Source organism: Solanum stenotomum, chromosome 1, assembly GCF_019186545.1.
Source record: "Solanum stenotomum isolate F172 chromosome 1, ASM1918654v1, whole genome shotgun sequence".
Taxonomy (NCBI): Eukaryota; Viridiplantae; Streptophyta; class Magnoliopsida; order Solanales; family Solanaceae; genus Solanum; species Solanum stenotomum.
The window spans coordinates 97,240,765-97,348,037 of record NC_064282.1 but is presented as its reverse complement, the minus strand read 5'-3'; the positions used below and the strand labels follow the sequence as shown (position 1 = coordinate 97,348,037).

Genomic DNA, 107,273 nt, shown 5'->3' with positions numbered 1-107,273 from the left:
AAGGCTTTTGAGTTGGTGATTGCTAACTCGTGCTTTCCGAAGAAGGAGAACCACTTGGTTACCTTTCGTAGCACGGTAGCTAAGACTCAGATAGATTACTTACTCCTTAGGAAGGGGATAGAGGTCTCTTTAAGGACTGCAAGGTCATCCCAAGTGAAAACCTCACTACCCAACACAAGCTTTTGGTGATGGACCTGAAAATTAAGAGGGATAGGAGGAAGAAGATGGTACCTGATCGACCGAGGATTAAATGGGGAGGGTTGACCCCTGCCCTTTCGCGGGAGATGGGTGAGGAGTTGATGGGGATGGGGGCTTGGAGTGGTAACGGGGATGCGGACATCATGTGGAATAAAGCAGTCAGTTGCATTAGGGAAGTTGCTTCTAAGGTGTTAGGGGTGTCAAGGGGTAAATTTGGAGGCCATAAAGGAGACTGGTGGCGGAATGGGGAAGTCCAAGGCAAAGTGGAAGCGAAGAAGGCTGCACACACTAAATTGGTGGAATGTGTAGGCGAGGAAGAGAAGCGGACGCATAAGAAAGTCTATAAGACGACAAAGACAGAAGCTAAGTTAGCTGTTACGAAGGCGAAGACGGCAGCTTTCGAACGCTTGTATGTCGAGCTGGGGGACAAAGGCGGGGATAAGAAGTTGTATAGGCTCGCAAAAGCAAGAGAGAGGAAGGCGCGCGACTTGGACCAAGTGAAGTGTATCAAAGATGAGGAAGGCAAAATATTGGTGGAAGAGACCTCCATCAAGCAAAGATGGCGAAGCTACTTTCACAAACTTTTAATTGAAAAAGGGGAAGCAGACATTGTATTGGGTGATTTGGCGCACTCTGAAAGACTTCGGGTTTTTGGGTACTGTAGGTGCATTAGGACCGAGGAAGTTATACGGACTATTAGTAGGATGAGCAGGGGAAGAGCGACCGGACCCGATGAGATTCCGGTAGAATTGTGGAAGAGCATGGACAAGGCAGGCATAGAGTGGTTAACTGGGCTGTTTAATGTTATCTTTAAGACAGCAAAAATGCCTGATGAATGGAGGTGGAGTACAATGGTTCCGTTGTATAAAAACAAGGGTGATATCCAAAACTGTAACAACTACAGGGGTATCAAATTGTTGAGCCATACTATAAAGATTTGGGAGAGAGTGGTGGAGATGAGGGTGAGAAGAGGGGTGTCCATCTCGGAGAACCAGTTTGGATTCATGCCGGGACATTCGACTACCGAAGCCATACATCTTATGCGTAGACTGGTAGAAAAATATAGAGAAAGGAAGAGAGACCTACATATGGTGTTCATTTACCTTGAAAAGGCCTATGACAAAGTACCGAGGAATGTCCTCTGGAGGTGCTTGGAGTCTAAAGGAGTCCCAATGATTTATATTAGGGTGATAAAGGACATGTACGGTGGAGCCAAGACTCGGGTTAGAACAGTTGGAGGAGACTCAGAACATTTCCCAGTTAAGATGGGGCTGCACCAGGGATCAGTCTAAGCCCTTTCCTTTTTGCTTTGGTGATGGATGAGCTGACGCGGTCTATTCAGGAGAAGGTCCCATGGTGTATGTTATTTGCGGATGACATAGTACTGATTGATGAGACGCGGGATAGAGTTAATGCGCGGCTGGAGGTGTGGAGACAAACGCTGGAGTCCAAAGGTTTCAGGTTGAGTAGGACCAAAACAGAATATTTGGGGTGCAAATTCAGTGATGTGTTGGATGAGACAGATGTGGAAGTGAGACTTGACGCACAAATCATTCCTAAGAAGGAAAGTTTTAAGTATCTTGGGGCTGTAATCCAAGGGAGTGGTACATCGACGTTGATGTCACACATCGCATTGGGGTTGCTTGGATGAAATGGAGGCTCGCCTCTGGAGTATTGTGTGATAAGAAAATTCCACCAAAACTTAAAGGTAAGTTCTACAGAGTGATAGTTAGACCGGCCTTGTTGTATGGAGCGGAGTGTTGGCCAGTCAAGAACGCACATGTCCAAAAAATGCATGTTGCGGAGATGAGGATGTTGAGATGGATGTGTGGGCACACTAGGAGCGACAAGATTAGGAATGAGGTTATCCGGGAGAACGTGGGAGTGGCCTCTGTGGTGGACAAGTTGAGGGAAGCGAGACTGAGATGGTTTGGACATGTGAAGAGACGGAGCGCAGACGCCCCAATGAGGAGGTGCGAGGAAATGGTGGTAGAGGGTACGCGGAGGGGTAGAGGTAGGCCCAAGAAGTATTGGGAAGAGGTGATTAGACAAGACTTGGCTAGGCTTCACATTACCGAGGACATGACTCTAGATAGGAAGGAGTGGAGGTCGCGTATTAAGGTGGATGGTTAGTAGGGTTGGCGTGTTGCCGTCCCTCGCGAGGGTATGGGTTGTTAGCGTTTGGAGTAGCCCTAGCCGTTTTGCTGTTTACTACGTTTCACTCCTCACACTACTTTCTTGATGTTATTGTATCATTTGTTGATTATACACTATCTTTTGGATTGGTTGTTATGTTTTATTTATAGCTCTCCTATAACTTAGATTTGATGTTCTTGAGCTGAGGGTCTCCCGGAAACAGCCTCTCTACCTCCACGAGGTAGTGGTAAGGTCTGCGTACACTCTACCCTCCCCAGACCCCACCTAGTGGGATTTCACTGGGTATGTTGTTGTTTTTGTTGATAAACTAAGCAAATGACATTGGCTCCTGAGAATTTAGATTGTTGAAAAGTACTAGCAGAATACATTTAATGTTGAAAAGTCTAATAGAGGGATAGGAATAATTCTAGAAGTTGGTTAGTTAAATGCATTTTGAACAGAAATAAAATTGATAAGAGAAACATCGGCATTCATAAGTTCAATGAAATAAAACTGCATCTTACTTACTTGCGGAAGCTGGTTTCTCTGGAGTATCCCAATTTCGCCAACAGAGGATATGCAAATACACACTGGTTAGTTAATTGCACATCACACAGAAACAAGCACGTTTATTTCAACTATTCATAGAGCACTAAAAGCAAGTATGTGTCCTGCTTTATTGACAAGGTAAAAAACATTGAAACTTTTATAGAAAATAAACTTCTTCAAAAAGAATGTCTGGCCACTATCCATGCCCCATCCAACCTACTTAAGGTAGCTTATCCAAATATACAAGTACAAAAGAGAAGCGTTAAAAAAAATACACCATTTATCACAACTTTTTATGCAATTACCTTGAAGGACATGCTTTCCTGCCTTAAGCAACCTCAGTGACATATCCACCTGCATGAATTGATGCAAATATCAAATACAATTTTCTGAAATAACTGTATTTCATTGAGTGTAATGCTGATAGTGAAGACATTTGCCCTTCCATGTGATAGAAAATCTTCTTGTGATTTCGGGTCTTCTTTTAATAAATAGTACAGTCAGGACTTATTTGATAAAAATTTCCATATCCCAGATATTGCAACTCCTGACATCAATGATCTTTTAACTATGTCCTTGTTTGCTGTTTCTCTAAGGGATCGTTTGGTTGGGAATAAGTTATCATGGGATTAACTATCCCGGGATAAGTTATCCCACCATGTATATGGGATAACTTATCTCATCACTATGGTATAAATGGTGGGATAAGTAATCCCATGACTATCTAATACCTCCAACCAAACGCAGGATAAAATAATCCTACATTTTATCCTAGGATTATTATACGTTATACCTCACACCAAACGACTCCTAAGTTCTTCACAATTTACTGTGATTCCTATTGTAGCCAAAAAACAAAAAAAAAAAAAGAACTATGTTTGTTGATAGATAAGTGTTACAACTTTATAGAGGTCCTGACCCGAATAACAACTAAGTCAACAAAATATATCATGAAAGTCAAAATACGGAAGAAGAATTAAGTGAATTATTGAATGCAATTCATTGTCTTCTAGAAGCTCTTAATGAAAGCATGACACTTTGTTTCCTACTTCAAGCCTATGTTGCTCAGACTCTCCGAAAATGTTGCCACACCCGTTGATATTTTTGAAGAGTCCGAGCAACATAGCTTCAAGCAGATTGGGTTATCACTTTCAGGAGAAACTTTGAGAATTGGGTAATAGAGATTCAGCCAGCTATTACAGAGAAAAGTAAGCCTCTCAGAATACTCCAGATTCACTTAAATGGAAATCACGGTAGTTTCCTACCCTGTGATAACCGCCTTGCATGAAATAAAATAGAGGGGGTAATAAGATACAAGCGGCCAACATTAGTTACTTTGAGCATGCGGAACTTTGATGACATATAAAAGCATACAGACAAAACAGAGAGATGTACCATGGTTTGTCCAGCAAGAACCACAGCAACACCAGTAATGGAACTATCCTTAATGATCTCCTCGAGTCCAGCATCTCCCCACTTACATTCCACATTTGGGAAATGCTTCTGTGCTATTTCAACAGCACTTCTGGCAGATTCCTAACAAACATATACACATTCTCATGACTCTTTGAAAGTAAAGATGACGACAAATAATAATTTGATAGACAGAAAAAGGTACACAAAGAGATTCGGTAGATATTATCTAACTGAAACTTTTATGTTAAGAAAGCGCACCAACTAGAATACACAAAGTTTTCATTTTCAAATCCACAGCATACACCAGCGAATAAGTATTGTGCATTTCCCCAGCAACCCAATTTTCACTTTCAAGAACAATGCTACACTAGACTGCATAAAGTTTACATTTTCATCAAATAGGCAGGTAATCCACTAACAAATGCATGCAAATAGCAGAAGTTTTATAGTTTATAACTTGTAGTTTCCATACAATTCAATTCTTGCTGTCAAGGTCAATGCAACAATTACCATGGTGGGCCTGAGGAGAGGTAGATGTAGGCCAAAGTATTGGAGACAGATGTCTTGAGGTGATTAGGCAGGACATGGCACAACTTCAGCTTACTGAGGACATGACCTTGATAGGAAGGTGTGGAGGTCGAGAATTAGCGTAGAAGGTTACTAGGTAGGCAAGCTCATTTCTTTTCCATATCAGGAGTATTAGTGTTATTCTTGTATTTTTTCTTATTCTTAGATTTATTACTACTCGCTTCGATTATCATATTAACATATGCAGAAGATTCTCTTTCCACAAAAACCCAGTGCATAGCTTTGAACAATGATTCAAAAAAAATGGAAGAAAAAGAACAGCTAGACTACATAAAGATCCCATGTTATCAAACCCCGGAAACTAAAATGCCTAAACAAATGCATACAAATGCAGAAGCTCTGTTCTTTCCACAAAAAAAAATTAAAGAAACAGTTCTTAGCTCTGAACAACAACAACATATCGAGTATACTCCCACAAGTGGGGTCTGAGGAGGCTAGATGTACACAGACCTTACACCTACCTCATACAGATAAAGAGATTGTTTCCTATAGAAAAATTTCAAGAAAATGGAAGAAAGAGAACAATTCCACAGCTAGACTACATAAAGATCCCATTTTTATCAAACCCCAGAAACTAAAATCCCCAAACAAATGCAGAAGATCTTCTCTTTCCACCAAAAACCTAGTTCATAGCTTTGCACAATGAATCAGGAGCAACTCCACAGCTAAACTACATAAAGATCCAACTTTTATCAAACCCCACAAACTAAAATCCCCAAACAAATGCAGAAGAAACTTTCTTTCCAGCAAAAACTCAGTTCGTAGCTTTGAACAATGATTCAGGAACAATTCCACAGCTAAACTACATAAAGATCCAATTTTTATCAAACCCCACAAACTAAAATCCCCAAACAAATGCAGAAGAACTTCTCTTTCCACAAAAAACCCAATTCATAGCTTGGAACAATAATTTAAGAAAATGGAAAAAATATTAAAAGTGGAAGCAAAATCATTATTTACCTCAGTGCGACTCCAAATAGCTCTGAGAATAAAGAGATTAGAAATCTCAGCTAATCTTGGAATATACTGAGTTTTAACAAAAATGCCAGCTCCAAGAATGGCTATTTGAGGAGGCTGAGCCATTGCAGATCTTAAAACACTGATTGATCTGAACACCTTATTCTTCAATTTCACCACTGCTAATCCCCTGCTACTCCTTCTAATTTTTTTTCTTTATTTATTTTTTTTTAGTCAATTTTTAATAAAAAAGTATGATTTTTTGTTTTTATTATTTGAGTGTTATTCATGTCAAAATTGATATACATGCTAGAATCAAGATAATCCTCACAACAATCTGAATTAATTTTAGTAAGACTTTCTCGGTTTATATTTATTTTTAAAAAAGGAAAAATCACACCACACATCTAAGGGTTAATATTACAACTTTTAGATCTACTTTTTTTATATTACTACTTAAAACATTTTAATTACAAATATTAACAGATTAGTTTTAATTTATAAATTAATTAATTATATATTATTAACTAATATATTATATAATGTTATATAATTAATAGGTGAGAGAAATAATATTAATGAAAGAGAATCAAATTGTAATTATCTATTACACTTTTTAAGAGATTTTTTAACTTATCATATGTCAATCCACACCCCACCCTTAGGTTACTCTCAAAATATCTTTTCTATAAATATAGTAATTTATAATTGATAAGATAAATCTTTCTCTTGATATTCTCCTAATTAGTTGATTTTTATTTTGATTATTTTATTATTTCCAAGATAAATATTGATTACTATTAAAATACTTTTTATTTATTAATGACTATTGGGGCCTTTAATTTATTTTTTAAAAAAAAAAATTATCACCGTATATTGTAACGTGTAATTTTCTATCACTTTAATCTATCTTTTTTGCTTTTCTTGATTTTTTTTATTTTAAATTTTGATATTATTTTTTATTTTTTTTAATCTGATTTTTTTAGAATTAAGAATTATATATTTTGAAAAATTGATTTCGTTTTTTTATTTTAATTAATCTGAAATTGAATTTTTGAGAAAAAAATCGTTTTATTGAAATTTTAAACTCGTTTTGGTGTGTTTTTCTATATCTAAAATATTATTTTGTGGGTGAAATAAATGTATTTAATTCTGAAATTTGTTGATATATATAGATAATATGAGATCATAAAATCTTTAATAAGGAGTTCTTAAGTTTTAACCCAAATATGATTTTAAAAAAATCACACTTAAATATGAAATATAAATTAAAGAGAGAGAGAGAAAAAAAATAGAACTTGTATTAATTATTGTAGTTTAAACTTTAATTACATGTTTTGATTCTTGGGTGATGTATATTTCTTTTGCTACAATTTCTGACAACAATATATAATATGCATTGTTTTACAGTCAGATTTATTCTTCCCAGATTTATACCCGTTGAATACCAATTTCATGCATTTTAATTTTTTGTCTTTGTTCTAAAATTGCAAGTTAGATACCAAGTGTATATAAATTGGATACAACATTAACTTGTTTTAGATTGTCTAATTTGGTTGAAATATCAGTTACATTTTTGTTTTTTTCATTTTCCAGTGGGATATCTGTTGGATACCAAATTGATACCAATTGAATACAACATTAACTTGTTTTGGTTGTCTAATTTGGTTGAAATCTCAACTACATGTTGATTTTTCAATTTTTCAATGGAATATCAATTTGATACTAAACTTATACAAATTGGATACAATATTAACTAGTTTTACGTTGGCTATTTCAGTTGAAATCTCAATTATATGTTTTTTTTTTAATTTTACCACTGGAACGTCAGTTGGATACCAAATGTATACCAATTTCATACTAGACTTAATTTTTCCGGTCTATATCAATCGCATACCAACATTACCTATTTTTTTAGTATACATTTGAAAAACACTGAATACACAAATGATTAACTAGCACATATAATAAATATTTTGAAATTATAATTCATTAATTTAAAAAGACAAAATAAATCAAAACATGAGTTTGCCACAATAAAATAACCAAATAAAAATAAAAATAAATTTTGTCTTTTTTCAGAAGGGTAATTTGAACATGTCTTTCTGTTGTATTCCTCCCGATGACATGTACTGCACGTAATCTTAGACCTCTTGAATTTCACATCAACAAACCATTTTGAACCAAGCGACAATAATTTATGCTTCGACACTTTTTGAATTGCATATTTTCCTGTTTTATCATAAATTATCGTGTCAGTATAACATCATACAAAAGTACAAATAACTTTTATACATATGTTATATTAGTATACAAATTTCATAACATTTTTATGCATACAAAAGTAAAAATACATATGTTATTTTTAAACAATTTCATATGTTATTACAGAATACAAAAGTAAAAACACATATGTTATATCAATATACAAATTTCATACCATTCTTATTCACATATTTCTTACCTATTTCATCCCAAAAGTCATCAATTATTCATACCAGGACCATGCCACTAGATACCAAAATAATTCCAACTTAGAAATATTAATTGTCATTTTTTTAATAAACAGTATACCAAGTTCATTACATTATTATTCTCAAAATTCATTACAATATAATGCCAAAAAAAAAAAATTCAATCAAACCAAAAATCGTACCAAAAAACATTATCGATTCTCATACATTTCTGGTAGTATCAGTCGTATACAAATTTCAACGAAAAAATTATCTATTTTTTAAATCAGAAATATACCAAAATATAAAAAATGGGTCAGACAAATAATGAACAAATTCAATGTTCATACCAAAATATAACATTATACATTTAAAAAAATCGCCATAATTCAAATTATTATACACAACAAAAAATTTGAAATCAGTATTCAAATTTCATACAATTATTATGCACACTTTTCATACCTATTTCATGGCATAAGTCGTCACTTTTTCACAATAGAATCATGCCACTGTAATACCAAATTAATACCACTTCTAACTATTAATTGCCATTTATTAAAAAAATAGTATACGAAATTCATTCAAATATAATTCTAAAATCATACCAACATGGTATAATCAATATACCAAATTCAAATAAATTTTATGTAATTTTTTAACCAGAAACATACAAAAAAAAAAAGAATGTTCAAACCAAAATCTATACCAATTTCAAACAAATTTTATGTAATTTCAAAAGTGAATATTCATACCAAAAACGCCATAATTAAAACTATTATACACAAACAAAATCTGAATATTTTTTTTTCCAGAATCACTGTTCATAATTTTTTTTAACGTTTGGATTGTATTACAATACAAATAAAAAATCGCAAAGAACACTAACCTGAAGGATCCCATCTTCCACCATGCTTTATAAATACTAATAAGAGTCGTCCATTACAGGAAAATAAAAATTATTGAATAAAAACGAATATGAATTAGATGAGAGTGACAGTTTACAGAGAAAATATTGAGAAGAGAAAGAAACCTTCCAACAAAAGAAAAGAAATATGTTTGAACGAATTTAAACTGCTTTGAGCTAAACAAGGAAAACAAATATTCTTTTTTTTTAATTAATTTTAACTAATTGAGTAAAAAAAGGAAAACAAATATTTTGTTTTGAATCCCCTAAAGTTATGGCATTATTAATTATCCTTAATGTATTCAAATTAATGACATATCTTTTTTTTTTCTTTTTATGATTTTCAAAAAAACGTTTTTTACTATTATTTTAATTTATTTTTTTTTAATAAAATGTTACAACCTGAAATTTTTTATCGTTACAACTTGATAGTTTTATTATACTGTCATAACTTGAAAATATTAGTCTTATAGATGTCATTTATAAAATTCTCACTTTAAAAAAGTGAAATGTTAAACATATATTATAGGCATAATACATAAACATAACTCTTAGATGACATGAGTTTTTATTAACACGCATTAGTAGGAGCGTGAAAAACCGAACCCAAAAAAATGTTATTAGGTCATTGCTATTGTGTTATTGGGCTAACGGGTTTTTAATGATTTTATACAAGAAATTATTGGGTTATTGATTTTTAGTATTGGGCTATTGGGTAAACCGATAACCCATTAAAACGATAGTTACTACTATACCCTTCATAAATATTAATATTAATAATTTAACATAACTAGACACTATATCATTACTCTATACTACGGTCTACACACTTCACACGTCATAGTACTTCTACTTCACATCAAAAATTCCATATTATGTTTTGGTTGTAACATGTTATCGTAACCTTTGTACTACATCTACTCTTATTGATGTAATTTCTCAATATATTTCTTGTTTCACTATATCAAAGCATTTACAGTTGATTTGTTTGTCTCCGTTGTATGGTGTCAAATTGTTGGAGAAGTGAGAAATCATATTTTTATTTTATGAGCATTTTCTTATCGGATAAATCGGACCATTAATGACCAAAAACTGATAAACTGAAATCCGATAAAGATATCTTATTGATTTGTTATTGGTTTAGCGTATTTAAAAATTGAAAATCGATAAACCAAATTAATAATACATAAAATCGAACCGACCGATGCACTTAGATAAAAAGATCAAATCATTAACTCACAATTATTTAAACGATAAAAAGTGATGTCATTTGGAGGACAAGTTCAAAATCATCTTATGTTCTTTTAGATTTACTCACTCTGCAATCCAATTTTTTTTTTATAGGCCGTTTTGTTACAATACTTACAATCTAGGAACATTATCTCATCAAGATGAACTTGAGGTGACTAGCCTATAAAGTAATGTCATCGATTTTTCATAAAAGATTTATTTGTGTTATTCGTTAATAGCTTGGCTTATCTATGTCATTTTCGTTTGAGAAAAGGTTCATGCATGTCATTATTTGTTAATTGAAATGGCATATATGAGTTTTTTTTCTCAAAGTTCGATGGCATATTTAAACTTTTTCTCTTTAAAAAAAATGATTTAAGTAATGATGTGGTCGAATCATAATTGACCGCATGTAAAAACATATTTTGCAAAATGACAACTATTTTTAGTTAACAAATAAAGATATGGATGAATCTTTTCTCAAACAAAAATAGCATAAATAAGTTTTTTATCAATGTCCAGTATTTTTCCCTTTTTATTAATTAACTAGAGGTGAACTAACTTAGTTAAATAGTGTTTTATTGTCTCACAAGTCTTGGAAATTCAGGGGACAAAGATTATAATCATCTTGATCATACAGAAGACTAAATAGGGACATGTAGCCTAATTTTATTCGTCGATATGATATTTAATAAATATTGGATCGGTGAATAAGATTATGACACATGTATGTCCGTTAGTATAAAGGGTATATATGTTCTAATTTTGGACGATTTGGGCATCAATGTCCCAAAAGTATGACGGAGGTATTTACATATCATTTACGATAGTTTGGGAATATATTTATTTTTTTTCCCTTTAATGTTTTATCTGAGCAATACTTGTCTATTTTAAACATTTTCTTTCCTAGTTGGCTTTTACAAAACATACTTTTCTATTATTAAAATCAATATTAGAATTCTTTCTTCTTTTTTTTTTAAAAAAACTCCCTAACCCACAACCCCCTTGTAGATTTGCTTGCTTTAAAATATATTTATTGAAAGGAATAAAATCCAGGGGGGGAAAGGAATAAAGATTCTTGTTATTTTTGATTTTTGTTCTTGTTTTTGTATTTTAAGTTACTTCTACAAATGTTAGTTTTCATGTGTTGAAAATTTTGATGACAAACGCCGGCCTTTTTGTGACATAATTAAGTGTGCCTAATTATGTCATCTTCAATTTATTTATAATAATTGTTCCCCAATCATAAACCAAAACTTTGAACTTTAATAATAAAATATAAATTAGTTAAATTTAATAAGTATTAATAAAGATTGAGTTTATTAATTTTAGTTAAGTACTCCCTCCGTCTCATTTTATATGTCACCTTTTTACTTTGCATTTACATTAAGAAATGATGTAACTTTACCCTTCTACTCTTATTTAATTTTTTTGGAACTCAAGTTTTCAATCGATGAATATGAATTAATTTATTTTAATTAATTAATTTAACCAATGAACATGAATCATTTACTTTTCTAAGTTGGTCAAATGTATGTTTTCAATGCTAATAACTCACAAGGGTAAAAAAGGAACAATATGCTAATTTATGCATTGATTTTATGAAATGACAAGTTTTATGGACCAACTATTTATAGAAAGGAATAACATATAAAATGGGACGGAGCGAGTAATTTTTTTATTCTAATACAACCAACAAGAATATAATGTGGAATATCCATAAAATTTTAGTGATTCTAAGCCGAACTTATAAATACAAAAAAAAAATCAGATTGAAGGGATTCAAATTCACTGCTTCAAAATCTTCATTGATTCAATAATATAATTTTTGATTTCTTTTCCTTCGGACAATAATTTGACAATATTGTCATATAACTTTTTTAAAATATGAGATTTAAAATCTTAAATATAAAATATGTTATCTGCTATACTAAATAAAGATCACCGAAAGTGAAATAATAAAAAATTGAATTTATGATTTCTGAATTTGGTATTTCAACCAAAGTTAGGTTATTCCCTAGCTTTAACTTGCTCTTGAAAAAGGTGATTTGATAATGTTAAAAAATTATTTACACTAATGGTGTATGTTACTTCATCTGTCTCGAATTATTTATCGTGATTTCTAAAAATAATTATCTCAAATTATTTGTCATTTCAGAAGTTTATCAATAAGACAAAATTAATTATTTTCCCCGTTTTATCTTTAGTAGTGATTGTTTTAGATGACTGCAAACGTATCAATAGAATAAATATTTAATGAAGAGTGATTATATCTTAAGACATAAAATATAATGTATTCTTAAGAGATGTGTAAAAGAAAAACATGAAAAATAATTTGAGATCGAGGGAATATTTAGTTACTTTTAAACTCTAAAATTATACCTTTTTCACAATTTTTATAATTCAAACGGACTTCACAATGTTATGAGTGAGGCATAAGCCGGAATATCCCATAATAATATTCATAGTATAAAAATTAAAAAAATACAGTCAAAAAATTAATTATCGGAATTTACTAAGAAAAATTGATAACTATATATATACACTTTGTTTGTTACCATTGTGAAATTAAGAAAACATCTCTTTTGTGTTTCTAAAAATCCTATATACTCTCAAGTTGAATTAAAAGTTGTCAAAGGTTTGATTTTTTTTAATTATATATTTATTTATTTTTGCCATTTGTCATTTAAATGATCAATATGTGTATTTATTTAGTTATTATAGATGTTTCATGATTTGGTTTAATTTTTTGCTCACATCACCTCTCATTTTCAAGTTAGTTTGAAAAAAAAAACATTTTTTGTGGGTAAGTTGTAATTTTTTGGGATTTTTTAAATTAGTTCATTGTTTATGTTTCATGTATTAATCTTCATCACATGCATAATATAATAGGGTAGGTAACCTATTTTTCAAAAATATTTATCAGTAATTGAGTTAATGTCATTATATTCATTTGCTAAAGTCTTTACTGATATTTATATAAAATGCTGGTTATAAATATTCATATTTGTTCTTGTCGCTAAGTCTTTTATTTTTTATAGTGAAAGCATCACTTATTAGCAGGGTATGAGAAAGGGCGAGTCGCACCTTAAGTGGTGTGATATTGTAGACAACCTACCGTAATGCAATAACGTTAGTTGCATTGTTTCTTGTTTAGAGGATTATTATATCTATTACTAGCTAGAAGGGGTCGGGTCACAGTGATCAAGTCAGAGCGATTCATGTTTATCAATTAAAAATGAGTGAGGGGTCAAATATACACTTAAATATCTCCATTTTTTTTTTGAGTTTCATACGGGTATTTGAGTTTCTTATTTGAACTATCACCAATTATTTATCAAAACACATCTCAACTATCGATTGTTCCTTTTTCTTGCCTGTACGATGGTGATATTTCAGGTAGATAGGAAAATGGAACAATTGATAAATATTCGAGGTGTGTTTTGATGAATAGTTGGTGACAGTTCAAATTGAAAAACTCGCATATCTAATAATTTAGGCGTAAAACTCAAAAAATGCCAAATAACATACTTAACAAGTGACAAATAGAAGAATATTATGTTGATTCTATTTTTTGAACAATGTCTTGTTGAGAGCAGACTTTTCTCTTTGTTTGTTTCTTCTTTTATTTTGAGATTTATTCATATATTGGCTTTACATTGGCAAGGACATTCAGATAAAAAATGATTGACTATTGTTTTAATCAATTAAATATTTTTTTAATCAACAAATTCTGTTCTTTTCTTTTTGCCATATGTAGTTCTGATTATAGGAATATTCAGCATATTCTTTATACTTAAAAATAGTAACATCATCAAAATTCAAGATTACATCTTCTTGATTTTATTTTATTTTAGTTTTCATTTGAAACTTGAACTATAATGGAAGTTGAAGTTAGATGCTAGAATTCTTAATAAATGTAGAGTTTTATGATTTGTGTACTGGCAGTGTAAAGAGCTATATCCGGTTAAATTTGTCGTTTTAGTATGAAAATTCTTCAAAGATATTGTCTCATTTCGAATGGTTCAAGGGCAAACCTGACTTTTTCCCCTTGTTCTGGTGGGATACTTAACGGGAAGAGTATTTTTGAGCTATTTAACTTCTGGGAAGGCATTTTTGTTCCAAAAACGAAATGGATGGAAGAGTTGTTCTATTTCGAATAGTTCAGGGGTATTTTGGTCATTTTCCTTACATAAAGTAATAATAATGCAGGCTTGTATTATTTCTCACTTTGATCATCAAAATTCAATATTTGCATCTTCTTGAAGTTGAAGTTGGAGGGCTAGAATTCTTAGTATATGTAGAGTTTATGACTTGTGCACTGACAGTGTAATGAGCTATAGTCGGTTAAATTTGCCGTATTAGTATGAAAAATCTTCAAAGCTATTGTCTCATTTCAAATAGTTCAAGGGAAAAATTGTCCCTTCTTGAGCCATTTGGCTTGTGGGGGAGGCATTTTTGTGACAAAAACGAAACGAATGGGAGAGTTGTTCTATTCCGAATAGTTCAAGGGTATTTTGATCATTTTCCCTACTTAAAGTAATAATAATGCAGGCTTGTATTTTCTCTCACTTTGATCATCAAAATTCACGATTTACATCTTCTTGAATTCCCTTTGTTTTCATTAGACCATAATGGAAGTTGAAGTTATAGGCTAAAGTTTTTAGTATTTTGTATCAGCAGATGGCGAAAAGTGCAATTGATGCTCAAAAATCCATTGAAGATATATTTTCAAAGATACATCCATGTTTTCCAGTGAACACAAGAATAGCTATAGTAGGAGCAGGTCCAAGTGGAATATCAGCAGCTTATGCATTGTGTAATCTTGGCTACAACAATGTGACAGTAATCGAAAAACATCACTCAGTCGGTGGCATGTGTGAATCTGTTGATGTTGAAGGTACGCGAAAATGTCTTATATCGAGTTCATGTTATGTACACTGACAGCATAAACTTGCTATAGCCGGTTAAATTGCACTACTAGTGTATAAATTCTTTATACTGTCAATGTGATAGTGTGACAGCTCATCGAGAAACATCACTCGGTTGGTGGCATATGTGTATCTGTTGATGTTGAATGTATACACAAATGTCATATATAGAGTTTATGTTATGTGCACTGACAGCGTAATACAGAGTAGTAAACTTGCTATAGGCTGTTAAATTGCACTACTAGTGTATAAATTCTTTATACTGTCAATGTGATAGTGCGACAGCTCATCGAGAAACATCACTCGGTTGGTGGCATATGTGTATCTGTTGATGTTGAAGGTATACACAAATGTCATAAATACAGTTTATGTTCTGTGCATTGACAGTGTAAAATAGAGTTACAAATCGCTATAAACTCATATTATATGTAGGTTGTTTTAGTTTGAGGTTCTGTTATATGTAGAATAGTTTGTATGTTGCAGGAAAATGTTATGATCTTGAAGGTATGCACAAATGTTGTATATAGAGTTTATGTCCTGTGCACGCTGACAACGTAAAATAGAGTAGTAAACTGCTATAGCCGGTTAAGTTGCAGTACTGGTGTCAAAATTATTTATATGGTCAGAGTTAATAGTTTAAATGCGTTTTATATGTAGGTTGTTTTAGTTTGAGGTTCGAGTGGTGACACATCTTTTGTTTTTAACAGGAAGAATTTATGATCTCGGAGGTCAAGTTCTTGCAGCAAATAGTGCTCCAACAATTTTCCATTTGGCAAAGGAAACAGGAAGTGAGCTTGTAGAATTAGACTCACACAAACTTGGATTAATTGATAGCCAAACAGGGAATTATCAGGACAATAAAGTTGCAGATGATTATGTATCTGTTATATCACTGACATTAGAACTCCAGGTCAGTTCAGCTTGTTTAAACTACAGTCAAACCACCCTAAAACGTCGTTTGTCCGGATATTTTTTAGCTGCTGTAGCGAAATGTTGTTATAAAGAATACATAATAAACAACACTCAAACTTGGCTGCAGCTAGCAAGGAAGCATTTCAACTTCTAGTGTGCACGTCTAGACACCTCAACTTGATCTCAACTGACAACTTAACACTCCAACTCATGTCTGGTGGACACCTGACACTGCTGATGTGGCACATAAATTTTGGAGGTGTCTAGATGGTCATTTTGTAAGTTGTAGTGTTCAACTAACACAATTGAGACGAGTTGGGGTGTCTAGATCACTAGATGTGCATGCTCAAAGTTAGAGAGTTTACTCGTTAAATGAGACTAAGTTTGAGTGTTTGTTTATGTATTATGCCTATAATATAGCATAACATGAACAATCAGTTCCTACAAGAATTTGGCCGTTATAGTGAAATGTTGTTATAGAGAGGATTGACTTGGTATTTTATTTTAACAGGACAAAGCAAAGGATTCAGGTAGAATTGGCATTCATGCTGTGAGTGATCTTGCTTCTGATATGACACCTGCATTTCTTGAAAGCCGCGGATTCAAGTCTGTTCCAAAATCTGTTGCATATGGCTACACTGCTTCTGGATATGGATTTGTTCAAGACATGCCATATGCATATATTCATGAGTTCACTCGAACATCTATGGCTGGGAAAATTCGACGTTTCAAAGATGGATACACTAGTCTGTGGAAGAAAGTCAGTGAATCTTTGCCAATAACAGTCATGTTGCAAACAGAAGTGATTTCAGTTAGACGCGACAGTACAGGCGTCGAAATTGATGTCAAAAACAGCAGTAGTGATTTAGAAAGTATGGAGTTTGATAAAGTGATATTATCCGGGGCATTTCCTTTTAGGAGTGGGAGGACTTATAGATCACCATCTTCAATTTCAACAGGTATGACAAGCTATGTTGCTCGGACTCTTCAAAAATGTCAGCAGTTACATGTCTGATCTTCCAAAAGTAGTGCATTTTTGGAGGATCCGATAAGGGTGCTGCAGCATTTTTAAAGAGTTCGAGCAGCATAGATGATAAACTATATATCAAGATTATGCAGCCTTGTTCGTGTTTGAGTTTCTGCTACCTTTGATGCTAATGTTAGTTTAATCCAACAGATCCTGAAAATGGAGTGCTGCAATTGAGTGAACTTGAAAAGGAGTTGTTCAGTCAAGTACAGACCATCGATTATTACACGACAGTTCTGAAGATTAAAGGACTAGAACACATACCAGTTGGATTTTATTACTTTGAGGAATTTATGGATGATCCTGCAACAATAGGAAATCCAGTTGCCATGCAGAGATTCTATTCCGATACGAACATCTTCTTGTTCTGGTCTTATGGAAACTCAGCCAACGTTGAGGGTTCAACAGTTTTACAGCTTGCGGTTGATGGTGTCAAAAGGATTGGGGGTGAAGTTGAAATGGTAGTCCTGCAACGACGATTCAAGTATTTTCCTCATGTAAATAGCCAAGGTATTTTAAGTTTTATGAGCAGTGTTGCTCGGACTCTCGCTACCACAGCCATGTACAATCCTTAAAAAATGCACTATTCTTGGAGGATCCAACATGCACCTGGTGAAATTTTTGAGGAGTCCGAGCAACATAGCTAAAAACACATCTTTCCTGTCGAAAATTAATGCTAGCAATTAGGTGTAACTTACTCTTTTTCTTGGAACTCGAACACAGATATGAAGGACGGTTTCTATGACAAGATAGAAAACCAGCTACAAGGTCAGAAAAACACTTATTATGTAGGTGGATTAATGGCATTTGAGCTTACTGAAAGAAATTCATCCTATTCCATTGCCTTAATTTCCAAGCACTTTGCAAAGACTGATCCACAACCGGGATTTCCTTACGTTAAGGTACTCGAAACAGAAAATGACTTAAATACTGCAGATTAAGTAGCATTTGAAGTGTGGCATGTGAAATAATTCAATTCAAAAATCATTGATTTTGCAGAGATTATTCCCCCTCTTATCTGATTGCTCGGATAAGAATCCGAAAGCTCTGAAAGAATCTCAGCAAGTGGAATTCCCGGAATTGTCTAGCCTTGATGGTTATTTGAAGTACTGGGCTAATCATAACATCACCTGCAAGAAGACATTGTACAAATGGATTAGTGAAGAAGGACAAGTAGTTAACGAGAGGACGTATGAAGAACTTAATGCTAATGCTTCTTGTATTGCTCAGCAACTGTTGTCTAGTCGAAAACCAGTAATGAAGCAAGGTGACAGAGTTCTCCTAGTTTATGTTCCGGGGCTTGACTTTATTGATGCCTTCTTTGGGTGCTTAAGATCTGGAGTATTGCCTGTCCCGGTACTTCCATCAGATCCAATGCAAAGAGGAGGACAAGCACTACTCAAGATTGAAAACATTGCTAAATCATGCAATGCAGTGGCCATTTTGTCGACTGCAGGTTATCATGCAGCTGTTCGAGCAGGCTCCGTGAAGAATCTGATATCACTTAACCGTAAAAATGGAACAAGCTCCGCTCGTTGGCCTAATCTTCCATGGATACACACAGACTCTTGGGTTAAGAATGCTAAAGAAATGCATTCAAATAGCAATGACAAGTTTGAGCCCCAACCGGACAATGTATGCTTTCTACAATTCACATCAGGGTCAACAGGAGATGCTAAAGGAGTTATGATAACTCATGGTGGCTTAATCCATAACGTGAAGTTAATGCGGAAAGTATACAAAAGCACATCAAACACAGTACTAATAAGCTGGCTTCCTCAGTACCATGATATGGGACTTATCGGTGGCCTTTTTACAGCTTTAGTAAGTGGAGGATCAGCAGTTTTGTTTTCTCCGATGACATTCATCAGGAACCCTCTCATGTGGCTCGAGACGATGAGCAAGTACAAAGCAACTCACAGTGCTGGACCAAACTTTGCGTTTGAGCTCGTTGTCCGGAGGTTGGAGGCTAACAAAGAGAAGCAATGGAAGTATGATCTTTCATCACTCAAATTTCTAATGGTTGCTGCTGAACCAGTAAGGCATAAAACTCTCAAGAATTTTGTTGAGCTCACGAGACCTTTTGGTCTTTCCCAAAGAGTGATGGCTCCTGGATATGGATTGGCAGAAAACTGTGTGTTTGTAAGCTGTGCTTATGGGGAAGGAAAACCAATCTTGGTGGATTGGCAAAGAAGAGTAGGTTGCGGCTACGCGAATCAAAATGAGGCGGATGTTGATATCAAAATAGTTGATCCGGAAAGTGGCAAGGAGCATGATGAATCCGGAAGGGAAGGAGAAATATGGATCAGCAGTCCTAGTGCAGGCATTGGATACTGGGGCAGGGAGGAACTGACTGAGAAAACTTTCAGAAACAAGCTCGGTTCGCATTCTGAAAAGGTATACACAAGAACTGGAGACCTTGGAAGGATAATTGATGGGAATTTGTTTATAACTGGAAGAATCAAGGACCTCATTATAGTTGCTGGAAGAAATATTTACCCGTCAGACATAGAAAAGACTGTCGAAAGCTCATCTGAAATCCTCCGCCCGGGTTGTTGTGCTGTTATTGGAGTTCCAGAAGAGACCTTATCCAGCAAAGGAGTGCCAGTACCTGATCACTCTGACCAGGTTGGCTTAGTTGTCATTGCAGAAGTAAGAGATGGTAAACCTGTTAGCAAAGACGTTGCCGAGGAAATTAAGGCAAGAGTTGCTGAAGAACATGGTGTTACTTTGGCTTCTGTTAAGCTGATCAAGCCAAAAACTATCAGCAAAACAACATCTGGAAAGATAAAGAGATTTGAGTGCTTGAAACAATTCATTGATGGAACACTGGATGTGGTTCCAGATCAAATCTCATCAAAGCGAAAGCTTCTTAGATCTTTTACCACAGGTTCTTGCAGGGAGGGAAATACACCAAGGCCACATTTGAATACAACATCCCTTTCACCAACTCCAAGACTGAATAAAAATGAAATTGTCGAGTTCCTGAAGGGACTCGTATCAGAGCAGACAGGAATCTCTATCAGCAAGATTACTACTACTGAAAGTTTAGTATCTTATGGTATTGATTCTATTGGTGTAGTCAGGGCAGCTCAAAAACTCTCAGATTTTCTTGGAGTGCAAGTTGGTGCAATCGATATCTTCACAGCAACTTGCATTGAGGACTTGGCAAGCTTCACAGAGGATTTGGTTATAAAATCTCGACCTCACGATGCCACAAATCCTTCTTATCTTCCAGACTACTCAGAGGATGATTCCTGTAATTTGGTGGCTGAAGAAGTTTCCCCATCCCATCGATTCGGTATCATTCTATTGCAACTTCTTGCTCTTGTCTATGCCATTTTCATGCTGGTCCTTCCTGCATACTCATCCATATCTGTCTTTAAGAACCTGATTTTGACAAATCCAACTCTAGTGACTTCATTTCCTTGGGCTGGTTATGCAATTTCCTTGGTGTTTGCACCATTTGCCTGGCTTCTATGCATATCTACCACCTGCATATGCATCGGTACTCTTGGAAATTTGGTCCTTCAACCAAATTATTCCCTGACCCCAGAGGCGTCCATCTGGTCATTAGATTTTGTTAAGTGGTGGGCTCTATATAAGGCACAAGAAATTTCATCTAAAGTTATGGCAGTGCATTTGAGAGGAACAGTATTTCTGAAATACTGGTTTCAAGTATTCGGAGCAAGGATAGGGTCATCGGTTGTACTGGATACCATCGATATCAGTGATCCAGCACTTGTTTTGATAGGAGATGGAGCTGTTATTGCAGAAGGAGCTTTAATTCAAGGCCATGAAGTGAAGAATGGAATCCTGAGTTTCCATCCAGTTAGAATTGGCAAAAACTGTTCAGTTGGTCCTTACGCTGTACTCCAGAAAGGAAGCATTTTGGCAGAAGGAACTGAGGTAGCATCATTACAGAAGACAGCATCATCAAAATCAAACAGTCGTAAGAAGGTGAGGACTTTGATCTCAAATGTTAAATTTATCTGATTGTTAAGCTTCTTATAACCTTAAATAATAGGCTGATGTATGTACACAAATGTCCCTTTTTAAGGCCCTCAATTAGACTTTTCCACTCTTTGAAAAGGTTGTGCAAATATAGCTCTTAGAATATTATCATTACGGACAACATTAGACTCAAGCTAATGTTTTCTTATATATTTCTCAACCTTACAAACAATACTAGACTGTCATCTAACATTTGCAATAACTTACAAGATTTTAGACTGTTTAGATCATGGCTGAAAAGGTCCATAAGTTGCAAGATAAATAAAAAGAGGGTCATTTACTAAACAATTGTGGCAAAGAGAACTGGTGAAAAATTCTCTAAATAGTATCACTATGTCCCTTTCTCTTTATCTACAACAACAGTTTTAATGTTTTATTACAACATCCTGTGAACTTTCTTTGAATAGAATGACATGCATTTCTATTGTATTTTCAGGTCACTGAACCGGCAAATGAAACAGAACATGGTCTCATTACAGCTACGTATCACTTGATGGGAATCTACATTGTCGGATTCATAAGCGCCCTCTCAGGAGCTATCCTTTATTTCTTGTACATACTGTTAGCTCAAAAATCTCCATCTCTTCATCACTTCTCCTTAATATGTCTCTCTGGAGCATTCCATTGGTTTCCGTTCACTATCATCGCTTACTTGGCCATTATTTCTAGTACCTCTTCAAGTCCAATAATCTTCGGTATCTCAGTTGCAACTGTCTACCTGGCTCATGGCTTGATTTTGAGCATCCTTACCATATTTGTAAACAATTTTCTCTTACAAAACACAGATGATTCACTGAGAATATGGTTGAAACATAGAATTAACATTGCCTGTCATCTCAGATTTGCTAAACTCCTTTCTGGAACTGAAGCTTTCTGCATGTACTTGAGACTCTTGGGTGCAAAAGTTGGAAACCATTGTTCTATCCGAGCCATCAACGCGGTTTCTGATCCGAAATTGATGTCACTAGGTGAAGGTGTCCATCTAGGTGACTTCAGCAGGATTATAACCGGCTTCTATTCCTCGAGTGGATACACGAGTGGAATAGTTGAGGTACAAGACAATTCAGTTGTTGGGAGCCAAAGTGTTGTCCTTCCAAGATCACTTATCCAAGAAAATGTTATTCTTGGTGCACTTTCAGTTGCTCCAATGAATTCTGTTCTTCAAAGTGGTGGCATTTACGTCGGATCTCAATCCCCGGTCATGATAAAGAGCACACGACATGCCATGGATGAAAGGATAGAAGAGATGGATCCAAAATACAAGAAGATAGTTGGCAATCTAGCTGCAAACCTGGCTGCAACTACTCTCAAGGTTAAAACAAGATACTTCCATAGAATTGGTGTTAGTGGAAAGGGAATGCTAAGAATGTATGACAACATCAAAGGATTTCCAGACCATAAAATCTTTGGATCTGGCAAACAATATCCTGTCATAGTCCGGCACAGCAACAGCTTAAGTGCCGATGATGATGCAAGGCTCGATGCTCGTGGTGCTGCATTGAGAATACTCTCTGATCATGCGAATTTTGATGATGAAAAACCACTTCTAGATTTGACATTGAAGACAGGGGAAGCATTCTATGCTCGGACTATCTCTGACTTCGCGACATGGCTTGTTTGTGGCTTAGCAGCAAGGGAGGAGCACGTGAAACGCGTTCCACATGTTTGCGATGCAGTATGGACATCACTACGTGATTCAAACTCATATACAGAGATGCATTATTACTCAAATATATGCAGGCTTTTCAGGTTCACAGATGAACAGGAAATGTATGTGAAGTTTAAGTTGAGGCCTTGTGATGAAAACATTGGAAAAGATTCTGGTAAAGTTGAGCCTATTGGAATACTTCCTCCAGAAACAGGTGCAATTCCTAGGAAAGATAACGACACACGCCCGTTACTTTTCCTTGTTGATGATTTCAAGAAAAGGGTAAGTTCACAAGGCGGCGTTCGCTACATTTTCCAACTACAATTCAGAACCGTGCCTAAGGATGAAGCAACACAAGACATTGCACTTGACTGCACTAGGCCATGGGATGAAGCTGAATTCCCATATGTGGATGTTGGAGAAATCTTCATTGATCAGAACCTCACCAAAGAACAATCAGAGCAGCTGGAATTCAACCCCTTTCTTCGATGCCACGAGATTGATGTTGTGAAGGCAACATCAGCCTCTCAAAGTGCATCCATCGATCACGGTCGTTCATTGATCTATGAAATTTGCCAACATCTGAGAAATGGTGAACCACTTCCAGAAGCCTGGAAGAACTTCATAGAACAATCAGATGTGAAAGTTGATCTCTCTGGTTGTCCAATTGCATCAGCAGCACTACAAGTGAAACAAGAAACTAGTCATCATCAGGAAGTAGCTCTATCAAGAACATGGTATCAAACTTCTTGGTCTACTTTTGCTCAGCCAATACTCCAAACATTCTTGCCATACTTTCTCTTGGCATATTCAATACATAGTCCTCTAACTTGGCTCATCTTTTCAACAACAAACCATCCACTATACTGGTTTTTCCCATTCTTTTGGATATCCTCAGGGCTACTAGCAGCATTGACTTGTGTGTTAGCAAAACTAGTTTTCACAACAAGAAAGAAAGATGGAGGAAAATCACTCATATGGAGCAAAGGACTACTAATGGAAACATTATGGCAAGCATTTAGGACACTTGTTAGTGACTATTTCATGGAAATGACAACAGGATCATTCTTGTTTGTCATTTGGATGAAACTTATGGGATCAGAAGTTGAATTAAGTCATCATCAAGGGGTTTATGTAGATAGCAATGGAGTTTTGTTGAATCCTGAAATGATAGAGATTGAAGGAGGTGGATGTATAGGCAAAGAAGCATTGTTATTTGGACATATATATGAAGGTGAAGGGGAAGTGAAATTTGGAAAAGTTAGAATAGGTGAAGGAAGTTTTGTGGGAAGTAGAGCTGTGGCAATGCCTGGTGTAGTAGTAGAAAGTGGTTGTTGTTTAAATGCTCTTTCACTTGCCATGAAAGAAGAAATTGTTAAGTCAAGATGAAATGTTTGTTGTTGTTGTTGGTTTTGTCATTGAATAAATTACCATCTCTTATAGTTTTTGTATGGTTTATGAAAGAAAAAAAGAGGAAGAAATGAAGGGAAAATTGTTATGTTTTCCCTTTTTGAAGTCTTTCTTTTCACATTGAGTTTTAGTATATGTGATATATACAATGTAACAATCGCGATTCAGTTCCAAACACGTTGGGATTGATTATGTGAATCTTCATTGTTCATATTGTTTTATTTAAATTTGTCTATATCCAATAGTATATATGGATCCAATGGCGGTGCAAGGGGTTGTCGAAAACTATATTGTATATATAAGGTCAAAATTTGTATATTTGTATATGTTAGATGTTGAATTCCTTTAGTTTTTCGGATGTTTACTTCTTTTTAAATCAAGCAACCTTGACAAGTATATCGTGTTCTGTTCATGGATTGTTTTTAGTGATCGTTGCACTCATATCACCTCTTACAAAGTTGGCTGATAGACAAGTCCCTACCTATTGCAACATTGTAGGGTGTCAGAGATTGTTACCTCTTGACCAACTCAAAGGGGTTGAAGTTCGAGGCAAAGTTTTTTGATCGTTAAGTTATAACAGTATTAAAGACTTTTACTATATAAATTTATTTTTTTAAAAAAAAAAATTGATTACATTTTCTTGGGAAAGATGGGATAAATTCCCTTGAGGAAAAAAAAAGGATAAGTGGTCAAATAAAATAATGACTTCAAATAAATCAATAAATAATTTTTTTTTAAAAAAGACAAATTCATTGAACCTGGATGCATTCATAAATTCATTGAATTTGGACATTTTCACATGTTTTCTAAGCTTTCCCCTTTTGTTCTATTCTGAGAATAAGACAAAAGACAAGATTGTCAAACTTGTCTCCTCCCTTGCCACATCATATTTTCTTGCTATTAGATCACGAGCTCAAGTCGTAAAATAAAAAATATAATTATAGTGCTAAAAGCGGGTAATTGCTTGTATCATATTTAGTAATTGAACTATGACATTTTGTTTTAAAACTTTTACGTAAACATGAAATATTCCATACATTTGAGCTATGCTTTCTATATATATTCATACTGTTTCATTGTATATGACATTATTTTTTACACTACTTAAAATTACAAGTTTCAAACATACAAATATTATAACACATTAAGATAAAGAACATAAAAAAAAAATTATTTTTTTAAACTATTTATTCAGTCAAACTATGTCATATAAGATACAATTAACAACAAAATCTACGTAAGCACTAATCATAATTATTTCTCATAGTTGACTAAAGTATTCAACATTATTTTCCTTCTTTGGTTAAAAGATTATATTGTGCAAAACAAATAAGGTATAAACATTATTTTTTTCTAATTTAGGAATATAAGTTATTGAATTTCTAAATGTAATGACTAAAAAAGATTTTTTTTTTATATATATAAAATTAAAAAAAAGGGGTAAGCGTTGATGATTTTCCTCCTCTTCTTTTTGTCCCTTTATTAGAAGAAATCTTTTTGTCTAAAAAAATTCTCCCATTTTCAATCTTTTTGGAGGATTTTCAGCCATTTTAAATCTTTACCTGTCTTTATCTGTGTCCCCTTTCTGTGTTTTGTTTTCCTCTGAAATTCTGAGTCTTCTCTGTCTCTGTTTTATGAAATTTTTCACAATTAAATATTCTTGATTTTAAACCCTTTTTTATTTTTTAAAATCTTTTGAGAGATAAAAGATATAAATCTGATATCCTTTTTAGGGTTGAAGCTATCTTGCTGCAATTTGTTGTATTAACATGGCTGTGATGGATGAGATTGGAATTGATGTCAGGTATATACCCTTTGAACTATTTGTGTTTTTTTTCTCTTTTTGGGGTTTTGTTGTGTTGTTGTTTCATCAAAATGCCTAAAGCTTTGATCTTTACAATCTTGAAGGGATTTATGAGTTGTGATCATTTGTGTATGTTGATTAGTTTTTTTTTTTTGTTAGTATTTGAGGATTTGGGTATGTGAGACAAGAGGGTTGTTCGGATGTTAAGCACCCTTTGCCTCGAACCCTAAGGTTGTGGGTTCAAGTCAACCAAGGGAGCAAAAGGGCGGGATTTCGTATAGAGAAGGGGGTTAAGAAAAGAAGAAAAAAAGTAACTTGAAGTGGAGATTTTGCTCAATTGTTGGGAATTGAGCAAGGTTCCTGTATTAGCAATCATAAAAATTGAATCTTGGTTTTGTTTTATTTGCCTCTCTGTCTCTCATTATTTGTGTTATAAATTTTTGGGTTGTGTTGTTTTTTGAGCTTTGTGTAAACCCAATGTGAAGTCGTTTTTTGTTGTTGATAATCGTGGTGTACGGGCTAGCTTGCGGGCACATTTGAGTCCTTGACTAATTCCCCCGGATACGTGCCCAATGTAAAATCTTGGATGGTTGTGACCAATTGTTTTCATCAATTTAACAAAAATGTGCTTTGGGTAAGCTGTAATTTTATCTATCTTTAAGGGTTTTATGAGTTTTGATCGTTTTGTGTATGTTAATTAATTCTTTTATAGTGTTTGAGAATTTGGGTATGTGAGAATTAACTTGGAGTTTTTGTTCAATTGCTGTAAATTGAGCAAGGTTCCTGCATTGGCAGCTTAAAAATTGAATCTTGGATTTGAAGGTAAGAGTCCTTTGTGTTTTCCAGTGTGAGTTTGTTTCTTTTTGTGGTTAGCTTGGTCGACAAAATTGGTCGAGGTGCATGCAAGCTAGCCCAGACACCATGGTTATAACAAAAAGTTTGTTGCTTTTTGTGGTCACTTTGAAATTGCTTTAGTCTTTGGTGTTTGCAAGTCTGAATTGTGTGTTCTTTGACATTGAAGTTTGCTGTTTTTACGAATAAAAAAAGATTTGGAGTTTGGATAATGTATCTCTGTTGGATAGATAGATATAGTTTTACACTTTTACTTGCATTTTGCTTTTGAATTGAGTGATATGATTAATGCTGATGTGTTTGGGAACAGCTCGGACATTGAAATTGATGACATAAAGTGCGACAACATAGCCGAAAAGGATGTCAGCGATGAAGAGATTGAGCCAGGCGAATTGGAGAGACGGATGTGGAAGGACCGTGTCAAGCTCAAGCGTCTCAAGGAAAAACAGAAGCTTGCAGCCCGGCTAGCTGCAGAGAAGCAGGACAATAAACAAGTTACTGATCAGGCTACGCGGAAAAAGATGTCAAGAGCTCAAGATGGGATTTTGAAGTACATGCTGAAGCTCATGGAGGTCTGCAATGCTCGAGGATTTGTTTATGGAATCATTCCTGATAAGGGTAAACCAGTGAGCGGTTCGTCAGATAACATAAGAGCTTGGTGGAAGGAGAAGGTGAAGTTTGATAAGAATGGTCTTGCTGCAATAGCCAAGTACGAAGCAGAATGTCTAGCAAGAGGAGACGGTGTAGGCAGCCCAAATGGGAACCCACAAAATGTCTTGGAAGACTTGCAAGATGCTACCTTGGGGTCCCTTTTGTCTTCTTTAATGCAACACTGTGATCCACCTCAACGGAAATACCCACTGGAGAAAGGTATCTCGCCACCGTGGTGGCCAACTGGGGATGAGGGATGGTGGGCTAAAATGGGACTACCTAAGGGTCAGAAACCGCCATACAGAAAGCCGCATGATTTGAAGAAGATGTGGAAAGTTGGTGTTCTAACTGCTGTCATAAAGCATATGTCACCTGATATTGCAAAGATCAGGAAATTAATCCGCAAATCGAAGAGTCTGCAGGACAAGATGACTGCTAAGGAGAGCTCAATTTGGCTGGCTGTTTTAAGCAGAGAGGAAGCAACCCTCCAACAAGCAGGCAGTGAGAATGGATCATCTAGCATAGAGGAACCAGCTGGAAGCCGTGGTGAAAAGAAGAAATCTTTAATTAGCAGTGACAGCGACTATGATGTTGATGGCACTGATGATGGTATTGGCTCTGTATCGTCTAGGAATGAGAGGAGAAATCATGTTCATCCTCTAAATGCCATTCGTCAATCTCACCAAAGTACGGAGAAAGGAGATGGACATCATCGAAGGAGAAAACGTGCTAGGTCAAACCTTACTGAGAAACAGATTCAACCATCTCTGCTACATGGTTACGAGCATAGTAACACATTACCTGATATAAACAGTTCAGAAATGCTATTGGCTGGACGTATAATGAGTGACAGCCTACAGGGAAATGACAAGAGCGAAGCAACAAAGCCTGTAGAGAACGACACAGAGAGTCAATCAGAGTTACAATTACAAGACTCGAACCTATCATTCGTTCCATCAGCTAATGTAGTCTCTACAGAGGATACATATATAGGTGCTGGGCCATCACTTTATCCGATGTCTCTAAATTCTGCAGGTGTCCCTTATGAATCAGAGATGCATCTTGAAAATCAAGGCTCTATAGTTCAGCATCAATTTCAAGACGCTCAGTTCCATGGTCTCCAGAAGATTTCTGGGATGAATGATGGACCACAAATTTCCCTATCGCATTATGGACCTCCAAACAATGGGTTGCAATATGGGCCTCACAGTTCCATTGTACACACTGAACTGCAAGTTTCTGAATTTGCTCATGGGTCTCAATTTTCTAACTTCAGTCAACCACCTGTATATCACTCTTACTCTTCAGCTGAATTTGGGTCGACACATGCGGAACCACAGTCCCACTTGGCATGCAATGAACTTCAGATTAGGCCAAGGGATTCTGGTGTTGGTCTGTCGCTTCACGGAAGTGGAAATTCTAAAGTCAATCACCATGATGGAAAAGACGTGTTTCGGAATAATCATGACAGACATATTGATATGCCTTTTGCATCTCCACTTACTATTGGCTCGTCATATGCTACACTCGGCAGCCCATTTGACTTGGGGATTGATGTCCAAAGTCATTTTGATAATTCTGATTATGATTTAGATTTTGACAAAGAACTGATGTCATTCTTTGCCTCATAGACAAGTATAAGTGGAAGGACAACATTTAGAATGTGAGTGTTACTGAACGGAATGACTTTTCACTCTTTCATTTGTTCAAACTGTAGTTTCATTCTTATTTTCTCATTACAAGAGCTTCTCTGCAGGAGAGTGACAAAGGTGGAACCCTTTCAAGGTGCAACAGATCTTTCTATCATAATATCAGTAGTTCGACTGTAAGTTATCAACTTACTTTTCTTTTCAAGAAGTCAAATGTAAATCCAGTGACAGCAAACACAATTTTTTACATGTTCAAGAAAAGTGCCTCATGTAAATGAGTTAGTTTCATGAGTAGTAAAGGCAGGAAACATAGAGTTCTTTTTATCTTCTTTAGAAGTTGTAACTTGCTCAAAATATTCTTGACTGTGCTGCACAAGCGATGTAAGTGAAGGATTTCATTGTTACAGTAGCATGATTCTTGGTTCTTTCTCCCTATAAAAAGTGAAGGCCTAACTGATGGCCCAATTTATGACATTTCAACAATTCTTGCCACCTACTAATATTGTTATTGTTCATTCGTTTATCATTTGATTTTCTTTTACCATAACACTTTGTAACATTACTTTGAGCTAACTTGTTCACATTTGTCTAAATGTAACCTCTACAATTTGTAGGGAACTGCCAGTTATGGTGTTTATATATTCACCTTCACTCTACGGTTTCATCAATGAACTATATATGATATTGGAATATGAGTTTTCTAAAAGATTCTTCTAGCATGCTAAAATAGATTAGTTTTTAAATTTTAAAATTGTAGTGGTAAGGTTAGCGTACACCCTACCCTACCCCGACCCCATTTGTGGGACTACACTGGGTATGTTGTTGTTGTTGTTGCTGCTGTTGCTGCTTCATTTAACATTAGTCGACATACGACAGAGGTTTACATATTGATTTAAACTGAAAATTTGAGATAGAAAAATGAGGTTTTCCCTAAAAAAATTAGTCTTAGAGCCCGTTTGGATTGGCCTAAAAAAAGTAACTTTTAAGTCAAAAATAAAAAGTCAAATGAAATGACTTTTAAGTCAAAAAATAAAAAGTAGGGGGAGACCTACTTTTGGTTTCTGACTTATTTTAAGTCATTTTTTACCTTGCCAAACACTTCATAATTTATTTTATGCCATTTTAGACTTATTTTAAGTTATTTTTTATATTTGCCAAACACTTTCAGAAGTCAAAAACTGACTTAAAAGTAGGTTTGACCGACTTTTAAGCCAATCCAAACGGGCTCTTAGTATTACTCTAGGCAGTAAAATGTAAGATCTACTTTTAGGTACTTTCTCAAAGCATATTTCTACTTTTAGGTACTTTCTCAAAGCATATTTTCTCCAGAAAATAATCAATTAACTTATGTGAAGAGGAACAGGAAGCTCCTTTTTCAGGCAGTGGCAGAAAAAAATTTCTCAATGCCTTTTATTATCAAATAAGTAAATATTATAAGCATTACCCTTCTCATAAAAAGATAAAAAGATATGATCAGCAAATATATTATGTGAATAGGACATCGACCAGAGAAATAAAGGTTGCAGAGAGATACTAATATGCACTAGTAAGTACTTCCTTTGTCCCAATTTATATTGCGGTGTTTGACTAGGTACGAAGTTGAAAAGAAAAAAAATGAAAACTCAAACCCTATGGCCTAAAACAAATCATAGAAATTTGTGTAGCTACAAGTCTTTAAGGATAAAATGAAAAATTATATGTTAAATTATTTCTGAATAAGAAAGTATAATATAATTTGTGTGACAGACTAAAAAAGAGTAGTACATGTGAAGATGACACAAAATATTTACTTTCTGCAACCTCTGCAATTTACAAACATTAAGAAGCAAGGTCAAAACAACTACATTTCGTCCAATCATCCTTCGTCAATTGCTTCATCTCTGGATTTTGATTGATAGAGCTTTAGTTTCAGAGTGACTTAAGATTTTGAGTTTGTGTTCTAGATTCTAAAACAAAATAGCTCGGTTCACGATAATTATTTATACATATTAAGTAATTTTTTTTTATAGAAATATAAGATTTATGCCAGATCTATTGGGTTCTGCTTAATCTGTAATCGGCATGCTAGCTCCGCTCCCGTTTCATTTAACGCACAACATGTGACTGTACTTTGAACAACTTCGCACTACTCATGTACATCTCATTTCTGTTCATTACATAATACTCCCTCCGTTTCAATTTGTTTATCTTAGTTGACTCACCACGAAGTTTAAGAAAATAATGAGAACTTTTGAATCTTGTGGTCTTAAACTAAAAATGTGTGTAATGTACCAAAATGTCCTTTGAATCTTGTGGTCTTAAATATGTCAAATTGGATGTTAGGGGTAAAGAATTACTAAAAATAGAAAGTGACATTCCTTTTTTTTTTTTATGACAAAATAAATATAAGTGACATTCCTTTTAAACAGGCTTAAAAGGAAACTAAGAACAAATTTAAATGGAGGGAGTATATGTTATGGTGTTTTTTGTGCTTTTGAGACTGAAAGAAATGTGAGGACCTAGTTGGAATCCAATAGCTGTACTGCTCTATGATTGTTTCACGCTATGGCAAATCCAAATTTTCGAGGTTACGAGTGTCACAATATTTCTAAACATAGATATTGCCAGTGACACCTCGAGAATGTTTACTAATCCGGGTGCCATCATTTAGTATATATGCAACTTTTTCCATATATACATAGAATATATGAATTCAGCCAGAGGTTTGTGAGTGCCGTGGCACCTCCTACTCCCTTGGTTGATCCGCCCCCGGCTGCACATGTTAGCTATATGTATCAAGAAAATAAAGACTTATAAAGCAAGAATATCATGAGAAAAATACAGTTTCTCTATTGAGAACTTTTTATTCAGGATTCATATGAGTGCATTGCTTACAGCCCTCTTTTTTAGACTGGTTAAGTAGCAGATTAATGAAAATATTACCAAAGGGAGGCAACAAATGGACTTCGAATGTTGTACTTACCATGTTATTGATCCAAAAAATTCTCTCTCTAGACATTGCTTTGAAAGTCATTTGATAGCTCAGTTTCTTCCTGTCACTTATAAATTTCAATTTCTTTGGACTCACTTCGACTCTCAACACATCTGGCGCTGTTATGATTGCTGTACATTCTGATTCTTCGTCACTAATTCTAGTTAGCGTTCTGGTAACTTCCTTGGTTTCTCTTACCTTGGACAGAGAAACAGCTATTGATGGGTAGTTCATATTAGACACTGAATCATCACTGGAGCCTGTGGGGCATGGAAAATCGTTTGGTAATGTCTTTGAGATGAGTTTTATTGTTGATGTGTTATAGCCTGTAGAGCAGAGGAATTGCAGGTAGTCTGTGATCTCGGTCTCGTAAACTAAACCTGGTTTTTGTGGTCCAGACATAGTTGCTACTCCTGCCCCAAAGGCATATGGCGTGGCAAGGGATTCTCCGTATACACTATTGACTATTGGACTCTTCAAATTGCTTTGCTGAAAAGCTATTATAAGAAACAAGTGGGGGTGGGGGGGAGGGGGGGATGAGACTTTTCGTAATGGCCATTAATTGGTGCTCTAATGTACTTAAACTATTATCAGGTTGCTACCTGTGGTCATTATAGCTGATCTGATTGCTGACAGACTCCATGTGGGATTTTGAGACTTCAGTATTGCAACAATTCCAGAAACATGAGCACAGGACATGGAAGTACGTGAATTGATGTTAAATAATGGTGGTTCTTGGCCAGACCGTGTCAATTTTGTGTTATTTGCGGGCCAAGCTGCAAGTACTGCAGTCCCTGGTGCTGCAATGTCCGGCTGTGAGCACATGTCAGAAACCATTTGGTATGTGATCTACTGATAATCTTGCATGAAACATATGTTCTGTTATATAACATAAGTATGTAAGTAATCACGAGCCCTTACTGCCCCTTTGGAGATGGATATCCAATAAAATTGGAAGTAGAAAGAAGTCTAGCATGGCATTACGCAAGGGGCACAGATCGAACAATGGTTCAAAATTTGAAAAAAGAAGTTTGAATAAGGAGTGCTTACTTTTAGGAGGCTTCAAGTGTTATAATTAAGGCCTCTTGATGAGAAGAAAGCCACAACAGGAGCCGGTTTGAAATTATCTACAGTAACAGTTGGTAAAATTGTTGCCACCGGGTTCCTTTAGAGAACAGGAAGGTGTCATTAGCAATTTGGTATGTGCTTATTGAGAAGTAAAGTGAGTACCTTGTTGAGTTGATGTAAGAGAGAATCTTTATGCCGTCTTCTTGAATGATTACTGCTCCCGGAAATGATCTTATTTTTGGTGCTGTTATGAGCTCATCATCAGGAAGAAGTAATATAAACCCGATGCCACCCTTTTTTCTTACTTCACCTAACCTATCATTGAGTGAATAGTCATCGTCGAGATGTTCACAAACAATAATTTTTCCCTTGACTTTGTGTTCGTCTAGTCTATCTGGTTCACAGTCTCTGAAACATTGCTCAAGTTAGTTGGAAGTATGTAAAAAATTTAATTCCTAGTGAAGCTTCAGAAATGGAAACTGGTACACTTATCAATTTCCAAGTACCTTGCGTCACCGTCATAAACAAATTCCCCGTGTAATTTGACAGATAGACTGTCCAACAACGGATAAACGGGAGATTTATTGAGATCGGAAAAGCTTAATACCTCCACCCTGAAAATCAACAAGGGTATTTGTTAGAGTCTCACATTGGTTGGGAAATAGACTGGTAGCCTGCTTTTATGGACTTGAACATTCCTTCCCTCCTTGAGCTAGCTTTTGAGGTTGAGTTAGGGTCAGGTGCCATGTCTTTACAGTATTAAAAGACGTTCTTGAAATAATAGATAGCTAGTGGCTATATCGAATAACTGTGTTCTTTTTCTTTTAAATACCTTAATTATCTTGTTCCCGCCTAAGAGAATATGTGTCTCAATGTTTCTGTCAATAGTTGTTGCAGCAACTGTGAAAATCCAAGGAGCAACATTGACCACAGTTTCTTCTAAAGGACGATCGTTTCCAGCAGAGGTGACAACAAAAATGCCCTTCTGTACAGCATGGAAGGCACCGATGGCGATAGGATATCTTGAGAACTCGTCCTCTGCTCCAGCTGGTTGACCAATTGATAAGTTGATGATATCGACCCTGTCTGCAATAGCATCATCAAAAGCTTTCATAATAGCCGATCCACTGCATCCAGTAGGATTGCATATACGGTACACTGCAATCCTGGACGCTGGAGACCCGCCCTGGGCAGTTCCTACTGCTAAGCCATACTAGGATGCACCTTCCACTGGACTCCCTGCTGCTGTGGCTACAACATGAGTACCATGCCCGTCGTGGTCCGTAGGTGTCCCCGTTATAGGTGATTCAAATGCGCCAGGATCGTCATAAAACCTTGCTCCAATCAGTTTCCTGATACAAGACCACTTACAAAAACTTCACATAGTCCATATTGGACACACTAAGACGGATCCAAGATTTAAAGTTTATGGGTTCCTACAGCAACCTCAAGCTACTGGTTCCGTGAACCCATAACTAACACACTGGACCCGCCACCATGGACACAAAAAAAGATTGTTACCTGTTGCAGTTGGAAGAATTAAAATCATAACCTCTGGTGCAAGTGCCTTTCCATCGCGATGGGACTGGACCGATACCTATGTCATTGAAACTCTCCGATTCAGGCCATATTCCTAAAACATAATCCAGGATGTTATTTGATTTACTATTGTTAGTAGTAAAGAATGAACAAAGTGCAATGAGATTTTTTGCAGTTTGGTTCCTAGTTACCGTAGTCCAAAAAGCCAATTATGGTGTCTGCTCCATTTGAGGTTGAATTCGAACGGGATCTGTAAGGGAAATCGTGGTCCAGATCGTATTGATCCCTAAGAAAATTCCATGATCGCGTCGTGTGTGGTTGAAAAACTGGATCGGGAAAAACAGAGAACTCCGGGTTGTTGAGCAATCGACTGAGCTTCGTCATCTGTTAAACGTGCTGCGAATCCTGAGAAACTTTTTGGGTAGCTGTGCACCACTGCTTTCTTTCTCCTAATGAAGTGTAAAATGTAAATTGTTCTTCAATTAGAGGAAGTGTAATAACAAGGTATGTTGCTTGGACTCCGGCTCGAGCATCCAATTACAGTTAGACTGCTCTATAACAATATTTCGCTATAGCAGCTAAACAATAACTGGACAAACGATGACATACCTTGTTGTGAGGGAACTCATAAGCTGAAGGTGATCATCAGATGAACTCTTGGAACCCATGTAAACAATGTAAACTCCATGGCCTTCTGCTTGAGAAGCTGCCTTGGATTTTCTTAGAACAGAAATTAGGAAGAGACAAAACCACAACACTAAAGAAGCCCTTTTCATGTTTGTGCCCAAAACTTGATGAAAGTTAGTGGTTTATATAAATGGGGGGAACAGCTTTATCTATTTTGCTATCTTCCTATATGTTTCCTAATCTTTAATTGTTTAAAAGTATTTTGAATTTGAATACACATTTGCATATTAAAATTTATATGTCTCAATCTGAATCAACCTAATACTATATCAATAAAATATTTTTAAAAAATTATATGACGGTTGGTGGTAATGATAGCTAGTTGGTGCTAGTACTTGTGGGTGCCAATCAGGTTGGTGTTAGCTAATGGTGGATGTTGTGGATAGTAGCTAGCTAGTGGTGATGGTGTGGCCGATAATTATGATGGAGGATAGTGATAACTGATAGCTAATGACGAAATGAATGATGAAGGTGGCTAATGGGGGTTATTGTCGATCACTAATGATTAGTGACTATTGCGGTAATGGTGATTTGTGGTGATGATTGTATGGTGGCTTGTTAAGTTGTCGGTTAACTATAGTGATTGACAATGACGGTGGTTAAAATTGAGGATAATGGAGTTGGGGGGGGGGGGGGGGGGGGGGGGGGGGGGGGGGTAGCAGTTAGCGGTGAAGTGGATTGAGTAGTGGTGAACTGTCATCTTTGTATAAATTCTTTGAGATTTGAATAATTAGGATCAAGACTTTCATTAAATGCAAACAAATGAGACTTAAATAATCTGAGTGATTAGAATTCAAACACACTAAATAACTAAAATTAAACCTTCATTAAATACAAATAACTGATGTGTGTCAACTAAGCTGTACAAATTCTAAATTTCTAATGTGGTGTGCTATTTTTAATGATCACGTGATTAGTTTTATTAATACTATAAGAATCATTATGAAAAGATAATTAAAAAAATTTGGAAGTGTTGTCTCTGTGTAATCCATTTGAGAAAAAAAAAACCTTTATCAATTGCGTGTGCTGCTTTTAAACTAGATATGATTGCCCACCGACTTGGGTTGTGGTGGAATGGTTAGGATCCCTCCACCCATAATCAAAGGTCTCGAGCTCAAAGCTACTGGAAATTGAAAAACTCGTGTTAAAAGCGTCACTCCCAGAAATAGACCCTACAATACATGAATCCAAATTTAATTGGACTGCAGAATCAGATTCTAGCTGAGAAATTAATAAAAAAAATGATTGCCTGTGCAATACCAAAAATGATTGTAAAGTCAGAATTCTAGTATGCTGTGTCCACATTCAGATTGCATATGCTTAAAATTAACCTAGTTATCATTGTAAATTGATTTGAGATTACTGTAGGAACTCATAGACTTCAAAATTCGTGTCTGTGCGTTTTCACTTGTGGCATTGCACAGGAGAACTAAGTCGTGGAGGCAATTCATCCTCCCGAAGTGGAGGCATAATTCGCATAGCACCCTTCCTAGAAGGTGGTTATGAGGTTAGCTGCTCTTTAGTTGTATTGGTTTTTGTTGTTAATGGTAATGTTTACATTTGTTACCGAAAAAACAACAACGAGAATATCATGAAATCTTTATTGAGAACCTTTCATTCAGGATTCATATGGTGATACAATGTTCATGGATGCATTGCATTGAATACACCCTTTTTCTTAGACTGGTAAAGTAGCAGATTGATGAAAATGTTACCAAAAGGAGGCGACAAATGGACTTCGAACCTTGTACTTACCATTAGTCCATGTAATTGATCCAAAAAATTCTCTCTCTAGACATTGCTTTGAAAGTCACTTGATAGCTCAGTTTCTTCCTGTCACTTGTAAATGTCAATTTCTTTGGACTCACTTCGACTCTCAACACATCTGGTGTTGTTATGGTTGCCGTATATTCTGATTCTTCATCACCAATTCTAGTTAGCGTTCTGGTAACTTTCTTGGTTTCTCTTTCCTTGGACAGAGAAACGGCTATTGATGGGTAGTTCATGTTAGACACCGACTCATCACTCAAGTTGGCAGGGCATGAAAAGTTGTTTGGAATTGTCTTTAAGACGAGTTTTATTGTTGATGTGTTATATCCTGCAGAACAGAGGAATTGCAGGTAGTCTGTGATCTCGGTCTCGTAAACCAAACCTGGTTTCAATGGTCCATTTATAGTTGCTACTCCTGCACCAAAGTCATATGGTGTGGCAAGGTATTGATCTTCGTATGCACTATTTTCTATCAGTGGACTCTTTGTATTGCTTTGCTGAAAAGCTACTAAAAGGAAACAAAAGGGATTGAAAAAATGAGACTTGTTTTCGTAAGATCCATAAATTGGAGGCACTGATATACTTAAACTATTATCAGGTTAGCACCTGTGGTCATTATAGCTGATCTGATTGCTGACGGACTCCAGGAGGGATTCTGAGACTTCAGTGTTGCAACAATTGCAGAAACATGAGCACAAGACAAGGAAGTACCTGAATCGATGTTAAATAGCGGTGGTTGTTGTCCAGACCGAGTTACTTCTGTGTCGTTTTCGATCCAAGCTGCAAGTATTGCAGTCCCTGGAGCTGCAATGTCCGGCTGCAAGTACATGTCAGAAACCATTTGGTATGTGATCTACTGGTAATATTGCATGAAAAAATGTTCTGTTTTATAACTTAAGTATGTAAGTAATCGCGAGTACTTACTGTCTCTTCGGAACAATACTATCATGGCACTGTGCAAAGGGCACAGATCGAGCAACAACAACAACAAACCCAGTGTAGTCCCACTAATGGGATTTGGGGAGGGTAGTACACAGACCTTACCCCTAAATTTGAAAGAAACAAAATTAGAATAAGGAATGCTTACTTTTAGGAGGTTTCGAGTGTTATAATTAGGGACTCTTGATGAGAAGAAAGCCACAACAGGAGCCGGTTTGAAATTATCTACACTAACAGTCGGTAGAATTGTTGCCACAGGGTTCCTTTAGAAAATACAAAGGTGCAATTAGCAATTTTCTGTGTTACCCAACAAGTGCTTATTTTGAAGTAAAGTGAGTCCCTTGTTGAGTTTATGTAAAGAACGAATCTTTATGCCGTCTGCTTGAGTAATTACTGCCCCAGGAAATGATCCTGTTTTGGGTGCCGTTATGAGCTGACCATCAGGAATACTTGGTATAAATCCGATGCCACCCTTTTTCTTCACTTCATTTAGCCTCACTTCTAGTGAAAAGTCATCGGTGAGATGGTCACAAACAATAATTTTTCCTTTGACTTTGCGTTCATCTAGTGTATCTGGTTCACAGTCACTTAAACATTGCTCAAGTTAGTTAAAAGTATGAAAAAATTTATTTCCTAGTGAAGCCCCAGAAATGGAAACTGATACATTTCAATTTCCAATTACCTTGCTGGACCATCAAAAACAATTTCCGAGTCTAATTTGACAGATAGACGGTCTACCAAAGGATAAACTGGCGACTTCTTGAGATCGGAAAAGCTAATACCTCCACCCTGAAAATTAAAAAGGGTATTAAAATATGTTCTTGAAAAGATAGATAGCTAGTGGATATATTGAATAACTATGGTTTTTTTCCTTAATTAGCATGTTTCCACCCAAGGGAATATGTGTCTCAATGTTTCTGTCAATAGTTGTTGCAGCAACTGTGAAAATCCAAGGAGCAACATTGACAACAGATTCCGGTGAAGGCCCATCGTTTCCACCAGAGGCAACAACGAAAATGCCCTTCTGTACAGCATGGAAGGCTCCGATGGCAATAGGATTTTTTGAGAACTCGAACTCTGTTCCAGCTGGTTGACCAAATGATAAGTTGATGATATCGACCCCGTCTGCAATAGCATCATCAAATGCTTTCATAATATCCAATCCCCTGCATCCAGAATAAGGCTTGCATGTACGGCACACTGCAATCCTGGACCCTGGAGACCCGCCCTTGGCTGTTCCTCCTGCTATGCCGTAATAGGATGCACCTGCCACTGGAGTCCCTGCTGCTATGGCTGCAACGTGAGTACCATGCCCATCGTGATCCCTAGGTGTGCCCGTAAAAGGTGTTTTAAATTTGCCAGGTTCATCATAAAACCTTGCTCCGATCAGTTTCCTGATGCAAGTCATTTCTATCATTAACTTATTTTTCCAAGACCACGACACACTGAGACGGGTGATTTACAAGAGTGACCTTGGAGGTGGATGGTCCTGAACTTTGCCCCATAGGAAAAACTTCAAGTTTTGATTTTTGACCTTGAAGATTTGTTCATGGGGCAAACGTAGGTCGAAAGTTCAAGATCATTATGTGTGATTTCCCACACAAACACAGATCCAAGGTTCAAATATTTATAGGTTCCTACAACAACCTCAAGCAAAAGCTACTAAGTTCCCGTGGACTCAGGGCTAACACACTGGATCGGTTACTCAAGACGTTTAACAAGACACAACCTATTACAACTGGATGATTTGAAATCATAAGGGAAATTGTGTACAATATTGTATTGATCCCTCAGAAATCCCATGATCGCGTCGTGTGTAGTTGAAATACTGGATCTGGAAAAACAGATACAACTCCGGGATGTTGAGCAATCGACTGAGCTTCATCGTCTGATAAACGTGCTGCGAATCCTGAGAAACTGTTTTTGTAGCTGTGTACCACTGCATTCTTTCTCCTGATGAAATATATACAATGTCTCAGAAAAGAAGCTCTTCTTTGTCCAATACAAAAGAAAGATGTAATAACAAGCTATGTTGTTCAAAACTCAGGTGCGGATATCCTCATATAGGTATGGATTTAGAGGTCGGAATCTTCATCATATCGTGTACTTGGCACGCACTACTACAAAATCATTATTTTCTCACTGAAAAATGTTTAGTCCCACACCCACATCGTGTTGACACTTGCTACGAAAAATTATTACTTCTCCAATGAAAAATGTTCAGCAGCCATTCCCACAGATATTTTGATTGAATCAGTGAGAAAAGAAAACGTGGTAATGTTTCCATATGGAAAAAATTAGGAAGTTTCCCACTATTTCAGTGATAATTTATTTTCCACCGTACATTTTTACAGTAAGCTGGTTCGGTGGGAATTTAGTGAGAAAATTATGTTTTATGGCACAAATTTTCCAATAATTCGCGAGGAAAAAAACCTTTGTTTCTAGTAGTGATGGGTGCGACAGGGATTTGGAAGAGTCTGAGCTACTTAGATAACAAGTGAACAACATGAAGTTTTAGCAGTACCAGTGATGGAGCCAACATTTTTATTTAAGTTGTTTAAAATATTACAACATGTGTCATCATTTCAATATATAACAATCAATCAAGTTTTCTTTGAAATCGATTTTCATGTTATGTTATATGTTATTCATAACAATATTTCGCTCAAAAATATCTGGACAAACGATGTCATACCTTGTTGTCAAGGAGCTCATAAGGTGAATGTGATCATCAGATGAACCCTTGGCACCCATGTAAACAATGTAAACTCCATTGCCTTCTGCTTTGGATTCTCTTAGAAAAGAAGATATTGAGAATAGACAAAACCACAAAACTAAAGAAACCTTTTTCATATTTGTGCCAAAATTTTTATCAAAGTGTGGTTTATATAAATGTGGGTGGGGGACTTGTTTTGTATTGCTATCTTCCTATCTCTTTCCCATTCATCATTGATGGGATTTTTTTTTATTTTATTAAAATCCAAATGTTTGATTTGAATGTACGTCTGAATAACAAGGTTGTATTAAGTTTAGTGTTTGGATGTCTGAAGTTGAATATTAAGTTATTGTATTAATATTTGAATACTAAAACTGAGACTTTGTTATTAGTTTAATACTATAGCAATAAAATATTTTTAAAAAAATATGTCAATTGGTGATGATGATGACTATTAGTGATGATTGTGGGCAATAGATAGTGACTAGTGGTCAATGATAGTAATTGATATGGTGGTGACTGATAATTGTCATGGATGACGGTAATGTCTAATGGAATGATAAATGATGAAATTAAAGTAAGGCAATATACAATGATGATTGATTGTCGTGATTGTTGGTTATTGATATGGTACATTGTGCTTAATGATGATGATTGCAAATGATGATTAAAGATGCTGACGGTTGATTATATTAATTATGGATTATGATAGTTACGTTGATAATGATGGATGGAAATAGTGCTCGTTCATATTTTTAAAAAAATACGTGTAATAATTAAAATTGAAACTAGAAAAATAAATTCAATCAGATGCATAATTCTAAAATTCTAATCTGGTGTGCTATTTTTAATGATCACGTGGATCATGAAAATAGAATATTAATAAATAAAGTGGCAGAGAATTTCTTTCTTTCTTTTTATATATATAAAAAAAGAAGGTATATCTTGAAATGAGAGTATTACAAATATAAAAATAAAAAATCAGTGTGGCAGATCTTGAGAAAATTCTCTTATTATATAAGAGGGAGTTTATGATGGGACATTGTAATGTCCAATCATAAACTCCCTATATAATATATAATATAATAAATCATTTTTTCTATTATATAATATATATTTATTTTTCTACTATAAGNTCCAAATTTTATTTGTGTGACATAAATTGAGACAACAAAAATAACATATATTGGGTCCATTTTAATTTATTTGTCTTATTTTTTTTTGGGTTTTTTATATTTAAAAAATGCGTAAAAATATTATAAATCATGATAATTGACAACATAAAATATGTTTTGAAAAAAAATACAAAAAATTCCACTCATTCTTTAAGTGAATCTAAAAATACTATAAATCATGATAATTGACAACATGAAATATTTCAAAAATGTTGTATGTGGATAGTCTTATTGTGCCTTGAATAGCGTCAAATAAAGTACAAGTTTGTGATAAAAAAACTTATTCCTTTATCCACGCAAACAATCGCTTCAAAATCTCCATTATTAGCCCCAAAACATACCATTTATATTATTGGGCTCATGCCCGTGCATAGCACGGGCAACATTACCTAGTAATAATAAAAAGAAAAATGTGTGGCAGATAATAGTAAAAACAAAGTGTTGTCCATGTGTAATCCATTTGAAAAAAAGATTAATAATTAAAAATAAAAAAGTGCGCTCTTCTTTTTAAACTAATAAAAAAAACTTTATTTTACGTAGAATCTAATTATTTTATCATACAAATATGGATTTCATGTTTACAAGAGTTTGTTGTTTAATTCAACAATTTTGAGTTATGTGTTGATTTGTGTATGTCAGGTACGATATCTGTGTTTATCTGTTTAATTTTATAATATAAATTTAAATGTTTATTGTGTATATTTAAAATTATAATGCATAGATGTTAATTATTATTGCGATTCATCTAGAAATGTCGAGAGTTAAACTTTTCAAATAAGTACAAAAGTTAAATAATGAAACTTGTAAAATTGAGAACTATTGAAGTCTAAGCGGCCTAAAAAAATCCAATTGTTTTTTAGAAAATCTAAAATGCACTGAGTTGTTGAAATTTGATGTAAGCATACATTTTAATATGAAGTTTATGTTATGAAAAGAATATTTTAATTATTTTAATTTATTAAAATTAAATTTCTTTATATCTTTTAAAAGTACCAGTCCGAAAAATTCCATACTTTTTGTATTAGAAAATTCTTTAAGAGCTCGTTTGGTATAAGAGATAAGTAAGTGATAACTAATCTTAAGATTGATTTTATGATGAGTTTATCCTATGTTTAATAAAATCGCGAGATAACTTATTTCAGAATTATAGTATAACTAATTTCATGATAATTAATCATATCTTATATATATAAAAGAGAACCTTAGGCCTACCTACGTAGCGTCACCACAAACTAGAATTTCCTTTTAATTTAGTTATTTCTAAAACTAGCATTCCCCTTTCATGAAAAGTTGTGACTTTTATAAAAGTTGTGACTTTAATGAAGAGTTGCGACTTTTATGAAAAGTTGCGACTTTTATGAAAAGTTGTAACTTTTATGAAAAGTTGTGATTTTAATGAAAGGTTGTGACCTTTTCGAAGGGTTGCAATTTTTCCAAATAGTTGTAACATTTCCGATAAGGCACAATAAACATGTGTTCACACTATCATTTGTTGTTTATAAATAGAGGGATTTCCTCTCATTTTAAAATAATGAAAATTATGAACCTCTCCTCCTCCTATTGCTCCTCCTCCTCCTCCTCCTCCTCCTTCTCCTTCTCCTTCTCCTTCTTCTTCTTCTTCACAATTAAATATTTGTGTACTTTGCTCATGTTGAGTGACTCACTGATATCATTGCTTATGTTACAGATCTTGGTATGTATTTTTACAGTCATTAAATTATGCTTATGTTATTAAGGATAAATGATAAGATGTACTAATTTTCATTTTCCTTTACATTATTAATGTTTGTTACTACGTAATTTTGTATATAAGATAATATAATGTTTTAGTTTTAATGACTAATAGGTTTTAAGTATTATTTTATAAATTCTGTGATATTAAATTTTCGCTCGAAGCACGGGTAATTTTACTAGTATATATATAAAAGAGAACCTTAAGCCCGCCTACATGGCGCCACCACAAACTAGAATTCCCTTTTAATTTATTTATTTCCAAAACCAACATTCCCCTTTCATGAAGAGTTGCGACTTTTAAGAAGAGTTGCGACTTTTATGAAAAGTTGTAACTTTAATGAAGAGTTGCGACTTTTATGAAAAGTTGTGACTTTTATGAAAGGTTGTGACCTTTCCGAATGGTTGCAACTTTTCCAAATAGTTGTAACCTTTCCGATAAGGCACAATAAATAATTGTTCACACTATTCTTTGTTGTCTATAAATAGAGGAATTTCCTCTCATTTTAACACAACGAAAATTCTGAACCTCCTCTTCTTCTTCACAATTAAATATTTGTGTACTTTGTTCCTATTGAGTGGCTCACTGACACCATTGCTTATGTTGCAGATCCTGGTATGTATTTTTACAACTATTAATTTATGCTTATATTATTAAGAATAAATGATAAGATGTAATATTTTTCATTTTCCTTTGCATTATTAATAGTTGTTACTATGTAATCTTGTATGTAAGATAATATAATATTGTAGTTTTAATAACTGATAGATTTTAAGTATTATTTTATAAATTTTGTGATATTAAACTCCTGCGCGAAGCGCGGATAATTTTACTAGTATATATATATATAAAAGAGAATCTTAGGCTCGCCTACATGGCGCCACTACAAACTAGAATTCTCTTTTAATTTATTTATTTACAAAACTAGCATTCCCCTTTCATGAAAAGTTGTGAAATTTATGAAAAGTTATGACTTTTATGAAAAGTTGCGACTTCAATAAAGAGTTGAGTTGCAACTTTTATGAAAAGTTGCGACTTTTCCAAATAGTTGTAACCAATCCGATAAGGCACAATAAACATTTGTTCACACTACCCTTTGTTGTCTATAAATCGAGGGATTTCCTCTTATTTTAAAACAACAAAAATTATGAACCTCTTATTCATCTTCACAATTAAATATTGGAAAAAGGGTTAAAAATACCTTTAACGCATCTCAAATGGTTCAAATATGCCCCCTCCTTCTACCTTTTGGTTTAAAAATGTCCTCAACGTTTTTTTTAAGGTTTAAAATTGCCCTTTTTAACCATCCACTGACATGGCAAATGATGAGTCATTTAATTAGATAAATGGCTTCATCTTATTGGTCCACATAATATTTTTAAGTCCAGCCTAACCACCCGACCCATTTATGCTACGAAAATTCAAACCTACCCAGAAATCCGTTTACATATTAACCCACACAGAAATGTCTTCCTCCAATGCTTGTATTGTGTTTGGATAAAGGCAAATCTCAAAAATCATACTCCCTTCTTCTGCCCCAGGTGACATATCAATTTTCCACTCCAACATGTTTGACACTCCATCTCTCTGTGCAATTGCTTTCCCCAACCAAAATCATACTTATTAAAATTGAATCGCAGAGAGTTGTGCAACACAAAGTAATTACTTGGCAAATCACCCATAATTATATTATACTCGAAACAACTAATTATTGAAACTTCTGCGGACTACCTTGGATTCTAAATCGAAGAAATGTTGAGCATTATCATTCACTGCTCTGTTTTCATTTTTGTATTGAGTTTCTAACGAGGAATTTGAATTCTAAATGACTAAAGTTTCAAGATAGCTTCTTCAATATATGACAAACAAATTGAATTCAAAAACTTGCTTACAATAGAACTAGAAAACCTACCGAATATCAGTCTGTTATTTATCGAAATCCAAGTCGTAATCAAGTTTGTAGTTCAGCCATTGATTGTCCAGTCATATGCAAAAAATCAACTTGACAAATCTTGTTGTAGAGAAGAAATTAACATTGTAGTTCTTCCATCTTTTTCTTTCTGAATTAACTAGAGAAATGGAGAAAAAAGAAGATTTGAAGGAGGTAGGAAGAAAGAAGAGAACTAGAACTAATGGGAACAAAAGACCCAAATACTATTGGCCTATCGGGTCAAGTTTTTTAAATGGGTTTCTAGACTAAGTGGGTCGTTTATTTTGAAATGGGTAAAGAAAATTCATGTCACATTTGCCATGTCAACGGACTGTTAAAAAGGGACAATTTTAAACCTTAAAAAAACGTTAAGGGAATTTTTAAACCAAAAGATGGAAGGAGGGCATATTTGAACCATTTGAGATACGTTAAGGGCATTTTTAACCCTTTTCCCTTAAATATTTGTGTACTTTCCTCCTATTGAGTGACTCACTGACACCATTGCTTATGTTACAGATCCTGGTATGTATTTTTATAGTCATTAATTTATGCTTATGTTATTAAGGATAAATGATAAGATGTAATAATTTTCATTTTCCTTTACATTATTAATGTTTATTGCTACGTAATCTTTTATGTAAGATAATATAGTATTTTAGTTTTAATAACCGATAGGTTTTAAGTATTATTTTATAATTTTCATGATATTAAATTCCCGCGCGAAGCGCGGATAATTTTACTAGTCTTGAAATAATTTATTCCTCGATCAACGGAGTCTTAAGGGACCGTTTGGTTACTGGTTAGAGTTATGCAGGATTTAGTTATGTAGGTATTAGTTATGCAGAGTTTAGTTATGCATGTATTAGTTATGCAGGGTTTAGTTATGTGGGTATTAGTTATGTGAGTATTAGTTATGCGAGTATTAGCTATGTATATGATATTTATTTACATAAAGATTACATTACATGAATTATTAACTATTGAACATTGATTTTAATATAAATTAATATATATTATTTACAAATAAAATAAGTAAGCAAATAATATAAATTCTCCCTTAAAAAAGATAAAGGAATTTTCTCTATACTTAGCTAGGAATTCCGTGTTTTTTTCTCTCTTTGGTTTTTTAATGCTTAAAGCTTATAAAAATAAAATATCACTAATATATTTCAAGTACATTATACTATCCTATTTTATATAATGTAAATTTCTATCAATATGATGCATGTGTTGTTTGTACATTTTTAGTATACCAAATATATAGATTATTTATAAATTCACATTCTAAATTAAAAATTAATACATGTAATTAAATATGTGGATATATTTAGTAATTTATAATGCGAATATATAATTAGCATATGTGCTATCAAAATTATACATTCCTATTCATAATATTAATAAATATTTATATTTTGATTTTAAATGAAAACAAATAAAAAGTCGTTTGTATACGAAAAGAAATAAGAAACAAAAATAGTTGGGGAAATAGAATAGTTATGTAAAGTTTTCAATAAAAAAAGATTTAAAAATAAATTAATAGGGATAAAGATGTAATTTATCTTTTTAATATATATATAACTAATACCCACATAACTTATTCCACATTCTATCCTGCATAACTTATACATAGATTCCCTCATAAGTTAGGTAAGTATTAATTATGTAGGATTATAAAAAACGCAACCAAACACCCTATAAAATTAATACATGAATAACTTTTATACAATATTTAAAACATATCAACCAAATATAATATAAATCATGTTGACTTTTCAACCTAATAAATAAATAATATGTCCTCTTATACCGTAACCAAACTGCCCCTAAATGTATAAAATTGGCTGCAAGCACTACAACAAAGATAAGTGTTGGAGTAAGTGGTTCTCATTGTTGTAAGAGTTTGGAGTTACGACTAATTGACGAGGTTTCGAATCTCATTATAAAGACATAATTTTTGAAAAAAATTAGGGTTTAACATCTCGATCTTTTTCCGTCGCCGGCGCCGGCCAAACTAACTGGTCGGTACTCTTCCTCTCCTTTTTTGTTTCGTTCTTTCAATTTTTCATATGTTTGACTGTTGTATTTGTGTAGCAATTTGTTCAAAATATGATTTTTGATCTTTGATTGCTGATAAAAAAAAAGTGATTTTTAAGTTTTTTTTTTTTTTTTTTGTCTTTGGTGTTTATTACTATCTGCTTTGTATTGTGTTATTTTGCCTGTCTTGTTTCTTTGCAATGCTGCTTTGAATTGTTCTTTTTATTTTAGTTGAGCTCAGACTCGCTCAGACTCCAATTGCGGAATTACACTGGATATGTTGTTGCTGTGTCAGAATTGGCCTTTTATATTTGTTTTGTACTGCTGTTGTGTATCCCAATAAGCAGTGTATATGTGTGACCCTACTTACTTTGTTTTTAGTTTCTCATGTGTATACCTCCTCATAATTGATGACTTAATTCTATTTTTAAATTGATTAAAGAAAAAGTAGAAAGTGATCCTTTGGGATGGCCTAGTGGTTTGGGCTTGGGACTTTCATGTTGGAGGTCTCAAGTTTGAAATCCCTTGCCAGCGAAAGCAAGTGGTTTGCCTTTTGAGTCAAGTCTGTCGCACCGGGTTTGCCTAATGCGGGGGTTACCTCTCCTGTGTGGTTTGCGAGCTATTGCATAGGAACATGGGTTTTACGTTGTGTGCACCGTCTTGGATACTGAGGATTCGACACGAGTGCATTAATATTTTTGGAGTGTCCGAGTGCATAATAAGATTATTAAATAATAAGTAAGATCAAGATGAGAAAAAAACTTACACCAATTCGATCATTTCATAAAATTGTACTTTTCATTGTTACATAATGACGGATGTGATCAAGATGAGAAAAAAACTTACACCAATTTGATCATTACATAAAATTGTACTTTTCATTGTTACATAATGACGGATGTGACAATATGATAAAGTAAAATTTTGAGTGACAATCAAAACATTGGAAAGTAACAATACAGTGCAATACAATAGGTAAAACCCATCCAAACAAGCTGTATAGGGAAATAAAGTGGCTTCTTCAAATAGATCAGAAAATATATGAAAACGAATAAAAAGAAGTAGTTTATATATATGAACTACTTGGATCATTATGGATTATATATATGAAAAGGAAAACCCCTTGTGCTTCTAGTAGCTATGTTTACATCTATTCTCATTTTAACCACTTCTAATTGGATCATTATGGATTATGTAATGGATGAAGTGCTGTCGTTGATTTCGTTCTTTTAAGTCGATGGATTGTTGACAAAATAACCATGTTTAGTATATTCACTAATGATACCAAAGTTTGTCAAGCACTTCACTCACTTTTGACTCTGATTCAAGTGAGCCAAACTTAGGACTGTCAAATCCCAACAGATAGAAGAATATTGAATAAATTTACAGCGTCTTCTTCTTTTTTTCTAAATCATCATATGTGGTATTCCTAGCCCCCACTTGTGGGACTACGTTGAGTACGTTGTTATTGTTGTGTACGTAGAATTATTTGCAAAAATGTATATTGCAGACTGTTAAAGTTAGAATTCTATGCAACTTTCAACAATTTTTTACAAGATGGGATATTCTCTTTAGTTGATTCAGGTTACTTCAAGCATGGTATATTGCGGTTATTGTGCAAAAAACATCAGTCAACCCGATTATGCGGATGGCAAAATGTGAGAGCTTCATCTCCCAATCTTGTTCTTTCTTCTGTATTATAATACTCCTCTGGTTCATTTTAGTTTATATATTTTCTTCATTCGTTTAAGAGGCTTCATTTGTATATATATGTGTGTGTGTGTGCGTCTTACTCTAAGATGCTTCATTTCATTACATTATAGATGTTGTCCCTTATGTGGAAGAGTTCTTGATGAAGACAATATTTTAAGCGACCCTACTTTTGTCAAGGATGCTGCCGGACAGGTTCGTTCGTTATTTCATATTCTTCTTAATACATATGAGATCGATATTTTGGATAGTTTGTTTTGTCTTCAAATTCAATCATATCTAGTTTTGAATGGATTGAGATCCTTTCCAGTTTGGACGGTGTGTTAATCAGTCTTAATGTCATTTTTATTAAAGGAGTTTTTAAGGTGCAAAGCAAGAAAATACACATGGTGGAAATAAGTTTTATACTTGATGTAGAGTTCTTTAATAATATTACTGTGATGTGATCAGGGAGTAATAGCCTAGTAAAAGGCCAATCACCTCCAACCATGAGGTGGGGTTTGAGTTACAAAGAGACAAATTGGAAAAAACCACCACGTGGCTCCTGAGTCGGATATTTCGTGGCGGGGTTTACATATCAAAAAGATAAGAAAAATTATGTCTTAGACACTTTGTGACACTTCAGTTGAGAGGCAAATGGACTGTCATCCCAAACATATATTTGTGGGTGGGGGAGAAATTGGAAGAGGGAATAGAAGCTATTTAGACAATGCCATGAGAAGATGATCATCCATTTTGCCATCTTGCATGCTTTTGTACATCTGTGCATGTTTTAGTGTGAAGAATGACTTTGCTTTTAATATTGATGTACTTCTTTTTATTTATTTTAATATTAACGTGCTTTTGTCAATAATTTTATTTTTTCAAATATATGCTCAATTGAGGAGAGAAATAATACTAAAATCAAACTAACAGGACAAGCTTAGTTTAAGGTGCAGTTATTGAACAAGCTATATATGTGGTGTCTTGTAACTTGTAAGTTGTTAAGTATGGTATTCAATTTGTGTTGTATCAAGACTAACTTAAATCATTTGCAGAGCCAATTGGCAGGAAAGATTGTGGGTTCTGTCCAAAGTGTCTATTCAACTTCACGAGAAAGAACACTACGTGAAGGTATCTATGTACCTTTGATTGTTGTTTTCTCACAATGACTTTTTGATCACTGATGTAGGATTCAAACCTCATCGGTAGCATAGCACCCCTTCCATAATGTAATAAGAGACGTTATGCTCCTTGTACCTATTTATATAAATCTATCATTCTTTTTTCAGCTAAATGATGACTCGATGTTTGTTTCTATTAGGGAAAACAAAAAAATTTGTTGACTGAGTTCTCGATTTTCAATAAAAGTTGTTATGGCTTCCTAGAGTACAGTTGCATTTGCTTTGTTTCAAATTTGGTCCGAATCACTAACATCCTAAATGTACCCATGATTTATTCAATATCTTTGTCTACTGGGAGCTTTTGAATTTAGTTTCCTAAAAAAAAGGTGCTTGTGCTGTTCATTGTCAATATAGGCATTGAAGTATATCCGCTCTATTTTGTGTCAAAGTCAATAAGTGCCCATCAACCTTTTATATAAGTATCAGGTTAACCTTTCATCTACAACATAACTTCCAGCTTCCAGGAAATGTTCCTATTTTAAATTTATGTGAAGGATATATGAATGTTGTTTTCTCAATTTTTATTTCTTTTTATGTTTATGGTTAAAAAATGAGCCCCAAATGATGATAGTGATAGAATATGTAAATTGTTAGATTTTTCCCACATTGGTTGAGAGAATGAGTTATTGTCTTATATGGTCTTGAACAATCTTCACTCATGAACTAGTTTTTGGGGTTGTGTTAGGCCCAAAGTCCATTTCTTGCATGGTATCAGAGCCAAAATCATTCCTCTTCTTGGTCTATCCAATGATGGTCCCCATGTTATGCTGTCCACTCTCTAGTTAATTTACATGGGGGCGCGAGAGGTTGTTAGATATTTGAGAAAATGGACTATTGCTCCTTATATAGTTTTGGGCAATTCTCACTCCTGAGCTGGCTTTTGGAGTTTAGCAAAGTTGCAACTCCATTTTCTTAGCATAAATATAGTAATCGAGTAAAAAAAAAGCAGAATATGCAAATGAACTAAATTTTTTGTTCTTGTTGATTGCTGACCACTTTATCCTGATATGTTTCTCAAGGTGCACAAGCTATGTGCCTACGTAGCACCAATTTGGTTTCAGAATATACTAAATCGCTCTTTGATATTAATATAATTTTAAAGTATGAGGGTCTTTCTGATAACATTTATTTACTCCTCTTCCTGCAGCAAAAAAGGGTATAGAGAGTGTGATGAGTGCATTAGGAATTGATGGTGGTGATTCAATAGCTCATCCAGCTTTGGCCTTCTATAGGGTATGATTCTTTATGGCTTATGCATACTACTAGCATGATATCATTCTATGGCTGAATATATTACTTTCAGATAGCAGTTGAGAGGAATTTCACAAGGGGACGTAGGAAAGAGCAAGTTGAGGCTGCTTGTGTTTACATTGTTTGTAGGTGAGAGATTGTGTTTTATGATTTTATTTTTCAGCATATTTCTGCTCTCTAAGGGCTCGTTTGGTTGGGAACAAGTTATACCGGGATTAATTTTCCTGGGATTAGTTATCCAAGGATTGTTATTCCACCCTCAGTGTGGGATAAAAATAACACTACAATCTCGGGATGAGTTATCCCACGATTTTATCCAGCCAAACATGGGATAAACTCATCTTAAAATTAATCTTGGGATTAGTTATCCTTATCCCTTATCCCTCCTACCAAACGATCCATAAGAGAAAAAAAGAAGTGGGATAACATGTAATGACGCTTAAGAAGTTGACAAGTAGACGTATATTATGTCAGCCATGCATCAGTGGTTAGAGAGCAAAACCACTGACACCATGTGAAAAATGAGAAAGAAGAGAAGGGACTAAAATTTAGCTCGGATACCATATGAAAAATGAGAACAGAAGAAGAGCATTCAGGAATGCTTGATTATTGCATCAAGCTGTGGGGTCTAAATAACGTTTACAAGAAATACAAATAAGGAAATAAAGAAGACAATTATATTCTCACAAAATCTTTTAATCTCCATATTAAGGGGATTTGAGAATCTTTACATCTTTACATAGTATATGTTTTTCCATATTTAACAGGGGCTAAAATGATACATTATAAATTTTGCTAGCTTTTTGGTGCAACCTGGTTATTGTACAAGATGTTGATGCAATTTTTAAAATACAATGGGGGATCTGCACAATCTGTAGTTATATTTTCTCGCACTAGTTTAGTGCAAGCATTTATAAAATCTATGATTACTTATCAACAAAAATTGTGGATGAAACTACCCACTATATTATGCAGCACAGAGGGATACCAAAGCAACAAAGTTTGTCATTAATACATGTATCAAAAGAGTAATTAGGACAATTATAGTTTTCATTCAATCTTTTAGTGTAATTTTTCTTAGTCCAAGTGACTTTATTAGTGACAAATTGGGATATCCTTATGTTAACTTTTCTTGCAGGGAAAGCAAAAAGCCATTCCTACTCATTGACTTTTCCGAGTACTTGAGGATAAATGTGTAAGTGAGCCTATTTCTACAAAAAATCTTAAAACTCATTCTCTTTCATTCTTCTTTTGATGTAACACTTTGGATCAATAATCTTGAGCAAAAACTAAATGATTGCCCTTAAGGTCAGGAGTTCTTGTCACCCTGCTTAGTGTTGTGATATTCAATTTACCCCTTAGATCCTTCTTGTAGTTATATATATATATCGTGAAACAGATCTTACATGTGAATCTTGTGTGGTTAGAGTAAATTAGACTAAGCTTGCTTCACGTTCAACTAGAAATGAAAGCAGCCTTATGTGGAGTAGTATTTGATGTTGGATTTGAGAAAGATAAAGGTGTTATAATATCTTCTTTTGTGTGGGAAGGAAATTTAGGACAGAAGAAGAGCTGACCTTTGAGAAAGTTACTAGGTAATATGTTTTAGGGTGCTGATGAATATAACATGTTACCAATTTCAAAAAAAAGAAAGTTACTAGGTAATATGCTTTACTACCCTTCCCACGACGTGCTCTTGACTAATCTTCAGTGTGATTGAATAGCATATCATTTTAGTATATTTAGGCATTTGTATTTGAGAATTTTCTCCTTTGCTGCAATACCTCTTCTCTCTACATCTATGAGTTCCTTTTTCCTATCAGAAAAATCTAGGTGGCCCTGTTGACTTCACAAATTATTAAATCTTTATTGGCAGATTCCTATTCTGGAGGTTTGTCAATACGTTGTCTCCTTAAAAATCTAGAAAAATATTCTAATATAGGAGGTCTTATTGTATTTTTGCCATACATGAAGGGTTATACCTGAAGTTGGGCAGTTTAGGAAACCATTTACCTAATCACTAGCTTTATCATGGTAATTGAAGCCTGTTCAACCTTTTTCTCTTATGAAACACAGGTATATTTTAGGTGCTGTGTTCTTGCAGCTTTGCAAACTTCTAAGCATTGTAGATCACCAATTTATTCAAAAACCTGTGGATCCTAGCCTTTTCATTCATCGATTCACTGATCGTAAGTATTTATCTAGATTTGATTTGCTGGTTATTTTTAATCCTTGCTTCTTTGTTGACCACCTTGCCCTAGGTACCAACATCGTGGTGAAAGTTTATATACTTTTTCCTTTCCACTTTATCTCTTGATCACATTTTGGATTTCTATTGTGAGAAGCTCAAAAATCTTGATCCATAAGATTTTAGTCTGCAAGCATGGCTTTTCTGCCTGTTCTGGCAAGNCCCCCCCCCCCCCCCCCCCCTCTTTTATTTTTTTTGGGCCAATGATATTGCATAATTTAAGTAGCAGAATATCTCAATTAAGAGTAAAAGTATTTTAGATTAGCACTAATGAAGTGCGCGTTATAGAAAACACACCATTGTTGATACGTGGGTGAGAAATGCACTTTATAGCAGTTGAGGTTCATCTCTTTGATATGGGAAGCCCCGCTGTTCTTTCTGCAACTCATCATAGAAGCAGCCAGGAGGACGTCCTCCACTATGTTTGGTGGGAAATGGACTCTGTTTAGGCCACTGTCTGGCAAATCTTAGTCCTTTTTATTATAAACCGTTTATATCTAAACTCCTTTGTAGACTAGAGCTGTTAGTGTTGTGGTTTGGGCAGATTTAGCGTCCTTAGTCCAAATCGAAGACTTAGTGGCTTGTTGGAACTTGGAAGACTCAAACCAAATTCATACTATTAAATATGAGAACCACTAAAGTGTCTGGTATTAGGTTTGCAGAGAATTAATGACTTTTCATGTCAGAGTTAGTAAGAGTAATATGTAATGTTCTTAACTGTTAGTAGCGGGACCAGGATTATATACATATCCACAAAATGAATGTGGTCGGATTACAAATGTTATGAATAAATGTGTTGCAATACTAGATTGGACTAACTTTGAAATCACATTCAACAGAAGGTGCAAGCAACACATAGAGAAGAAGATCTATTGGTCAGTGTAGGAATATGTAGGAGATTCTGAGAACCTCTAATTTGGCTTAAAAGACAATTATTTAGTATTAAAATGAATGTTGCCCAAATAGAATGGAATGAATGTAGATGATTCATCTAGCTGATGTAACTCATTTAGGGATTGAGCAGCATGTGATTGATGAATGATATAATTTATTAGATATTACAAGGTGTGTGTAAGCTTTCGTAGATGGTATATAACACACTGCAATTGTGAAAGGGGAAGTTCAGAATAAAAAAAGATGTGTATATTACCATCCGATGTCAGAACATGACTATCTAATCACGCGTTCTGGAAGTATAGCAAAAAGCCATTTAATTGCATGCTTTAAACTGTTCAATACGAAAATTGTCATTACAAGCTGCAGTTCTCGGCAAACAAAGGTGTTATACACCATGATTTCATGTGTCATTATACTTGGAGGATGGAAGAATGAACGCATTTAAAGAGCAGAATTTGTCAAAAAAAATCTCAGAGGTAGACGGTGGCTCCTACTGCTACTTGAAGAGAATGAACTAATATGATTTTTCAAGTAGTATGTAGGTGATAACGCTCTAGGGAAGGAAACAATGGTCTTTTATCAAAAACGTTGGGCAATGATCAATGTGACATTTGATGTAGCAGGATATCAAAAATAAAGATGAGGCAGACCTCATTTCATTCCTCTCATGTTCTTCTCATCTGATAGCTTATTTTCATATGTAAAGTGCATGTTACCTCAATTTTCCTGCACAGTAATGTGCCGCTCTTTAGTTTATTGGTATGTGCAAAAGAACTCTATTCTTTTTGTTTTCCTTCCTGTTCCATCCAAAAACTTATTTGTTGTACCTGTGGAGTACCTTTGCAATTACACCTTACTTACTATGTTGCCTTTCATTCTACTTTTCGCTTTCCTTTCTGTATTTATTTTTATTCTCTTTCAGTCAATATAATTTTGCTGTTAGCTTGTTGAAGTTCATCAGTGAAGACTATCAATTTATAATGTAGGTTTATTTGGGGGAAGGGAGCCAAATGTTTCTAGAACTGCACTTCTCATTGTGGCCAGCATGAAGCGTGATTGGATGCAGGTTATACATGATTTTCTTTGCATATAATTTATGTAGAAGTTACTGGAATAATTCAATGGAACTAATAAGAATCACTACATTTTTGCACAAATCCATAAATTGTCTATAGACAGGGAGAAAGCCAAGTGGGGTATGTGGAGCTGCACTATACATTGCTGCTCTTTCGCATGGACTGAATCGTTCTAAATCAGAAATTGTAAGTGGTCGTTCTAGATTTTCTTTATATTGATGGTCAGAATTTAGATTTCTTTATAGACATGCTTCATGATGTAAGTATTCCGCTTACAACTTATGTGCATCTGAAAGTATGATAATGTGTGTGAAAGTAAGGTTTCCTAGTCTTTTATGTATCTGGCTTGACCTAATTCTCTTTTGTAAGCTTTGCATCTGCTTGATGCCTTCTCATGAAACATCTTACTTCATATAAAAAAAAGTTTTATTCTGCTTTGTGAATCTCTTACGCATTTTAGCTAGTTTTCGAGGACTACTTCTTTCTTGGTCACAGATTTGGACTTCTTCTTGACATTGGACTTGACAACTGTTCTTGTTATACTTTCTTTACTTATTTTATGTTCAAGCCTATGTAGTACAAACACTTGTACGACTCTCACATTTATTTTTTATGGTCACATAGCACAAGGAACATGATATTTCCTTTCCTATTTTGTTTATTCTTTTGGTCAACAGATTAAAGTTGTACATATTTGTGAAGCAACATTGACCAAGCGTTTGATTGAATTTGAAAACACAGAATCTGGGAGCTTAACGGTATGTACCAAAAGCTGGTAGGATGACCACTACTGATACTTTATTCTCTGTTTGAAAAGCTTCACGTGCATGTATTTAAGCATGTCTGCAGGTCTTTTCATTTTTGTTGGGAGGGAAACCAGCTATTAAATTAGTCTTAAAAAGTAATGTAGTATTGTGAGGTGCTTACTCCTGTTCATGGACAAGGCGTATTACGTAATTTGGCACCCATGCTGGAACCAATATCGTAAAACTTATGGATTGCATACACATCTAGTACAGGAGATGCATATTCTTTCTTAACAAAAGACCCCAAAAAAGAGCAAATGAAAGATCTCATCTGGTCTACAGCTGTCACAGTATAACCAGATTCTAGTATGTCATGAAGCCACTCAATACCTGCACTTTGGAAAGATTTTAATTTCACCTGTCTTTGACTCCTCCTTTTTTTCCCCTCTTGGTCAACTAGTGGAATCTTAAAAAGAACTTGTCCATGGGCTGGGCGCCTCGGGCTTCAGGGAAATTTATGCTCGTGTTCAGGAGAAATCATCCTATGCCTAGTGATGTGCTATTTTTATGAGCCTGATGTGCTTGATGACATATATATTATTGTTGAGAGTCAAAACAAATTTGTCTGGGAATCTAAAATCTTAACTCCCTCCTTTTCACTTTATACATTAATATTTGAGTTTGATGCAAGTTGCCTCTGGTGATGGCTTGTTAGCCAAAAATTTCCTTTCCGAGTTTCATACTTCTACTTCTAACTTGCATCTAGATTGAGGAGTTCAATACAAGAGCCCAGGAGCTTGAGAAAGAAGAGAGGCTGGCCCAACAATTTTGTTCGGGATCAAAAGGATCTGGGATCACAGAAGTGCTATGTGAACACAAAGAAAGTGTGGAGCTGCCCTTTGCTCATGGTCTTTGTGAAAGTTGTTACAGTGATGTAATTACTTGGTACCCTGGCCTTTTTAAGTTTTCAGTAGTATAATCATATGTAATGCTCATGAATGTGTTTGCAGTTTGTAACACTTTCGGGTGGGCTTGATGGAGGATCTGAACCTCCTGCCTTCCAAGATGCTGAGAGGGGAAGATTAGTGGCAAAAAAAGCTGCTGAGGATCCAAAATTTTCCATGTCCAATCAGGTGGAGAACAATGTCACTGAGGTACTCATTGGAGCTGCTACTTATCCAAAAGCATTATTACCTTGTAGTTGTAAAGTAGCATTTTATGCTTTCAAGAATGCTTTTGACTGTTGGAAAGGACACAAGTCAGGTTAAAGTCTCAAGATGGAAGGATACATTTGAAGAAAAGAATTGGCATCTATAAGATAATAGAGAAAGTGTAGGGAGAAGACGATTTCTGCTTAGACTCTAGATTTTCTTTGGATGAAATTCCTAAATATGAGGTTGCATCCTGCTAAACAGAGTTTAACCTGCAGAAAGATAAATTATGTGTTTCCTAAGCTTTCTCTTACAAAATTTAAGACGAGCTCTAATACTTCCCTAATGTATCCTTACCACCTCTTCAAGGAACGGCAAATGTTCATTTTCCTGCCACTTAAATGTATGATGATGATCGACTTTTAATTTAAAGCCGTTTTATCGTACTATAATTATTGTTTATTTCAGTGATCCTGACAATACTTCAGAATAAAATGAGTTTCAATTGAATGATACTTCAGAATAGAGAATAGTATCCAGCCCTTTTTTGTGATTTCTTTTTGAGAAGTCTTTCCTTAGGCTATTGCCAAAATCTTGAATCTAATTGGTGTTTACTGGAAATATGCGGCCTTTTTTTTTGCTCTCAGAATAGTGCCTCTCATGTATTCTCTTTTTGTTTTCTTTTGGTTGATGATCAGCATGAACAGGAAGGGAACACCCAGAGTGTGACCGGGAGTAAAAATGTGCAGATATCAGGGTCTGAGCAAATAGGTAAATGTTTGTTTTCTTCTGGAATTAGAATGTTGGGAGAGAGTTCTGGATCAAAACCATAGAGTAAGTTGCTTTTCTCCCAGATGCAGGGGAATTCTCAGTGGCTAAAGCTGAGCATAACATGACTCATGATACAGTACATGACATGGATTGTATGGGTCCTGATGATCATGATGAATCAGGGAACTTCCCTGATATTGATGACGTAGAGGTGTGCTACTTCTTCTATGTTGGTTTTCATTTAGTAGGGGGTAACTCCACTGGTCATGATCCTTGAAAGTTTTATTAAAAAATCTATGTTGGCCTAGTGCAAAAGCTGTGATTAAGACGGATTTCATCCTGCCATACCTCATCGCATGATAATTAGCAAATGACATTATGATACTAGCTGACCCTAATTTTCATCCTTTGCTTGGAAAGAAGCATCATCCGTAATAAGTGAACTTTGTATTTGTGAAAAGTCCCACACCGGTCAAGGATGGGTGGTCTCTTTAATATGGCGGGCTATCCTCACCTCTTGAGCTAACTTTTGGGATTGAGTTATGCTCAAGATCCATTCTTTACATGGTATTAGATCAGGACCCATCCCAATTCTAGTCGATATTGGACCTCATATTAAACTGCTCATGCTCCAGATGTCCAGCCCTGGGTGTGAGGGGTTGTGAAGGGATGAGTGAACTCTTTAATATAAGATTTGAGAAATTCTCACCTCCTAAGCTAGCTTGTGAGGTTTGAGTTAGGCCCACTATCCATTCTTTACAGTATTATAACAGGTTGTATACAGTCAGTTTGGCATGTTTATGAATGAGAATACATTTACTTGGTCAGAAAAAGAAAAACAGTTTGTTAGTAAATATATGTAAAACTATTCTGCTTCAACAGAATGTATACCTGTGGCAACTGGATTTAGTTGTGCAATATTTGGGCATGTATTTCCTGCTTCACTAACCTGCCGTGGCTGATACTCTGTGCCGGCATTTCTGTCAGATTGACATTTATCTTCTCGATGAGGAGGCGAAGCGCTGTAAGAAGATCATTTGGGAAAAAATGAACCCGGAATATGAGGTGACTCAGTTAATTTCTTTTCAAATCACCATGTTGTTAGAATGTACATCACAAGGTCCTATAGTGGCCTTAGGATTTATAAATATATTAACAAGTACTTGAATGAATATGCTGTTGGTTCATGAGATTACTACTAGCGCTTAGCAGTTATAATAGAGGTCTTGTTGTGTTAGATCAATTTGTTTTTGTTTTTCTTAATTATGGTTTTTTGGTGATTCTTTGGTCTCTTCTACTATGTTGACTGTGGTTAAGCAATGAGTGTTTTGCTACACTTTTGCTTCCTTTGGTCCATCTTCACGGCAACTTTTCTCATCACAAAAACAGTAGTCTGCACTCACTTCTTCACATATCTTTCCCTTCATTCTTCTGAGTTAGCTTGCTGATCAATATTTATAGGAAAAAGCAGCTAATGAAGCAGCTGCATTAGCTGCAAAGAAGGCTGACGAGTTCATTTTAGCTAACTGTTCAGAGGATGTGCAAAATGCACGAAGGCTTGCTGCTGCTGCTGCTAATAATGTTGCAGAATCAAGAAAGGTTGTACTCTGAACTTATCTTGAGTTTGTTACCTGGTGAAAACTGATGTCATATTGAGGAACCAAGAAACCTTAGAGAAAGGTAACTTTATTGATGTCTATGGTTGTGAAGAAGTTGATGTTCGTTAATATATTTAAGCACAACAAACTTGAAAAATGACTTGCGGTTTTCTCTTATATTTCTAAGGACTCAAGGCTTGGGTACAATGATCGAAAATGAGACATAAACATTCAATCTCTTTTAGTGGTTAAACTTTTGAGATTGTTTCCGAGTTTCAAGTGTGAGGAAAATAAGGGATCCTTTTAGTTTCATAGTGTTGTATTAGCTAGTTTCTTCATATAAAATACGGTAAGGTACAACGAGGATGGAAAAGGGTGATAAACATGAGGTTCACTAAGTATAATGATAAACTTCTTATATAACAACATTACGAGCGGCTCTTTCTATCGGTGCTAAGAGGTACTTCTACTAAATATTTTCATATACACACTATGAACTTAGCCACAATAATAACATAAAAGTCATCTAACTAATAAAAAAGGTCATGCACCTAGATAATATAATGGTTATGCACCTAATCACATAAAATATCCTAAAGTCGCATGGATAACACCAAAATGCATTTAGTAATTCTAGAATATTTCACAAGTATATTTATGATACTCCCTCTTAATTTTGAGTTTCTTTTCGTATCTTCATTCGCTCTTGATGATTCTAGCTTCATTTTCAACATTCTCCTTCCGATGCGTCTCAAGTCCATGCATACTGTTTATGTCTTCCAACTTTGCATTCACAAGGTAATATATCTTTGCCTGAAGACTTAGGTTGGTAATTTCAAATTCAGATCAATTTCTTCAAAATCGATTTGAACTAAACAATCACAACTGTAGGCAATGTATAGTTTTCCACTAGAAATCATGTGGGTCTTCTGGAAGGAAATAAACATACAACATCGACTGACTACAACATGTTTTCTCTTCCTTTAGTTACTTACCACAAGAATAGCATATGCATGTGAAATTTTTCATACGCAATAGCTGCTCTAGAGATCTCCTGGAGTTAACTTACACTTTGCTTTGTGATATACAGGAAAAACGACAGAAAAGGGCTGCAGAACTGAAAAATTCTGGTCCTGCTAAAACCCCTTTTGAAGCAACAAAGCAAATGTTAACTAGAAAGGTATGTGTATGATAGAGGAAAAGAAATTTACAATCTTTACCACTCTGTTCATAGGGATCTCTGTGTTATGGAAGTTTCTTACCTTTTCCACGAGTGTCGTAGTCTTGATGAATGTTCCTGCATGTCCCTATTATTATTGTTGAGTCAAGGTTTTCCTCAGATTCAATTTATCTGTCACATTTTGCCTAAATTTGGATGATTATAAGGATTACAAATGAGCTTGCAAGTCCAGTTTACCTGTAGGAATATGTAACTACGTAAAATACATAGAAGAATTTTGGTTTCTTCCCGTTGGTCTTAAATCATTTCTTTTCCTCTTTGTATTATGTTTGCATTGCATGGTATATCTTCCTCTTTTGCATGAAACAATATCTATCAGATCTATCGGTTGTGTTGTTTGTATCTTACCTTGCTTTATATCATGTGATGCAGAGGCTATGCACTAAGATCAACTATGATCTGCTCGAAAAGCTTTTTGATGATTCTGTACGTGCTTCTCCTACTCCAAAATTTCTTTAGAATTCCAATATAAATTGTTCTATTCCATTCAGCGGATACTGAATCTATAGTTTATTGGGCTCTGAATAGACTATCTGTACATATTAAATGAATTTCTTAACATGGATACATGGTTTGAGCCAAAGTTGTTGAATTCTACCGAACCTATAACTTGCATTGTGCCTCTCCACCTCGGATTAGACCTGATCTTAGTTCAGCTCCTTGGTTTCCCTATTATTAACATTGGAGGATTATAAAAAGACCCACAACCTCGAAATCACTCCAACACCCGGTAGGGATCTCAAGTAGATGAGAATTCCGAGAGCACCCTGAAATTTTGAACATCTACCAGGACAAATTACACAAATCTAAAGCATTTGTTGCTCTCATCTCGATAAAAGATGTTTAACTCTTGATCATGTTATTAATATAGGAAATTCTACAGAACCCAAAGAAGAGTCGAAATGTGGATGATTCAACAAATCATAACGAGAGCAGCAAAAATTTTCTGGAAGAAGACGAGATTTATGAAGAACCATTTGTGCAGTATGATGAGGATATGCGTTACGATGAGGATGTTGGAGGATATGACTATGATCAACACTATGGTTATGATGATGAATATTGAACTAATCTGCATTACCTATGATTGATTACCCCTTACAAAAAGAGGACATGAGAAGTCAGGTAACACATTTTCCTTCACTTTTGTACTAGGACTTGTTGTTCCTGGTTTGGGTTTTACCCGGTGTCCGATAACAAGTGTTTCTTTAACTCTAAACTCAGTTAAATAGGTTCATATAAATTGAAACGAATCAGTATTTAGCATCATTGTTAAAAGGGTTATTATGAATATTGTTAGAATAGTTAAGTTGTATATATTTAGGCTTCCTTTATAGTCCCACATTTTTTATATATATATAATTTTTTATAGTCCCAGTTGGAAAACTTATAGTGTAACATATAATAGTGGATAAAAATAGGTCTGACTGTAAACAATAGTTTTAATGCACATATCAATCTTTTCTTTTTTAATAATTGAGTCTTATTTTTCACATGGTTTTTCACAACATTGATGAAAGCTCTCACATGTCAAGGCAACATTACTTGCTCCTTTTGTACCAACTTATGTTACGATGTTCGAATTTCAAGAGTCAAACGAGTTGTTTTTTTTATTATAACTTTTATATGCCCTTTAAATTATTAATTGGTATATTATTTTACGTAGTTTTTAAATGTGATTTTATGTTCATACACATGAACAAAATTAAGAAGTTTGAAATAAGCAAAAAAATGTCACATAAGCAATATATAATATATTTTTTCTATTTTTTTGAGGGGTTGTTGGTGGGGGGGGTGGGGGGGGGTGTTGAGGCATATTGTTTTGTTTGAGATATGTAATTCATATTATCATATAGCGTATGTATAAATTTTTACTCTCAGTGACAATAAATTTGATTCACCAAAATTAGGTACAATTATTATGTTATTTACATACAAATTCATTATTTCTGCTGAGAAATTATTGAGTGTATTTTTATTTTATTTTTGGTAATTGATTGGTGAGATTCAATATTGGTTCAACGTGTATTCACTAATATTTCTTCTTCTAGTTCTAGGAAAATTACTATCATCTTGAATTTTACTAGTTTTACGTAGATTGACATGTCATTAAAAGAAACAAAAGTGATTTTAGTAGGTAATTTTAAAATATGGGTAAACATTCAAGAAATTAACTCAATGATAGATCAAAGAAATGGACCCATTCGACTAATCAGTGATCTTTGGAGTTACTTCCCACCTACCAAGCCAAGTCGATAGTTTCTTGGTACAAAAAGCTCCACTAAAGAGCGTTTTCATGTGGTCCTCCTTTATTTAAGCTTAAAATCAATAATAAAAACGAGCTTGTATATGCGGAATTAACTAGAAAATAAGTTTGGTAATAATTGTTGTACTATACGTAGACATTGTGTTATATCTCATTTCTCAAAAATTTCTTTAAAAAAAACATTAAGAAATCCATGGAAAATTTTCAATAATTGTAGTTGGAACTTAAAAGTTATCCCAAGAATAGAAACCTATAACTTAAAAATGAACTCAATATATTGTTACAAGCTCAACTCCAACACACTCTTAAAACCAATTACAAGTCATCTCATTATTCACAAATTTTCTTTTTCATTTATCATAATGGAAATTTTCTTTTGATTTCTCATCCGGCATTTGATATTCGCTTTGAAGTTCTGACTAATCAATATTCATGTAGTAGGAAAACTCTAATCTAGTGTTCGATATCCACAATGAAGTCACGATTAATTAGAGTCCGTGCCACACAAAGCTCATTTAAGAGAGAAACACTCCCTACTAAGATTTTCACATGTCCAAGACTTGAATAGTTGAACTCGAAACTCCTGAATAAAGATGATACAATCTCATCCATCCCACTGCAACCTTGATCATTTCTTTTTCAAAAGTAGAGAAGAATTGAAAAATCCAAAAAAAAAAAGATAATTATATACATATATGAAAGATAAAGAAAGAGGTTGAACTTTTCTTCTAGATTTCTCTTTCTTTATTATTAACCAAAAAAAAAAAAGTCAATTATTGTGAGCCAATCCTTTCTTTCATCATCAAATTAAAAAATTCATCCATAGCTCTAATAGAAGATCCTTTGTAATCATCTTCATCTCTAGTAGCATCTTTAATCATTTCTTTAACTTCACAAGCTTTACCCCTCAATCTTTTCCCCTTTTCACTTTCACTATCCATAACTAACTCAATCTTTTCAATTACATCCCCATAACTTACATCAAATGTAGTCCCTCTAGCCATTTCAACACAAACACCAATTTCTTCAACCAAAAACTTAGCATTAAAAAACTGATCAGCTGCCATTGGCCATCCAATTAATGGAACCCCATTAATCAATGATTCAAGAACTGAATTCCAACCACAATTACTCAAAAATGAACCTATTGATTCATGAGCCAAGATTTCAACTTGTGGTGCCCAATTAACCACTACTAGTCCTCTTTGTTCATTTTCTTGATTTCTTTCAATAAACCCTTCTGGTAACCATTCTTCTGGTTTGAAATCAGCATTTACATCAAATCCTAAAGGTGGTCTAATCACCCAAATGAAGTTTACTTCAACCCCATCTAATGCTTTTGCTAGTTGCATCATTTGTGACGGCGAAATTGTGTTTTGTGAACCAAAACATATGTAAAGAACTGATTTTTCATCCTTATTATCTAACCATTCTTTACATTTTACTAAAGGAATACCTGATTCTTTCCTAGGAGTTTTAGTATCATTTTCTTGATAAAGTATTGGTCCTATTGCCCAAACAGGTATACATAACTTCCTTCTAAAATACATCAATCCACTATTATCAAACTCCTCAACTGTATTAAACAAAACCCCATCTGAGTTTTTCCAAAGTGGAAGATTTTTCATCTGAAAAACTGAGTAATCATCATTTCCATCAGCTATAGCAAGACTAGGTGACAACTGTGTAACATGAAATTTTCCAGCTTCTTGAAAATCAGGTAGTATAAACTCAAGATTATCAGTATGTTTATGAGGTAAATTAATCCACATAGAGTAATAACAAGCTAATCCAAAACCACCAGCACCAACAAAAATAGAATGTAAAATACCAAATTCATGAGTTACCTTAGCTGACCATCCAAAAAAGAAATCTGACACAACACAAATTGGGGGTTTCTTGAAAAATCCAATCTTTAGGTTAACAAGATTAGTAAGAATGTTTCTGAAGTTAGATTCAAGTGAAGGGGATACTTGAAGAAGTTTAAGGGCAAGATTATAAGGTAAAGAATCAGTGATTTCAGCATCTGGTGGAAGATTATGTTCAGTACTGTTAAAGGGTATTTCAAGAAAGTGAATTGAATGGTTTTTTGATGAAGATTTGAGTTTCTTGATGTTTAATGGTGTGTTTATGAAAGTGATTTGGTAACCCTTTTGGGTAAATTTTGAAGCTAAAGCTAAGAAAGGGATTATATGACCTTGTGCCATGAAAGGGAAGAGAACTATGTGACCTTTTTCACCTTCCATGGTGGAAAGAGGAATGGAGAATGAAAGATGGCTATTGAAATCTTGTCTTTATTGGATTATATTAATTGATATATTGAGTTCCTATAGAAGCTTTTTGTCTTTACATGTGTGATATTGCAGAGTTCATCGAGTGTTTATATTGAATCATATTAATTTTATCATCTCGATTTGATGAAATGAGAATGTATGTTAATTAATTATGATTAAATGGTAAAAGTTCTTTATATCGTTTTTAAAATAATTGATTTTTTGAGAATTAATTTAATTAGGTGAATTCGATGAAATATTGGTTAAAAGTTCATATTTGACCCTCAAAAAAAAAATTATGACAAGTAAAACTAAACAAAGAAAATATGTGAAAATATATATTATTAATTTGATGTAAATATTATGTGTAAATAAATTTTTACAATCATTGGACCATCAAACATTTTCTTTCTTCTCAAAATAAGTATTACTTTTTCTCTTTTAAAAATCAATTTGACTAATTCAGAAAAATTAATTGCATTAAATTATATTATATTATATTACAATTTTAAAATTGAATTAATATACATAAAAAGTTGAGATAATTATGATATTCAATTTCATGAACTTGAAACTCAAAAAAGTAACATCGTTCTTACAAAGGCAAAGATATATCGTTTACTAAATCGTCACAAATATACCCACAAATTTTGTGGTAAAATAGAGTTTATCAATCATATTTTAGAAAATTTGTGGACTAATATACACACAAAAAAAATTGTGATAATGTTTCATGGTTCGAACCATTCAAAGTTAGCAATGTAAGTCCTTTAAAAACAATGAGTATCTTTCATTGATTGTAATAAACCCACAAATTTTGGGGTAAAATGGGTCAGCCAGACATTACCTGAAAAGTTTAGATAATTCAATTTTTTTGTTTCGTGATCTCAAAATTCTAAAAAAGTGATATCGATCATGTAAAGGTAACGAGTATCATTCACTAGGTTGTCGCAAATGGACCAATAAAATTTGGATCAAATAGAGTCAGCTAGTCATATTTTGGAAAATTAATGACCTAACACACTCGAAAAGTTAAGATAATTCTGAATTATTATCTTGTGATCCAAAAATCTTATAAAAAAAATATCAGCCCTTGGAAAACAATGAATAATGTTCAATAGATAATTTCCAATGACCCACAAATTTTGGATTCAAATGGAATCAATCAATCATATTTCAAGAAAATCATGAACTAATACACACGAAAAGATTAAAAAATCTTGAATTTATATTTCAAGATCCCAAAACTTCAAAAAAAAAAGTGACGTTGATCCTACTAAAGTAACGTGTATCGCTCACTAGGTTGTCATGAATTGCCCCACCAATTTGGAATAAAATGGAGCCAATCAAACAAATTTTAGAAATTTTATAGACTAATGCACACGCAAAACATAAATAATCATGAATTTCTATTCCGCTACCTCAAAACTTAAAAAAATAATGGCATAATCTTATAAAAGTAATGTGCATCATTCACTAGATCATCATGAATGACCCACAAAATTTGGAGTCAAATAAATTGGTCAGTCATATTTTAAAAATTCATGGACTAATACATACGAATTAAGATAAGATAATATTAAATTTCTATTTTATAATCTAATCTAAAAACTCCAACAACCAAAAAGGACTGATAGTGCATGTGTTTCAAACTATCATTTTTTTTGTGGACACTTGTTGTCGAGTGAGCACAATATTTGGCCAACTTAGCATCAAAATGTGTTTTAATCCAAAAGACCGATAGTTTAGATAGATAAAAAAAACGACAGTAAAGGTATGAGACTCGTGAAACCAACAATTTTGAACCTTTCTATCATTTCATCTTGCGAAATCCTACAACAATAACTATACATCAGTTCCAAATAAGAAAAAATTTCATTTTCACCTTATTTACCAAATTCATGATAATGATCAGACAAACCTTCAAGTAATAAAGCAAGATTGCCACTCTTTGAAAAAATCATATCATCAAAGTCTCAAAGACAACAAGGCTACTTGGAGCTGAAACAATCACACTGGACAATGACAGTTAATGTATTAGTAGTGGTGAAGTCCACATTGCTATCTGCAGAAGAATGATGGTTGAACTGGTTCCTTTGTATACACGAGACGAGACCGATCAGTCGTCTAATTTTTCAGCATCACTCCACCAAAAGCTAACTGAAAAGCTTGTCGTGAGAGAGCGGACGTAGTGCCACCACTTAGGGGGAATGTAAAGCATCTCACCTTCCTCTAAAATACAGTCCTGGAATTCCAGGTCTAATATATTTGGGAACTCTTTCTCGTCAATGTTGTCTAGATCAACCTTCAAACAAGATTTCAAGTGTGTTCAGACGAAAAGCTGTGGGTGATATCAACCATCTAAAGTAAGCAACAACCATACAATTGGAAGGGAAAAACGATATCGTAAGTTTCATCAAAGAGAGGTACGATAATATAAGTGGAACCCTCAGATATGTAAGAGAAGCAGAACCTTGAGATGCATATAATAGTTCTCTTCTACCCTGATATGTGTTGTCGTGTGCAGTTATGTGCAGCAGAGTTAAAATGGAAAGAGAAATCGGTTACTTTTTCCCTAGAAGATACAGTATTCACTATTCACTCTGTCCTAGAAGTATAGTTGGACCTCCCTTTTCAGCCATCCCAAAATTTCAATAACCTAAAAAGAAAAATCAGTTTCATAAAACTACATATGTTCTGTGGAACCCATTTTTCAGGAGGACTTTTCCTTTGTCCTGCTCTCTGAGAACACTAGTCAATAGGTTGGATCATCTCCAACAACAACAACATACCCAGTGAAATCCCACAAGTGGGGTCTAAGGAGGGTAGAGTATACGCAAACCTTAACCCTACCCGTGGAGATAGAGAGGCAATAGGTTGGATCAGCTCCCTGTTTCCCAATTGATGACACTTCCTATGTTGGAACATTGTCAAATGTTTGTTACAGTGTCATCTCTATATAAGATTTATAGCTTTTTAGGAAGAATTAGTAGTATATAAACTACACAAACTTTAATATGAACCTTTCAACCATCACCAATCTACTCTTTCTGATATGCAAGTCAAATAAACATCTTAAAACTCCGTGTTTAGCCAAATACCATCATAAAACACGACACATGAGTAGTACTTATTACTAACAACCAACATTTTCAAATCTTCTTTTAAATACTATACCGAGTAAACCAAAGACACTAGCATAAATGGAGTTGGTAACAACTAACTAAGGCTAAAAATACTGAACAACAGACCGTTGAAATAATAATTCTGGTGAACTGCAATTAAAAATAATGGAGAAGCATATACCTGGCTGGAATTGCTAAGCATGGTTTCACTATGTGGGTGAAGCTCATCCGAAAGTGACGCTGAGTAAAGCCGTACATACTTTTTGCCAACAACCTGTAAATTGAAATGCAGAAGATCACAAGAAATAAAAATGAAACATATCAACATGCACACAATAGCAGAAATTTTCCCCCCTAAAAAATAATCAATCAAAGCAATCACCTATGGTTCAACCTGATTTACTTTTTGTTAAACTCAGGAAGCTTATTGTAAAAATATGTATGCTATTTGGCTGTATGTAGTACCTGAGCAAGTATATTATGGTGAGGATCATGATGCAAAGGCGTCACAGTCCGGGCTGGACCAAACCAAGCATTAAGCGACCTGATTTCCCCACCTCCAGTAAAACAATAATCAGGAATAACAATATCTTGCCGCAGCTCTTGTATCTGTCATTTAGCTACAGAGCTAAGCCACTAATTCCAAAAAAATAAGTTCAAGGTAAAAGTGTTTACACAAATATACAGAAATAAATGTAGAGGAAAAATTATACCTGATCAAATAATTGATGCTGAGCTAAGTACGTAGTTTCCACAGAGGTAGTATCATTGGATCGAGTTCTCTCAAGAAATTCAGAGAATGTGATCAGCTCTTGCTTCCATTCTGGGCACAAATAGTTCTTTCCAACCTGGAAAATGGCTTAAGTCGATATCAAGTTTTGAGCGAATTCATGCATTGATTGCATTAGAGTTGACATAGCACACAAGAGACACCCTTTTAATATGAAACATTTATATCATATTCCACTGAGAACATGGAAAGCTAGCTATAAATTTGGACTCGGGTAACAATATTGTGAAAACTAAGCCCTGAGCTCGTTGATTCTCTTTTCACATGCTATACGCAGGGGCGGACCCACGTGGTATCCAGGGGGTTCACCCGAATCCCCTCGGCAAAAAATTACCTAGTATATATAAGGTAAATTTTCTGTATTTCTGTAGATATATACATTTTGAACCCCCTCAATAACAAAGAGAAACTGATGGTGCAGTGGCAAGTACCCTAAAATTAAGTTGTACGTCATCGGTTCGAATCCCAGTGAAAGCGTTTTCTTTTTTTCTTATTCAGTTTCAGTTTTTTTTAGTTTTTTTTTTAATTTTCAATTCTGTTTTTCAAGTTTTTTTTTTTTTTTTTTTACTTTAAAAAATGTGCTAAAAGTTTGGTTTTAAACCCAAAAGAATTCAAGGTTTCCATTTCTAAAGGCTTATTTACACGTTTATACTTTTATTTTTCGAACCCCCTGAACGAAAATCTTGGGTCTGCCACTGGCTATACGAATACATTCTCTTTATACATTTCAAAAAGAAGGGACTTGCATTCTTGTCATTTGCTTTAAAGAGGACTTATCTTCTGGATATGGTTAGAAATCTGCTGATCAATTTAATGTTGGAATATGCAACAGATATAGAGTTCAGTGGTAAATGTAATCACCTCAACGGGGACTGTACGGAAGCCAGCAACCCTTCTAAGATAATTCATGTCATTCCACTTACTCTTAGCAGGCCAGTGATCCATGGAATCTCTGATTACCACCGGAGTTCCTGATAAATAATGGTCTCTCAGGAATGCCTCCAACGATAAGGCTGGCCTTTTCCCTACTAACTTACAAGACAGAGACTTAATAGGTAGCGACTGCTGCACCTGCAAAGTCAAAACAAAAGATAAATAACTACACTTCTCATCTCAAATACACAATTAGCACTCAAGTAAATGCTAGACCACCTCAACTATGTGAAAGCTTAGAGCACTCACTGATGAGCGCACCTAGAAAACATGTATTCATTGATATAATTGGTAAAATGCATTCAATTTTTTCAACAGACAGCTGGAACAAATTGACAAAAATGCTATAACTGATGATTTAAAGAGGTTTTCCAACCTACTAGACAAAAATAGGTACAATCAAGGATTTAAAGAGGATCGTACTCCTTCATTGTGGCATTCAATGAATTACCGAAACCCATTAATTACAAAATGCAAAACTGGATTGCAAAAATGGATGCTTTATCCTACAATTAGCTAAAATGGATGTGAAACTATAAAACATTTCTAGTTTTAAAACATCTCGTTAGTAAGATTCAGAAAGTAGATTCCTTGACCAAAAAAGACTCAGAAAGTAGATTAACAAACCTAGAGTTCCTCATCGTGTTTATTCCTAAGCTTAAGCAAGGAAAGAATCTTAGTACTTCCTTCACCGCTCAACAGTTGTTCATTCATATCATACCACATAGCACAAAACATGAAGAGGGGGATTAACACTGACTGAAGAAGTGAACAGGGAGATAATAAAATAGAAATGAACAATTTTTATGGTAGTTCATTGAAAGGGAATGAGAAAAACTGAAACTCTACTAAGAAGACATATGAATCCTTGAGTACAGAGTTAAGAGAACTACAGACAAACATTTATCTTTTCTTTTATCCTGCTTAACAAGTATACAAACGAACTGCTTCTTCTTCTTTGATTTCAATTTGATCTTATTCCACATTTAAAACCAGCAATAATATGAGCTAGCTTCCAATTCTAATATATCAGTTCCTCCATTAGCTTATTTCCCAAAAGAAGAAAATACAACACAGACGGAGCAAAGTCATACAAGAATTTGCAATGCACTTCTTAAAAAAAAAAGACTTGATCGAAACTATTGACATTTCTCAAGTTCAGTTAATTGTAAAAAGACTTAAAATAGTCACAATTTCTCCCCCCATTTCACGGACTTTCGTCTAGTGGTAAGAGCTCAGTTTGTGATGTGTGGATTAGGCACACCGCACACATCACATGTTAACTAAAACCTGTCCACCAAATTTTGAACCATGGCCTACTGGCCCTCGAAGATTTCTCAGTTATCAAAAAAACAAATCACCCTCCTTCCCAATGTTTTGTTCAGTTCCAAAAAGAATGATCTTTTCTACGTTTAGAAACAATTTAACTCTAAAAAATGCTAAAGAATATACCATTAAGCTTTTATAAGCACACAACTAAATGACATTCAAAACCATAAGTATCAAAATTCTTACTTTGCCTCTTTTCTTTGTTGGCAAACTTTTTAATTTTAGCTTTCGAAACGTTTAAGACCACAAGATTAAGTGACATTTTGATAATTCTACATATCTTTAATTTAAGACGAGCAAAATTCAGAAGGTCCTTTATTTCTTAAAGTTCGTTTCAAGTCAAATCCACACAAACAAATTATTAAATGATTACTATCAAAATCACATCTTTTTTTGTTCAAACAAAGCTTAATAGAGAGCTGAACAATACAACAAATCGTAAATTGCGAGGGACGAACCTCACCTCCGCCACGTTAATTTCTTGAGAAACAAATTTAATCTCGGATTCACCTTTTTCTCCGAGATCACTCCGTGCTTTCTCCTTCTCCGACGTCTTTCGAATCGCGAGATTCAATTCATCCCTAAGCATCATTCCTCCCATAATAATCCCCATATCTAAAGCTTTAATCGCCTGATTAAACTCACCATTAGCATAATGAAGTTTCGCCAAATGCATACACGCCATTGAATACGCATCTCTCCATATAGGCACAACCGAATGCCATGGACCTGAATGTAACTGTTCCCACGCCATCTCCTTCGCCGCCTCCGCCGCTCGTATATCTCCGGCCGCCGCGAGCGACGTCATGGTTGCGTATGCGTAGCCTCCTTCCTCCGCTATACTCTGGAGGATGTTACAACGTTCCGAGTCTAGGAACGGAGTTTCTAAAATACCGTCGTCGGAACCAGCGATTTCTCCGGCCACGGCGTTGGCTGCTGACGTGGACATAGTGGGAAATGCAGTTTGTGTTCTAGAAGATTCGGTGAGTAAAGAAGATATTTTTGTTTTTGCTTTTTGGGTCCTTTACATATGGAAAAAAGTGCATTGCGTTGATTGGAAATATCTAAAGAGTAGTATCTAAGATATTACGGAAAATATAATTGGCAAGACAGATNGATTTGTCAAAATGGACAACTAAATAGGGACAACCAAAAAAGGAAATATGGACAAGTAAATAGGGACGGAGGGAGTAGTATCTAAGATATTACGGAAAATAGAATTGGCAAGACAGATTTTTGACACGAAATGACACGAGCAACAAAAGTCAAAGTATTTTCGTAATTTTGATGAAAAGTTAAGGGTGTTTAGGTAAATTCATTTATTTCGTACACCTAAATTACCCTCAAAAATAAAATCACTTTTAATACTTTTAAAACCACAACTTTTGAAATATCCATGAGGCACAAATATGATGTGACAGATAAAAATTGTATGAGGCCCATTTATATTCTGCCAAGTGGATCCATTTCAAATGGCCAAACATCTTTACTCTCTTTACCTTTTAACGTTTTCTTTTTCTCTTTCTTACTTTTTTTACTTCAGTTTCTTTTCTAACAATTCTTCCAAATTTTATACTTCCACTTAAATAACTTTATTCATGAAAAATATGAAATCCAAAAAAAAATTTGTCGGACTCATTCTATTTCTAACATTTTGATATTATTTTTTATCTCGATATTGATTATTTATATTATTAAAAATAGTTATATAAAATTATTTATTTATTTATAAAGATATAATTAAAACTTCACACATAATATATTGTTCGAACTATATTATTACAAGTATTTTTTTGTCATTAAATTAGCTTAGAAGATAAATCTTTCATTATAAAAACGGATGAAGTAATGAAAAGAGGAGACGATGAGGCTCCTCTCAAGTAGTAGCTTTTGGAACGAATGCTTAGACAATTACACAATCCACTTCATTAAATGATCTGATTTTTGGAACAACTTTCAATACGATTACGAGTCATATCAACAAGAAAAAGCACTATCAACATTATCAAAATAAAACTATAAATTAAACTACGAAGTAAATGCAATAAAATTTGATTATTATAAAGAGAAACACATGAATACTAACAAAGAGAACATTTTTTTTCAGTTTTGAAGAGGGTTATACGTAAAATCATTACGGACCATTTATTAATAAAATAATAGAATGTAAAAATTTATCCTAAAAAATCAATGTCTATTAGTACTTAAATAATTTTAAATTTTATATTACTTTGGTAAATATGATTGTAAAAGTTTATATTTGAATTGTTTCACAAAAATTGAAGATTTTTCACTATTATAAATCGAATCATTATGATGAAATATATGTAATAGATATAGTATTATATGAGTTATGCTCTCTCACAAATACAAGTCAGTTGAATGCGATTATATAAGCATAATCAATAATCGGATAATACTATTAGTTATGGTACATGTCAACAAAATAAAATAATATAAATCTAACAACAAAATAAAATAAAACTAATGAGTGAAGTAAAGAAAAAAATGAGTAAAGTAAGAGAGAGAGAAAATACGAAAGAAAAAGTCAAAGAGTGGTTTTCTATTTTGGAGGAAAACCACAAGTAGTTTTGTCACCTAAGGGCTATCTGGTCATTTCGCCGTGTCTTGCCAATTCATGCCATAAAAGTGTCTTGCCATTTAGCACTACTCAAGATATTATTATTGTATAGTACCATCATTAGTATATCTAGGGGGTGGGGGGAAATGAATTTTATAAATTTTCATAAAAATATCCAAAACCAAACTTGGATAAAATAAAATTAAAACTTGAAAATTTTTATTGATTAAAAAGAAAGGAAAAGAAAAGAAAATTGATTTCCTTACTAACGACGAGAGAAATGAAAACAACCTGAATCATAAAAACTTATTTTCAATAGCAATTGCACGATATAAAATATGATAAATCGTGAAGTTTGAAACTCATTATGTGTGTCTCTAACTTATGCAATTATCACAAGCTATACATGTTTGGGTTAATTATGTAGTGCATGACTTGGCTTCTTCTTCTTTTGCAAGTTATGAACATTTTAGATTACGATTAATGATTTTCTTGGAATAAATTAGAATATGTTATGAATATATTAAATTAAAATTTTTATAAATTATTACAAATGTTAAAGGACTACCTAATATTGTGTTTATAAAATCAAATATCAAAAACGAGCCCTAATATTTTTAAAAATTTGTTGTATATTTTAATTCTTTTTTTTTTTTTGCAAGTTGAGTAGTTTTCAATGATACACGTATACAATAATTATTGGGACTCATAATTCATGACTTGGACATGTATGGACCAATTGTTATACAAGTACTATCAATATCTATCATACATCATTGGCTAGATTTGATTAATATTTTATATTTATTTTGAGGTTCGATTATATGAAATTTCAAAAAAAAATCACTTTAAAAGTATTTTGCCTATCAAAGAGGATGATTCAGAATTCAATATATCTGAGGATGATTCAGAATTTAATATCTTTGAGGATGATTCAGCATTCAATATCTCTACTTAAAGATGAATGTGTACTTATTATTTCATTATAACATTTGGTTGTATTTCTTTTTCTATCATTCCAATAGGATAAATTTATAGTATGACATATAAGTTCACGAAAATATATTTGTTATTTTTTTTAGATACTGTATATGTATTAAAATATAATCCATTCAATCTTATAAATTTTAAATTTTAAATTGTATCTATCAATTGATCTTTGCTCTATGTACCTTTTTGGAGTCATCAATTACTATAAATTTTTGAAGCGTAAACCATTAAATTATATATAGACATATTATCAGTAATCTTGTAACCAGGGCGGCTCAATCCTAATGTCATTGAAGTAATGATTTTAGTCCCAAAAAAATAAGGCTTTAAAATAACTTAATGTTAATGTATATAAATATAAATAATTATGTATTTATTATTAGTATTAATTTTTAAAAAATAATAGCTTGTTGTTCACCTTTTATTAACCATTATGCACATATAAAAAAAAATCTTAAAATACAATTAGTGTAATGATATTTAAAAGTTGTAGGCAATTAAATTTACAATTACCTTCTATTTCTTAATTTATCTAAGAGATAAGTGTCAAAAAAACACCTAAACTATCCTCTCTTTTTTTAATTTTATATCTGAACTTCGTTTGAGAAACATACTTCTATCTTTTATAACACTCTCATCATGGTGTGTGTAATACACTCTCTCTTTTATTTAAAAAAAAAAATTATCACATCACACTCCACATGGACAAAATATTTCACCTTGACAAAAATTAAATAAATTATTAGTATTAGTTAAAATTAAAGATTAAAAAATTATTAAAATATTATTTTATAAACTAAAATATAAAATATTTTTTTTACCCTCTCCATCACTTTCTCTCACCGTATCCCCCCGCCCGCCCATTATTTTAGTTTAGTTTTTGTTTAAATTTCTTTTATAAAANCCCCCCCCCCCCCCCCTTCAAATATTAATTTATATATTTTTTACTTTTTTTAAAAAAAAATAATTTACCCACTCCACCTAACCGTCTGCTTCCAAAAAAAATTCTCATTTTGTGTTAGATATATACATATCGAAAACATTTTTTACTTGCCACCGCAAGACTTTTTTAAAATATTTTTTTATTTATATTATATTCGGTACACAAGTAGAAAAATATTTCTAAAAATATATGTACATATCTAACACAAAAAGAGAAAAATCTTTTAAAAAAAAATAAAATTAGGAGTGGAGATTTAAATAGGGTGGGGCAGATTTTTTATTTTTTTAAAATAAAATAATATCAATTTTTTTAGGAAAGGAATGGCGGGTTTTTTTTTGGGGGTGGGGGGGTGGGGAGGGGGAAGGATGAATTCTTTAAAAATATTTTATAAAAGAAATTTAAAAAAAAATAAAGGGACGGGGGATTGTCGGGGGGGGAAGGTGGTGGAGTGTAGTAAGAAAAATAATTAAAATTTCATTTTTTTTAAAAATCATTTTTTTGGGGATAGTAATACTTTAATATTTAATATTTAATTAATATTAATAGTTTATTATTTGATTTTGTCAATGGAATATTTATCCATGTGGAATGTCATATGTTAAGATTTTTTCAAATAAAAGAGAGAGTGCATTATACACACCACTGAAGTGTGTTTCTCATACTAATAAGTAGTATTTTATGTATGAAATTCACACTCTCAATAGTTTAGGTATATAACTCAAAAAAAGGGAATAGTTTAGGTGTGTTTTTGACACTTATCTCTTTATCTAATTCACTTTAATTTGAACTAATCATGTTTTAACATTGATTTTGTAAGATTGTCTTCAATTATGTGAGGTGTCTTCTTAGATATTTCGACCTCAAATTATATCAAATAATCAAATTTAAAAAGACACTGCCTCTAAAGCATAACAATCACTGCAATATTGATGATTTAGATATATTTTATTATTTTTTACTAAAATAAAATATTATACAAGTAGAAATGATACTCTAATTAATATACTCAATCAGGTGAAGTTTAATTTTACTTTTAAATATTTCTACTACTTCTAGAATATTTTGATAGTTTGTATAACAATTGAGTCAACTTTTTTTTTCCAAAATGTAATCAATAAGAACTATTCTAAAATATAAACATTTGTGGTGTTGTATAAAGTACAATAATTTATATATGTCTATTTGTGTCTTACGATTTTTTATAAGAAATATTATATGACAATTGAAAAAAAAAAATTATCAAATTATAATTAGCTATCATATATTTTTAAGCTTTATGAGAGTAAAATATGTATATAGAAAATTATTAAATAAACATAAAATCTCTTTTTTTAAAAAATTTGACTTTAAGCCTCCCATTCTATTGAACTCAAAGGCGAATTCAGGATTTTAAGAAAGCGGGTGCACCATTACTTTAAAGATAAGATCAAAAAACTTATAATAACAATAACTAAGCGAGCAATCCATAAAAATTACTTGGAACTTGGAAGGTGAGTGGGAAGAAACTTTTGAAGTCTTTGACTTTTAGAAGAATTTAGCTTCTTTTTTTTTTTAATGAAAAATGTGTTTTTAGTTAATAAAAATAAATTGAAGCGAATTAGGGCTGCCTGGGATCGAACCTGCGACCTTTATGTTGATATCTTGCAGTTGTACCAGTGAACCATCCAGCCATTTTGGGAACGGGTTCAACAAGTTTTAATTTAATATATTCTTTAATAATTATAGAAGTAATATATCGAGCTTAGTCGGATGACCACGGGTTCGGGTGACCCAAAATATATACATAAAATCGCCCCTGATTGAACTGCGCCATGTGTATCAAACATCATAAAACTGTTTTACGAAAAATGTGTTAGATTCATTTGGAGTAAATAAGATATTTCATTTTCTGAAAAGTCGATAAGTTTTTTAATTTTAATGTAAGAAGATGATGAACATAAGTTATTATTGCCATAAATTATGGCATACAATTGATTACTTGACCGGTCGTTACGACTTACGAGTAAAATGTCATAGAGCTCATTAGCCTAGGCCACAAGCCTTCTTTGTCACTCTTTGATCTCATAAATTATAAAAACATGGAAGGCATTTCATACTGTTAAAGAGTTAATTACATCATATTCCTATTTTTTTCTAAATTACAAAAATGCTTTAAATTTAAAGATTTTGGATACGTCCCGATGTATCCGAAAATAAAAGTATGATTTTTGTAATTTTTTCAAATAATAAGAAATTTTAAGAAATATAATAAAATAAGTTGTGTATTTAAGTAATTTTCCTTATTTTTATAAAGTGAAAAAGCTAAAATATATTGAGTTCTTAGACTTGCTGGTATTATAGAGGGCTCAGAAAGGGGTTAGGGTCTATAGTAGAACATCACATGATTTACTTTAAAAAAAAAGAAAAAAAAAAGTAGAGGGATTTGTATGGAAAGATATTGCCACTACTACCTTTAAAGCCTGATTATCGAATTTTGATAAAAGATTTTTTTATATCATTCATTAAAAAATTGATTTATTTATGTCAATTTCATTTGAAAAAAGGTTAATCCATGTCATTATTTGTTAATTGAAACTAATTTCGTTTTCCAAACTCAATTTTTAGACGAATTATGATTCGACCACATCATTAATTAAATCATTTTTTTAAAAGAGAAAAGACTCAAATATATTATCGAACTTTGAGAAAGGCTCATCTATGTCATAGATGAGCCAAACTTTTAATAAATATCATAAATATGTCTTTTTCAAAATTCGATAACATATTTAAATTTTTTACCTTTTATAAATTATGAGTATGTTCAACCACTTAGGCCGACTAGCGCATTAGAGGTATTTCATCCAAGTAAGATTTACTTCATCACAACCACTAAAGCCTTTTACTTCTTCTTTTTTTAAAAAAAAAAAAAGTTTTGCGAATATAACCCTTGAGAAATTATTCTTTCATATAATGTTAGACTATGGTATTATAAACAAAACATTAGATTGCCATCTACCGTTTGCAAAACTTATGAAGTTTTAGATTGTGGTCTAACTTTTTCTCACAAGATTTTCAGTTTGTTCAAAAAGGATCTTTAGACCATGATCTAAAAGGTCTATAAGTTGCAACGAAAATAAAAAGATCATTTACTAAACAGTTATCCCAAACATGGAAAACCCGTGAAATCATCACTTAAAAACACATGAGGCAATAGAAGCACAAGGTTCTAACTGATGAATAGCCCCGCCCAAAAAGTATAATTTTTCTCTTCACAACTTCTTAGCCCAAAAGATTTCACTTTCTGGCCCACTAACATATTTGCCACATATTATTTGATGTTTTTATTTTTAAAAAATAAAATTACAGCCGCTACCCTTCATATGTACACTCATAAACCTGCTCGTGTACAATAGCTTGCAAATCACATAGGAGATGTAAATTGTATTAGGCAAGCCTATTGCGACCAGCTCAACTGAGAAAACATTGGCAGGGGAATTGATCCACCTCCCTTATGAGATACCACATGTTGCACCAATTTTTATTTTTATTTTTATTTTTACCCTCCCCTAGGAGCTCCCACCCCTTTTGCTCCCTTGGTGACTCGAACTCGTAACTTTCGAGTTGAAAGTGAGGGGTGCTTACCATCCGAGCAACTCCCTCTCGTCCATGTTGCACCAACTCAGTCACGCTTACGAGTTTATTTGATCACAATAGGGCAACTAGTTTATAGAAGTCACTCAAATCAAATAATCAGCAAGAAAACACTATTACAAGTTAGATTACTAAATAAGAAAAAGGGAGAAAATTGGTGAAAAGAGAACCTAACTATGATACATTTTTGTACCTGCATATTACCTTACACCTAAGTACTCTATCATGCACATAAAAACCAGGCATAACCATAACCTTAACCTTGCTAGGACCTTGTGATCTTTGCCTATCCGCGAAGACGTCCTCCATGTAATGCATATCGAAAGTTCTATTCTCTTCCACTCGTAGAATCCCGAGAGAAGGATTGAACGAAAAGGCTAACAAATGCAGCAACCAAATGCACTTAGCAGCAACGAAAAACGCTTGGAGGAGTTGTTCAGGCCATGGCCTTGTCCAATTGAGCGTTGCGATAATGCAACTCATTTTCTGATCACAGAACTTACTGAACTCTTCGCTATAGTACTTTGTACCCTTCCTCAACACCTCGTTCCAACTTAGGTTCCTCAACGCGACAAATGATGAGAACTGAGCGTGGCGATCATGTTGAGGGTCTAAGTGTTTTGATGAGCCATTCTTTTGGAACACACAGTTTTCGAAGTCTTGGAAAAGTGATTGGTTGATGATGGATTCAATGTGGTATAGAACTGCTTTCGAGTACTTCGAGTTGAGAGATAGCTTATAAGGTTGAAGCAAAAGGTTCAAGTTATCAGTTAACAAATTGTCTGTTTCTTCAATCTGTCCTATTAGAGTCTTGCAGAACTGTTTCACCGATAATCTTGACTCTGATACCATCTGTAAGAACCCTTCTAGCATTACCTCATCACTAACGGGGATCACATTTTCTCCGTTCCCATCGATGGATTTTCCGTTTTTAGGAAAATTTCTAAGCTTGGAGGATACAGGGGACTCTGTAGCTTGAATTGCTTGCCTCAAGGCCTTTTTCAGCTCTTCACAGTAAGTTTCTAAGTACTCTAACTTTTGCTTTAGCTCACCTAAAGACGACTTCATTCCCGAGACTTCAATCAACGCTGCATCTCTGCTCTCGTTTGCTTCCATTAGGTCTTTCTTCAACGTCTCGATTGAAACCATCCCTATATGATCCTTTAAGACCTGAGAAACCTCATCGGATTGATCTGTTCGGTTTGGTGAATTTTCAACCTTGTTTTTCTTCTGTAGCTTAGGGAACAGCCACGACAAGTTCATCCCGCCTTTACTCTTTGGCTGTGATTGAACAGAAACGTGTGAATCCGTCAATGGCACGATGACATTCGAGTTCTTCCCACTCTTACTTGTACTACTACCACCACCATCAACCTCAGTACTAATTGTTGCAGGCTTACACTTGTTGCAAGATGAAATCGAGTTCAAGTCCCCTAACGAGTTTCTCCGAGACTTGATGTAACGAGCGATGGGAGAAGCTTTACGCGTAGTGACTTGATCAGTACACGAGCTCGTGACCGATCTCTGATCATCAGCCGGACAAATGTGGGGTTCTAAGTTGATCAGACTATTCGTAAATCCATTTTTTAAGGTCGAATTCGCCTTCCTGTAATCCGATAAAACGGATTCATTGTTACCATTTCCTACTCCTCCAAATCCATATTCATCCCAAAGTTCAGCATAGTTTGGATTGTGATCTAAGTGTAGTTGTTTGTATCCTGGCAATGGTTCATCTTCATAGCTCTGCACACAAAATGTTGATTCAAAGATCATCAAAAATGAAGTGATCACAACCTATGTTGCTCGGACTCTTCAGAAATGTTGCAAATACTTGTCGGATCTTCCAAAAAAAAGCTCCTTTATGGAGGTTACGACACGTGGTCATCGGCTTTTTTTGAAGAGCATGAGCAACATAGATCACAACTAGTCTTGATAAATAATGTAGATCATCAAAAATGAAAAAAAAACGAAAATTCGAGATTTCAACCATTTCTATAGAAGCTATACACACCAATGTGATTGAGTGATCGCAACCTATGTTATGATGCTCGTACTCTCCAAAAATGTTGCAGAACTCTTGTCGGATCCTCCAAACTCTTCAAGTCCACTATGCACCTGTTGGCCTTTTTGAAGAGTTTGAAGGATCCAACCATGGTGTTGTAGCATTTTTAGAGAGTCTGAGCAACATAGATCACAATTAATCTTGATCTCAAGTGAAACCAAGAGTGGCAAACTTGTTTTGGTACTATGAAATCTGGTGTTAATTTCACGTATAGTCACTGATCTTTGTCCGTATAAAGTAAGTCACAAAATTATTTTTTATCTCGTTAAAATGATCGAAGTCACTATAATAGTAAAGTCACTAAACTTTACCTAATATAATAATAAAGTTGTAAAATTACTATTGTCACATGAAACTGTCTAAACTTTACTCACTATAACAATAAAATCACTAAAAGTTATAGGTTAGTAATTTTACTATTATATAGTTATAAAAAGTTGTAATGTGCAATATATAAGACCTACATGTATATGAAATACAATGAATTATTAATTATATCATTTTTATTTCAGGTTTGACATTTAATTCCTTCGTTTAGAAGCAATATATCTAGATAAGATTGTCTAAGATTGAAGTTAAGATTATTTAATATTTGGTCAAACATATATTTTCATAATTCAAATAAGAAATGCAATTTGTACAAAAAAAAAAAAAACACATGAGAATTTACAAAAAATGTTAACACTATGGTATGGACTGTAAAACAAGAATGAGCCTATAATAAAACTCTAATAAAAAGTATTTATTTAATTTTTTTAAAAAAAAAAAAAGAAGAAAGAAGAAAAGGAACTTACTGGTGTGAAAATGGGATAACCTTGAGCAGAAAAATGGTGGGAATGAAGAGAAATAAAAAACTACTTATGTTGCTCAAACTCTCCAAAATATTATTATACTTGTATCAAATTCTTAAAAATTGCACTATTTTTGAAAAATCGTACAATATTTTTATAGAATCCGAACTACATAAATGTAAAAGAATTTAATTTACAATAAAATAATATACTCAGTATAATCTCATAAATGGGGCCTAGAAGGAGTGGTGTGTACAACCTTACCACATAGAACTCAAGTAAAACATATCAAAATCAAAATTAAAATTATTAAAGGTCGAATTATTACAACAAAAACATCATAATCGGTCTAATCTCACAAGTGGGGTCTAGAAACTGTGGTATGTACTGTCATACCCCTATATGGAGAGTCTGTTTTCAACATAATTCGACTCAAGTAAAACATATCAAAATCAGTATCGTTAAAGATTAAATCTTTACAACAAGAACATCATAGTCCGTCTAATCTCACGAGTGGGATCTAGAAAGTATAGTATATACAATCATACTCCTAAGTAGAGAGTCAGTTTTCGATACACATCGACTCAAGTAAAACATATCAAAAAGTCAATATCTTTAAAGGCCGAATCTTTACAATAAGAAGAATATAAGACAAGTCTCACAAGTGAAGTTTAAAAAATTGTGATGAATACAACATAACATATCAAAGTCAATATTTTAAAGATCGAATCTTTAAATTCTGAATCCGTCTCTTATCATAAACCAAACTAAAAAACAATAAGAAAAAAGACTTACTGGTGTGAAAATAGGATAATCTTGAGAAGAAAAATGGTGAGAATGAAGTGAAACAGTTGGAGAAGCAGAAGAAGGGAATTTTTTAATAGGACTATTCCCTTGTTGTTGTTGTTGTAAAAGGGCAGCATGTAAAGCTCTTAATTCAATTGCTTTAGCAATTGCACCTTTAATTTCTTGTCTATTAACAACAACTTCACAATTCTTGTTTTTGTAACTTGTAACTTCATCATCATCATATTCTTGAAATTTATGTGTTGATGATGTAGTAGCACTTGCCATTAGTGAAAAATGAAAAAAAATTACTAATGTTTATTTTTGTGTGTTTTGTGTTGTTATGTATATCTACATTCTTGGAATTCAATGGTTGGTTTTGGGGTTTTTTTGATGATGGATTGTATGATATCTAGTGAAAGAATTTTGGAGGACCAAAAAAAAAAGAGGGGGGTGGGGGTGGGGGATAGAAGAGAACAAGAGGGGTTTGTTTTTGTGGGGTTTGGTTGGGGGTGGGTAGGTGGGGGGTAGGGGGAGTTAAGGGAGTGGGTGGGGAGTGAGAAGAGGCTATTTTGTCTTGGTTCTTAAGAGTATTTAATGGGAATATGAGTGCATGTGAAGCAAAGAGGGAGAGGTGAGGAAACAAAAAAAAACAAAAAAAGAGGGGTAAAATGGTCATTTTGAACATCTTATGAGGATTTTTGTTATTTTTTATTCGATGTTCGGTATTTGGAAATATAAGTGAATATGAAGCAAAGAGGGAGAGGTGAGGAAACAAAAAAAGAGAGGGGCAAAATGGTCGTTTTGAATATCTAATGAGGATATTTGTTGTTTTTTATTCGTTGTTCGGTACTTGTTTTAGGATCTCAACTAATTCGGATTTCAGAAATTAGATCATGATTAAAATGTCTTTTTTGAGCAAATTAGCGTTAAACTAGCTAGGGTCTAAAATTCGATAAGTTATGGTTTCTTCATTAGTTTTGAATATGAGTTACTTAAGTCAATGATTTATCGTAAACAAATTTTCTATCTTTATAAGTTAGGAGTAATGTTCTATACACATTATTTTTTCTGATTTTACTTGTAGAATTTCACTAAGTTATTGGTATTGCAAAGAGTAAATATTAGAAGATAATATTTTTTTTAAGATTAAGCAATACATGAATAAATATTACAGTCGAATCTAACATTATTAGAAAAGGTAATTTCTAAAAAAAATAGAAACAAAATCTAAATGCCACTTTAATTTATTTTTTTGTGTTGATGTGGCAGCACTTGCAGTAGTTGCCATTAGTGGAGAAGCAGAAAAAGATAGCAAAATAACTAATAATGTTATAGTGTTGGTTTTTTATTTAATTTAATTTAATTTATTATTTTTTACATCTATCTACATTCTTGGATTCCAATGGTTGGATTTGGAGTTTTTTTTTCTTTTTTTCTTTTTTGAGGAATAGATGATAGAATATGTGATATGATGGTAAAAGAATTTTGGAGGACCAAAAAAGAGAGGGACACAAGAGAACACATGCTTCTTTCTTTCTTATTTTTTTAATTCAATATGAGTTACCGTGAGATGATTGACATCCTTCATTTTTAATTAGAGGTCTCGACTTTACCCTGAGAATGGGAAAAGATCATAAATGTTAGAAGCGTTGCCCCTAGAAATGAACTTTAAACATGTGAATCAAAATTTAATCGAATGTGTGTGTGGTGGGGTTGAGGAGAGTGGAAGATACCTAAAATCTAATCTTATGAGCTCTCTTTTGTCTTGGTTCTCAGAAGTATTTAATGAAAATATGAGTGCATGTGAAGCAAAGAGGGAGAGGTGAGAAGGATATGACTTTAGGTGAGGAAGAAGAAAAAAGAGGAAGGGCAAAATGGTCATTATAATATTATGATTTTTTTTCAAGTAAATACCCGGTGTATTCGAAGTAAAAACTTATCCACACTCGATGTTTAAGAAATGTGATAATATGTGTTTGTTAGTAAATTGTTATCACTTCATTATGATCAATTAATTAGTATATATTTTCACCTTATTAAGCATTCAGTCATAGTAAGTTAATACTTCATATGTTCCTTTTTAGTTGTCATGTTGTACTTTTCGAGAGTCAATTTGACTTATTTTTAAAGCTAAATTAGATTACATTAATTTGATATTTTAAAATAAAATTTTAGATATTCAAAAACTATACGGAAAGTACTATAAATTGCAACTTTTTTCATATCAATATGATAAAAAAATACATCTTAAAATGTTAGTCAAAATTCATATAGTTTAACTCTCAAAAAGAAAATTACGACAACTAAAAATGAACGGAAGGAGTTCAATTTACTGTAATCATTTGGTGAAACCAAGTATATTTAAATATTTGATTTTTTTTAATGTTTCGACTAATCTAAATTCATGTTGCACCGTAAAAAGAGTATTGTGAGGATTGATGAAGATTAATTGAAGGGTGAGAAGAAAGTGAATATACCAAAAAGGTTATAAGAATGTTTCTTTTTTTAAAAAAAATACTATAAATAAAAAAAATTATTTTCAAAATTTGAACTTGAATAGTGTAATTTTTTTTACCTAATACACTTCCTAACTAAAGCGACATTGTAACAGAGCTCAAATATGAGATCGATATTTAAGAATGAAATAATATTTATCACTTCATTGCAATCGCTTTTTGATAGTTTAAAATTATACTGGACTTGCATATTTAGGTGAGATGTCATTTCCCCTTACCCCACCCCAAAAAAATGTGTCGAGAAAAATAAAAAAGGAAAGAAAAAATAAAGAGAGCAAAAGTAAAACTTAATAAAAGGAATAATGAACTAAAAAACATCTTTTTCTCAAACTAATGAAACTATAATGATGACAATAATGGAGAATGATTATTGAAGTTGACCCATTAAACTTTGATAGAAAGTTCATAAAATATGGGAAATTATTGAAATTTAATTCAACTTATAAAAATTAAAATCGAAAAGTAATTAAAGGGAAATAGAAAGGTACTTTTGTTAAATCTTAAAGATACAATATAATAATTGTTTTTTGTTTGATAAATACATTAAATCATACATATATAATAAAGTTAAGCAACAAATTAAAATAAAATTATGTCATTAATTACGTACAATTAAGAAATAAATATTATATAGAAAACACACGTAGTGAATTTATCACTTACGTTATACATCGTGTAGATAAATATTTATTGTTTTCACATTAGAATATAAATCTTTTCTTTATACTTGATTAACATATTTGAGGTGAGAAAATCGCTAATTTGTTATGAATGTTCTGTTGGAATTTGACCTGTTCATAAATTTATTTTTATGAATTTCATAGAGAAAACAACAATCCTCGGCGATAATTAAATGTGAAATATTATCTATAAAAAACTTTTTATGATAATATTTTATAATATTAATAATATTTGTCAATAGTCACGCGATCATTAACCACCATATCTGGAACCTTCATAGGGTTCGGTGATATGGACTTAAATTTTGGATCTTCAACCAAACCTCTGAGTTTGAGTCATGAAAATGAAGAAGCGTTTATGTTAAATTAAGTCGCAAGTGGTGCAATGAAATAATAAAGCATATAAAATGTATATTTAATTGATTAAACTTAAAGGGTCAATGATACTTTAATTTAAACTTTATTATTTAAATATAATATATACCAAATGGAATTCCAGGTAGGAAATTTTGGAATATTTTATATTCAAGTCCTTTAGTATCCCATAACTACTTTTTTTGGATAGAATATTTGTACTTTATTGAAATAAAACTTTTTAAATCAACCACTCCACCCCCCTAAAAGTTGTGAGTTTGTCAACCTCCACATGCTATAAAGTTTGGATCTTACTCTTTTATCTCAATATTTTTTATCAACAAATTAACTATGTTAATGCGGATTGTGGTGAACTGATAAATACTTTTTCATCGTTAACAAGGACTATAAACTTTGCCTTAGTATCTAAATGGACACTTATATTTACATGACTATCTATTTTGGACCTCCAACTCTACAAAATTACAAATTTTCAACCATAAATTTGAATTTATATAAATTAATTCCTTGTTATAAATGCCTTTAATCATTGATCGAGCTGATGTGATGTATATAAGACTGATTAATGTTGTGCAAAGGAAATACAACATAATATTAAAAAAGTTAATTAACTTTTAGGTATGGAGTATTTTTCGCATGTACACAATGTACGAGAATTAGCAAATCGATTGCACCATTTAAATTCGTGACTTATAAATTATACAAAAAATAATAATTTTATCCTTGCTCCAAAAGTAATAATCATGACATAATAGTACACTATGGAATAAGGTTCAATTAATGTGCATGTGTATATTTGTTACTACTTATTATTTTGCATGTTTGACAATGACTTAAGCAAAAAAGGATTATCACTTTGCAGTAAACTTTTTCTATATGAAAAGAAAATACACTTTTTTACTTCTAAAGATTCAAAATGGAAAAAAAAGCAAACTTTTTTTTTTTACTTCTAGAGATTCAAAATAAAGCAAACACTTTTGCTTTTAGAAAGAAAAAAATAAATCATACTTTTGACCCTAATTTTATGATAGAACTTGTCAATCTAAATCCTAAAAGCAATTTTTGAGTCTTAGGATCCTAGACTTTTTTAGAAAGGAGAAAATTAAAGGATCAATACAAGATAAATTGAAAAAAAATTATAATAATAATAATAATAATAATAATAAATATATAAATAAATAAATATTTGAACATGTGATGAGATAAACACAATCTTTTTACGAGATTGCAGATTCGAGTTAAGAATAGAAAAATGATAGAATTATGCACCCCTTATGAATGAAACTTATACAATATGAAGTTGAATTATATATAGTCGAGCTCGTAGATTTCAGATACTAGATGATTTTTATAAAAGACAAAAAATCTTGAACTTCCTAAAAGCAAAGAGAATATAGACTTAGCCAAAACAAAAAAAAGTTCATGAAAACCTATAAAAGTATAGCTAATGATCATTATCTGCCTACTAATTTTGGTCGGCAGAGTGCATTATTTGCCTATGGTTTTTTTTATTATTATTATTTAAACATGATTTTCTAATCATTCATTCATGTGAAAACATTAATAATCATTAAAACATATATTTAATCTCCTTCCAATTTTCAGAATTCAAAACATACCTAAAACCATTTCTTTTGAAGAACTTTTATATGTCACTTTTATAATTCAGAAATATTAAGGGTTCAAAATTTCGCCTATCTCAGCTCGATCTACTCGTTGGCTCTGATTATGATCATTAGAGAATGAAAAATAACGAGTCTTACCCATTTTTCAGACCGACTTTCTTGGAAGAAAAGAACGATAGGAATTGTGAAATTTTCACTGTGTATTTCTTCTCAAGCTGTACATGTATAAATACAGTAAAAAAGGAATCAAAATTTGTTATGCCTAGGACACTTGTACAAATCCTATTTGTCCAGCCTATAGATAATATAGAATTTTAATTTATACAAGAAATAGAAAAATCAGATAATTTGAAATATCAATATTGTGGAAGCTTCCAAAATGATGAGTCAGCTCATCCAGGTGTCTCAATCAAACTTTGAACCAACAGTCTTGATTTAATTTTATTGTCTTGTGATGGACGGTTGTGATGCACAAGTCTAAAAGGAAATAAATGTGTCTGAACCTTGTTCACTTCACACTTTGAAACTATGTCTTTCCCTTGTCCTCCATTGTTGTCGTGAGTTTGAGCTTCTTCATCACCAACACCCCCCTCAAGTTGGAGGGAGAGGAAGTAACCCCCAACTTGTGAACATTCGATCTATGAGAAGGACCAGATAACGACTTGGTGAAAACGTCAGCGAGCTGAGAGTGAGAGGGTAGATATGAGAGGGAAATGAGACCAGCTAGAAATTGTTGCCGGACGAAGTGACAGTCGAGTTCGACGTGCTTCGTCCGTTCATGGAAAATTGGGTTCTTCGTTATGTGAATCGCAGCCTGGCTATCGGAGTGCAAAGTGACAGGAAGAAATAGGGTGATGGAAAGATCGGCGAATAATCGCACCAACCAGGTAATCTCAGCAACTACCCGTCGCATAGATCTGTATTCTGCTTCAGCAGATGATAGAGATACTAAAGATTGTTTCTTTGATTTCCATGAAACAAGAGAACCTCCAAAACTTATATAATATCCACTAACGGAACGACGAGATTTAGGGCAAGTCCCCCAATCGGAGTCATAAAAAGCAACTAATTGAAGACATGGGTCAACATTCATGAGAAGCCCCAAATTGGGTTCTTTGAGCAAATAACGGAGATAGTGGAAAACAGCGTCCAAATGAGGTTGACGAGGGGTTTGCATAAACTGAGAAAGATGTTGCACAGTGAAAGAGAGATTCGGTCGGGTGTGGGTCAAGAAGTTGAGTTTACCTAAAAGCCGGCGATACAAAGTTGGATCCGACAGAAGCTCACCCTTATCGGCGAAAAGTTTCTGAGTGGGATCAAGTGGAGAGGAAGCTGGTCGGAAACCAAAACAATTAAACTCTTGAAGCAATTCAAAGGTAAATTTCTTCTGAGTCAGAATCAATCCAGTAGGTTCTCGAATAATTTCCATGCCTAGAAAAAAATGAGCTTTACCAAGGTCCTTAATCCAAAATTCAGCATGAAGAAAATCCTTAAGTTGTTGTTGTTCAGGTAAATCATTGCCTGTAATTAATATGTCGTCAACATATACCGCTAGCATAGTGATAAGACCGCCTGAACTTTTGAAAAATAAGGAATAATCGTTGAGAGAATGAGAATAGCCTTTAAAACTCAAAGCAGCTGTGAGTCGAGTATACCACTGTCGTGAAGCTTGGCGTAACCCATATAACGATTTCCTTAATAAGCAAACATGGTTAGAGGAAGGGGCTGACATCCTTGGTGGGAATTTCATGTAAACTTCTTCTTGCAAATCACCATGCAGGAAGGCATTGTCTACGTCCAATTGGAAAAGATCCCAACCTAACTTGACTGCCACTGCTAGGATACACCTGATAGTAGTCATCTTGACTACGGGTGAAAAAGTTTCAGTAAAATCAATACCCTGTCTTTGTATGTCACCTCTAACGACCAAACGAGCCTTTAACCTTTCTAAAGCACCATCAGACCTGTATTTTGCCTTGTAGACCCATTTGCAGGGCAATGCCTTTTTCCCTGCAGGTAACATAACAACATCCCAGGTTTTGTTTAAATTTAAAGCTTCAAATTCTTTAGTCATAGCCATTTGCCAACCAGGATGAAGTGAAGCCTGGGAATAAGAAGTAGGTTCAGAGATATAGGAAGTGGAGGTGAGCAAGGCTTGATTTGTAGAGGACAAAGCAGAAAAAGAAAGCACAGAGGGTTGAATAGGAGTAGAGAAACAGGATGTAGTGACAGGGGAAATGAAGACTGAATTACAAATATAATCTTTCAGGTAACTAGGGGTTTTATATGCTCTAGTAGATGCTCTGGTAGGAATGAGAGTAGTAGGAACAACAGGAGAAGGAGATCGATCAGGGGACATCAAAGATGTAGGAGAGGGAGAGTGGTCAGTAGAAGAAGAAGTGAAAGTATCAGAAAAGGGAAAAGTTGGAGGAGTAGGAACTGGAAGGGTAGAGTCATCAGAAGCATGGGAAGAAGGAGAATTGACAGGAAAGAAATGAGGATTTGCAGTTTGAGAAATGAAAGGAAAGATAGCTTCATGAAATTTAACATTTCTAGAAACAAACACTTGCATTGATTTGAGGTTTAGGAGCTTGAAACCTTTCTTTCCAGCTGGATATCCAATGAAAACACAAGGAATAGACCTAGGATCTAATTTGGATCTATGAATAGGTAGAGTGCAAGCATAGGCAAGATAACCGAAAGCTCTTAGATTCTCATAGGAAGGTGGAGTACCAAACAAAATCTCATAAGGGCTCTTGTGTTGGAGAGTCTTGGAAGGAAATCTATTAATAAGAAAAGTTGCAGTCAATAGACACTCACCCCAAAAAGAAATAGGCAAATTAGATTGATATAAAAGTGCTCTACAAGTCTTTAACAAATGCTTGTGTTTCCTCTCAACAACTCCATTTTGTTGAGGGGTGTAGACACAAGTAGTTTGATGTAAAATACCCTGTGAAGAAAAGAACTGAGAAGCTTCCAAACTAGTCCCAAGTTCGAGGGCATTATCTGATCTAATTTTTTTGACTTTTCTGGAAAATTGTCTCTCTATCATTGCTAAGAATGTTTTAAGGACATGAAAAGCATTAGACTTAGCACTTAGGAGATAAGTCCAAGTCCCTCTACTAAAATCATCAACAATGGTTAAAAAATACTTAAAACCATCATGTGTAGAGTCTTTATAGTGCCCCCAAGTGTCAATGTGAATTAATTCAAAGATGTCAGTGGTGGATATTGTGCTAGATTGGAAAGGTAATTTAACTTGTCTTGCTTTAGCACAAATAACACAATGATCAAGGAAAGAAGATGAATTTGAACAAGTAATAGAGGGAATATTTCTCATATTAGATAAGGGCAAATGCCCCAAACGATTGTGCCAGAGGATTACATCAGAAGAACCAACTGCTGAACATGAAATAGGAAAAACAGTCTGATCACTACTACAAATAAAAGACATTGGACCAAAGTCCTTGATTTTGCCTAAAGAACTAGTACGAGGCCTGAGTGAGTGAAGTAGATAGAGTCCTTCCTTTTGTCTACCAAGAACCACTGGCCTCTTCATTGAAGGGGCCTGCAAAATAGCACAAGAAGCAGAAAAAATGAGAATAGAATCACCTAGTTGACAGAATCGATGAACTGATAATAGATTGTACTTGAAACTAGGAAGAAACAACACATTAGAGATAGTGAAATTGGGAAAAATGTTTACACATCCTGCCTGTGTAACTTTTACCCTTTGTGAATTAGGAAGATTGACAAAAACAGGTTTAGTAAGAGCCCTAACGTTAAACAAGAGATTTAAATCACAAGTCATATGTTCAGAGGCTCCTGAGTCAAGGATCCAAACAATAGAATCAGATTTTAGAGTAGAGTGTTCAGGGATACCAGCACAATTGGCAGTGACTGTGACTTCAGAACTCAATTCTTCTGGAGATTCAAACTTAAACTGCTGGAGAAGATGACAAATGTTGTTGTATTGTTCTTGAGTGATGTGTTTTTGTGAAGTTGATTGACTCCCTTCACTGTGTATTTCTTCTCAAGTTGTACATGTATAAATACAGTAAAAAAGGAATCAAAATTTGTTATGCCTAGGACACTTGTACAAATCCTATTTGTCCAGCCTATAGATAATATAGAATTTTAATTTATACAAGAAATAGAAAAATTAGATAATTTGAAATATCAATATTGTGGAAGCTTCCAAAATGATGAGTCAGTTGATCCAGGTGTCTCAATCAAACTTTGAACCAACGGTCTTGATTTAATTTTATTGTCTTGTGATGGACGGTTGTGATGCACAAGTCTAAAAGGAAATAAATGTGTCTGAACCTTGTTCACTTCACACTTTGAAACTATGTCTTTCCCTTGTCCTCCATTGTTGTCGTGAGTTTGAGCTTCTTCATCACCAACAGACTTCGTGATTTTATGCTGAGATTCGCGCTCAAAAAGTGTAAATCTCTCCCTTTCAATGGTCACTTTATTTCCAAAGCTAAAATCCAAAAACTCTAATTATACTCAAAATAAATATCTCTGATTAAGAATAAAAGAACATATAAATAATAAATACTCTACTACTTTCACTATCAAGACATATAAAAATAAAAATGCATTAACTCTAAAAAAATAAAAAAAAATTATTATTGTATACCACAAATAACTGCCACGTGGACTCACCAGAAGGTTTGTCTAATCATCAAGGCATTTTTTGTGTTCTGCTTTCTGGCAGAAAATGATACACGACCTTCAATGCTTTGGGTCTCTAACATGTGTGCACGTGACATGCTTTCATTAGTCACGTGCACTTGATTGATATAGAGTTGTGATACGTAAGGCCCATTTAAGGAGAAAAGTGCTCCCGAACAATATTTTTCCCCATATCTAACGCTTCAACTTCCCCTCTAATTAAGAATGAAGAGAAGGCAGATCTAGAAGAGGACGAGAGTGTTCACCCAAACTCTGTTGATAAAATATTACATTGTGTATATAAAATATTTTTTTAAAACTTTAATGTATATATCTAAATTTTGATTCGCTTGAATATAAGATTAAAAGTTGATTCAGTAGAGACACTATATTTTATTTTTCGAGCCCTCTTAGTTCCGCCATTGATAAAACAGATGAAAGGAAACAAATGATCACCAAGTGTTATGGTAAAAATTTGAGTTGTATAAGAGCACTTATTCTTAATACAGGACTTTCTGATATGTTTCTGAATTCAATCAGATTATAATATAAGTATCGAATATCGAATAAAAAATAACTGAGTCATGAACCACTCCTACTCCACCAGAAGTTGCAAAGATTCTTCATTGATTATTCCTTATTTTTATAGTAATTATTCTCAATAAAGCTTAGTTCAAAATATTTGGCTCGACTTTCCTAGTTATATTGCTTTTAACAAATTTGTCTTGTTTTACTTGTTTCATCTAATAATAATTTGGATTCCTATGACTTTGTTTCCATCACCAATTTAGCCTTTTTGTTTTGTTTTCTTTTTACTAAACAAAGATTAATTTAATTAAGTTTATTAACCGGCTTGGTGATTATATTTATGTTCCATTATTTTGCTACATTCTTATTAACTTTAGCTTATAAGAAATTTAAAAGAGACAATCACAAAGGTCAAAGGTGAGCTTCTTCTTCTTTTTTTTTTCACCCGATGTTACGTACCTATTCTTGGACTTGACTAAATCTAAATTCGCCCTTAACCTTACAACAACATACACAGTCAAATCCCACTAAATGGGATCTGAATAGAATAGAGTGTACGCAAATCTTACCATTATCTCGTGAAAATAGAGAGACCGTTTTAGAAAGACCCTCGACTGAAATGCATTCAAATCCTTTGAAAGTCCTTGATTAGGGATGAAATATTCCATACCAAAGGGATACATGCAAAACTAGTAATTCTATGATTAATAATGAAACACTTACTTTACTTTTGTACTCATTTATCCCTCAATCAACTAGATGAGCAAAAAAATTAAAAAATTTAAAGGTTGTTGAGCTTCTTAGGCATTATTTAGTCTTATCTTGAAATTTTGATCTTGTGATTTATAATCTCACATCCAATATAGGGTAGATAATGTCAAGATTTTGATATATAACCAAACTCAGAATAAATGTAATCTCAAATTATATATCCAACCCCTAAGGGCTCATTTGGTATGCAAGATGGGATAGACAAGGATATTTCATGAGATTAGCTATCCCATTATTTTAGTACATTACATATGATTGTTATCCCTTATCCCACCAACCAAACGTAGGACAAAATGACCACACATTTTATATCATGATATTGCTATCTCACCCCACATACCAAACGAGCCGAGAGTTAAGAGGTCAATAAAATGAAAATGAGAAAGTAAGGGATGATGAACTTAAAGCAAAATCTGCAAGATATGACAGCATAATAAACTCCATCAAGTGCAATGTATTTCAGTAGAGCAAAACCCCATTCACCAGAATCAAAAGTATTGATCATCAACATTTCTGCAAATTATGCACAGTATTATAGCTGTCGAAGCAGCTATAATGCTCGAATGATTACTGAACAATTTTACAACAGGAATTTGACTGAAGACAGTTGAAACACGAACAATTACTGAACAATTTTACAACGGTAAAGATGTATTGCAGCAAAAACAGATGCCAGTTTATAATTTACCCAGAATATGTTGCACACGGGGTGTCAAACAGGTGAAAGAAACGCAGCATAAGAACCACCATTGTACTTCAACCCCTTTAAGAAACCTGAATTTATCTGGGAACAAAATTTGGTATTCTGGATACCGAAACAAAGGTTATCCTTGTCCAAGGCTTCAGTTGCTGAAACTTCAGGATCAGAATATTTCCCAGTAATGCCGAGACTAGCATTCAAGTTAACTGAGGCTGGCTCGCTGATGAAACTGCAAAGACATAAAATTTAGAGGTAAAAAAGGGAAATCCATAAGTAAACCAATAAAATAGAATATAAATACTAAAATGAAACAGCATTAGTATGATAGATTAAAACTTCTGAACAGAATATAGATACAAAAAGTAGATGGTTTAATCATTTGGACACTACAGTAAACTCATTTCCAAACTAGTTTTTTTCATAATACTGCAGGATTTCTCCTGATTGGATTTTGACATTGAAAATTTAAAGCTTTAATGTTCTGTGAGAGGATTTTTTGTACCCAAAATATCACTTCCTGAATGTCCATCAGCAACACCAAGGGACATCCCCTTCCAACCACTAAAAGATGCTTTAATACACTACATGCAAAACTATGTTCTTGTGAAAATGAAAGATAATTCAGGTAAATAATGTTTTTAGACAGTATACCTAGCCTCAAAACTTGTGCTGTTAGAGCTGAAAGCATCACATATAGCAGAGGTTACCCATGGGGCAAGGTATCGACCCTTAATTTCAACACTATAGCACATCCCAGAAGATGGTTGTTGATTAGGCTCATAAGTCACATTTGACTCCATTCCTTGAAAAGCTGCCTGATCAATTCTCCTGACCTCTTTGCATCTGACCTGCAAAGTAGGTAAAATAATATCTATTTGCATTCCGGATAACACACTTGTAAAACTATAACCAGCTTGAGAGATTATACAAGATAAGACATTTATAATGCAATAACGAGATCAAGATTAACATATTGAGAAATATCTTTTTAATGTAATAAGTAATAACCATTTCCATTGAAGGGCAAACAAGAAACATGTTATACTGAGGCTACACATAAGGATGTTATCACAATAAGGCAAAAGGACAACTGCAAATGTATACCCAATTAAATCCACATACAAATTGTCTTACTAATCATACTGTACCCATCTTATAATCATGTATGATCCTATCTCCATATAAACGACCCTTAAGTATGGCCCAAGCCAACATATCAGACAAGATAAATGAAGAAACAAGATTATGCATAAGTCTTAAACAAACCTCAGGAGCAGTGAGTGCAGCATTCTCAAATGGGATAGGTGAATACAACTCAGGGACATCCACACCAGTTAGAGAAGTTAAGAAATATCTGAAAATTTTGAAAAATGCTATTTAGTGTAGTGAAAGATCATAAGCAACTATCAAAACTGTGGCATCATATGATAGAATGAAGTCGACTAAACATCCGTCATCAATTACGAGTTTACCGATAGTTCAATAGAAAGTCATATAAAGAATGAACATTCTTATTTCCAGTGAATGCCAGCAAGGAATCTGGCCTATTATCCACATCGGACATAGCACTCCGACGCCTAGTCTGCATAAAACATTATATTCGCCAGTTAGAAAATATAATATTATAAACCAATATATAAATGAAGGTCCTTATTACAGCTTAAGTTTTTAAATCAGGTTATTCACGCACTTCAACATATTAAGCAAGCAAAGGTCCTTAGTTTGGCCTCACCATCACCTACTAGTGAAATATTTCCATGTGCTAGGCCCAAGAAAAAAAATCACAAAATTATGTGGGGTGGGTAATACTGTGAACAAAATAAGTAAATAAAAGTATCTCGTCTATGATAGTTAAGCTTTTAAAGGAAGCAGTTAACATACTTCAACAATATCAGAAAATCAAGGTAAAAGGGGAGACTAAATAATCAACCACTGGATACACCATGAGAGTTCTTCTAGCAAGCAGTAGAGTTATCTTGAAGCACAATTCATCACTATAATTATTCCAAGATTTCCACATCGAGAAAGTTAAGTTCATCAAGGCAAAGGAAAATAAGACATTAAAAAAGATACTCAAAGCATTGGACAATTCTCCCTTTCCTAAAAGTTGGAATGAACAAGTCAGTCCAAGAATCTGACATCAATAATACCAAAGCTTTGCAGGCAAATTTCATTGCTGGATTTATTTATCCAGGTGAGTATCAACAACCTAACATGTTACCTGGCCCAGATTTTGTTTCTCAATCTCTGAAAGCTCAACCAGTTCTTCTGTATTAAGCTCCTCCAACTTCGAGTGGCAAAGCGGCATAGAATAAGAAACATCCTACCATCCACAAAAGATTTCATTACATAATTAGCTTAACAAATTATGTATCAAATAAAAACACATTCAGAGTCAGAAGATAGGAAATGTGTTTTTCCCTTTATTTTATTGTAAAAGCATGAAGATGATGTTCCAGCACAGACCACAGTATATCAGTACAGTATTACAACAACATACCCACTGTAATCCCACAACGTGGGGTCTGGGGAGGGTAGGGTGCACACAAACCTTACCCCTATCTTTGGGTAGATAGGCTGTTTCCAATAGTATAGTATTACAAGTGCCTACAATTGGTGCTGAATCTTAATGAGCTAGAAAGAACTGATGAGTGGAGTGAATACAAGAAACAGATGGCCTGTTTGGCTTTCCACAACCATTGAGTTGAACAAATAAAGTTGGGGAAAATTGTTTGAAATTGAAGTTGGAAAAATGATTATTCAAAATTAAAGTTAGAAAATAGTTTGTAGAAGTCAAGCTTGTGTTTGGATAGTTGAATGTTTTTTTCCTTTTAAGCTTCACAACTAGTGAGGAATAGTCTCAAACTGAGAAGCCAGTTGCTTGCTGCATAGGAAGGATAATGACCAAATTCATCATCACAACAGAATAACAGATAGAGGTTACATGATGCACTTTCTAGTCTCACTCAATTAGTGATGCTAAAGTGCTGAATATACATACATATTTGACACACTTTCAACATATAGAGGTAACATGATGCAAACTTATACACCATGCATTTGCTTCTCACTTAAAGCCCCGAGACTCTATTGTCCTTTATTACATTTCCTTTGGGCTCCTATTTTTATAGACATATATAGAACTTCTCACTGGAGCATGTACAAAATTTCTAAATCGGTGTGATGTTATTCCTCTGGAAATTTAAGATGTTATTCAAATGCAAACTAGCATTGCTTGCATATCACTGCATCATTATAAAATTCTAGTTATCGGGAACTTAAATTGCAGACGTTAAGACCTAATGAATAAATGACACTTTAATGACATTAGAACATGCCCAAGCTGCTCCAAGAGCAACTTTTATAATCATAAATAAAAGAATTGTATAAGATTGCATCAAGTTTGCAGGTCACCATTCCCATTGTTGAAAGGTGTGAGTGTGACCATCTCATCTAAAAGCTCAAGTGGTCGGAGACAAAAGCTTAAGTGGTTGGAGAGAACAGACTTTTTATTTACTTAATTATATTCTCAACACACCCCTCATGTGCAAATGTGATTCTTTTTTGTGGTCCAAACATGTGGAAATTCTTTTCAGCAATTGAAAGACAGTGAGACTCGGTCCAAAGACTTCTTCCTGCTCCAGTACCATGGTAAAGTGTGTAACCATCTCATCTAAAAGCTTAAGTTGTTAGAGAGCAATTTTTTTATTCACTACATTATTTTCTCAATACCCATATTCAATACAACAACACTGTAAAAATTGACACCAAATAGGCCACAAACGAGCAGGATGATACATGATAATGCTTGAAGAATTCCTTGAAGAAATAAGCAAAGTAAGAAGTGTCATATATTCAGCATCTTACATGTTCTTTGAGTAATGACCTCAAACCCCGGGTTGACTGAGATATATATGCATTACAAACACGTTTGTTCTCCTCTGAATAAGAACTGGTGAACATGATCACAAACTGAGCAGTGCAAACTGCAAAGTTTAGAACAGAGAGAACATGAATACATAAAATTCAGATCAATGTAATGTGGCAGAAAAAAGGTACTCCCCACATTTCAGCTTATATCGGTGTTAGACTATGCTAATAATTTAGTAAAGAAAAAAATACGAAAAGTACCCTTAGAACTTGTTGCCTTAAACATACCATGACATTTCAATGGCTACGAGAACATGCTATTCAGAGCAAAATGAGAAGTTTAAAGTTTTCCAAATATATAAATGAGTCATTCTTTGTCAAACAAACTAATAAGGAAAAAGTATCATATAAAATGGAACAAGGTGAAAAACCCTTGAGCTATCATGAAGTTGTATCCACAAACAAATGCATCTTTGTTCAGTTTTACAAAGTAATTACAGTAGAGGATTAAAATAGGATGGTTTACTCATTTATGCTAGATTATGCATCACCTCATCAAAGGAAATTCAATCTAATTCAAGAGTTGCCTTCGTGGGAATTTTGGGAACAAAGTAGGGTAATCGGGAAAAATAAATAGAATCATTGGAGTGGACTGTCATTAATGCCACCATTCAGGAGTTCTTCAAAGGACATAGCCAATACAAACATGAGTACGTGTTCTAAAATTGACTAAGAATAGAGCTCTTAAAGGCAAGTTATGTACAAGCCAAGAAAGTTAACTAACATCACAAGTTCCAAAAACCAATAAAGTTAAACAATAGTTATTAACACGTAAAATGGAAAATGCACATGAAGAAAAAGGACAGAAGAGTAGGTAGTAGGTTATTAACAAGTTATGACATTGCTTCCCTCTGAAGTAAAATCTGCTGGAATCACTTTGAATAGTTTCTCTGTCATTACAAGCAACAGGGGCGGCTCTATTAAGGCCTGTGGGGGTGCCACTTACAAAGCTATATTTATGGTTTTACAAAGGACAATAGTGGAAAGTATGGTTTAAATTATGACCTTGAATGTTTTTCTTAATAATTGTGCATTGCCTCACAAATCAGTTAATATGGAATAGAGGGAGTATGTCATAAGTGTGAAGTCACATGAAATGTGAAGAAAATAAGAACTGCATGTCAGTTATAACGAAACATTGAAGGTGGTTATTAAAATGATTATTACCGTAGAAGATGCTGCAAACATTCTTCCGAAGCATGTAATATAAACTTCGAAACGAATCCTGCCATGCTAGCTGTCTCTCACTTAAAAAGTCCAGTTGCCCTAGAATTAAAAGACAGATTACATGGTTGGGAGCGAAGACATTAAACAAAGGTAGGACAACAGAAGAATCCAGTAATACCTCCCGCTGAAGCAGACAAGGTTAAAGCTGATATAACTGAAGGCGGTAGAGGAGACTGAGGATACATCCAGGAATGCAATGACATTGGATTAGTCGCTTGGGAAACAGAAGTCACTTCAGATAAACAGGTCATCTTTAGTTTCATGAAACAATTAACTGAGGACCTCGCCACCACATTGTTGGCGCCACAATTGATCAACCTATGAAACCTAAAGGATCATACAAGACTTAATTAACCTTCACAAAACAACATCGAGGCACACAATCCAAAGTAAGAAGAGAAGAAAAGTACTGCATAACAATTAACAAGTATAGATAATACGCAGAAGAAAAAATAAAGGCAACTCAGATGTTAGTCTTTGATTTACTGTTACATAAGAAACATACAAAAATGTGTCAAATGTGTCAAATGTGTCAATATTGCATATGAGTCTAACAAAAAACACACCTTGGACAAGGGCCCAAAACATGTCAGCCACATTCAGAATTCTTTTCAGTACTTTTATAAATGGACACATTTAGACAAGCAGCAACATTAACCTTTTTATGTTGGAGCACATTTCATGGCATGGTCAAACGATATGTACATCTCTCACTTCTTATTTGGTTATGCCAGACATGGTTTAGTTTAATTACATGCCATCAAATTTTACTGAAGTGTGTGATACGAGTCAACTACAAACTCTCGTGAAAAAAGTTGTATATTTCAGACACTTCATTATAAACTAAGACCAACATCATAAACAAGCTCTGTCACTCCAGGTCCAGATAGTGTGAGTATTTAACTATCTTGTGTTATTTGGTGGTAAATAAATTTCCTGGGATGCACAGTTTCTTTTTACGAGTTAACACAAAGAAATGCACATGAACAGTTTTTCCAACAATTAAATGAAGGCATGAATCGATATCAAAATGGCTCATTAAATAACAAAATCAATTAACTCATTACTCACCAATTGATGGAAGATGAGGATACAACCCGTATGTTAGTTTTCATGGTCAAATCCAATGGGGTCATCTTGCATGGGACATGGAATTCTGAGCAGAAAATTTTTGACCTAATACCACCATCAGTTTCAGAGGATTCAGCAATTTTAGCAGCAGCACCTAGATGCTCATGAGTAGCCAGTCCTCTTAAGGCTTTATCCTACCAATAAAAGATAAAAGGTTAATTCTTAGCTTTATCAAAATTCAAAGTATACAGAAGGATCGAAGAGGATAAATGCAGGCAATAGTAATTACCATATCAACAGTAGACAAGCCATGTACATCTACACTACCCAGTGACAGCTCAGTGACACTGCGGAAAGTATTCTCACTGCACCTTTCGCTTGTGCTACAAGTTTCGGTAGCATGATCTTTTCCAGTTACAGTTGAAGCAAGAGAGAATTTTGGGCTTTTGATGACAATATACAAAAAAATCATTAAATCAGCAGCAAGAAGATAGAATAGCCATTACATTCTACAAAGATTGAATACAATTCTGTGTATTTACCATTTTGATCGCTGTTGATTCTTAGCAGGGAAAGCTGAAGGAACAGAACAATTTTTAGTATTACCACTATTCTCTGCTTGAACATTTTCCTGCCAGCAAGAAAAATAAAAATACGTGAAACTTATGTAGATATATAATGAGTTCTTAGTGGAGGAAACACGCAAAAGAACTACTCCCTTTATTCAAGTTTATGTGACGCTTTTTCTTTATTAGTCAGTTCCGAAAAAAATGACATATTTCTATTTTTGGAAACAACTAACTTTATACTTCCCAATTACTGTTAACGAGAAGCTTTTACAGTAATGCAAATGTATGTCATGTTTAAGATAACAAGTTTCAAAAGTTTTGCTGCACAAATGTTATGGTATGTTTAAGACCATGGGTTTCAAAAGTCTTTATTTCTTTTTTGAACTTTGTACCAAAACAAACTATGTCATATAAATTGGAACGGAATGAGTATCAGCTATAGCATTTGGTGAATTACATAGATTCCCCAAAAATATACACTTTGACAAAAAGTGAAGTAAACTGACCTTGCCATTTTCTTTTCTTGAAACCAACTTAAGCCTGATGCTACTTTTTCTGGCAGGAAATAGCTCGTCCACACGAGTATCAACATATCTTCGGTTCTTTGATACATCGCATCTCTTGGGCCCTGGGAAAAGACCACTGCTTTCAAACAAGTGGATGAACTTCATGAGTTGCACTCAAACAAATAATAAGACATCTGGGAACAAAAATTACCTCATTGGGCCACCATTTGAGACTATTGATTCATCCACAAGCTCCACAATATTCTTTTTCTTCAATTGTTCTCCCTATCATATTCATTATTGTCAAAGACAAAGATGTTCATAGTGAGAAATTAGGTCTAATTAGAAAATTTTGACAAAGATATTTTTATTGTCAAATTTTATCTTGAAAATTAACAAACATATTTAGTTTCAATTGCTTTGTAAAGTTCTCTTCCAAACTAAAAGTAAAAGAGAAATTTATGTGTCTTAGGCAGTTACATAGTCTTTATCATTCTTTCAATTGCTTAAACAGACTTCCCCAGGGAATTCTACTCATACAAATAAACCACTAAAGCAAAATGTACAATAGATGGACAATTTAACTTCCTACAATCATTCATATTCACTTCCAAGAATCCAAGTCAAGTCACTAAAACACTTCTCTTACCGCATTATTATGCTAGTATGAGCATATGATAAGGGCACCCTTAGAGCAACAATAGAGTTGTCTCCATGAGACCTATATAGATCACAGGTTCGAACCGTGGGAAGACGTCACTACTACTTGCATTAGGCTAGATTGTCTACCTCACACCTATTGGGTTGCAGCCTTTCGACATACCCTGCGTGAAAACATGTGATGCTTTGTGCACAAGGCTACCTTTTTTTAGTTATGTTATTATGCAAAAAGGATGTGACAAGAGTGGGCTAATTCAAACAGAAAAGACCTGATTACAAATGCTCTCTCCACCCACAAACCAAAGACATTATACCTCACACCCATAAAAAAAGATCTACTTTCATTTAAAAAACTGAAGCTTTAAAGTTAAATCACGGAAAAAAAGATACTCACCCGCAACTCCGATGGTGTTTTTCGTTTCAATGTGGTGGTAGTGACCTTAGAACTACCACCACCACCAAAATTTAGTGCATTTGATTGATGTACCATACCCGCAGCAGCAACCTTCGCAGCCATCTTCTTCCACTTCAACTTTGCAAATACAGCCAAAAAAAATTGTTCAAAAACCTAGAAACCTAAATGTTCGAATCATCTATTGCCCTCGATAGTATTAAGGGTGAATCGACGGCACCAGTAGAGGCTGAGACACGGCGGAGTGATATCTCCGGTGGGGGTTTTGGGGGAAGAGGAATGGTGAAGAGGGAAAATGAAAATGGAAAGAAGGGATTTGGGGGATTTGAAGATTTTCAATTTCCCTCGCAACTGTTACGGGTTGACGGGTAGCGGGTCGGGTATGAACCAATAACTTCAGGATTATATTTTTATAATTATTTTTTAATTTTTTAATAGTGATAATGGAACCCAAAAGGGTTGTAATGCACCGATGAAATTATTTCAATCTTAATCCAAAGTTTTAGGTTCGATATTTGACTTGAACGACCCTGTAATTCATTCTTCGAATATAGTCGAAGCTTCCAATGTGAACTCCAGACTTCGAATAACAAATCAAATAAATTTAAAATTCTTATAACTTTTCTTTTTTAAAAAGGCTTGTCTCTAAACATTTTACTTGAATTAAAATTATATTACAATTTTATCAAAACTTATAAAAATAAGGGAAAAAAGACAAATATACCCCAAACTATATACAGATACCATCTGTTATACTTTTGGGACATTGGTGTCTCTGTCGTCAAAAAACCAGAGCATATATACCCTTTATAATAACAGACATACACGTGTCACAATCCTATCCATCGATTAGATATTTATTAAATATTAGATCGACGGACAAAATTATGCCACGTGTCCCTATATAGTCTTCCGTTAGAGTGAAGGGCATATGTGCTCTAGTTTTGGACGGCAGGGGCACTAATGTCCCAAAAGTATGACGGAGGGTATTTGTATATCATTTACGATAGTTCGGGATATATTTGTCCTTTTTTTCTAAAAATAAATAGTTTTTATACATTGTATTATATTACATATTAATATATTGTATGCATTACTTCGTATAAAATAAAATATAATAAAAAGTCTTAATAGGCGTTTGGCCATACGATACCATATCACGATATGGTATCGAAGAGATGAAATCAGCGTTTGGACATGCAATTTTACGTTGATTTCATCTCATGATTCCATATCATGAGAGGTGATATCATATTCTCCAAAAACCATGATATGGAATTACATGGTGATTTCATATCATGATTTGAGATATTTTAATACAATACTTGATCCATTAATTTATATTTTGTTAAAACAATCTCACATTTATATCTACTAACCATTTGTTTCATATGTAAATAAAATTTATAATCACATCATTATTTTTTAAAATTTATTATTCTCACCGACATAAAATTTATTATTCGCACCCACATATAGTCACTTTAACTCACACCTCACGATTGTGAAACTTTTCAACATTCACTTGAAACAATTAACCGGCATGTTAAAATAGTTGCCGAGGCAATTAGTAAGATAGCACCAACATTTATACAACCAAAAAATATGACTGGTGTACATTCCAAAATTCGACATAATACTCGATTTTGGCCTTGGTTTAAGGTAAAATTTCAATCACATTAATAAATTTATTTTATGGCCTTAATAAGTGCACATTTATATTTTATGTGTAAGTTATTTGTATTTAGTTACATATTTCTGCCACATGGTAACTTTAAATTACATCCTTAGAATAAATATTATTTATTTACACAAAACTGTCTCATTTACGTCACATATGCTTTTAGTAATTCTTTATAAAATGTTTTTTGGTAGATAAATATTATGTTATTGATGCAGTTTCCGAAACACAAAAGGATTTTTAGTTCCATACAAAGGACTACACTATCATTTGCAAGATTATCGAGGAAGTGAAAGAGAGCCTCAAAATGCCAAAAAACTATTTAATTATAGGCATTCATCTCTGCGCAATATGATTGAACAGACTTTTGAAGCTTGGAAAAATAGATTTAGAATATTGAAACAAGGCATGAACCATTATGATATTGATACACAAGTGAAAATTGTCATAGCTTGTGCAGTGTTACATAATTATTTGCGAAAATACCAAAGTAGTGATGAAATATTTATGGTCTATGAACATGAAGATATAGTTACGGAGGATATTGACCAACAAATGGCTCAAAGTAACAATGTTGGTTTGTCTTCTCGGTCACATGATCGAGAAATGCAAGTTCAACGTGAGGAAATTGTTTGTACTATGTGGGAGGATTATATTAAAGACTAGTACACTACAATTTATGTTCAATTTTTTTTATGAAATTAAAGTTAGATAAAACAATTACTTAAGTGGAGAACAAATAACTTTGTAATAATTTATTATGCAATTTTATAATTTTTTATTTATTTGATAAGATTGAATAAAAAATTGGGGCTATTTTAATAGTTTTACAACTTATGAGATTTTTATGTATATGAGAAAATATACAACACAAAAATTTCATATCGCATGTCCAAACAAACCTTCAATTTCATCTCATGATTCCATATCATAATACCATAGGCAGAACGCATAAGCGGCCCCTTGAACTTGTAAGGATTTTTCGTATAGACACCTTAACAAGGACTCCTTCCTATTGAACACTTAAACCACTCAAAAAGTGTACCTATCAAACACACCTGGCTAACTTGGCACTTATCGTGTGAGGCATTTG

General features: G+C 33.8%; 9 protein-coding genes and 2 pseudogenes across 13 annotated transcripts; 4 read left to right on the top strand and 7 right to left on the bottom strand.

Annotated features, from left to right (window-relative positions):
- Nucleotides 1-2,781: 2,781 nt before the first annotated feature.
- Nucleotides 2,782-6,060, bottom strand: LOC125877824 (uncharacterized). Its single transcript, XM_049559094.1, has 4 exons — nucleotides 5,848-6,060; nucleotides 4,279-4,419; nucleotides 3,189-3,237; nucleotides 2,782-2,880 (listed from the first exon to the last, which is right to left on the bottom strand). The coding sequence occupies exons 1-4, from the start codon at nucleotides 5,968-5,970 to the stop codon at nucleotides 2,855-2,857; spliced, it is 339 nt and encodes a 112-aa protein (XP_049415051.1). The 5' UTR covers nucleotides 5,971-6,060; the 3' UTR covers nucleotides 2,782-2,854.
- A 9,057-nt stretch (nucleotides 6,061-15,117) lies between these two features.
- LOC125860105 (uncharacterized) lies at nucleotides 15,118-18,245 on the top strand. Its single transcript, XM_049540005.1, has 3 exons — nucleotides 15,118-15,334; nucleotides 17,455-17,814; nucleotides 18,028-18,245. The coding sequence occupies exons 1-3, from the start codon at nucleotides 15,118-15,120 to the stop codon at nucleotides 18,243-18,245; spliced, it is 795 nt and encodes a 264-aa protein (XP_049395962.1).
- A 315-nt stretch (nucleotides 18,246-18,560) lies between these two features.
- On the top strand, nucleotides 18,561-24,355 carry LOC125853871 (uncharacterized). Its single transcript, XM_049533625.1, has 2 exons — nucleotides 18,561-21,285; nucleotides 21,755-24,355. The coding sequence occupies exons 1-2, from the start codon at nucleotides 18,562-18,564 to the stop codon at nucleotides 24,353-24,355; spliced, it is 5,325 nt and encodes a 1,774-aa protein (XP_049389582.1). The 5' UTR covers nucleotide 18,561.
- A 1,505-nt stretch (nucleotides 24,356-25,860) lies between these two features.
- On the top strand, nucleotides 25,861-29,832 carry LOC125853322 (ETHYLENE INSENSITIVE 3-like 3 protein). The gene is made up of 3 exons (XM_049532993.1): nucleotides 25,861-26,180; nucleotides 27,343-29,346; nucleotides 29,440-29,832. The coding sequence occupies exons 1-2, from the start codon at nucleotides 26,146-26,148 to the stop codon at nucleotides 29,312-29,314; spliced, it is 2,007 nt and encodes a 668-aa protein (XP_049388950.1). The 5' UTR covers nucleotides 25,861-26,145; the 3' UTR covers nucleotides 29,315-29,346; nucleotides 29,440-29,832.
- A 2,418-nt stretch (nucleotides 29,833-32,250) lies between these two features.
- On the bottom strand, nucleotides 32,251-35,686 carry LOC125860095 (CO(2)-response secreted protease-like; annotated as a pseudogene).
- Nucleotides 35,687-37,184: 1,498 nt separating this feature from the next.
- Nucleotides 37,185-41,159, bottom strand: LOC125853641 (CO(2)-response secreted protease-like; annotated as a pseudogene).
- Nucleotides 41,160-47,757: 6,598 nt separating this feature from the next.
- Nucleotides 47,758-63,109, top strand: LOC125853772 (transcription factor IIIB 60 kDa subunit-like). Of its 4 annotated transcripts, none has more exons than XM_049533517.1 (20): nucleotides 47,758-47,880; nucleotides 49,481-49,554; nucleotides 49,720-49,801; nucleotides 50,644-50,719; nucleotides 51,917-52,002; nucleotides 52,073-52,149; nucleotides 53,159-53,215; nucleotides 54,097-54,209; nucleotides 56,152-56,231; nucleotides 56,341-56,427; nucleotides 56,919-56,999; nucleotides 57,754-57,921; nucleotides 57,998-58,141; nucleotides 58,837-58,909; nucleotides 58,993-59,120; nucleotides 59,897-59,974; nucleotides 60,371-60,508; nucleotides 61,598-61,687; nucleotides 62,120-62,173; nucleotides 62,619-63,108. In XM_049533517.1, the coding sequence occupies exons 2-20, from the start codon at nucleotides 49,493-49,495 to the stop codon at nucleotides 62,811-62,813; spliced, it is 1,869 nt and encodes a 622-aa protein (XP_049389474.1). In that variant the 5' UTR covers nucleotides 47,758-47,880; nucleotides 49,481-49,492; the 3' UTR covers nucleotides 62,814-63,108. The 4 variants fall into 4 exon arrangements, with proteins under 4 accessions (XP_049389474.1, XP_049389476.1, XP_049389475.1 ...); XM_049533519.1 differs by having other exon boundaries at nucleotides 47,774-47,880; nucleotides 49,472-49,554; nucleotides 59,047-59,120; nucleotides 62,619-63,109; XM_049533518.1 differs by having other exon boundaries at nucleotides 47,774-47,880; nucleotides 49,472-49,554; nucleotides 58,999-59,120; nucleotides 62,619-63,109.
- Nucleotides 63,110-64,527: 1,418 nt separating this feature from the next.
- On the bottom strand, nucleotides 64,528-66,308 carry LOC125853402 (UDP-glycosyltransferase 92A1-like). Its single transcript, XM_049533083.1, has one exon. The coding sequence runs from the start codon at nucleotides 66,257-66,259 to the stop codon at nucleotides 64,787-64,789; it is 1,473 nt and encodes a 490-aa protein (XP_049389040.1). The 5' UTR covers nucleotides 66,260-66,308; the 3' UTR covers nucleotides 64,528-64,786.
- Nucleotides 66,309-68,078: 1,770 nt separating this feature from the next.
- On the bottom strand, nucleotides 68,079-73,497 carry LOC125867236 (lysine-specific demethylase JMJ30). 2 transcript variants are annotated; one of them, XM_049547667.1, is made up of 7 exons: nucleotides 72,927-73,446; nucleotides 71,063-71,272; nucleotides 70,125-70,259; nucleotides 69,877-70,020; nucleotides 69,593-69,685; nucleotides 68,513-68,591; nucleotides 68,079-68,446 (listed from the first exon to the last, which is right to left on the bottom strand). In XM_049547667.1, the coding sequence occupies exons 1-7, from the start codon at nucleotides 73,410-73,412 to the stop codon at nucleotides 68,406-68,408; spliced, it is 1,188 nt and encodes a 395-aa protein (XP_049403624.1). In that variant the 5' UTR covers nucleotides 73,413-73,446; the 3' UTR covers nucleotides 68,079-68,405. The 2 variants fall into 2 exon arrangements, with proteins under 2 accessions (XP_049403624.1, XP_049403616.1); XM_049547659.1 differs by having other exon boundaries at nucleotides 68,082-68,591; nucleotides 72,927-73,497.
- Nucleotides 73,498-80,703: 7,206 nt separating this feature from the next.
- Nucleotides 80,704-84,633, bottom strand: LOC125867226 (IRK-interacting protein-like). Its single transcript, XM_049547653.1, has 2 exons — nucleotides 84,256-84,633; nucleotides 80,704-82,350 (listed from the first exon to the last, which is right to left on the bottom strand). Exons 1-2 carry the CDS (start codon nucleotides 84,532-84,534, stop codon nucleotides 80,782-80,784), a joined length of 1,848 nt encoding a protein of 615 aa, XP_049403610.1. The 5' UTR covers nucleotides 84,535-84,633; the 3' UTR covers nucleotides 80,704-80,781.
- Nucleotides 84,634-95,959: 11,326 nt separating this feature from the next.
- Nucleotides 95,960-104,793, bottom strand: LOC125849950 (uncharacterized). The gene is made up of 14 exons (XM_049529896.1): nucleotides 104,482-104,793; nucleotides 103,639-103,712; nucleotides 103,428-103,563; nucleotides 102,895-102,983; nucleotides 102,642-102,795; nucleotides 102,353-102,546; nucleotides 101,400-101,608; nucleotides 101,222-101,320; nucleotides 99,992-100,110; nucleotides 98,346-98,447; nucleotides 97,597-97,706; nucleotides 97,391-97,478; nucleotides 96,776-96,972; nucleotides 95,960-96,353 (listed from the first exon to the last, which is right to left on the bottom strand). The coding sequence occupies exons 1-14, from the start codon at nucleotides 104,602-104,604 to the stop codon at nucleotides 96,137-96,139; spliced, it is 1,911 nt and encodes a 636-aa protein (XP_049385853.1). The 5' UTR covers nucleotides 104,605-104,793; the 3' UTR covers nucleotides 95,960-96,136.
- Between the last annotated feature and the right edge of the window lie 2,480 nt (nucleotides 104,794-107,273).

Excerpts from the sequence above, each read along its gene's own strand:
- LOC125877824 (XM_049559094.1), bottom strand. The coding sequence starts at position 5,970 with ATGGCTCAGCCTCCTCAAATAGCCATTCTTGGAGCTGGCATTTTTGTT. Across the intron at positions 4,420-5,847 it reads CTATTTGGAGTCGCACTGAG|GAATCTGCCAGAAGTGCTGT; the intron begins GTAAATAATGAT and ends TATGTTTGTTAG. Across the intron at positions 2,881-3,188 it reads AGGAAAGCATGTCCTTCAAG|AGAAACCAGCTTCCGCAAGT; the intron begins GTAATTGCATAA and ends GGGATACTCCAG.
- LOC125860105 (XM_049540005.1), top strand. The coding sequence starts at position 15,118 with ATGGCGAAAAGTGCAATTGATGCTCAAAAATCCATTGAAGATATATTT. Across the intron at positions 15,335-17,454 it reads TGAATCTGTTGATGTTGAAG|ATCCTGAAAATGGAGTGCTG; the intron begins GTACGCGAAAAT and ends TTAATCCAACAG. Across the intron at positions 17,815-18,027 it reads TCCTCATGTAAATAGCCAAG|ATATGAAGGACGGTTTCTAT; the intron begins GTATTTTAAGTT and ends ACTCGAACACAG.
- LOC125853871 (XM_049533625.1), top strand. The coding sequence starts at position 18,562 with ATGAAGCAAGGTGACAGAGTTCTCCTAGTTTATGTTCCGGGGCTTGAC. Across the intron at positions 21,286-21,754 it reads TGAGGACTTTGATCTCAAAT|GTCACTGAACCGGCAAATGA; the intron begins GTTAAATTTATC and ends TTGTATTTTCAG.
- LOC125853322 (XM_049532993.1), top strand. The coding sequence starts at position 26,146 with ATGGCTGTGATGGATGAGATTGGAATTGATGTCAG. Across the intron at positions 26,181-27,342 it reads GAGATTGGAATTGATGTCAG|CTCGGACATTGAAATTGATG; the intron begins GTATATACCCTT and ends GTTTGGGAACAG.
- LOC125853772 (XM_049533517.1), top strand. The coding sequence starts at position 49,493 with ATGGTATATTGCGGTTATTGTGCAAAAAACATCAGTCAACCCGATTAT. Across the intron at positions 52,150-53,158 it reads TGTGTTTACATTGTTTGTAG|GGAAAGCAAAAAGCCATTCC; the intron begins GTGAGAGATTGT and ends CTTTTCTTGCAG. Across the intron at positions 59,975-60,370 it reads AAATGAACCCGGAATATGAG|GAAAAAGCAGCTAATGAAGC; the intron begins GTGACTCAGTTA and ends CAATATTTATAG.
- LOC125853402 (XM_049533083.1), bottom strand. The coding sequence starts at position 66,259 with ATGGAAGGTGAAAAAGGTCACATAGTTCTCTTCCCTTTCATGGCACAA.
- LOC125867236 (XM_049547659.1), bottom strand. The coding sequence starts at position 73,412 with ATGTCCACGTCAGCAGCCAACGCCGTGGCCGGAGAAATCGCTGGTTCC. Across the intron at positions 70,260-71,062 it reads TCCGTACAGTCCCCGTTGAG|GTTGGAAAGAACTATTTGTG; the intron begins GTGATTACATTT and ends GCCATTTTCCAG. Across the intron at positions 68,592-69,592 it reads TGCTTAGCAATTCCAGCCAG|GTTGATCTAGACAACATTGA; the intron begins GTATATGCTTCT and ends TCTTGTTTGAAG.
- LOC125867226 (XM_049547653.1), bottom strand. The coding sequence starts at position 84,534 with ATGGCAAGTGCTACTACATCATCAACACATAAATTTCAAGAATATGAT. Across the intron at positions 82,351-84,255 it reads ATTATCCTATTTTCACACCA|AGCTATGAAGATGAACCATT; the intron begins GTAAGTCTTTTT and ends TTTTGTGTGCAG.
- LOC125849950 (XM_049529896.1), bottom strand. The coding sequence starts at position 104,604 with ATGGCTGCGAAGGTTGCTGCTGCGGGTATGGTACATCAATCAAATGCA. Across the intron at positions 102,547-102,641 it reads GCTTGTCTACTGTTGATATG|GATAAAGCCTTAAGAGGACT; the intron begins GTAATTACTATT and ends TTTTATTGGTAG. Across the intron at positions 101,321-101,399 it reads CTTGTCTGCTTCAGCGGGAG|GGCAACTGGACTTTTTAAGT; the intron begins GTATTACTGGAT and ends TTTTAATTCTAG.